This window comes from Mustela lutreola, chromosome 4, assembly GCF_030435805.1.
Source record: "Mustela lutreola isolate mMusLut2 chromosome 4, mMusLut2.pri, whole genome shotgun sequence".
In the NCBI taxonomy this organism is placed as follows: Eukaryota; Metazoa; Chordata; class Mammalia; order Carnivora; family Mustelidae; genus Mustela; species Mustela lutreola.
The window spans coordinates 37,280,876-37,424,572 of NC_081293.1; the positions used below are offsets into that span (position 1 = coordinate 37,280,876).

Consider the following 143,697-nt stretch of genomic DNA (forward strand, 5'->3'; position numbering starts at 1 on the left):
ACAGCCTGTGAATTTGCCCTTATTTGAAAATAGGGTCTTTGTGGATGAAGTCATATTGCACTATGGGGGCCCCTAATCCAGTGATTGGTACCCTTATAAGGAGAGGGAAATTTGGACACAAGGAAGACACAGGGGAGAATACCATGTGAAAATGGATGCTGGTCTGGAGAGAACCCCAAACTCAGGTCTGTGAACCAACTTGAGCAACAGTGTTCTAGGGCCTATGCCAGCGTTCTGCCCTATGATTCTCCATATGTTAAACAAACTTTTAGAAAGTAGGCAAAACAGTAACATAAAAGACAGCAAAAGGTGATAAAGGGAATGGTCTGATTCCATCAAAGATTCCAAATAAATGGGAATCAATAACAAAACCAGATTCCCAAACTGAGAATTAATAGCCAAGGAACTCAAGGCAAAGCAAGCAGAGGTCAGACCCGATGCCAATTTGCCATATCCTTATAAACCAAGAACAGCAGGGCACAAGGGGCCTCTGTGAATACCATGCCTGAGTGAAAGCTATGGTCTGAGGCAATAAACAATGAAGGCCATAGCTTGGTGGCCCCATTAAGGAAACTATGGAAACAAAAATGGCTCAGTGAGAATAGGCAAAGGTTCTTTAGAGCTTGCTATATAGCAAGGGAGTCAGCCCTCATCACTTCCATTTGGCAAGAGCTCAAAAGCAGGTTAGGGGAGTGGGAAAGCTTTATAGTGGAGGAAGACGAGGATGAGGAGTTGGGGGGTAGTAGGAGGAGGGGGAGGGGGAGTAGGGGGAGGGGGAGGAGGAGAAAGAAGAAGAAGAAAGAAGGCACCGCCACCTCAGAGTGGAGATTCTTGGGGGAAAAACTCTATTCTTCTGATATTAATATACCATAACAGTACTTTTGTATTTTTCTCAATGGAACTACTTATTTTATTTGTATCACCCATTATCTGCCACAGAACTTGAATTATGCATTATTGTCTCTCCAAATTTAAATTACATGTATTTAGTATTTGATTTAGCAATTCAAAAAATAATAAAAGCTAACAATTTAAATCCATTGATGGCAGAACCTCAATTATTTTAAAAACAACAATGCTAATGAAGAATCCAACTAGCAGTGTACAAGACATGACTGCTAACCCTAACCGCACTGCTTCAACTTCTGGTCGGTTCCTGTCCTGGGTGAGCCTCTGCAGTTTCCTCTCTGAGTTTCTGTTTTCTCTAAGGTAAACTGATGACCGTAACCTACTCCACAGGGATGTCAATAAGATTGGAAGGGTTAAAACTGGGAGAAGCACCTGCTGCTGAATGCAGCCTGTGCCACACATGGCTACACAGCATGATCAGTAAGGAAAGTGTAGGATAAAGGAAGAAAAACAAAATGCTATAAATAAAAAAGAAAACCCAACACTGATAAGGCTAGTGGAGGTAGACAAAAAATAGAATGTTTAACGTGGAAGGGAGTGGTTCTACTGTGCACTGCCACACAATGGAAGGTGAGGCTCTTTTGCATCTGATTAGTGGAGTAGACTTATCTTGCTATTACTTGGCCCCCACTAGAGGAAAGTTAGAGCTGTAGAATTCACCAGTATTCAGTCATTCATGCATCTGTGGGTATGCAGTGGGCACGTATAATGGCTCAGGCCCTGTGCCTGGCTTAGGGGTCCTTGAGAGAAAAGGAGAAGCCATGTCCCTGCCCTAGGAGAGCAGATAGTCTCATCCAATTTAAAGTCTGTAGCGGCAGCAGAAAAAGAAAAAAGCCTAAGCATTTGCCGTTATTGGATATGAAACTGGAGGACGAGATCCACATACCCCTTTTTCTGTAGACTCCTAAGGTCCATCAGCAGGAATGTCAGGTACAGGTTGATTACAATGTCTTAACTAATAATATGTAGTAACTTAGAGTGGGATGGAGGGCTTCAAAGCTGCCAGCCTAGGAACATAATCCCCTGACAGTTCAATGGACTTCCATTTATATTTACTTGCAGTAACCCCTTAAATATTTAAAGTACTTCTGTCTTATCCTCTTAAATTCACCAATACTGTGCTCTGTACCCACTCCCTAATTCTCCCACGAGAATTTACATTTGCATTTATACTCCCAAGCTGGATCCTCAGGTTCACAGAACAAAAACACCCATGGCAGTCTTAAACTTTAGAGAATTTATGCTAAGTAGACTCACACAAGGCTGACTGCCTTACCAAAGCATAATCAGGCATCTGTACAGAAAGCTTAATCATTCATGCCATCCTCTTGAGGGGTCTGAGATTCTGGATAAAGGAGAGATACTTGTGTATTCTTATTTTAACCAATTCAATTCACATTTATTGAATGCTTCTTACGTGCCGAGTAGTGGTAGATGAAAAAGACATGGCCCATATCTTCACAAGGTCCCAGACCCATGGAATCTATGACTAGATGAATTATTTACTCTTGGGCCAGGTTGAGGGAAAGAGTGTTAAAACTATAAATGCTTATAGTTGCTCAGAAATGACATGAGAGTGGAATGACACCTTGATATTAGGAAGAGGCTGGACATCCAGCAAGCCTGGCTTAGAAGTAGGCTATCCACTCTCTTAGCAATGGGATTTCCCACAAGACGTATGGGAGGAGAACATCTGTATTAAAGACATCCCAATAACCATCACACAATGAAGACAGCTGTGATTGGGAGCAAATCTTCCCTTCTAGGAATGCCACTTCTATGGGATGCATCCCATAGTCACCCGTCTTCTGCTCTAACTAATGTACTTAATGGTGACAGTGAGCTTCAACTGCCTGCCACCTGCCAGGCAGTGTGCCAAACGCATCAAACACAAAATTGCATTTAACGCTCACAACACCCTTAGGAAGCATATGCTATCATTACTGTCCCTACAACACAGCTGAGGAAACAGGCTAAGAGAGGCTAAGTGTGGTCACCTGCCAGGGTAGCCACTAAGGAAAGCAGAGCATGGTGGGAGGCAGACCCCACAGCCACTCTTAACCACCTCCGTGTCCTGCCCAGACACAAGCAGGGGCTGGTGCTGCCTGATATCTCTCCCCCTGCACAGGCTATCACTCTTCAAGGCAGCGTCCTTGGGGGATGCTCTGAAATAAGCAGTTGAGTGGAAGGGATGTTGGGGAGGGCTTTCTTTTTTTCCACTCACTAAGATCATACAGTCTTAGCTCTCAAGCCATCTTCCACAATGTCTCCCTCGTTTCACATATAAGGAAACCCACCCACGTCCAAAGTAATGGAAATGGCTAAAGGTCCAGTGGCAACTCAGGACTTCCTCGCTGGGGACATCAAGCGCAGCCCAGCACCCTCGAGGATGCTGGGACATCTCTGTCGATCTGTCAGTCCTTAGCTCAGTGCCCACGAAGGCACTCTTCGCCCCTTCGGGCTCCCAGGACAGAGGTCGCGAGCAGAACGGCGCTGCCATCCTCGGCTGAGTCCCTCCCTCTCGCAGTCAGCGGTCCACTGGAGCTGGTACTCCTCTCCCTGCAGACTCTTGTTCCTGCGGGAACGATTTTCTGCCTGGGGCACTCTGCCGGTCGCTCTAAATCGTTTTTGGAACTACACACACACATATTCTAAACAGATAATCGATTAGTCGTTACTGTATGTCAGTTACTGAGCTTCCCAAGCCTGACAAGGGGCGCGGGCGAGAAAGTGGGCGGGGCTAGGGCGGGGCTGCCGGGGGTTGGGTGTGGGCGGGGCGGGGCAGGCGCGCGCCGCGGCGGCAGCCTCATTTCCTCACGCGCGCCGGAAGTGGCGGTCGTCTGCGCGGCCGCGTGTGGTGGGCTGTGAGGCGGTGATAAGCCCTGTGCGCCGGGCGCCGCCGGGGTATGCCCGCGGCCGGGGAGGAGGTGGCAGGGCGGCGGTGGCCTTGTGCGGACTGGTGAGCGCGGTGAGTACCCGGCCCCACCCGGCCTCGCCTGCCAGTGGCTCTGGCGGCTCGGGCCGGGGCAGTCGGGGCGCGGGCAGAGGGCTGTGGGTCCTTGTCCGGGTCGGGTGGCTTTACTGACGAGCCCGCTGGGGGACCCTATCCCAATGGGGTCGCCTCCCGGACAAGCCCTCGGGAGGCCGCTGCTCTGTCAGGAAAAGTCACAGTTTTTTTCGGAGCGGTTTGAGTTCTCTTTTGAGAACGATGCTGTCAGAGGACCGTTGGTTTGGGTGTGTTTTATTTTTATCACCTTTTCTTTTTTTTTTTTTTTAATCTAACTCACCACTCTCTGTGCTTCTCTCAGTGCATAAACTTTGTAGTCAGCTGTTACCTCTTTATGGCGTTAATGTAGTAGTCTCTTGACAGCAGCCCCTCGCTCTATCTGCCAGAAACCAGACGCCTTTAAAGACGCACATCTGTGTAGGAATTAGTGGGGCCGAGGAGACTACAGGACCGGGAGCTTCTTGCATTTTCAGTCTTCATCTAGAAAATTGCGCTGTTTCTGAACAGTGGGCGGAGGAATCATTTGTAAACGCAATACTGATGCTTTTATTGGTGATGACATTATTTGCAGAATGAAAATTTAATTATAAATCTTAAGCTCTTATCCTTCAGCCTGTTCTTGAGATTTATATGCAGCGTCTGGACATTTAACCTCATTGAAGGTTCTCAGGAGCTGGGTCTTTATTTCTGGTGCAATTAATGTTGTCTTTAAATGTATTAAAACAGTGCTTCCAGGGCGCCTGGTGGCTCAGTCCTTAAGCATCTGCCTTTGGCTCAGGTCCCAGGGTCCTGGGATCGAGCCCCGCATCTTGTCTCCCTGCTCAGCCCGGAGCATGCTTCTCCCTCTCCCCCTGATTGTGTTACCTGTCACGCTGTCTCTCTCTCTCTCTCTGTGTCAAATAAATAAAAATAAAAATCTTAACAAAACAAAACACAGTGCTCCCAAATTTAGACATGGGAAATCAAGTATCATGACTCAGAATGCTAACCTTCATTTTGTATTATTTTTCTGATACCATTTGTTTAAAATCATCTTACAGCTAAAAGAATATAAAAAGGATTTGGGGTTTCCAATATTTATGACTGAATATGGTTGACTACAATATTTATTGAATATTGACAGCTTGGAAATTACATTTTTTCTTAACTTTTCTATTGAGGTATAAAATACATGTGAAGTCATCAGGTACATAAATCTTAATTATACAACTGAATGGATTTTTATATATTTATTAACTTGTGTTACCACAAGCTAGACCAACAAATTATATTTACAGAACATTTCCATCATCCCAGGAGTTTCCCTCTGTTTCTTCCAAGTTTTACTCCTGCCCCCAATCAGTGTTATGATTTCCGTCATCATCTTAGTTTTGTCTGTTTTGCGCTTGGTGTTAATGGAATCATGCAAAATGCTTAGCATATTGCTTGTGAGAGTTACCATGATGTTTCATGTATCAATGGTTCATTAACTTTTATTGATGGTTAATATGCCATTGGTATGACTACATGGCTATTCTTTTGTTGATGGATATTTGTGTTTTCAGTTTCTGTTATTACATATTTTGAAGAATACTATGAACATTCTTATAAATGTTCTTGGTGAACACCTGTGTGCATTTCTGTCAGCTATGGAATAACTATCATAAGGTGGGCAGAAAATTGTTTTAACCAACATGGAGTCTTTCTTTTTCAGTAGAATTTGTTATTTTAACTTCTGTAACATTAAAGATTGGTAAAAAGCAAAACTATTTTGAGTTCAAGACTTAAGCGATTCATTACTGTATTATTATTTAATTCTTTAGTTGCACATCTGTGACAATCTTCTACCAGCCTCTGATTACTTGTTTAACTGTTAGATAAGTCTGTTAGAGCTGGTGACGATCTGTCCCTGAAGCTTATTGCATAACACTTAGATAATAACTGTGTTACTCAAGTTGGTGGTTGTTAAGGGAAATGAAACACCAAAATGATGTGACTAAAAAATGGATAGAAAATCATGGGTTTGCAAGTTAAAAAATTATCTTGTTGTTGTCATACTATACAAGTCTGGGTGTAAGTATAAAATTGAATTATAGGGTTAGTTACAAATGTGAATTTACTGCAGGAGTACAGTGATTACCATGTATAATGAGATGCTGATACCTTTATAATGGGGATAAACAACAGAAATTAGTAGCGTGTAAGAGATATGTAGAACTGGATCTGAAGCAATGGAGTTGATGTAAGGAATAGAAGAAAACTTTAAAATTAATATTAGTATGCTCAGGTTTGGGAGGGCATCATACCTATTTAACATATATAGGCTGCCTTGAAAATAATTAGTTCTTGAATATTAAAAAGTAGAAATAGGAAAAAATAGTTATGACATGGAAAATAGATCCAGAAGAATCAATGAACATCTCATAGCAGTTCCAAGAAGAAATAGAAATTAGAAGAGAAGAAATAACTGCAGATCATGAGGGTAGGAGTATCCAAGCTGAATCTTGGGCATCCAGAGCCAAACAGAAAGATGTATCAGGAGACAAAGTGTTGGCCAAAAATCAGCCCTTCCCTCTCTGGTCTCCATTTCATCTGTGTAGTGGGAATGATCAGTAAGTATACCTTTTCAGCAAGCTTATAGAAAGATGTGACACAAGTCAAGAGTTTCTGGCCAGCTAACAGCTTCTATTCCCCATTCTCTTCCCCTTGCAACTCACAGTAGATGCCTGATTTCCCTTTCTCACCTTAGGGTAGAATGTCAAAAGAAGAAAGGAAAGCAACAGGAAATTTCTCTAAGAATTATCTGAGTTTATGAATGGACTGTCTAGTTCATTCATACAGAGTCTTTTTTTTTTTTTTAAAGATTTTATTTATTTATTTGACAGAGAGAAATTACAAGTACACTGAGAGGCAGGCAGAGAGAGAGAGAAGGAAGCAGGCTCCCTGCTGAGCAGAGAGCCCGATGCGGGACTCGATCCCAGAACCCTGAGATCATGACCCGAGCCGAAGGCAGCGGCCTAACCCACTGAGCCACCCAGGCGCCCCCATACAGAGAGTCTTAAAAGAGTATTGATAGACACAGTAGATACATTCCAATGAAATTTATTAACCTCATGGGTAAATTAATAAACAGTCACATAAGTTTCCAAAGAGAAACATATGGTTACCTATAAGGAGTGGAAATCAGATGTGCACTTAGTCTTCTAATCTTGAACATAGAATGTTAAATAGCAGTGGAACATTATTTAAAAAGTGCTTACGAGACATCTTTTGAACTAAGAAACATCCCTAACCAACCTGTCATTCAAAGTGGAGGCAAAATAGGGGCCCTGGGTGGCATGGTCAGTTAAGCATCTGACTCTTGGTTTCAGTTCAGGTCAGGATCTTGGGGTGTGAGATCAAGCCCTGTGTTGGGCTCCAAGCTCAGTGAGGAGTCTGTTTGCTGGAGTTTCCCTCTCTCTCTGCCCCTCTCAGCACTTGCCCACTCTCTCATTCTCTCTAAAATAAATAAATAAATCTTTAAAAAAAGAAAAAGGTAGGGGCAAAATTGTAAGAGTATACAAAAATGTAAAGATTCAGAGCACAAGTTGCCAAATGTGGCTGTTCACCTATTTTAGTATGATCTGTGACCCAAGAGTGGCTTTTATACTTTTAAGTGCTTCAAAACAAAACAGTAAAAGAAGAATAATACTTTGTGTCATTAATTATAGGTAGTTCAAATTTCAATATCCATTGGAATATAGCTATGCTCACTCATTTACAGATTTCTGTGGCTGCTTTTGTGCTCCAAGGCAGGGTTGATGGTTATGATATTTACTACATGGCCGTTTACTTGAAATGTTTGAAAATGAAATGTTTGCCCTGATTTAGAGCCAGAAATAGATCTCTTCCACATGTATAGGAATTTTGCTTATGGTAAAGGTGGGATTTCCAATTAGTGACAAGAACATGGATTATTAAATAACTGGTAAGAATTGACTATTTGAGAAAATAAGTTTTATATTAGGATTATTTCCAATAAAGCTGAAATGGAGAAGTCATTCAGGAAGAGACCATTTGACTCCATTAACAACAACAAAACAAAACTTTACATAAGTGAAGTAACACCTAACACTTACTGAGCCCTTAATGCTTGTCATGTTTTACTTGACTAATTGTTATAATTGTTATAATATAATTGAAATGTTGGTTTTATAATTATTCTCGCTCAACAGATGAGAAAACTGAAGCTTATATATATTTTTAAGGATTTTATTTATTTATTTGACAGACAGAGACCACAAGTAGGCAGAGAGGTAGGCAGAGAGAGAGAAGGAAGCAGGCTCCCCGCTGAGCAGAGAGCCGATGCCAGGCTCCATCCCAGGACCCTGGGGTCATGACCTGAGCCGAGGGCAGAGGCTTTAACCCACTGAGCCACCCAGGCGCCCTGAAGCTTATAGAGATTTTAAAAACTTACCTATAATGAAGAATTAGAAAGTGGTAGAGGGAATATACGAATTTAGCCAATTATATGGATAAGACAAACTAAGAGAAATGTTTATAATCTGTTAATACCATTTTATAGGTGTTATCTATGTCAACACGTCTGGGTCTACCTTATTCTTTATGAATATTATATGACTGTCTGCAGTTTACTTCATCTTCCTATTGATAGACTTTAAATTGCTTTTCTCTTGCTGTTACATATAGCAGTAGTAAACATCTGCATGTGACTGTATACTAGTATGAATATTTCCATAGTATAGAGTCTTAAAATCTTAAAAATGGAATTGTGAATTGCTGGATTAAAAAGCGTGTGCATAACATCAAATTTGTCCTCCAAAAAGTGTTTGTGTCTATTTTTAGTTTATCTTTAATGAAAGGAATTGGAACATCTTGGAAGAAATCTTGGCCATCCAGACAAATTATCTCATTTTATAGATGAAGGCCAGATAGGTTTAAGTATTGTGCCCAAGATTACACAGCTATTATACTTGACTTTTTTAGTTGCTTTTCCTGTGCCACAGGCTGCTCTTGACACATTTTTGCCTGTATTGATAGCATGAATATTTCTGTCATTTGTTTTGCTGAAATCTGAGTACCTTGAATATAGTTTAACCCAGAAACACTTCTCAAAATGATCTGGTATTACTTGTTCTTAGCACCCAACACAGTGTCTATCTTTTTTTTTTTTTTTAAAGATTTTATTTATTTATTTGACAGAGAGAGATCACAAACAGGCAGAGAGGCAAGCAGAGAGAGAGGAGGAAGCAGGCTCCCTGCTGAGCAGAGAGCCCGATGCGGGGCTTGATCCCAGGACCCTGAGATCATGACCTGAGCCGAAGGCAGCGGCTTAACCCACTGAGCCACCCAGGCGCCCCTAACACAGTGTCTATCTTAGTTAATTTCGACAGCCATAACAAAGTACCACAGACTGACTTATGAACAAGAGAAACTTATTTCCCTTAGTCTGAGATCAGGCACCAGCATAGTTGAGTTCTGATGAGGGCCCTTTTCTGGGACTGTCAACTTTCTGGCAGAAAGAGGGCTATGTTGTTCTCTGGGATATCTTTCATAAGAGCACTGATCCTATTAAGGAGGCCTCCCAAAAGCCTCATCCCCTAATATTATCACATTGGGATTAGGATTTCAACATATGAATGGGGATTGGGGGAGGAACATTCAGTCCATTGCAATACCTAACACACTAGGTATTCAAATATTTTTTAATGAGTACTACCTTCTGGTGACCAATACTTTTATTTCTAAATACTTACAAACCATTTATTCAATGACATATTTTAAAAATCCATTTATCATTGTAACTCATCAATTGCTCAAGAAATAAATGGTTCTAATTCCTTTCCTTATAAATACTGATATTTCATAAAGTTTTAGGTTTTGTTTTTCCTGTTGGTGCTTCTGTTTCCCAAATAATTTTGTAACTTTGTTTTCATTGTGTAAAAAGTGAACTAAAAATTACAAATTTAGTTTTTGAAAACTATAGTAAGAAACTGTGCAGAAATTTAGGAAGATTATACAGAATAGAACTTTTAAAGTAAATAGATTCAAATGGATTGTATTTTGCAAAAGGCAGTAAGTTACTCTTACTACATAAGTTATTTTGGCACACTGCAGTATAAGTGCCATGGAAACGATGTATGAAATATGTATAAGTAGTACTGTAATATTAGAGAATCAAAAGATTGAGTAGGGGGTGCCTGGGTGGCTCAGTGGGTTAAAGCCTCTGCCTTTGGCTCAGGTCATGATCCCAGAACCCTGGGATCGAGCCCCACATCGAGCCCCACATAGGGCTCCTGCTCAGCAGGGAGCCTGCTTCCCTTCCTCTCTCTCTGCCTGCCTCTCTGCCTACTTGTGATCTCTGTCAAATAAATAAATAAAATCTTAAAAAAAAAAAAAAGATTGAGTCGAAACTGCTTAAAGGTCATATTGTTATGTAGTGATCAACATCATAGGATGAACTGTGTTTAGCACTCTTCTGTTGTCTCAAAATCACAAGGCAAATAGAAAAGATGTGAGACCTTCAAAGTAATAGGAGTTCTGCTTTTTTAAGAGTGGATGTTGCTGATTTTGTTTTTTGTTTTTAAGTAATCTTTACACCCAACATAGGGCTCAAACTCATAATCCCAAGACCAAGAGTCATATGCTCCACCAACTTAGCCAATCAGGTGCCCCTCTTATATTGTTTTTTAAGTTCAAACTTGGAGTCAGCAAGTCTTCATGCTCATCTTTTTAATGAACAAAATGGAGTTTTCTTAAAAATGCTTCTTCAGTGCTACTACTAAAACTAAGTCTGATTTGGTTTTATTTTTTTAATGGCTTCATTGAGGTATAACTGACATATATATGCTATACGTATTTAAAATATATAATTTGATAATTTGAACATATGTATACATCTGTGCAATCATCACCACAGTCAAAATAATAAACCGTATCTATCACTCCCAAAAGTTTCCTTGTGCCCTTTTATAATTGCTTCCTTTTACCAGTTCCCTGACTCCCACCTGGTCCCAGGCAACCACTGACTCTATCTGCTTTCTGTCACTACAAGTTACCTTATATTTTCTAGAACTTTATATAAATGGAATTATACAATATGTACTCTTCTGTTGTTGAATTTCTTTCACTGAGAATAATTACTGAGATCCACCCAGGATAATGCATATATCAGTATGGCTGTACTACGGTTTATTTATCCATTCACTTGTTGATAAACATTTGTGTTGTTTCTAGTTTTTGGCTGTTACATCTAAAGCTACTATGAGCATTTGTGTACAAGTCTTTGTATGGACATATGCTTCATTTCTCTCAGATAAATATCTAGGATTGAAATAATTGAATCATGATAGGCTTATGTTTGACCTATTAGGAAACTAAAAACCATTTTACATTACTACCAGCAGTATATGAAAGTTCTGGTTCTTCCACATTGTCACCAACACACCCACTTTTTAATATTAACCATTCTAAAATTAGCCATTCTATGTAATGGTATCTCATTGTGGTTTGACGGTGTTGAACATTTTTTCATGTGCATATTTGAAGTGTTTGTTCAAACAGTTTGCCAAGCTTAGTCTGAATACAAGTCCTTTATGAGATATATGCTTTGCACCTATTTTCTCCTGGTCTGTAACTTACCTATTCATTCTCTTAAAAGTGTATTTCAAAGACTACAAGTTAACAAATTTTAATGAAGTCCAGTTTATCAGTTAGGGTGTTACTGTTACATCAAAGAAGTCTTTGCCTGACTTAAGATCACAAAGATTTTCTCCTGTGCTTGCTTCTATTTTCATAGTTTTAGGTTTTTCATTTAGATCTGTGATCCATTTTGAATTATATCCTAGTGAATGTGTAGTACCTTCTTGTAGTTTTGATTTGCGTTTCTCTATTGGCTATCGATATTGAGCCATCTTGCATGTGCTTACAGGCCATTCTTAATCTTTTTAGAGAAATTTCTAATCAGATCTTTTGCCCATTGGGTTATTTATCCTTTTAAATATTGAGTTGTAAGCGTTCTTTATATATTCTAGACACAGGTCCCTATCAGACAGATGATTTACAAATATTTTTCCCCATTCTATAGTTGTCTTTTTACTTTACTGAGGATATCCTTTGTAGGACTGAAGTTTTTAATTTTAATGAAGTCCAATTTATTTATCTTGTCTTTGGTCTTCTGGTGTCATATCTAACAAATCATTGCCCAATTGAAAACTACAGAGATTTACACTTATGTTTTCTTAGAGCTTTATATTTTTAACTCTTACATTTAGATCTTTGACCCACTTTGAGTTAATTTTTTAATACAGGGTAAGGTAGGATTCCAGTTTCATTCTTTTGCATGTGAATATCTGGTTGTCCTAGCACCATTTATTGAAAAGACTATTCATTCTCCATTGGATTACCTTTCTACCTTGTGGAAATCAGTTGATTTAATGTGAAGACTTATTTCTGGACCCTAAATTCTATTGATCTGTATGTCTATTCCTATACGAGTACCGCACTATTTTTATTTATTTGTGTATTTAGTTAGTTATTGGGGGGCACATGTGGGAGGAGGGGCAGAGGGAGAAGGACAGGGATAAATAGACTCCCACTGAGTGTGGAGCCCAATGTGGGTCTCTATCCCAGGTCTTTGAGATTTCAGCCTGAGCTGAAGTCGGACACTTAACCAACTGAACCACCCAGGCACCCCAAATTAATTGATTTTTAGATGGTACGCCAATCTTGCATTTCTTGGATAAATCTCACTTGGCCATGTTGTATTATACTTTTTTTATATGTTGATGGATTCATTGTACTAATATTTTGTTGAGGATTTTTATGTTTGTATCATTAAGGAATATTCGTCTGTAGTTTCAGTGTCTTTATCTGGTTTCGATAAAATACGGGTCTCAGAATGAGTTGGGATGTGTATCTATTTTTGAAAGAGTTTGTGAAGAATTGGTTTTAATTCTTATGAATGCTTGGTAGAATCCACTAGTGAACACATGTGGGCCTGGATTGTTTTTGTGGGTAGTTTTTGATTATTTAGTGTCAACATAGGTCTACTCATATTTACTGTTCTGTCTTGAGTCACTTTCAGTGGTTTGTGTCTCCAGTTGAAAGGGATTTAAATAATTTGAAAATTTATCATTATCCATATTGTTAACATTTCTGGTTTCTTCATTGCTTTTTGTAGATTCCTGTTTCCATCTGGTATCATTTTACTTCTGCCTAAGGAATTTACAGTGCAGGTCTGATGGTGATGAATTCTTTTAGCTTCTTAAAGTCTAAAGAATTATTTTCCTTTTAAGATTTATTTATTTACTTGAGTGCGCATGTGTACATTTGTGGGGGGAGGGCGGTCAGAGGGAGAAAGAGAGAAAGAAAATCTCAAGCAGACTCCCTGCTGAGCACAGATCCCAATATGGGGCTCTGTCCCATAACCCCAAGATCATTATCTGAGCCAAAATCAAGAGTCTGACACTTAACCAACCAAGCCACCCAATGCCCCCAAAATTATTTTGCCTTGTTCTTTTTTTTTTTTTAAGATTTTATTTATTTATTTGACAAAGAGAGGGAGAGACCACAAGCAGGGGGAATGGGAGAGGGAGCAGTAGGCACCCTGCTGAGCAGGCAGCCCAATGTGGGGCTTGATCCCAGGACCCTGGGATCGTGACCTGAGCTGAAGGCAGAAACTTAACAACTAAGCCACCAAGGTGCCCCTTGCCTTTGTTCTTGACAGATACCTTTTCTGCATATAGAATTCTAGAATTCTAGGTTGACATATTTTTCCTTTCAGTTCTTTTTTTTTTTTTAGATTTTATGTATTTATTTGACAGAGAGAGATCACAGGTAGTCAGAGAGGCAGGCAGAGAGGGGCGGGGGAGGAAGCCGACTTCCCGCCAAGCAGAGAGCCCAATGCAGGACTCGATCCCAGGACCCTGAGATCATGACCTGAGCCGAAGGCAGAGGCTTAACCCACTGAGCCACCTAGGCGTCCCTCCTTTCAGTTCTTTAAAGACATTGCTCCCCTGTCTTTGTTTCTTATATGTGATATGTGTTTTTCTTGCCACTTTCAGGATTTTCTATTTATTTTAGGATTTGAGCAATTCAATTATCATGTGCCTCATTTTAGTTTTGGGGGTTTTTTTTAAGATTTTATTTATTTATTTGACAGAGATCACAAGTAGGCAGAGAGAGGAGGAAGCAGGCTTCTTGCCAAGCAGAGGGCCTGATGCGGGGCTCGATCCCAGGACCATGGGATCACAACATGAGCCGAAGGCAGAGGCTTTAACCCACTGAGCCATGCAGGCGCCCCTCATTTTAGTTTTATGACATTTGTATTTGGTATTCATTGAGCTTCTTTTCATAAATTTGGGAAGTTTTCAGACTTATGTCTTTAAATACTTCTCCTTGTCCCCTCTCCCTTCTTTAGAGACTCTAATTACATATGTATTAGACTGAAGCTGTCAGACAGCTTTCTACATGCTCTATTCATGTTTTTCATTCTTTTTTCCTTCTCTGTTTTGCATAATTTCTATTGCAATATCTTCAATTCATTAATATTTTATTCTGAAATGTCTTATCTACTATTAATTCCATTCAATGTATTTTTCATCTCAGACATTGAAGTTTTCATCTGAAGTTTTCATTTCAGTTTTTTATGTTATCTGTGTCTCTGCTTAGTTTTTTTAACATGAGTATCTATTTAAAAACACTTATAACAATTTTATTGTCCTTTTCTATGAATTCTAGCATCTGTATCAGCTCTAGATCAGTTTCAGTTATTGATGATTCTCATTATAGGTTCTGTTTTTATTTTTCTTTGTATGCCTGATCATTTTTGTTTAGATGTCAGACATTGTGAATTTTATTTTGCTGGGTGCTCGATATTTTTATATTCCTATAAATATTTTGAGGCTTCTTGTGCAGTTAACTTGAAAACAATTTGATCCTTTCAGATCTTTGTTAGGCAAGACCAGAGCCATGTTTAGTCTAGAGTTAATTTTTTCCCCATTACTGAGGCAAGACCTTTTTGAGTACTATGCCCAATGCCCCATGAATTTGAGGTTTTCCAATCTGTCTGGTGGGAACATGCACATTATTCCTGGCCCTGTATGAATGCTGAGTTCTGTGTCTTCTAATTTTTTTTTTTAAAGCTTTAGTTTCTTTATATGCCTGCACTTGTCAGTGCTCTGCTCAGTACCTTAAGGGTATGCTCTTCAGATCTTTGGAGTTCTCTCTCTCTATGTGGCTCTCTCTTCTGGTACTGTACCCTTTCAACCTAGCTGCTTTGATCTCCTCAGACTGCTGGCTCCATCTCATCAACTCAACAAGTCACCAAGGCTCTACTTAGGAGGGGACTCCCTGGGATATGGCCTAGAAACTAAGGCAGTAAGCTGGGCAGTCATTTGTTTCCTGTTTCTACCAAGGATCACTGTCCTTTATTACCTAATGTTCAGTATCTTGAAAACCATTGTTTTATATTGGGAGGGGCGGATTCTGGATTTTATTGGTTGATTTTTTTTTATTGTTTTAAGTACAAGGGTAAATCTGGTCCTATTGTTCTATCTAGGCTATAAGAGGAAGTCTGTTTAGTCTGTCTTAAAGAGTAAGAAAATTAATGGCTCCTAGGGCACCTGGGTGGCTCAGTGGGTTAAAGCATCTGCCTTTGGCTCAGGTCATGGTCCCGGGTCCTGGGTTCGAGACCTACATTGGGCTCTCTGCTCAGCAGGGAGCCTGCTTCCTCCTGTCTCTACCTGCCTCTCTGCCTACTTGAGATCTCTGTCTGTCAAATAAATAAAATCTTTAAAAAAAATTAATGGCTCCTAGGGTTTCTTTCAACTCTGAGATCTATGATTTTGTGTTATATATCTTTAATAGCTCATTTTCCCATCTCCACAGTTATCTCATTCTCTCCTCACACTACTTAACTATTTGCTGTTTGTGCATAGAAAGTTGCTTGAGATTAACTCCGGGTTACAAATGAATCTTATTTATGATATGAACACATTACATAGAATAACGACAGTCAAGGTGTAACCGCTGAAAAATTGATGTTTTCTCCAACATGTTAATGTATTTAGAACCGTTATAATCTAGTCTTCTAGGATTTGGCTAAAGAGTTCCCTTCAAGAACTACACAAATAAGACTATAATTGCTATTGATGGCAGACAGGAAAGAAAATAAGCATGGTCTGCCTCCCTGAAAAAAAAAAATTTGTGTTTGTGGTTTACAATTAATTTCATAAAAATTGTATTGTTAAAAAAAAGACTATAATTGATACATTTTATTTTTAACAACCACAGAGGTATGCAAATAACACTTATATTCTAAAGTAATTACAGCAACTTTTCTTTTGTTTCAGTGGGTAATATTCAACTGTAAAAGATGTAACTGTAAGATAAGCATGTAAAGTATTGCAAAACCTGTATTTTGCTTAAGGGAGGGGAAAATGAAAAACTCAGCTTTAATAATCCCACTCAATAGTTATAGAACCTTACTTACACCTTTCATTTTTTTTAGCTTATTGTTCCTTTCCAAAATGAAGTTAATATCCACATCCATTTTAAAAGGATGACATAGAAAATATGTAAAAATACTTTATAAACCAGGATTCTTCAGGATTTTTGGACCACAGCTCCCTTATAAATATGTTTTATGTAGAGATCTCATACATATATATATAATTGCAATACAAAACTTATTATATGTGGTGTACACTGATATTTCCTGGTCTTTTTCATTGAAAAGTAATCCTGTATTTAGTGACCCATTAAATGGATCATATCTCACAGTTTAAAATATATTGTCTATATAATGAAAAAAAACTATAAAGTATCATATTAATAAAATTAATTAATAAAAATTAATAAAAAATAAAACTTAGATACTAAGTACCTCTTAGATACTTAGATACTTAGAACTAACATACTGTTAGTTCTTTTTCAAGTTTCATTTCAAAATAGTTTGAGTATAGTATAGTTATGCAATATTTTTGCAATTAGCACCTTTGCCATAAGCATTTTACCTGCATAGCTAATTGTCCATAAAGCAAAATCATGAAAAAAAAAAAGGGACATTTATTAAAAAGGACATATGAAACATGAAAAATGAACAAAATTTAAGACTATTGTAAATTACAGATACTTATATTAAAATGTGTGTAGATTCATGGCAATATTATATAAATAACTGATTTTATTTTGTGGATTGTACCTAAGTACTTGTGTTCATAGTCTTTTGCTCATAGTGTTGTACTTTTTTTATTTTTTGCTTGTTGATCCATGCCCTTGTTCAGCATTGCACTTTCTTTTTTCATGAAAGTTGTTTCTTTCATTAAAGAGGCATCAGTTTCCAAATACTAGAATATATATTTATAATTGAGCTTCCTATTGTATTGTGAAAGCCTTCTACACTATTGTTTGTTCTTGGCATATTACCAGGTGTCCATTGATAAACATTCCAAAGTTCTATGGGAAATGTGGGTTCAAAACTCTACCACTGTATAGATTATTATGAGGGCTAAGATTTATATAATATAAAAACAGGAGTACTGCATTGATGGAGCAGTGAAACCAAACTGTCAGCCAGTTGTTTTTTAGTCTTCTACAGGATTGCCTTATGGCCTATTAGCTATGCAGTGAAAATGCTTGTTGCAAATATGCTTACAGCAAAACTACCTGGAACCTAGTCAAATATGTATAATTTATTAGTAATTAATACAAGATTATGACTCTGCATTTCAGTTTTAGTCTTTTTTTTCCCTAACAAGCAGGCTAGTAAGAACTTAAAATAGTTAAAAGAGATACCTCTGAGTTTTAGCTTTCAAATGATGATACTCAAGTTATTTCTTATGCTAAGAATTATGGTTTTGAGACATGGTAAAGTCCTAGGACTAATAACTTTGCATCCTTATTTTTTAATTAGATACTTGTCTCTTTTTTTTTTTTAAAGATTTATTTATTTATTTATTTGACAGAGAGAAATCACAAGTAGACAGGCAGCCAGAGAGAGAGAGAGAAGCAGGCTCCCTGCTGAGCAGAGAACCCGATGCGGGACTCGATCCCAGGACCCTGAGATCATGACCTGAGCCGAAGGCAGTGGCTTAATCCACTGAGCCACCCAGGCGCCCCTTAGATACTTCTCTTTATACCAAAATTTTTCCTATTTTTTTCTGCATCACTTAAAACAAGCTTTACAATCATAAAACAAATGGCATCATATTAAAACTTCTTTGTAGTAGATTAAAATTTTCATTATACTTGGTTATCATTTGTTTATTGAAAGTAACAAATGGCTACAAATGGGTACTTAAGTACCCATTTTTAAGTCCATTATTTTGGTCTACTAGCTATAAGAAGTTTGAATCTATCCTACATTTTTATATAGATAGGTGCCACAAGGGAAAAAAAAAAAAGGAAAAAGAAAAAGGCATTAAGGCTTTCCTAATCACTGAGAAGGTGACTAGGACTGATGTTCCCCCAGTGATCTCCCTTAAGTTCTGCTGCACTGGTAGAAACCATCTCTATTAAAAGCCTGCTGGAGTATCACACATCCTTGACAAATACTTTGTTAGAATGAAAGTTCTCTCTGCAGTGGAGGCCTCCTGTCTCCTAAATTTAACATTCTCTATTTATAAAATTAAGGATTCTTAGTTTAAAAAGAAATACGGAAGAGCTCACACAACTGGTTGAGTTGTGTGAACAGTATGGTATGAACAGTAGTGTGTGATTTTACATTTATTTTAAGTGTTTTTTTAAATTTTTTTCCCAGTAAATAACATTAAAATGGTCATCTTTTTTCTTTAAATAGATTCTAAACCTTTCCAGACTTGTAGGAAATCTGTTGCTGTGTAATACAGTGGAAAGAATTAGGTGATCTAATGCTCAAATAATCTATGGGAGGACTTTGGATGTAAAAATGTTTCTTAATGTGTTTTCCAGATGTCTGTGACCTTTTGGAATTGTCTCTCCCCTCACACACAGACTTAATTTTAAGGCTTTTTTATTGGTTGGGTTCAGCCATAGGAATTAATGAAATAGAATGCTTGAATTAAATAAACTAGAAGAAAATATCTGTCCCTAATAAGCCATTATTAATATAACAAAAACAATTTATGGAAGCTCAGTTCCCAAATGGTGATATACACTAGGTGAGAAATGGCATAATAATCTAAATTTTGTGTTAATGAAGGGTTATAAATGTTAAAATTTTCAAATAATTAGAGTAATATCTCTGTAGCACAAAGTATGCTATACATAATTTTAATGCTCTGATTCATTCAGGAGGTTATGGTTGTGTAGACATTGTGGTTAAAAGTTTTAAATGTGGGATTTTAGTGTTTTATAAGATATTTCTCTTAATACTTTCTTCGAGCATTTACTGAATATTCTACATTGTATTAGCACTTCTCATGGTGTTCTACATAGAGTAGTCACATCACTAAGTTTACCGAAACTACCAACAATTTGATACATTTAAAGAAATAAGATTCTGGGGTGCCTGGGTGGCTCAGTGGGTTAAAACCTCTGCCTTCGGCTCAGGTCATGATCACAGGGTCCTGGGATCAAGCCCTGCATCGGGCTTTCTGCTTGGCAAGGAGCCTGCTTCCTCCTCTCTCTCTGCCTGCCACTCTGCCTACTTGTGATCTCTGTCTGTCAAATAAATAAATAAAATTAAAAAAAAAAAAAAAGAAATAAGATTCTGATCGACTCTATCTGTTTCTTTCAGGAAAATCACCACCCATATAATGGAATTATATCTGATTCTATAGATAAGATTTCTTTATTCTGGATATCATGATAACAATACAGGAAGTATGCACTATTTCTCATTTCTGCAAGTAGTCTTCACTGCTGAAGGAAGAAATTTTTAAAGCTATAACAGTTCATTTTGGTACCTTTAATGGAAATTCTGATTTTGTTAATTTTTGATAACTTTTTGCAAAGGTATGAACAACCAAAGAACTTATCTTGTTAGGCAAGTCCACATTAATAAGAATGCCTAGAAGAGGATTGATTCTTCAGACCCGGACCCACTGGCTACTCTTGGGTCTCGCTTTACTCTGCAGTTTGGTATTATTTTTGTACCTCCTGGAATGTGCCCCCCAAACTGATGGAAATGCACCTCTTCCTGGTGTTGTTGGGGAAAATTATGGTAAAGAGTATTATCAAGCCCTCCTACAGGAGCAAGAAGAACATTATCAAACCAGGGCTACCAGTCTAAAACGTCAAATTGCCCAACTAAAACAAGAATTGCAAGAAATGAGTGAGAAGATGAGATCACTGCAAGAGAGAAAAAGTGTGGGGGCTAATGGCATAGGCTATCAAGGCAACAAAGAACAAACACCTAGTGATCTTTTAGAATTTCTTCATTCCCAAATTGACAAAGCTGAAGTTAGCATAGGAGCCAAATTACCTAGTGAGTATGGAGTCATTCCCTTTGAAAGTTTTACCTTAATGAAAGTATTCCAGTTGGAAATGGGTCTCACTCGCCATCCTGAGGAAAAGCCAGTTAGAAAAGACAAGCGAGATGAATTGGTAGAAGTCATTGAAGCTGGCTTAGAGGTCATTAATAATCCTGATGAAGATGATGAACAGGAAGATGAAGATGGTCCACTTGGAGAGAAAATGGTATTTAATGAAAATGACTTCATAGAAGGTAATGTGAAAAATATGTTGATCCATAATTATGTTAGTATGACAATTCTATTACTCTATGCTGGTATTATAAGTCAGTAATTATTTACAGTATTAAAATATTTGAGTTTTTACTCAAATAATGAATTTGAAGTGGCTTTTTAAAAAAAAGTTATAATGTGACCATAATAAAATAGAGGACCAGGGAAATAGAATAAATCTATATATATATATATATATATATATCCTATAAGGGAATATATATATATATATATATAGAGAGAGAGAGAGAGAGAGAATATATATATTCTATATATATAAGAATATGCTATACAGGGCTCAAGTTGAAGGGCTCTTAGAGCTATACGTGTATTTGTACATGTATGTTTTTGCATTCTTATCTGGTCTTAATGTTCCCTTTTTGTATTTTTCAAAATATATGAACTAAAATTCATGATTTGAAAACCATTTGATGAAGGAAGGGAAAAAACCTAATTTAGTAGATTGATGGTGATTCTATATTTTAGGGGGAGGAGAACCACATGTCAGAACATCAAGGGGGCATATGTAGTTTTGAAAAGCATATTTGGTATTTGAAAAAGTAAAGAAATAACCTGTTTTCCTAATACAGACTGCAGAAAGGGCATGAAATGTATACGTATCAAGATGGAGTATGACTCAAAAGTTGAGGAACATTTCTATAAACTTAAGATATTTGCTGATTGGTGTAAATAGAAATACAGATCCCCACCCATCTCCATCTTAATATCTCCTGCCAGATATTTAGTGACAGGCTTAAAACGATTTTGGATATAAATCTGTCTTGAAAGTTCTCTTTGCTTGATTTTATGAACAGTATACCACATGTAATTTCTTTGGGCTTGAATCATCATGGATAGTACTTGCTATACTACAGTGTAGTAGCACCTTAAGCCTTTGGAGGCCATCAGGAAGGGCATTGTGCTTTCCATGGTACTTCAGCTGTCTTTTCATTGTAGTCACTTCTTTTTTTTGTTGTCACTTAGTGCAATTTTGAATGGGCTGTTTCTCCCAAAACTCTTCGAATTTTTCTTCAAATTCAGCTTTTTGTCTTTTTACCATATTTGTAGCTTATAGCAGAACTGAAAGCTGCTGAGGAAATAACTCACTAAAGTATAAAAATGTCTTCACATCTGCCTTAATAAAGGAAGGAAGCCATGTCAGTTTTATATTCTACAGCTTCTGCTTATCTTATAACTTTCTTTTGATTCTTTCACTGACAGGATTTTTCTCTGCATGGAACATAATTTTGTTCCCCACTTTTCTTCCACTCTGCTAACCCCCTGGCAAAAATAAAAAATACTCATTATTCAGTAAGTCTTATTCCTTTTCCACACTTTAGCTTAGATATCACTTCACTTAGAAGTCATCTCTAACCTGCAAGTCTTAAGATAACAGTACTTCCTGTATTCTCTTGTAACCTTTACCCATGTCCCCTCTCATAGTACTTGTCATAGTATATGATGTTGCCCGTTTCCTGATTTGTAGTTCTCTTAGGCTGTTGTAAGCCTCAGCAGAGAGTGGATTGGTCTATCTCGTTCTTTATTTTATTCCCAGATATTAACTGACTCACACATTTATAGGTCTTCCCTCTCTCCTGAGTATACATTTAAAAATCAGATTGCCCAGGAGACTTCCAAACTTTTCTCCTGAAGTTACCTCAAATCATCATTTTTAAATCTGTACTGATTTTTCTTTGTCTGACTTCACTCTCTTCAGAGAGAGAGAGAGAGTGAATGTGTGTGTGTGTGTGTATGTATTTGTAGAGTGAAATATGTATCACTGTATTGTTTTTATTTCCTTATTTTTCTGTCTCCCTCACTAGACTGACTGTTCCTCAAAACCAGGACTGTATATATAGCCCCCTTTATACCACCGATGAGTGACATGAAGGCACTCTATTCATTTTAGTTGAACTGAACCAAGCAATAGAAGTTTGACTCTCAGATCTAGAATTTAGTATTGGTAGAAGTAATTTATTTTCATCATATGATTACTGTGTTGATAGGCTATACTACTAAAAAAGTCATATGTAAAAAGGAATAATTGTGATTTGGAACATATTTTTGAATTGACTAATAATAGAGGAGTGAACATTTTTTGTAACCTCTCCTTTTAAATAAATAATTGTTTTCAACTGTACAATAGGGACAATTATTTTCACAAAATGATTAAAAACACTACATGTCTGGTTTTGTACTTTTGATCTCTGAGTAAAATCAATATTCACATTGAATTTATAAACTTTGACATGGAGACATCTTTGTCCCTAACTCTTTCCTTTAGGTTATTATCGCACCGAGAGAGATAAGGGCACACAGTATGAACTCTTTTTTAAGAAAGCAGACCTTATGGAATATAGACATGTGACCCTCTTCCGCCCTTTTGGACCTCTCATGAAAGTGAAGAGCGAGATGATTGACATTACTAGATCAATTATTAATATCATTGTGCCACTTGCTGAAAGAACTGAAGCATTTGCACAGTTTATGCAGAACTTCAGGTAACTCGCAGGGCTTAATGATTTGGCTAAGCACTTCTAAAAAATCACATTTCATGCCGATTTGCTTAATTTATCTTCACTGAGTGTGATTACTTAGAATTCCAGGGTAATTTTATAGGCTTTGGGGAATCTTAGTTTTTGATACTCTTTTTTTAAAAGCATGTATAATATATTGTGTTATTGGCGATTTGAATTTTTTTTTAAGATTTTATTTATTTCTTAGAGAGAGTGAGCACAGGGAGACAGAGTGGCAGGCAGTGGCAGAGGGAGAAGCAGGCTCCCTGCTGAGCAAGGAGCCAGATGTGGGACTCAATCCCAGGACGCTGGGATTATGACCTGAGCCAAAGGCAGCTGTTTAACCAACTGCTTAACCAACTGAGCCACCTAGGTGTCCCTGGCAATTTGAATTTTGAAGTAAATTGAGAGTGACAACGATTAGAAACTATATTTGACGACCTTTATAATTGTGTGTGAATTCATTTTAGGACGAGTTGAATTTTTAAAAATAGCTTTATTGAGGCACAATTTACATACAATAAAACCCACATATTTTAAGGATACAGGTTGCATGTCTTTTGACAAACCTTTATGCTCATAATTGCTTTCCCAATGAACATACAGGACAGGTCATTGCTTTTTCTCCAGAAAATTCCCTAAGAACAATTGGAATTTTAACATTGAAATAATTTTAGAAATACATTTAACTAAAAATGAGAGTTATTCCATCTTGAGAAGCAGAGACTATAATAATTTTTAAAATAATTTTTTCCTTTTTTTGTCATTAAATTTGGATATTTTAAAATGCTGAAGTGTTAAAATGTTAACAAGTGTATATCAAGGTAGCCATGTGAGGAAAGTTTTGCCTTTTTGTTTGACAATTGCCATGTTTTTAATATTTTAATATGCTAGTTTTAATGCTTTATAATCCCAATCTTTATTCTCATATTGAAATCATTGGATTTAAAAATTAATGTTTGGGACACCTGGGTGGCTCAGTGGGTTAAGCCTCTGCCCTCAGCTCAGGTCATGATCTCAGGGTCCTGGGATCGAGCCCCACATCAGGCTCTCTGCTCAGCAGGGAGCCTGCTTCCTCCTCTCTCTCTGCCTGCCTCTCTGACTACTTGTAATCTCTGTCTGTCAAATAAATAAATAAAATCTTTTAAAAAAGTTTTAAAATAAATAAATACATAAATAAAAGTTAATGCTGCTCTGTAGCAGAATATCTAGAAATCATGCTTCCAAATGAGTTTTGCCTATTTGAAATTGGTCACCTGAGATCTGATTTTCTAAAGCATTTTTAACTGCTTTTCTTGGAATTGCTTTCAGATGCTACATTATTCTTTACAGTAAGTAATCTCAGCCATGGCAGATATTTATTCCTTGATGAAAGGTATAATTTCTGGAATTAGCCAGTCTGAGGACAAAATAACTCTTGACTAACAACTTGAATATTTATTTATTTGGTTTTTAGACTTCTTTCCTTGAGTAACTTGTAATTTGCTTCTGAAGGCAATACCAAAGCAAAAGTTTCAAAAATATTTTGGAATATGGCAACTTCTGTGGACCTTCAAGGACTGTATTCATGTGGTTATATTGTTATGCATTTGCTTATATTATGTCGTTAATAATTCAGCAATATTTCCACTTTTATATTTACTTAAAGCTTCATGCAGTGTCATTCTAAATGAGTAATGCCTTACTTGTTTTGTTAAAACTTCATGTGACTGCTTTCTGAATGAGTAGTGCCTTATATATTTTTTTGAATGAACTTTATTTTTCAATTCTATTAGGGATGTGTGTATTCATCAGGACAAGAGAATTCATCTCACAGTGGTGTATTTTGGTAAAGAAGGATTATCTAAAGTCAAGTCTATCCTAGAATCTGTCACAAGGTTGGTGAGCCATGTCCAAATTGAAGTCTTGATACATAACATTAGAAGAATGAGAATTTCAGATATTTAATGAGTTGATTTTTTTTATAAACATATAATGTATTATTAGCCCCAGGAGTACAGGTCTGTGAATCGCCAGATTTACACACTTCACACCATAATGAGGTGATTTTTAATAGCTGCTCTTTAAAAGTTGGCTGAGCAAATGAGTGGTAGTGCTAGTAAGTTCCTCATTTCACCCCTAAGTTCACTCATGCAGCTCTAAATGATTCGTCTTCCCTGACCTCTTGGCAGCCAGCCTGGCATGATCTGAGCCCTCTCACTCTGTGGCCCAGCCACCTTCTATTTATTTGCCTCCATTTATTACTTCTTCATTCCCTTCTGTTGGACTCTTCCCCTTTTTCTAAATCTAATCCCTTCACTTTGATGTCATCTCCTAAGCTTTTCTCTCACTTGTCACCTTTCTTTCCTTCCATTTTCCCAAGTTCCTTCTTCTTGCCCTGCAAATAATGCTTAGGTCTCTCCTGTCGTTAAGCCACCACCACCTGACTCTGTAGTACCAGTAGCTGCTGGTAGGTTTCTGTTCTTTCATAGCTAAACCTCACCAAACAGTATTTCTCTAATCAGACAACTCACATAGTACCTGGCATATAGTAGGTACTCAGAGGTTTGAATGAATGAATTACTAATTCCTTAATACTCCGACATTAATTCTATAGCTTTTCAGCCTTTTCATCTCTAAGTTATAGGCCCAAAGTTATGACCTAACTGCCAAATTCAGCCTTTTTTCTGTCATCCTCTTTGGTCGCTTTTTTACATTTGATGCCTAACCAGTATTTCTTTCTTAACATATTCCTCTGATGTTTGTAAAATGAATATATTTTGTAAATGTAAATACGTTACAGTGTAAAATTTTAGGTTGATTGCCTTTTCAGACCAAGCCAACTCTGTATCCTTTACCTGCTTCTTTACCTTTCTGCTAGTTGTGGCCATTCCCTAAGAGTCCAGATTTGGCCGGCCATTCTTCTCGAATTGTTCAACTAACATTCCTTGAGTCCCACCAACTATGTTCCAGGTACACCGCTCGGGAGTCTAACTGGGGTGGTTGGAATAGATGAGCACAGAAGAGAGTGTTATAGTTCCTACCCCAAAGGGACTCTCACAGTACATGTATTAAAAAAAACAAATACTGTCTTTTCTTCTCCCTTCACACTAGCTGCTTCTCTTGGTGACCCTCTTTCAGTTCAGACTAAGACCATTATCATGATCCCCTGGGCTTCATGTCTGAGAGCTAGCATCTTTCATTCTTTACCTCTAGTCAGTTCTTACTTACTGCCCAGGACCGTTTCCCTGTCCTTTCCCTGCTACTGCCACCACCCTAACTCTTGTTCCCCCTCCTTCATTTCTTTCCTTCTCTTCCCTCTTCACCATTTCCAGGTCACCCACTAAATGCCAGGCACTTACATTGGTACCACTGAAGCTATCACTGCATTACTTAAGACTCCTCTGTGGCACATGATAGAAACGCATCTTGAACTTGCTTAAGGAAACTGAGAGTGTTAATGGAAGAATCTTGGATAGTCCCCAAACTGAAGGGATTATTACAGCCAAATTTGGGGAGAAAAAACAAAACAGCTTTGATATTTTAGGGACTGGAACCAGAGACTTGAGCACCATGAAAATTCTCTTGTCTTCTTGTCTGTTTTTCTCTGCCTGTTGACTTCATTCTCCTATTGCAGATTGGCTTCTTCCACATGTGAGGTATATGGCTGTTGGCGGCTTTGGGCTCACATCTTCTCAGCTTTGCCATCAGAGAGGAAAGAGCTTTCTCCCAGATCCAGTTGAGAAAAGCCCAGGGAAGGAGTTTTGCCCACTCTTAAGTCAGTCACTATGGCCAGGTGGGATTTGGGTATTATGATTGGCCCAGCTTGAGTTTGGTCCCTGCCTCTAGGAAATTACTGTGGTTTGGGTGTTCTATGATTAGTTCCTCCACTAGGTGGTGGGAGTGTGACGTGGTAATCAGCAGTTTTCCCAAAAGAAGGGAGAGATTGATATCCATGAGAAGGGTAATGTGGGCATTCGGAGCATATGGAGTCCTCTCTGGAAACTATTTGAGCCTTTGCTTCCATCTCTCCATTCCCATTCTATACATTTATAAAGAGTAATCTTCCTAAAATGCCCCTTTTTGATCTGGCCATATCCTAGCGTAGTAGTTCTCCACCTTTAACATCCGAGTCCCCTGGTGTGACTTAACCCAGAGAGACACAGATGCTCAGCATCACCCCTAGTATTTGATTCAGGGGTCTGGGCCCAAGAATTTGCATTTCTATTGCTTTCCCGGGGGAGGCTGATGCTGTGGGTGTTGGGACTTCACTGTGAGAACTGCCCTGGAGAAAAACTCCTTGCCTCAAGGACACTGACCAACTTCTTTAACTTCTCACAGAAGCTACTCCTCAGTCTGTCCCCTTTTCTGGTCTTCTCTCATTGTTCCCAATTTAGGATCCCTTCGTTCTCATCCAATTTGTCTAATCTCTGTTCTCTAAAATGCTTTCTACTTTCTTACCTTTTTGCCTTTGAGAATAATTAATTGGAATAACCTTTAAACTCACTACCAAATTCAGGAATTTAATCAAGGCATAACTTTAATTCTGCTTCTAACCTCTCTAGTCTCTAACTACTCTCAGACAAAACCAAACTTTTTTCTCAGAACTGCTGTTCATTCATTCATTCAGCAAATATTTATTGAACTCTACTCTTTGAGGAGGCACACTATATCCACAATAATGAACAAAACAAAATCCCTGCTCTCATGGAGTTTATGTTCCAGTGGGTGGGGGGAGACACTCAAACAAACATGTCTGGTGTTGCTGAGGAAAGCAAAACTGGGCAGAGGGATAAAGATTAAAGAGAGGGAGGTCGGGACAACTTCACAAATGGAATGAGGGGAATCCCTCCAATAAGAGGACATGTGAGCAAAGATCCAAAAAACACAAGAGCACTCTTTGAATGTACCATTCATATGGAATGCATTGTTTATTACCAAACATTATGGCCATTTTTCCATGTGTATATTCCTTATCTCCCCAATAAGTTTTTAAGATCCTGAGGAGCAGTGATCCCTCAACACTTTTTAAGCTCACACCACAAACATGTTGCCTCAGATACGGCCATTTAGTGAATATCTGTCCCTGATGTTGATCATACATGTGAAGCTGATAATTTCCTTTCCCTATATGACTGTAGAACCAAAATTGAAAAATACTTGAAGTATAAGACATATTTTGTAAGTCTTGTTGAAAGAAGAGAGTTGTTAAATTTTAAGTGGGACTTACCCTTTGTTATATATGCTTTCCTCCTAGTGAGTCTAATTTTCACAATTACACTTTGGTCTCCTTGAATGAAGAATTTAATCGTGGACGAGGACTAAATGTGGGTGCCCGAGCTTGGGACAAGGGAGAGGTCTTGATGTTTTTCTGTGATGTTGATATATATTTCTCAGCTGAATTCCTTAACAGCTGCCGGTTAAATGCTGAGCCAGGTGCGTAAAATCTTGGTAGATGAGTTGAGTGTAGAAATTGAGAACAGTGTCAGCATGTCTCATATTTTGGATCAAGTTAATTATGTTTTCTTAAAGTTATATTAGGCATACTTAACTGGAATATCAAGTAGAAAAGTTAAAATTTGCCCCTCTGAAGTTCATACCCCTGTGCTCTTGTGGCCAAATCCATTGCCAAAATTTGAATCCAAATAAACAAAAGCAAAGAAAATGTCTTAAAATTGACAAGGAGGAAGCAGCACTTATCAGAAAAAGAGCCAAGCAGACAACATGGAGATGTGTGAAAGAAGTACTCTACCTCAGGCAGGTGGTACCAACAGAGACACACACACATGAAGAAGCCTAGATATAGATGGTGCTTGGCATCCATACTACGTATGGGGATCATTTACTGTACTTTGCTTTATGTTATAGGTATTTTTTGAAAATGTATGAGCAAATGATATTTTTATAAATCAAATTTTATTTTAAATGTGAAAAGAAAATTTTCTGTGCCAAAAAAACTCCTAGTAAATGCTTTTTGTGTAGAACTATTCATATCCTGCAAATTATTAGCCTATTAATTATTTTCATTAGGGATCTTTATCAGGAACTCTTTGAGCACCTAGTGAATAAATGAGGGTTGGGTTTACTTTTTTTGCACCAGACAATATGAAGTTCACAATGTGAAAGTGGAAGGAAACATATTTGCTCAATGTAAAAGAAATATTTTAATGTCTAGAAATAGATTTTCCTTGGGAATTGAACTTCCATTCCCTAAGTGAATTTTAACAAAGGTGAGATGAGCATCTGGTAGGGATTTTGTAATAGAAAGGCTGCCACATTACCACAAGTACTTGACGGTTCCTGAGCACTTTATATTATCATGTCTAACTGAGGCCCATCTTAGCAAGGGCTTCTCTGTTGAGGGCTCCTTAGTCTTCACAGGTCCCTTCACTGCTATGAGTTTGAATGCTAATGACAAGATTTTCTGCAGAGGCTATTAGATCAGGTATTTTTAACTTTTCCAAATCTTACCAAAATCTGTCTGCAATTCTGTATTTTAATTATTGTGTACAAATCTGTTGATTTTATAGTATTCTTTGGATTTACTGTTCCTGTGATTCATTTTGAAGGATGGATTTAACACATTTCTAAGTTCTTGGTGATTGTCAGACGTTAACCTACATCTATCACTGCTAATCAGATGAAATGATGAGTAGTAAATAGCTCACCTATTGAATAACTGACCAAAAACTTGTGTATCTCTCCAAAGTCAAATGGAGTAAATGTGTGTTACACCCTTTAGTCTGTTTTTTAGTCTCTTTTAGGTTATAAATTTTGTAGCTACTGATACATTATAAAATCATCATGTTCATCAAATCAGCATGATGTTTAGTAGCCTGAAAATTTACAAAATACAATATTGATAAAGTCACCATATATGACTAAAGAAATAGCAGTATTAAATATTGATAACACGGTATTGATCAGTCTTTCATTTTATGACTTTGTTATGTGATGTAACTGTGTATTTTAATTTATAGGTAAGAAGGTGTTTTACCCTGTGGTTTTCAGTCTTTACAACCCTGCCATTGTTTATGCCAGTCAGGATGTACCACCACCTGTGGAGCAGCAGCTGGTAAGACTCATTGTTAGTTATGAAAGGCCACAACGATCCTTGCTAGATTCCTTTATGTTTGTTTCACAAGTAGAAAAGAAAGTTTCGATAAAAAACTGTAATTTTTTTTTTTTAAGATTTTATTTATTTATTTATAGGAGACTGAGTACAAGCCAGGGGAGCAACAGAGGGAGAGGGAGAAACAGGCTCTCCCTCTGAGCAGGGAGCCTGATTCAGGGCTCAATCCCAGGACCCCAGGGTCATGGCCTAGGCCAAAGACAGACATTTAACTGACTGAGCCACCCAGGAGCCCCCCAAAACTCTAGTTATTATAAACACTTTTCATAGTATCTTTTACCACCCCCCATAAGGTGATTTTCCACTTCCTGTTTTAGAATCAAGTATCATTCTAGAGAGGGAAAGAAAATTAGGCCACAGAGAAAACTTAATGTTCTAGAATATGTAGATTTTACAGTCACATCTGCCAATGTATTCTCAGTAATACTGAAAATAAGTTTTAATTTTAAAAACCTTATTTACTAGAAATTAAAACTACAAAATAAACTAAAAAGGAATGATATTCTGTGGTTAATTACTAAAGAAGTCATGGAGTGGGAATGCCCATAACAGAACTTACAGTTATTGATAAAGCTATATAAGTTTTTTTTTACTTTAAGTAAACATACTATGTTGGAATAATTTAAATTATTCCAGAAAAGTTGGAAAGATAGTATAGAGCATTCCTGTATTCCACCCCGTTTTCCCTCAGAATAATATCTTATGGAACGATTTGTCAAAATGAGAAATTAACATTGCTAAGTTACTACTAACTACACTGTAGATTAGGATTTCACCAATTTTTCTACTAATGTCCTTTTCATGTTGCAGGTTCCAATCAAGAATACTATATTGCACTTAGTTTAATCTTTTATTGTTAATATTAAATAAAAATGGAAATAAATGAGCTAAGAAGTCAATTTAAGATATTAAAAAAATGAGTAACTCTGAGCAAAGAAATAAAGATAAGGCAGAAATTAATGAACCAAAAATAATAGTTTGACTAATATATAGTAGCTTATTCTTTATGTGCAAAAAAAAAAATTTCTTAACCAAAGTGGGCAGATTTGGGGTAAAAAGGAAAATATGACAACTGAGAGGAATCAATTTTTTATGTGGTAAATTTTTTTATGTGGTAAAATTCTAAATAAAAGATTTGAGAACTTATAAACTATTAACACAAGCAAATTTTGTGTTAGCATTTTATATATAAAAGAGATGGAAGCTCTGAAAAGACTAAGAACCACATAAAAATTAGAACAGTTATCAAAAAAATTACCCTGCATATGAATAGGTACAATGTTTTATTGGTGAGTTTTTCCAAACTTTTGAAGAACAGGTAAAGTAATACCATATGACCTACTTAATAAGTTTTATGAATCCAACATTATCTTCAGACTCCAGTCCTGCCTTTAGCAGAGGGGCTGGATATAATAAGCAATATATCTAATAGCTACAGTTGATGCTATAGCAATATAGCTATTAGCTACAGTTGATGTGTCTGTATACACACACCCCTCTGCCTTATGTGTAGGCCAGTATTACTTGGGAATATAGAAACAAATGGGATCAAAATGACAAACCAAGCACCCACATGCCTTATCTGAAACCCTAAATCCTTTGTAAAAGTGAATTACTAAAAAGAAAAAAGTATATTAGCTTTGGAAAATGAGAGAAGTGCCCTTGGTAGAAAATTTTGAGAAATTGATATAAAGTGGCAATAGTTGGCATAGGATTGATAGAAGAAAGAAGAATCTGGAATATGTTCAGGAGAACACAAGATGGGGCTGCTCTGTATCCTCTCATCCTCTGAGCTCATGGAAGACAGAGCATGATGGAGTACATATTCTCTGGGCATGTGCTACGCAGCAGGCATCACAGGGATTGGACTACAGGCTGCGGCAGTGTATGTGGTCCCTGGAGCAAGAGAGGTAGGGTAAGGTTTTGGTAATATTGAGTTGTAGGATGGATAGGGAGTGCCAGGCTCTGAAAATGAGCTGCTGTTGGCACATTGTCCCCAAGACTACATTCAGCCCCTCTTCCACTATTATTAGAGATAGGCCCCTGTAATCTTAGCTGACAGCCAAGGGTTTTTGAACAATGATTTTTTTTTTCTTTAAGTATGCTCATTGTCCAGCGTGGAGCCCAACATAGGGCTTGAACTTAAGACCCCGAGGTCAAGACCTGAGCTGAGATCAAGAGTTGGTTGCTTAACTGACGAGCCACCCAGGTGCCCCTGAACAATGATTTTTGAAACAAAAAACAGTAGCAGTGAACTGAGAGTAGCCAAACCAACATTATGAAAGGGAGGCACCAAATTTTAATAAACAGAAAAGATATCACATGAGAATATGAATAGAGAATGAAAACAATTTAAGGTAAATAAGTCTTCAGGGAAAGAAAACATTAAATTAGTAAGACTAGGTTTGTTGCTAAAAAGGTCAACTTGGAAATTGTGAAAATCTAAAACTCAGTAAATGGGCTTAATATTGGAACGGTTACAGTTGAAACAAGCCTGTAACTAGAAGACAAGTTACCTGGGCACATAAAGACCAAGAAATAATGTAGAGAAAAATTGAGACATGAGGAATCACTCAAGAAGCTCCCAAAATTGTTAGAAGGAGCTCCAGAAGGGAGAGAAAAGCGAGAACAGACAGTGGATGAAATAGAAGAAAACTTCGAAGAGCTAAGGAAAGACAAGTCTAGCATTTGAGAACTTGTCTGCAAAGGAGTAAGAATCGGATTGGCATTTGCCTTCTTTTTGATGATAATTGGTGCTAGAAGACAATAAAACAATATCTTGAATGTTGTGAGAGAAATAACTTTAATTCTGTAATTTATATTTCACCTATTTGAGGGCAAAATAGATATTGTTGAATATTCAAGGACTCAAGGTTTACTTCTTACAGACCTCTTCAGCAGAATGAGAAATGAACCCGTTTGAAAGAAGACCCGAGAATAAAACAGTAGTCACCAGCACTAAAACCCCAGTAAAACTTGTTTAAGTAGTTGTTGATGAAACACATAATAAAAAAAAAAAAAAGAGGATAAGGGTATATCAAAGGGATACAGCAGGAGCCTGAATAAACTCCCAATGGCAAAGTTAGAACAATTTGAGCAACAAAATAAATAACATAGTACTGGATTGCAACCCCAAGCATAAAATAACTATCCATGAGTACATACTGATATAAATAAATTAGCAAGTGAATAAATAATAATAATAATAAATCAATGGAGAGACTGATTAGATAGGAGTATATAAGGGAGAAGAGCTAAATCTTTGCTACAGAATTCTGAATAACTTATGTAGATACTTTCTTTTCCAGTAGGTGGAGCTAGGTGACTCACTTCTAAAGAATTGAGTATGGAAAGAGAACTATTCAGTGGAGAAACCTGGCAAATACCACCTTAAGCCAAGTAATGAAGGTTAACATCACCAGTGTTATTATGCACCCCAGATTTGATGAATCAAGAAGGGCATTTCACTTCTGTGGCCTTCCTTCCAGAAACCTAATCATGAGAAACACTTCATTCAAACCCACATTGAAGAGTATTCCACAAAATACCTCAGCAATACTTTAAAGTGTCAAGATCAAGGGTGCTTAGCTGGCTCAGTTGGAAGAGCATGCGACTGTTGAACTCAGGGTTGTGAGTTTGAGCCTCAGAGTGGGTGTGGGTATTACTAAAAAAAAAAAAAAAAAAAAAAAAAGTAATTTTTTAAAAAGTGTCAGGATCATCAAAAAACAAGGAAGACTGAGAAATTATGAGTTTCCAGACCAAGGAGGCATAACAAATGAATGCAGTGTGGTGCCTTGGACTGGATCCTGGAACAGAAAAAAGGACATTAAAGGAAAACTTGTAGAATCCAAATAAAGTCTAAAATGTAGTTAATAGTTGGGTGCCTGGGTGGCTCAGTCATTTAAGCGTCTGCCTTCAGCTCAGGTCATGATCCCAGAGTCCTAGGTTCAAGTCCTGCAACCAGCTCCTTGCTCAGCAAGAGTCTGCTTCTCCCTCTGCTTCTTCCTCATGCGTTCTCACTCTCTCTCTCTCTCTCTCTCAAATAAATAAGTGAAATCTTTAAAAATAAATAAAATGTAGTTAATAGTAATGTACTAGTGTTGGTTTCTTGTTTTTATAATGTACCACAACAACAATGTAAGATAATAACATTTAGGTGAAGTTAAAACTAGGTGAGAAGTATACAGGAACTCTGTTCACTACTTTGCAGCTTTTCTGTAAATCTAAAATTACTCCAAAATAAAAATCTTATTTATAAAAAAAAAAATTGCTTGATAAACACAGTGTTAAATGGAGTCAATATGTGAGGGTGAAGAGGAATGTAAAAGCATGCTAATATTCTTGTCTGGTTTGGGAGGATGTGGGAGAAGAATGATTTGAATGTGGGTTCATTCTAGATGTTCCACACAAAAAAATAAGTTTAAATACTTCCACTTCAAGTTGTAGTTTCACTTTGTAACCTTTGCAAGTTACCCTTTCTAAACTTCAATCTCCTCACTTCAAATAAGACAAAAGCTTGCTCTCCATAATGTGTAATATTTTCTCCTTGATATTAAAAGTAAACAGGAAATACACCATTAGAAAAAAAAGGCTAAAAGACAGTTGGTAGTATTTCATAATAAACATATTTAACCAGCCTTACTAAGAATAAATAAAAAACAGCAGGGCAATACTTTTTTGCTGCTGTAAAATCAGTTTTTAAAACAGCCATGCAAACGAGGCGGTGGGGTAGGAGTTCTTCCATCCATGCTGGTGGTGTAGGAATGCAGACAAGCTTTCTGGATCAGGAGTTTTCAAATAGGTTCATCCCTCTGATTCCGTAATCTCCACTCCCAGGAGTCTACCCTGAGAAAACAGAACCATAGAGCAGCAATACATATGATAATATCAACAACATTGGAAGCAGCAAAACTGTAAAAATAATGAATTATAGTACATAGGATGGTGAATAGGTAGCAAGAGGAAAATGTTCATGAAATGTAGATTATACAGTCATGTAAATGTAGAGGAAAATATAAAGTCTAAAAAAGGGAAATTATGTGTATTTTTTTATATTTTAATACTAATACTATTTTTTTAGCTATCCTTTTCTTTGGGTAAGCTATTGTTCTGTTTTTCATACATGTTAACTCATTTAATCCTTCTTACACCTCTGAGGTATATGCTATTATTACCCCTGTTTTACAGATGAGGACACAACCATCTGGTGGTTGAGTGCCTGCCTAGTTGCACGGCTGGCATGGCTGGGGCCAGGGGCCCGGGCAGTGTATCTCCACTCTTATCCACTGCACAGACTTGCCTGTGTTACCATAATTCATCCAATAGGGTTCATTCTAGGCCAGCCACTATTTACTGCTGGAATCCCCAGCACCTAGAACCATATAGACATGGTTATTATTCATAAGAATCTTTATTCTGGTAGGAAGAGACAGAAGATGAAGTCAATTAATAAATACCATGCAGATCATTAAAATGGGCTGAGTTGTGAAAAATTATTAGGTGTTTCTGTGGTGTGTTTAGTCAGAAAGACCTTTTTGAGATGAGGCTGTTGGAGAGGCCATCCAAATAACAGGAAAGAACCTGCTACCTATTAACTGGGGAAAGACAGTCCCAAGCAAAAGGAACAGCTACTAGGTTTCCTAAGGTGTCTAGGGCACAAAGCTGGGCCAGTCATGTTGAGCTATAAGGAATTTAAGCTCAGTATGATAGAAAACCTGGGGAGGGTTTTGATTCTGTAAAGAATGGATGGGGTGTGGCTGGCTGTAGCTACAAATAGCCAGTTAGGCTTTTACAGTGTGCCAAGGAGGTGACCGTGGCTTGGGTAAGGATGGTAATCGCAGAGAAAGTTTGAAGTATGATTTGTCTGACAGAACTTGCTGGAGAATTAGATGTGAGGAATGAAAGACAGGAATGGCAGAAGGAGAGATTAGGGATTCAACCTGAGCGTGGTAGGTATATATGTTGTTTATTATTAGACCTCCAAGGGAAGGTGTCAAGTTGCCACATGGATTTGTGAACCTGGCAGCCTGTGAGGGCCTGGGGGCTGGAGATGTAGATTATCTGTGGACACCTGCATCCCCCAACTTGCTTAGGAGAGGGAGAGAGAAAAATGAAATAAAACATTAACAATTCGGGATTACAGACAGTGGAAATGTGTTGTTTAAAAATGGAACAAAACTGTGGGGCACCTGGGTGGCTCAGTTGTTGGGCATCTGCCTTTGGCTCAGGTCACTGTCCCAGGGTCCTTGGATCAAGCCCACATCGGGCTCCCTGCTTGGCAGGAAACCTGCTTCTCCCTCTTCCACTCCCCCTGCTGTGTTCTCTCTCTCACTGTGTTTCTGTCAAATAGATAAATAAATCTTAAAAAAAAAAAAAAATCAAAACCAATGACTCCTTTCCCCAAGTGTGAGAATATAATATGGGGATTTTTTTTTAAGAAACTAAGTTATAAAGGAAGACTTAATATTTGTAAAATTATAATTGTCATGGGGTAGAAATGTCAGAGTGAGTGTTTTATTTTATTTGCATGGAGTGGGGAGTGTTTTGTTTTAATACTTTGCACCAGGATTATGTTTTGACTAAGAAGATAAGAATATTGGAACCTGGTTTTGCCACAGAAATTATAATTTCATTTGACAAATGTTCATTGAAAGCCTACTATGTGCCTTGCCTTGTTTTAGGTGCTCCACATATAACAGTGATCAAAATCAACAAAAAGTCCTGCCCTCTAGGAGCTTTACAGTCTAGAAGGGGAAGAAGCCCTCCCCTGACCAAAAAAAAAAAAATTTTTTTTTAAAGAAAATACATACCTCACTTATTAGTTCCAACTTAAGCTGAGTCCTCAGTGCTGCCTGGTTCTTCTATTTTTTTCAGCCAATTCTCCCATTACATACAGCAGCTTTTTCTGACTCTTCCCACTCCTCTCAAGATTTGCCTCCTCTGCAGACCCATATACTCCCTTCATTCCCGCTATCTGCAGTATTTTCATGTGCTACCTTGTAGATCACTCACATTCATTATGCTCAGAACCCAGGTTTGCACCATTCAGCTCTGTGCCCTTTCCTCAGTGCTCCCACTATTGGGGGATGGCACTACCACATACCCATTATCCAGGACAGCAGGCTGCTGTCAGCCTTGGTTGATCCGTCCCTCTCACCCCAACTCCTGCCCATTCAGTCACTTCTGACTTCTATCAGTTCTTTGTCCTCAGTCTTTTTTTTTTTTTTTACACCCACATGCAATTTTTTCTCTCTGAACATATCATCAGCTTCCCATTCCCAGATTATAACTATTGCCTCTTAACCATCCTCTCAGCATCCCTTCTTTTCCCCTCTTCTATCTCTTCTCTATACTCTAGCTAGAGTGATCTTTCCAAAATGTCACCTGATCATATTACTCCTCCTGTCCTGATTCTTCAGAGAATTTCCATTGCTATTAGGATAAAGCCAAAATATGTGACCAGGTATCCTGTTCTCTCTGATGTGGCCCTGTGGGTCCCTTAAACCATGGGTCATCAGTCTACGGTCTGTTGGCCAAAACAGCCTACTGCCTAGTTTTCTGTGGCTCATGAATGAAGAAGAGTGGTTGACAAATATTTTCAAGAATACAAATTTCAGCGACCATAAGTAAAGTTTATTGGAACACAGCATGCTCACTTGATTACTTAATGTCTGTGACAACTTTCACACTACAGTGGCTAACATAAATAGTTGTGACAGACTTTATGTTCTGCAGAGCCTAAAATATTTACTGCCTGCTCTTTTGTAGAAGTTTGCTGAGCTCTGGCCTACATTTGTGGGCACCTGTACTTCTGTCTCCAACGTGGTCCCACCATCCTTCATCCACATGCTCTCTCCAACCTCCCAAGTCTTTGCACAACCTGTTCTTTTGTCTAGACCTTTCTCCAGCACGTCCCTCAGTTGACTAACTCTGGCTTATTTCTCAGATCCTAGTTCCAACTTCATTTCTTAGAGGAAACTGTCTTAGAACCTTGCACTTTGGGTGAGGTAACTCTCCTTTCTGTCACCCTTCTCATGTCTGCATCCTCATGTCTCTCCTTACCAAGCTCCAACTTTATAGTCAGCAGCCTCCTTGCCATACTCACCTTCATCCCTCACCCTGTCCAGTGTTTTCTCTTAGAACCCCAGCCTGGTTAAGGGCAACTCTTACATAGGCGCTTGAGCAGTGGAATAGGGAGGGTAAGAAACACACCTATAGTAAAGTCCCACTATAGGGCCACTGCCTTAAAAAGATGACCACAGGTCTCGGTTCCACAGCTGCCCTGACATTTGTACCTGACCGTGATCTACCCACTGTCCATCCTGCAGGCCAACCATACTGTCCTCCTTCTCTTGTCTCCCAGCACCCCTCACCACTTCTCACTCTCCACATACCTTGCTTCATATTTCACTTAGAACAGAGAAGCAGACATTTCACTTCCTTATTCTATCATAAGACTCATCAGCCTCTCTCCATTCCCAGTGGAGGAACTGCGCACATCCCTTCATAAGGCCAACCTGTCCTTTTCTCTTGGACTAGAGCTCATCTTTCATGCCTAAACAAGCACTCCCCTCCAGCCATCCTTCACGCTCTCCTATCCTAACATTATGCTTCTTCTAGATCATTACCATATGCATACAAAAGAACTGTAATACCAATTATCCTTTAAAAATGTTAATAGCCCTTTCTTGTCCACAGGACCTCATTCCTCTGCTCTTGCCCTTTTTTTCTCTGCTCTTGCCCCACTCATTCCCTTTCTGCTTCATAGCCATCATACATGCTACCCTCTTTGCCTGGAATGATCTCCTTTAGATATTTCACAGCTCACTTCAGTATTTCATTAGGGCCCCTGCTTGAATGTTATCTCTTCAAGGAGACCTCATATGGCCTTTATATCCAAAATGGGCTTTCTGTCTCTCATGGTCTCCCCTTCTCCTACTGTATTTTTCTTCCTAGCATGTATTACCACCTGAAATATATATTTATTTATTTGCTATTTTTCCATCAAAACAGAGGCTCTGTGATGGCAGAGACTTTGTCATCTCTATTCATTGCTATGTTCCTAGCTCTCAATACCATGTCTGATGGGTAAAAACACTTGCTGAATGCATGAATAAAATAAAGAATCTTTATCAGGTGTCAACTTTTACTTGATTCTGGGGTTATATATCATCAGAGCCCTGATTTTCTTTTTATTTCTCTGTTTGGACTTCAGTGGTGACAATTTCATTTTAAAGGACTGTAGCAATTCCAAGCTTCACATCTATACCCTATACCAGGAGTTGGCAAACTTATTCTGTAAAGAGCCACAGAGAAATATTTTGGCTTTGCAGGCCATATAGCTAAATCCCTGTTGCAGCTACTCAACTATGCCACTGTACCATGAAATACACATAGACAGTTTGTAAACAAATGAGTATGGCTGTATTCCAATAAAATGATTTTCAAAAACAGGCGGCAGGCCAGATTTAGCCTGGAGGCTGTAGTTTGCTGACTCCTGCCCTACACCATCCAAAAAAAGCAAGTGTCTTTTCTAGTAGTTCTCTCAGAGGAATGAAGGGGCCTTGTTTTCCAGAGTTCCCAACAACCCTCCCCTTTTACCATGTTGGCCTGAATTTTGTCCAGTTCCTGTTAGTCAATCAATTCCTGCAAAAACTGGGTGACACTGTGCCACTAATACAGGCATGGTTCAATCTAAAGCTGTGGGTGGAAGGAGCTTCCCTGAAGCTCATGTGCTACATGGAGCCAAGTAATTGCCAGAGCAAAACTGTACACAGTTAGGTAAGGAGCAGGGAGGTGAATGCTGGATAGGCACCAAATAAGGTCTGTGCAGAATTAATTACAGTGTATTATAGGATGAGTTGTGCAACTGCTATCCTCCAAGAATGGAATGTAAGCTCCTTGAGCTCAGGCACAATACTGTTTGGTCATTAGTAACCCCAGTTTGCACCTTGCCAGAGGGCTTAAATTCAGCTAAATTGAATGTAGCAAGAACCCTTTGCTGACAGAGAGTACTGTATTTTTGTTGATTTTATTTTTAAGGATTTAATCATGTGAATGCATGTGATCCATTGTCAGTCACAGAAATGACAGGAAAAATTGTTATTTGGAAAGTTTTAATTTTTTTCATTGTTGATTAAAACTTCTAGTTCTTGAGGTATTAAATTGAATTTATTTTTTTTTAACTGAAGGTTCACAAAAAGGATTCTGGCTTTTGGCGAGATTTTGGCTTTGGAATGACTTGTCAGTATCGGTCAGATTTCCTGACAATTGGTAAGCATACCTTATATTTATGGAGGGGGTATACATATTTACTGTTGTGCTTTATGGCATTTTTCTCAAAGGCCTCAGAATCAAATATTTTCCTATTAAATTATGAATGAGATTAGCTAAAAAGAGGCATCTAGAGGTGTGAAAGGCAAAGTAAGTTTATAATTAATGTCTCTAAGTAGCAAAAATGAGATCATTTTTAAAAAGTAAAATAGAATATTTACTTGTTTCTTTAAAATCAAAACACTAGTTTTTTAAAATCATCTGTTTGGCTTGTTACCAATATTTACAGTTGTTACAAATACTCTTACAAAAGATCTCTACATAACTTTGGTGTTGTGCTCACAGATTGTTACATCTGGAAGTAATGTTAGATTATCTAATCCAAGGGCTTTTGCATTTTTTTAATTTAGAGATGAAACCCTCTTTAACTGTCTATTGAACTATTAATGAAATCCTAGTATTTAAAACAAATGAAAAGATAGCTTATCTTTCTAGCTCTGGTTGAAGTTGGAATGGGGCACTTGGAGTCACTGGCTTAGTCATCCACTCCTTGAAGCCAAAATAACCCTGAAGAATCTGGTCTAAGCCTCCTGCCCCACTCTAGCTTCAGTCTTACCCAGCAAAAAATGCATCAGAGTATGGTTTAAGAAAGCAGGCTGAAACCTGATTCCATGTCTCCTAATCAGTTGGTGGCTACACTTCCATAGCATATAAGAATGTATTTTATATATTTATGCATGTGTGTGTATATATATCTAGATATGTATATATACATAGATGTGTATATATATCTAGATATGTATATACATCTATACATAGATATACATATTTACATATATATACACATACTTATCTATATATACACATGCATATATTGGGTTTTTTTATATTTTGTAATAGAATATATTTTGTGTACTTTTTAAGTCCATCTTACATTTATTTTTTATAATCAGCCATTTATTGTGGAAGTTCCTTCACCTTGTCTCTTTATCATTGTAACATCTGAATCATGCAAACAGCAAATAGTAACAAAAGGACTATTAAGTTAAACTAATGCCCTTTTCCCTGATTTCTGGATTAATAAAACCGGAAGGATACATCACTGCTTTCTAACCTGTGTTATTTCTCACTGCTCCTTTCTCATTATCTTTTTCCTCATATTCCTATTTGGTATGTGTTGGTATAGCTAATAGTGTTCCACATTTCTCTGAGACTCTGTTCTTTTTTCATTATTTTTTATTATTATTATTTTCTTTTTTTTTAATTTTCATTAATTTTTTGTCTCTGTTTGGATTGCATAATCTCAATTGGTCTGTCTTCAAGTTCACTGATTCTTTGTTAAGATCTAATGAGCTACTCTCATGAATTTTTCATTTACATTGTCCTTTTTAACTCCAGAATTTTTTTTTTTAAGATTTTTCTTTTAAAGATTTTATTTATTTATTTGACAGACAGAGATCACAGGTAGGCAGAGAAGCAAGCAGAAAGAGAGGAGGAAGCAGGCTCCCCGCTGAGCAGAAAGCCCGATGCGGGGCTTGATGCCAGAACCCCGGGATCATGACCTGAGCCAAAGGCAGAGGTTTTAACCCGCTGAGCCACCCAGATGCCCCATAACTCCAGAATTTCCACTTGGCTCTTTTTATATATGTAATTTCTCTCTCTTAATTAATATTTTCTATTTGATGAGACATTGTCATCTTGCCTTCTGTTACTTCTTTAAGCATGGTTTCTTTTAATTCTTTGAACATATTTATAATAGTTTTGAAATTGACATCTGGGCCCTCAGTTTCTCTTGCCTGCTTTTTCTGGTATATGGATCACACTTTTCTAATTCTTTACATGCCTCATAATTTTTTTCTTGAAAACAGGGCATTTTAGGTAAAATATCATGGTAAGTCTGGATATTGATTCCCACCTGACTCCAGGGTTTGTTTTTTGTTCTTTTTTTTTGCTTGTTTATTGACTTGACTTTACTATTTTAATGAATTTTATCTCCCCCTTCCCCAGCAATATGAAGCCTCTCATGTCACTCCTTGGGGCATGGACACAGTCAACTCTGAGATGACATGGATTTAGTAGGGCTCTCTTTTTTAAGATAAATAAATAAATAAAATAGAAAGACTATTTATTTGAGAGATAGGAGGACCAGGGGGAGGGGCAGAGGGAGAGGGAGAAGCAGACTCCATACTGAGCGTGAAGCCCAACACAGGGATCAGTCCAGGACCCCGAGGTCATGACCTGAGCTGAAGTCAGGTGCTCAATCGACAGCCACCCAGGTGCCCCTAGTAGGGCTGTCTTTTATGGTCTCTGTGCCTTTGTTGATAACACCCCCACTTGTTAGGCTCCACTCATTGCTCTCTTGTTTTTGACAGTGCTCTGGGGCATAAAAATCACTGTGCAGTCTGACCCCATTAAATTGAACCCTTTTGCAAGGTAGTTTTTGAGGCACATCTTTGAGTTTTGTTCAGACCTCAGGAGGGTTCTTCTTATCTCTCTCTTTCCCTGTTCTCTCCAGTAAACTAGCTGGCCTGCATTTTAGCTTATTGCTCTAATGGAGCTATCAGCCTTCTCTTAATTGCTTACCACCAAAATCTCCATTATGTTCAAGAGCCCCCTTAGGCTTGAACTTCCGCACAGTTTCAAATAAAGTCAGTTCCTTCGAGAAGAGCTTTGGAGCAGTCTGTTCTTATGCACTGGCTCCTCCCCAGGGAAAAGTCTCCAAGCCTCCTCTGGAGCTGGGGATGGAGACACTGACAAACTTCTCTCTCCCCTGCATTAAGAGTAGGACATGGGGTGGAGGATCAGGGGTCCCACTACTTCCTGGGGTATATCCTCTACCTTATGACTATGGGCTGGAGGAGAAAGGGAGCCCCTGGCTTCCCAGCAGCACTTGTTTGGAATTTGGCCTCTTTCATTTTGGAGCTTCTGTTCCTTTCTCTCTTTCCTCTCCTTCTGATATTCCCATTATACATATGTTATACCTTTTGTATACAGTTCTTAGAAATTCTGTTCTGATCTGGCTTCCCCACCGCCATCCTCTTTGCTTTTCTTTTGCCTTTTCAGTTTTGGAAGTTTCTCTTGACATGTCTTCAACCTCAGAGATTCTTTCCTCAGCCAATACAAAGGCATTCTTCCTCTGTTACACTATTTATCTTTAGCATTTCTTTTTTATTCTTTCTTAGAATCTGTCACTCTCTGCTTACATTACCCATCTGTTCTTGCTTGTTGTCTACTTTTTCTGTTAGAGCCCTTAGCATATCAATTATACTTGTTTTAAATTCCCAGGCTGATAATTTCAATACCCCTGCCATATCTGAGTCTGGTCCTGATGCTTGCTCTGTGTCTTCAATCTGTTTTTTGTCTTTTGGTATGCGTCATTGTTTCCTTCATAGCTGATTATGATATATTGGGTAAAGGAAACTGCAGTAAATAGGCCTTTAATAATAGGTGGTGAGGTGTGCAGAAAGAGGAAACATTCCGTAGTCCTGTGATTAGGTCTCAGTCCTTTAGTGAGATTATGTATCTGGACCATTAACTTCACAAGTATTTCTCAGACACTGCCCCCAACCTTAAGTGAGACAGGATGACTAGTGTGGGCTGAAGTTGAGTATGTCCTTCCTCCAGGTAGGTTTGACTGTAGTAAAATAGTTTCTCCTGAAGGCAGGCCTTGTTAAGAAGAATAAAGTGCTCTGGCATGTTTCAGAATGATTATGTTCCCACTGCCCTTGCTGAAAACACTAGGGGATTTTGCTCCAGTCTTCACAGTGAGAACCTGCTAGAGCTCCAGAAGGTAAAACTCACACATGCATAGGGACCCTCCCACGACCCAGAATTTTCAACTCTCAGGCTTGGTCCTCTGAGCCTCTAGCGATTCATCATCTATAGTTCAGACTTTTTTTTTTTCCTACCCTAGTACTGGTTCCCCTAGAGATTTCTAGTGGTGGGTTTCTGCTCACATAGTTATGGTTCTGTTTTACCTGCCTGTCTCTCCAATTTGCTCTGTGACCTTATTTCTTTGAGGGATCTGAGAAAATTTATTTATTTTTCAGTTTGGTTTTTTACTTCTTGTTAGGACAATATGACTTTGAAGCCCTATTATGCTGGACCAGAAACTGGAAGTCTCCCATTTATTTTAAGTATCTACACCATTTCTAATATTTGAAGACCTTTTATCTACAAAGAAGAAAAACCAGTATGTATTAGACATAGCTTTTAGTAAAGCTGTGACTATTTAAGGTAATACTTTTCAGAGATCTCAGGATTATTGTCATCCTGTGAGTATGAATCTAAGTAGCATATAATTATTTGATAGAAGAGATAATTTGGAAACCTAGCTCTTAATTGAAGAATTGATTTTTTCTTGGTTTTTAAGAACCTTTGCTAATTCTCAAAAAATTCCAAATGATTTGTGTTCTCCATGCTTTAGAAAGTTTGGTGTTCATCTTAAGTCAGTTTGAAAATAGTCTCAATTTTATCTCCCATTTCATGTGTTCACCCAGTCCAGTAAGCCATTTGCCACATCACTCCATCAGAATTGTTCTGGTAGGTAAGGTTATAAGTGATATTTATGTTGCTAGGTCTATTAGTTGTTTTGGGGGGGGGGGTAGTTAATTTATTGAGCAGCACATGCTTGACCGTTTCTTCCTGAAGACACTTTTTTTCACTTGACTTCTCTGATAGCTCATTCTTCAGAATTTTCTCCATCCTCTGGAACCATTTTTCAGTCTCTTGCTGATTTATCTTTCTCTGCATGTTTAACCTGTACATATTGGTATTGCTTAACATTTAGATCTGGGCCCTATTTTCTTTCTAAACTCCTTCAGTAATTTCATCCATTCCTGTGACTTTGAATCACCTGTGTGTCCATTCTCAAATGTGGATGTTCAAACTAGCCATTTCTTCTGTTTTCCACTCTGGAAAGTTGTCTGTGACCCAGAAAAACTTGTTATCTCAAAGGATAACTGTATTAATTACAATATTAATAGTGCTGAAATTATGGATAATTTCTATTTCCTTCTACTTTGACTTTCTCTAGATTTTCTATATAACTTAGACATTTACAAAGCATTCTTAAATATTTAACTTCATTTTGATACTCTGAACAACAGGCTTGAGCTCCTAGATCTCAGCTTCTAGCTGGACTTCCAAACCAGAATGTCAGTCCTCTATATCAGATATCTTTGGGCTGTAGTGTGCCATCTCATTTGAAGCAGAACATCTTAATTCTTATCAGGGTTGACTGTGATCTGGCTATCAGATATATACCTATAGTGTCAGTTTTCATCCTGCAGGTGGATTTGACATGGAAGTAAAAGGTTGGGGTGGAGAAGATGTTCATCTTTATCGAAAATACTTACATGGTGACCTGATTGTGATTCGGACTCCAGTTCCTGGCCTTTTCCACCTCTGGCATGAGAAACGCTGTGCTGATGAGTTGACTCCTGAGCAGTACCGTATGTGCATCCAGTCCAAAGCCATGAACGAGGCCTCTCACTCGCACCTGGGAATGCTGGTCTTCAGGGAGGAGATAGAGACGCATCTTCACAAACAGGCATACAGGACAAATAGCGAAGCTGTCGGTTAACATAATCACTGGCACATTAGTCTGAACCAGAAACCAGCACTATTTATTTAGCCTTAATTCCAATTCCAGATGCAGTGCCTCTTTCAGAGAAGACATGCTTATCTTTTGTGTTCTTTCTGATATTACTTTACTTAAGCAGTTTAACTTGTTATGAGAAGAAAAAATCAAGTATTTCAGTGCAAAGCCTGTTTTGTGGGCATACCATACTATGGAATCGCTGACAAATCAAAATCTGGTGTTTGCCCCAAAAGTAGTTTTGAGTTCGTTTCTACCCTGTACCCATGTTCTAATGTGCCCTGATTGCATATGGGTTGAGGGTTGGAATGGTGTTGTGCTCATGGTAGGTCAGGAGCATCCAGCTCCTGCAGAGAGGAAAGAGTCAAATTTGATGCAGTGTGTAGACAAGGGTTCTTCCCCTGCTGACCACCAAGGCAACTTGCTTTTAAATTAAGATCTTTAGTCAGTTGCCTGAAGAATTTTTTTTCATTGAAGCAGAGGATGACTAAATGACACATCTGAAATTCACAGTCAATCAAAAGAAATAAAAACCCCTTAAACTGAATGTTGCTTATCTCCCTTAATGTGTTTTTAAATAAATGGATGATAGTAGAAAATACTTAGCTTAGAATCTATGACTTGATTAAAACTGTAATGTGTTGTTATCAGGATTAGTAGTCAACATTGTTATAAATTATTTTAAACAAACAAATAAAATGGAAATGTCTTTAATAGAACATTTAATTGTGTTGGAGCATAGGGCACTAATGATATCTGGGAACATCAGTTTACATGAGCCAGGGTGCTATCGGGGCCTTCTTATAGTGATTCAGAATAGATGAGCATAGCATGGTGTTGCGTGTTTTTTGCTTTGCATTGTCTTATGTAGCATGAATCCATATGTATTTATTATCCTTCTTTTTACAATATGTTAACAAAAGCTACATCTCTGTTTATATTATGATACTTTGAGTTCAGTTTCACTGAAGGGAGAAAAAAACAATTTAATGAGGTATACCATAAAATTATACTGACTTGAGAAAAGAGGTGAAGGAGAAAGTATGAATAGAAATCTGAATTACAGAATATTTTAGAAAAATCTATTGTCTGCAGATAGAATAATATTTTAACTGAGGTATAAATTATGTTAATGAGACAAGATGAATAAGAAGTTATATTCAGATAGAACTGTACTATGTTATTTATCACACATGGATCTTTTACCATACGCTCCATTGCTAGATTCAGAAATTGGAGATATGGTGAAAGGCATGCACAGATTTTGAACCTTTGGCTTTCAAAAGGGACCTATATTGTATTCTTTCTATTTGTATATAAACCCCTGAGAATTCACAGAAGAAAATCTACTCTTTTTACTCAGTGAATCATATCACCTAAAGTATAAATCCCAAATTTCTTGGTGCTACATGAATTCACTTTACAGTAATTCTTAATAAATTATTTGTACAAGTTTTAAGTTGGGTAGCATTTAGGCTTTTTTAAGATGTGTAAAATGTGCAGAATTATTAAGGCCAATATCTCTTTTTACATACAATTATTTATTATGAAGACCAGTGAGTGTAGGTATTTAAAGTGAGAGAACCTAATTATTTGCAAAGGTAAGTTGCAGCTTGTTTTTTTGACAGAATCAAATGACTTTACCTTAGTGAGCTTTCAATTTAAAGATAGAAACTAAGTGATGGAAACAGTATATGCTATGTTTTTGACATTAAACGGTACCAATAAAGTATTTTATTACCAAAAGCTAAATGAAAATGTGATAACTAATTTCTCTCCATTACAAAATATCATAAATATGAAAAAGTATAAAAGATGTAATTGTGTACTTTAAAGAATAATAAAGCAAACAGCTACCCAGATTAAGATAACATATTCAGTGAAAGGCCTTTATGGGCCTCTTCTTGATCACACACCCTTACTCTCTGTAATTGTAACCATTCTGATTTCTGTGATAATTTTTCATTTGTTTTTCTTAGTTTTCCCAACTGTTATATACCTCTACCCAAAAGACTATGTAGTTTTGCCTGTTTCTGAATTTATTTGCATATTATTTCATTATCTATTCTCTAACTTTCATTCAGTATTATATTTTTGAGGTTCATTCATATTAGTCTCAAAATTCATTTTTATTACTGACTAGTATTCCACTGTATGAATATACTAAATATTCAGTAACTTTATTTTTTTATAGATATTTGGGCCGTTCATAGTTTGTTCTTTGCTTTTTGCTATCAGAAGCACTATTGTCATGAATACTGCTTTACGTGTCTCTTATAAGTGTACAAGAGTTTCTCTAGGAATAATGATGCTGGGTCACCGTTTGTGTGTACATTCAGTTTCCTTTCCAAAATGGACCATCTCCAGCACTGTGAGAGAGTTCATTTTGCATCCTTGGCAACACTTAATTTTGTCAGGTTTATTAATTCTTGCTAATCTAATAGACCTTAGGCATGAATTGTAGTTATAGTTTGCATTTCGGTCCTCTTGCCCATTATTATCAGTTCTTAGGAATTTTTCACATATTCTGGATACCAATTCTTGTTGGTTAAGTATCTTTTCCCAGAATGTAGCTTATCTTTTCCGATTCTTGGTGGTACTTTTTCATTAATAAAAATTGACTCTAATGGGACTATTTTTTTTCCTTTATGTATTCTACTTTTTAATTACTGGCTTATGACCTCATATTAAGGAAAGATAACTTAAAGCTGTTATTCTATATTGTCTTCTGAATACCTCATATATAGCTTTGCTTTTCCTAGTTAGGTCTTTAACCTAACTGGAGGAGCTTTTTGTGTATGACACAAGCCAAGGATTGCATTACACTTTTTTCCACCATCATCTTACAATATAGTCCATATTTTACCTGCAGAACCACTCTCATCCATCAGATGTCCAAATGCACAGGTCTGATTCTGGCTCTCATCTGTTCAGTTAGGCTTTTTGTCCATCACCATACTATTACATCATGGTCTAAATTACTTTAACTTAATACAAGTCATTATCTCTGAGAGCTAATCCACTTGCCTTACTCTTAAAAAGATTGCCATGGTTCTTTGTAGCCCTGGCACTTTGACATAAATTTTTGAATAAGCTAAATTTCACAAAACTTTCATGAATTTGATTGGAATCTCATTGAATCTGTAAGATCACTTTGGGGGAAATTTACATCTTTATGATACAGAGTCTCCCAATCCTTGAACATGACATGTCTGTTTAGGTCTTTATTGTCTTTAAATTTTATACTTTTTCACACAGTGGCTTTACATGTATTACTTTATAGATTTTTCCCTAGATACTTTGCATTTTATATGCCATTATAACTGTCTTTTTTAAAATATTTTACTGGTATTTAGAAGTCCAATTGCTTTTGGGTTCAGCAGCCTTGCCAAAATGCTTAATTCTGGTAATGTATTTCTAGTTTCTGTTGTGTGTTTTCTGTTATGCAGTCATATATCTATGAGTAGTGAAAATTTTGTTTCCAGTTTTTATATCTTTATTTTTCTTGTCTTACTGTGTTTATTGGTATTTTATTATGCAGTGTTGACTAGAAGTGATAATAGTGGAGTTCCTGCCCCTGTTTCTGACTTCAAGGGGAACACTCTCAGTGTTTCATCAGTAAGTATGGTATTTGCTGGAAGTGTTTTTATAAATACCTTTTATCAAGTTAAAGGAGACTACTTGGTGAGTTTTTATCATGCTTGAGAGCATTTATCAAATACTTTTACTGTATCTGTTGAGATGATCATGTGATTTTTTTTCCATCTTTGATATATTAAATTGAGTTCATCAGTTTTCTGAAGTTTCTTGCATTCGTAGGGTAAACTTGTCTTTCATGATGTATTATTCTTATTATACATTGCAGGATTTGGGGTGTGTGTGTGCACACACTTCATTTGCATATCTGTATATACTCATGTGGGTGTGTGTGTGTATGTATATATGTTTCAGGTGTTTTTCATCTGTGTTCATGAGTAAGAATGCCCCCTTCTTATGTTTATTGGGCTTTTTTTTTTTTATTAAGGTTACGCTTGCCTGTAAAGTACATTACAGGTGTTCTTTCTTACTGTTTCTAAGGAAGTTTTGTAAGACTGGAATTACTTCTTCCTTGAATATTTGGCAGAATTACCTGAAAGCCACCTGACTTTGTTTTGTGATGTTTTCTAAATGGGAAGATTTCTGATCACCAGTTCAATTTATTTAATGATTGTAGAACTATTAAGATTTTGTACTTCTTTAAAGTCAGTTTTGGGGCACCTGGATAGCACATTGGTAAGCGTCTGACTCTTGGTTTCAGCTCAGGTCATGATCTCAGAGTCATGAGATTGAGCCCAGATTCGGGCTCTGTGCTCAGCATGGAATCTGCTTGAGATTCTCCCTCTCCTTCTGCCCCTCCTACTCTTGCTCACTCACTCTCTCTCACTCTCTCTTTCCAAAAGAAATAAACCTTTTTTTAAAAAAAGTCAGTTTTGATTGAGTTATGTAAGATGTGATCTAGGAATTTATGGTGATTAGTTTGAAAATTTAGATGAAATATACAAAGTTGTTTATAATATCCTCTAGTTATCTCTACTATGTACAGGATCTATAGTGAATAGCCTTTTCTTTCATTCCTGGTATTGTTTATTTATGCCTTTTGCTTTTCCTGCATTAACCTTGTCAGAAGCTGGCCAGTTTTTTCAGTCCTTGTAAATAACTGATTCCTACCAGCCACATTTGAGGGTTCCAGTTGTGTCACATTGTCCCAGCCCAGTATTTTCAGTGTTTTCAAATTAGACTCTTTAATCTCTGTTGAGTATGCACCGTTATTTCATTTTGGTTTTATTAGTTTAGTTTATCACTAGGGAAATGATATTAATTATCTTTTCATATGCTTATTGGCCATTTGAGTATCTTCTTTTATGAAATGCCTAGTAAATTTTTTTTTTGCTTTTTTAATTGCCCTTTATTTAAAGATTTTATTTATTTGACAGAGAAAGTACAAGCAGGGGGAGAAGCAGGCTTCCTGCTGAGCAAAGAGCCAAATGTGGGGTTCAGTCCCAGAACCCTGGGATCATGACCTGAGCTGAAGGCAGACGCTTAACCAACCTGAGCCACCCAGGCGTTCCTTCATTGCCTTTTTTTAAATTGATAGGATTTACTTCAGTATTCTGGATATGAGTCTTCTATCAGATTTATGTATTGCAAATATTTTCCCCTAGGCAGGGGACTATTCATTCTCTTAATGGTATCAGTTAGTAAACAAAAACTCTTAATTTTAATAATGTCCATTTTATTATTTTCTTTCTTTTATGGCTAATGATTTTGGCATCCCAATTTAAGAAATCTTTGTCTAAAGTAACTTTGTCCAAAGTAAAGAAGAAATTTTCATATTTTCTTTTAGATGCTTTATTGCATAAGATTGCCTATAACCTCCCTTTCTCGTCTTTGTTGAGCCTTTCATACTTAGATCTATGATGCATCTGGAAATAATTTTTGTATATAGTGTATGATTCAACCTTTAGAATCTCTTTCAGTGAAGGTCTGCTGACAGAAAACTCCATTTGGTTTGTAAGTATCTTTATCTCATTTAAAAAATATTTTTTGAAGGGTATAGAATTCTGGGTTGGGAATTTTATTTAGCACTTTGAGGTTATTCTACTGGGTTTTTTTTTTTTGGCTTCAGCTATTTCCCTTGTGAAGTAAACTGTCAGCTTAACAGTTGATACTCCTTTAAAAGTAATCACCCTTGTTCCCATGGTTGCCTTCAGGATCTCTTTATTTCTCTTCTGTGTCGCTATGATATGTCTGTGTGCTGGGGTTTTTGTTTTTGTTTTCTTTTTTTCTAATCCTGCCTGAGATTCTTTGGGTTCCTTGGAATATTCTTTTATCAATTTTGAAATATTTTCAGCTATTATATTTTTATTATCTCTATCATTCTTTCTTTCAAAAGCTCTGAGAACATGTTAGATCTGTTGTTGTGTCCACCATGCCCTTTGTTTCTTAACCCATTTCATATTTTCCAGTCTTTTCCCTCTGTGTTGCATTCTGGTAATTTCTTCAGAATTATAACCAAATGAATTTGGGGAAGAACCTTTATTTGGTTCTTCAAGAAATGAAAATGAATTTTTAAAAATCCAACAGGTAGATTAAACAGACACATCTAATAAGGAGAGACTTTTAAAACTAGAATCTCAGAATGTTTGCTTTTGCTGGCTAACTTAGAGATAGTACCCGTAGTTCAGAGCCACATTAAACTAGATTTTCAGCTTAACGTTTTTTTGATCAATGTGATGTTTGCTGCAAAACTTAATGAAATTCACTGACTTGCGGCTACAAATTATCAGTGGTAAATTTTCCCAACCTCCATTCAGTGCCAAGGTTCAAAACAGGCAGTTTTCTTTAATCCCTTTAATGAGTTTGGGGGAGAAGCATTTTATTGCAAGTTCGCTGTTATGGTGAAGGGTCGTTCTTCAGGATGTCAACTTTATGGGCTGGGGTCTCCTATTTGACCCCTCTTCTTAGATATGCCCTGAACTTTCTTCTCTATCCTCATGTAGACTTGAAAATGGAAGCTCATAATCCTTGCCCTCAAGGCAGAAGCTGGCTTCAGAGTTTCCTTCAACCTCTCTGGGGTTTTGCTTGGATATTTACATTTTGCGTAACTTGAGCAGCTGATTTCCACAGGCAAGCACTTAATCTAATGTTGCCAGATATAGGTGCCTAACTTTCTCATACATTTTTTTAAGATTTTATTTTTAAGTAATTTCTACACCTACTGTGGGGCTCAAACTCAGAATCCCAAGACCAAGAGTCACATGCTCCCCCAGCTAAGCCAGCCAGGTGTCCAATTTTCTTATATTCCTGACAACACTGTTTCCTCAACATTGTTGCTGAAGATCCATACCTAAGTTTAAGGTATGTTATGATAGATATTTGGGCAAGGAGGGATGGCAGCACCTTCTTCACAGTATCATGACTTACTTTCTGGGAATAAAAAGAGAAATTGTGTTGGTATGATATAAGGTTACTAGCCTATATATGGGGAATAGATTTTTCATTTAGAGAGTAGTTTGAATCCCAAGTTTGTGGGAATTTTTTCCGTATATGTTTATATACCTGTTAAATTTAACACTTTAAGTGGCTCATTGGTAATGTTAGAATATATTGACCAGGACTTCAGTTGTTCCTTTGAGAAAATCAGTTATAATTCTTTGTTTCACTTTTCCCAGGAGATTCTGCTTTCTGCAGGAGAAGTGGGGTTTAATCTCATCAGGGGTGCCACTGCTAATTCCCTGCTAACACTGACTGCTTCTGATGAACCAGGTACTACACTTTCTGCCATGTATCGCTACAACAACCCCATGAAACGGAGAGTATTGTAACTTCCTTTTAGTTATGAGAAAATGGAAGCTGTAAAGGGTAAACATTTCCCTGGATACCCAGCTTGGAACAGGAAACTAGGACTCAAATCCAAATACTTCAGCTTCTGATTCCTTTGCTCTTATGCTTATCCTGTCTTGCCTCCCTGGAGAACATGACGCATACTTTATGTACAGGTATAGTGGTATATATTTCACAAATAATCTAGCTTTGTCATAGACGTCTCTTTGGCCTTAGGAGAGATCCTTAGCTTATTTCCTGTCACAGCTGAAACTGTAACATAGATTTTTGTTCCTGAAATATCTGTGTGAAGTGAAAGGTAGCATTCAGTCATCATATGGTGGTGTTAGGAGCTACACACCATGCTAGTTGCTGGCCACACAGCTACACAAGTGGCTCCTACACAGCAAGCCAAGAGTAAGGGTAAGACAGATGCCAGTGGTATGACTTGAGAGAACAGGTAGGGCCCAGAGCACAGAGCACCGTTCACCAGGGAAGCTGTAAGGAGACTGGAAGAATGTGCATGTGGGCAGGACCACAGTGTATTAGAAGAGGTGCAGTGTGCCTGTGAAGCTGACTGCACCTGGGAGAAGTGGGCTGTGAGAATCAGCAGGAAAGAAAGCTTTGAAAACGTGGTAATTTCCCACCCCCATGTTTCCCTTTAGCGAGCCTGCAGTGGGGCCCCGAGAACAGTTCGAGCAAGTTTCCAGCGCTGCTGACACTGCTGTCAAATAGCCATGACTTGAGAAGCACTGCCTTGGAGGGACTAGCCCACAGGTGAAGGACAGCACTGTAGCTAGCCTGGTGAGCTCAGCACCCACTCCCAGCCCAAGCTCCATGGCAAAGGCACACACCAGATGATGGGCTGCACCTTCTTCAGCTGAGGTAGGTAGAAACTTTCAAAAATAACTTTACCAGGAAATTAAGAATTCCATTGAATTATAAAGACTTAAAAAATGTTGTCATTTACCCAAAACCCATTTAGGCATCTTCATGTATGTCTCTTTTGCTCCATAAACACCTAAGCACCTTTTGTGTGCTGTCCGCTCCACAAGCCACTGGAAGGGCAGCAGGTAACAAAGCTCCACCAGCCTAGTCTTCTGTCCAATAAGGTGGCCACTAGCTATTTAACCTAAATAAAATTAGAAATTCCGTTCCTCGGTTGCATTTTCACATTTCACACTTTAGTGCTCAGTACCTGTATGTTACCAGTAGCAGTGCAGATACAGAGCACTCCAGCACAGAGAGTTTTCTGATGGGGAGTGCTGGTCCAGTGGGTATAACAGACACTGAACGCATTTACAGATGCACTGAGTTAGCGCTAAGGGAGCAGGGTGAGGTTCATGAGCTGTAGAGTAGAGCTCATGCAGCCTGAGCATTGTTGACACGGTGGCAGTGGGACAGACTAGAGAGGAACAGGTAAGGGTTTGCCTTCCAGTCTAATGTCTCCGTTCTCTTCCTTCAATTCCACAGACTGAGTCCCTTTCCAAAATTCCTTTCTTTAGTGTTCTTGAATGTGACTGCACAACAGAAAGCACCATCTAGAACTGCATTCTGCAGACTGTTCTGCAGAAAGATGTCCAGAGGTGTCCCCAACTTCCCTTGCCCCAGGAGAGACCCAGTGCCCATGGGCACTGACAGTTCTGATCAGTCCTGCAGTAAAGGAGCCTTTACAATCTTATTTAGGTTAGATTTCCCAACTTACAGGGCCATGTGATACAATCAGCTTGTGATACACTTTTGGATCTTAGTTTGAGGAAAGCAGACTAGAACATGTGTCTTGTATGCTTTGTCTTGTTTTGCATTATTTATTTGAAAAGCCCTTTGTCAGAATGTGTTGTGTAGATGAGAATTCCTTGCTCATTCCTTGAAAGGCCATGGAGGACCTAGACATCCCCACACCTCCTGCCAGCATCCAAGCCATCAGGCCTCGCCAGCTACGCGCAGAGAGCAGGCAGGCAAGGGGAGCAACATATTCTTTTATTGATGCAAGTAGGTCCAGTCACACCAACAACTGACATCCTGCGTTATGGTACAGCTTTGTACTCAGAGTTCATCTCATAATACCAAAACATCATAGGGTGTGTATCAAACCGGGAAAATAAAGTAGCAAACATAGACACTGTATCAGGTAGGTACTAGAACTGATGACCCAGTGGAGCGCACATTGACATGAAAGCTCCTTAACGCAAGATGGAAAGTGTTCTAACATTGTATTCCAAATATATATTCTCGAGTTTTTAGCCTTTGTCTCAAATACATAAAGCAATATGTACTATCAAGATACAATATGTACTATCTAGAATGTCAGAAAAGTGCGAAAACACTGTGACAATACAGTGTGAATAATCTTGCTCCACCCAGGGCTGAGGGCGCCATCAGCTGTGGATTGCGGAGCCACCCTTTCCTGAGGCCTCACCACCACATCTCCAGGCTCTCCTAGGAGCTTTGGGAATTAGCAGCTAACTGCCCCATCCTCACTCAAGCATCTCAGCTTCAGGCTCCTGTGGGAGGAAGCCAGGCATGCGGAGAGCAATAAGGGTGCGTAGCTCCAAATCTGCCTGTGCAGAGTGAAAGCCCCCCTGTGAGGGAGGGAGAGAGAGTCAGAGGGGATGGCCCACCTCTGGCTTTTAAGGGACCAGGACTTGCCGTCCCACAGCCAGAAAAACAGAAAATGGAGTGTACTCCTCAAGTTTGGGTGTGAAAAATACCTCCAAATGCTGGGCAGTTTTATGTGAGTGGGCTCCAGCAGTGTGGTCTAATTTTCTGTTTCAGATTTCCTTAAAGGAGGCCCTTGACCTAGAGGAACGGAGAGGGCAGTCCGCTAGAATACCAATTTGTGAGTTGTTTCTTTTCACTTTGTACTGGAGTTTGAAGAACTGCTTTAAATGTCCCCATCCTTCAAGTCTACTTTGTATTCTCTTCATTACAGCTCAGTGTACCTGTCACAGCCTGGAAAACAGACAATTCCATCACACCCTCCCCCCGATATTATTTTAGATTTTCTCTTTTCCTTAAAATGTAGTTGAACAATTTGCCAGACATATTCCAACAGAAAATGTGCTGCCCGATATCACCCTGCCCCTCCCCAACCCCCTAAATCCCTGATAAAGGAAAATGAAAATGTAAACTTTGGAAAGCCTGTGCTCAAGGTTTGCTTCTAGAAGTATGCAAATGAAGCCCCCTGGCCAGCCAAGCCCTTCCTGCTGGACTCTCTCTGGCCTAGGCTTTGAGAGCAGGTGCCTTGTCACCCAGGGCAGAGCTTTCCTGGCATTTCCCCGGCACTGGCTGCCTGAGGGCTAAAAGAATGGAGTGGGAGACCGGCCCTCCAGTACTCTCTAAGGCACTAACCCCGACATCAGAGACACTGGCTGGAAGGGCGTCCAAGCAGGCAGGGCTCACATTGGTTTTGGTTGGGTTGTTTTTTGTTTTTTTTTTTTATATTTTTTCATACGATGTTAATAAAAGTAGAAAATAAAAATCTACATTTCATTAGAATAAGATGTTATCATGGATGCCATCTCCCATGATACTCTTTCCCACCCCTCCCAAATCAGGGCCCTGCCCTGTTATTTTAAAATAAATGACAAAAAAAAAAAAAAAGAAAGAAAGAAAACCTTGTAAGTGCCAAAAGTTGATGCATGAAATAATTACTTTTTTTTTTCATAAAAGTTATATACAAAATGGACCCCAACCAGTGAGGCCTCCTCATCTCAACCCTTATCGATCAAGATTCAAACTCAGTGCACGTGTGTGCTTCCTCCATCGTCTGCAGGCTGCATCCGTGCCTTCAGGCTCTGTTAAGGAGAGTGGTCCTAGAGGTAGGCAGGGCACAAGGAAATGGTGAGGCGGTTGGCAGGCCCTTCCCCTGATCAGGTAGAGGGCAGGCCACACTACTTGGGGAGGGCCTGGATTCTAAGAACCAGCCATCAGGGGGAAGGTCAGGAACCCTGAGACCGAAGCCCTCAGCCTCCCACCAACTGGCAGCCTGTGTGGAGTTACCCCTGGCTGCCTTTCAGAAGGGCATGTCCATCATGCTCCCCAGTCCTCTCCCTTCCTCTAGACCCAGGCATGGTACTGGTCTCTAGGGCTCACAGGCCTATCCCTGGGGCTCTCTTACCTGAGAGTCTTCCAGCTATCTTTTTCCATGTGGTTTTCAGGACCTTCACTTTCAAAGGAGGCGATGAAGAGAGCTGAGAGATGAAAAGCCCCTCAGAACCCATGTCCCCATGCAGTCAGTCTGCCTACCACACTAGTTATCCCTTCCTTTCTAGGGGAGCAGCTGGGCCCAGGCAAAGACTGTGACCTCAGGTCTGAGCCTTATCACAGGTCTCTATTGCCTGGAGTTCTGGGCCCCATCAGAGCTGCCACCTTCCTGCTTAGGGGCTGAGAAACTTCCTGGTTCTGTAGCATGAACCCAACCCTGTTCTGGCCCTCTCGGGTGGCTTCCAGAGCCCCATCTCTCCTTGTCCTCATCCTGTTGTCCACCCACAGCCCACCCTCATATACTCACCCCTATGGGCTGAGCTTCACCAGTGTGGCACGGGGACTGTGATCAGGCCTGCTTCCCAGGGCAATCCCTTGAGGGCAGAGGCTCGGGATGTGGGGGAGTCAGAGTGACATGTACCATGTGGAGAGGTGGGTGTGCTGCCACAGAGAGCTGGGCCTCACCTTCCTCGCTGTAGATGGGTGCCGTGAGCAGGTAATTCTGAATCTTCTTGTCTTTCTCGAAGGGACACTCAACCTGAGTCCATGTCATGAATTCATGGATCTGTCTGGAGATCTCCCAAAATTTCTAAAGATACAGAAGACCAACTAGATGTTCATAGGTCACCTTAAGCTTGAAATCCTTCGTTAGGGCAAGGGATATAGGTTTTGGTTTCATTCTGCATCCCAGCAAGATGGGACAGTGTCCCTACTCAGCTGACTTTGTGGCCACTGCAGCACCTGATGTAACTTCAGAGCCAGTAAGTGTACCCAAGACCACTCTGTCCTGCCCTCCGCCTAGGTCATCAGGCTGCAGCAGGGTCTGTGCCTCCCTTGTGCAAGACCTGAGAAGGCCCCATGTGGAACTCCAGGCTGAGGCAGGTATGCCAGGCACACCCAACAAGAGCACCACCAACCAGAACATGCCATGATCTCACTCTTCGGGGCCGTGTAGGGATCCCTAACCCCTTCCGACCCCTAACCTGTGTGAGGTAAACACTGGACAACCCCACTTCTCCTACACCTCCCCAATCACTTTTGTCCCACTTTCTGCCCTTGGCCATCTACCCTTAGCTTCCATCTGGAAATCTGCTACCTCTAAGGAGCCCTGCTCAAGTCCCTTCTTGCCTCACTCCCAAATGCTTTCCTCACTCCCAGACCCTCAGGAGTAGCCCCTTCTCTGTCTCCTTGTTGAGCTCAGCCTTGGGACCAGGATCCTGGGTAAATACAAATTCCCTGTGGCTCCAAGCCTTATTACCAGATCATCTTCCCAGAAGGATTGGGAACACTCTTGTACCTCACAAACAGCACACACAACCCACCCTGGAGCTTTCGGTCCTAAAGGCCTTTCTTTGATAGCACCACTGCCTTACAGCTCTAGTGGGACAAATTCTGCCTGCCTTAGGTTAAGACTGAGGGGTCTGTCCTGCCTTGTGGTGGGACAGTCTGCCTCCCCACCCTGCCCGAGGATCACAAGGGGGCTGAGCTCACCTTGAAGTTAACATGCCCGTTGGGAAGGTGGTTGGTATGGATTTTGTGCAAGAAGTAAATGTCCTTAACAAAAAGGTTGAACACAGGGATAACAATCTTTTCTCGGCTGCTGTTGGCCATCTGGGACCTTTGCGTGGCCCCCTGCAGGGCGGTACGGTAGTTGCAGAAGTTGCTGGAGGGGTCCATGTGGTGCTGTGGGCAGACAGGAAGATGGGGTGGGCAGTGTTCTCCCTGCCCCTGTGACTTGCTCAGAATGCTCCTTTGCAGAGTGGAAAACAGTGATGGGAAGGCCCTTCCCCACTGAACAGCCCTGGATGGTCATCAGAAGAGGCCTCTTTTCTAGGATTGGGCACCTGGCTCAGTACAGGGTTTGAGTCTAAGCATCATCAGGAGAATTGTAGACAAGTCTCACAGCTCACACACACGAACACACGCATATACCCACCTCTTCCCTACCTCTCCCCTGCCCTTCTGAGCCTGAGTCTTTCAGACTTCTTTCTTTCAGAACCTTGCTTTGTCCCTCTACTTGGGCCAGCACCTCCCAAAGCTGACAACGTCCACAAGACATTTACAGAAAGTGGCTTCTGTGATCAAAAATCGGGGAAGGCTATAAGTGTCTACTCTTGGGCCACCCAGATGATCCAGGACCATAGGAATTCAAGCCAGGAAAAGGCCAGTCAGCTTAACATCATCTAGCACGGGGCTCATGGGCACACTTTTGTCAAACTACTTCCTAAGCACTCTCCAGAACTTGCTTTAGGCCATGCCAGTGCTGACTAAAGTCCCAAGGGCCAAGGAGGGCTTCAGCTACCTACCTCCTAGAGCAGCCAGGCCAGCTCAACATGCCCTCCGAAACCAGATGGCACTGTGCTCAGTGGGTTCTGAGCAAGGGGGCAGAGCATGATGTAGGTCCACCCCTCTGCAGGCCAATGCAGGATGAGGCTGAGGTGCTTACCTCTAAGACATCAAACTTGGCTGTCTTGACTTTGGACCATGTTTTCTTCAGCCTCGCCACAGGACTGAGGTTCATGCCAGCTGCAGGGAACAGCAGGTAGGGTCAGGGTGGGGGTAGGCAGGCCATGCAGAAGCTGGACAGGAAGCCCCTGGGGCCTGGACACTCACAGATGATGGCCATCATGGAGTTGAAATTCCCGATGTTGAAGCACTCCCGGGCCACATCAATAAAGAACTCTAGCATGCGGGTCCGGTGCTTCTTCTTCACCACCTTGAGAGCAGCCAGACAGCCTCAGGGTGAGCCCACCATAAGGAGCGTTCCCCTCCACCACCCGCCCCTGAATGGCAGCCTGGACAGGAGCTACTCTGGGCCCTCAGAGCTGTCCCACCCAGGGCTGGGGAGGTGCTCATGAGCTGCAGAGGTAGGAATGCAGCTGTGGCATTTTCGATGTTGGGCAGAGGGGCAGGAGAGCAGTTTGAGAGGATAGGGGAGCCCCAGATGAACTCGAAGACCATGCTGGTGCACTCCATGGATGGTCTCACAATCACTATGAGATTGGCCGGGGGTGGGGGGGTTTGGGGATGGGGTAACAGGGATGTTGGTGGGCCTGGCAATGGAGGCTTCTGTCTCCACTTTCATTATCTGAGGGATACAGAAGTCAGAGTCTCAGGCAGCCCCGTGGGTTCGGAGAAGTAACAGTGCCACCCCACCCACAGGGGCCATGCAGCGCTTACCCGGCACACCTCGGTGGCCACTAGCATGCTAAGGCAGTTGAACCAGTTGTCATAGGCCTCCAGGCTATAGGTCTTGGTCAGGTCCCCTCGGCACTGGAGGAACACAGCAGGTCACAGGGAGCCTGAGCACCCTGCCAACAGGTACTGCCCCACTCCTACCCCCCAGAAATGAGCAGGAGCCATGGCCAAAAGAGACAGAAGGTGACGGTGGGGTGTGGACAACTGGACAGATCTGGTTTCCCAGGATGCCCCCCTCCTCAGGCTCCTGGGAGCACTGGCCCCCTTCTAGTGTGTATCACCCTGCATTGCTGTCTGCTGACCCCTTGGGGCAGGCACCAGGCCAGACCCATATCCACTTGGTTGTGAGATTGCCCTTCCCTGCATGGGGTATATACAAGTACCAGGCCCACCCTAAGGCCACCCCAGAACCCACAGCAGCCCCTCACCCTGTGCTTGTCCCGAGAGTCCATGTGGCTGACAATCTGCATCAGGTCCTCAGGGTGAATACTGCTGACCCTCTCCTAGGATGGGCAAGGAGACAGCACAGGAGAGTGAAAAGTCTGTTATTCTTGGGCAGGCCCCACAGTCAAGGTATAAGCCACGTTTAGAGTAGCAGTCAGGACCTTGCAGGTGTGTGCCATGACCCCCCCTTGATCACGGCACCCAGCCAGTAAGTAGGCCCTGCCTGCCCCTCCCCCACCAAATGTACCCCCCAAACACATGGGGGTCTGAAAGACACTGCCCTGAGAGGGGAGGAAACAGGGCTTCATGTGAGTGAGGCAGAAGCCTTGGGGCAGTGGCTGAAAGGTGCAGGGTACCTTCCCAGCCCATAGCATAGGCAAGATGAGGGGACGGGGGTGGGGGGGGAACTGGCTCTCCCCCAACAATCCCTTAACCTCCTGGGCTGGTCCTCCATCTTGGAGCCCCTGTACAGGGCTGCTGGGATCCTAGGGACCCAGAAGCAGTGGTTGGACCTAGCAAGTAAACTTCACGCAACACCCCAGTCTGACCAGCAGAGGAGGCCCTGCAGCACTGTGTTCAAAAAGATGCTGGGGCTGGGAGGTCCAGTGGCCTTGAGTGAGCATTGGTGAATACACCCAACCCCAGGCAGGGCCCCACTGCAGCACTGACCAGCTCAATGTGAGTCAGCTGCTGGGCCAGCACCAGAGGGTCACAGCACACGCCCAGGATGTCCTTCTGAGTGGCTGGCGGCTTAGCCTTGAGGACAGACCCTTTGTCCATGGCTGGTGAACGGAGCTTCTCCCGCAGCTCCTGAAGCTGGTTTCGGGCAGCCAGGGACAGCAGCAGGCTCTGTGTCATTTGGGCAATGGCCTTCTTCACTGTGCCATTCTCCTGTGGGGGGAGGGGACAGTGAAGGTGCTGGTGTGGGCTGGAAAGACCACCATCTCTCCCAAGGAACCCATCTCCTCTCTAAGGATACACCTAACTTTTTTTAAGATTTTTAAAAGATTTTATCCATTGATTTGACAGAGACAGAGTGAGAGAGAGAACAGGGAGTGGGATAGGGAGAAGCAGGCTTCCCACTGGGCAGGGAACCCGATGTGAGGCTCCATCCCACATGACCTGAGCCAAAGACTGATGCTTAACCTGCTGAGCCACCAGGCACCCTGATATGCCTAACTTTGAACCCACGTCCTACTCAAACCTGCCATTTGGGCAGGGCCTTTAGGCCTTTCAGGACAGAATGAAATACAGCATGAGCTCCTCTTATCCTGGAGGGTGACTCAGCCGGCTAGCCTGTGGGGTGGGCCTCTGGGTCTGAAAGCCATGGCTTTCCCAGGGGCGTCCACCTGAGCTACTACTTTCAGCCTTCCCACAGCAGAGGGGTGAGGGGGGCACAGCAGGGAAGAGAGCATCTGGAAGAGCTTCCTCTAGGACTAGGAACCTTCAGTCCCTGGGCGGGAGCAGCCCTGGCCCTGCCCAGAGGTCTCCCTGGGCTTTCCAAGCCCTCCAGCCAGACAGAAGCTGCCGAGCACAGAGAGCACCTCCCAGGTTTCCTGTCTCCACAGAAGGCCAGGAGTGAGCTGGGGGCCAGAAATGCAGACAGGCTCTTAGAACCTCTTATTAGGTTCTCACTGCACTCACCAGAACGTCTTGTGAGGACGGACACAAATAGAGCCACCCAGCAGTCATCTTGGAACAGTGACAGCACAGAAGACCACATACAGAGCTGTCCCTGAAGACCCACCCTTCTGTGAGTGTAAACCCCCTCCCCCAATCATATACCCAAGAAGATCTGCCAGAGTCCAAGGAAGACCTCACCTCATCACACTGTGTGACCCGGTGGGTGATGGCCTTCAGTTCGGCCATGGCCTTCTCATCCTGGAAGTCATAGGGGAAAGCCTCTGTCCACTCCTTTAACAGCTGTACAATCTTGGCTGAGAAGGACTTCAGCTTGGCCTGGGGCAGCAGGGCATAGAGTGAAGTCACCCCCCAGAGCAGGCAAGAAGATGACAAGTGATAGAAACCTCCCCATCTCCCCCACCCCCAATTACCGCCTGCAGGACCTGCCCTCCCCCGTATTGGGGTGAGGTTAGGCAGGGCATCCCCCACCCTGTCCACCTATGGTTTTCTTATAACTGCTATGTTTCATATTCCCCTTAGTTCAGCTCTCTTTCACTTAAATCCATTTTCAAAAAAATTTGTCCTTTCACCACGACATGGTAAACTAGTTTCCTTTGCTGTAATTAGAAGTTGCCTATTTAAAACAACAACGAGAACCGAGTAAAATTATTAAAAATGAGAGTCTCTCGCCTGTCCCCCTCAGTTAAAAGCTTCATCTGAAGCACATCTGAAGCTAGGAAGGGGCGTAGACACTCAGAGGCATCCCTCTCCTGACTACAGGTCAGTAAAGATGGGCGGGCCCCCTGCTGTTGCCCTCGGTCCACACATGTAAGGCCTGAGGTGGGTGTCCCAAAGGCGTGGGGCTGTCCCAGCCGGTCCTCAGTGCCCAGCCCCACACTGTCCCACTGAAATGACCACATGTGCCCACATCCCTTCTGTGCCCACCATGGTTCCTCCTCAGCACTGACCAGCTCCCTGCCTGCCTGTACTTGCCCAACCTGGATGGTTCTTGCAGCCCTGTAGCAACTCATCCCCACATCTTTTTGCCAACATCTGCCCCACCCCTGCTGAGCTGCCTCCAGCCTGCCTGATCCTGGCCACATACCCAGCTGGTTCCCTCGCAGTGGTGTCTCATGCCCTCCAGAGCCTCTCCTAGCTGGCCGCTCACTCCCTGCAGCCAGTCCTCCTCTCCAGAGCCCAGTGCTTGTGGCATCCAGAAGGCCTTGAGGACACTTCCCCCAGATGACCACAGCACCCCACACTCAGGAGCTAGAGCCTTGAACTCAGTGGCCCTGCAGTGCATGTCACCACGAACAAGGGCTGGCAGGCTCACTCCAGGCTCCTCTCACGCTCCTACTGTCCCCACACTGACCTTCCGCCTATAATTTCCTCTCCCTGCCCACCCGACTTGGCCTTATTTCCACCTGTCTCTCCAGGAGCCTTTCCTAATCCTGTGTGATCAGTGCCTGTCTCCTTGCACCCTGGGACGGCCTCCTCTAATGAGGAGACAGTTCAGAGGCCTGTGCTGCAAACCCACAGGGACAGAAGGCCTGGCCTTGTGGAGGGAAGGTAGAGGACAAAGTCAGCAGCAAACGGGGGCAGGATGTGCTCTGCTGCGGCCCAGACTTGGCCCTGCCGGCGCTTGGACTGCATGCCTACCACCCCGTCTCCTGCACCAGACTGGGCTTCTAAAAGCCTCATCTGAAGCACATGCCTCAGCTATCCTGGCTACCCAAAGCCTGCCTCAGTCAGAAGAGACAACAGGGGCAAAGAGCCCCATTGAAGTCACTGAAAACCACTGTGAGCAGGAGTCGGCCTGAGAGTGCTACCAACTGACACCCACCCAGAGTGGGCTTTTCTACCAGCTGGGGGAGGCCCGACGCTGACCAGGATTCCTGGCACGCTGTTGGCTATGGCCCTTTCCTGGAAAGAGGTGGGAGTGCCCAGCAGGTGCAGTTACTTTCAGCATCCCATGAAGAGTGCTTGGCTCTGTGTGCTCCCTGTGCCCCATGGTGAGCCATGCCCTGGGGTGCCAAGGGATGCCAAGGGGGCCAGACACAAGCCAACCTTGCCCAGACCGGGAAGGCCCTCTGCTGGGCTCAGCCAGACCTGTCCTGCCAGCTGGCTCCGAACATGCTTCTCTTCCAAGTGGGAGCTGGGGGCACAGAGATAGGTAGCCCCCCCATCAGCACCCGTTACCTTCTCAGACCCTGTCTCCAGCTGCTGCCTCTGCTCCAGACAGATCTGCCCCACACGGGCCAGCAGGTCATGAGGAGGGATGAAGACCCGGGAGCTCAACAGAAATGTAAAGATGTATGTCCTCTAAAGAAAAGAGACAAGGAGAGAGAATGAAGACTAGGTCAGGCCTGGTGTGACCCCCACCCCCCCGCTACCCAGGTATGGTCAGAGCCTGTCCCGCCACCTCCCAGGCCTGCAGCCACAACTTCTGCGTAGTTTACTGCACCTTGAATGCCCTTCCTTTTCTCTCACTGCTACCCAAGTCCTGCCCCCGCAACCCCGACCCTGGCAAGACACAGATCAAATCCCACTTCCCGGAGGCTTCCCCTGACAAGCTCAGCCCCAGCAGCCCTGCTCTGCTAAGATTTTCCCCCACCCTCTATCCTACCCCACGATGGGAGAGAACACCCAAGCTTGGATGTTGGTGGGATTCTCCCAATCTGTGTGAGCCTATAGCCCAGTCCACAGTGCTCCCAGGGCCAGGCTCCAAGCGTGCATCCTCCAGATTGTCACTGACCTTGCCCCCGACGGAGGCCAGTCGGGGGAAGGGTGGGCCATCTTGGAGCTGGCACCCAGCAATAGGGGACTGCTCCAAGCAGTCACTAACCAAACTGTGGACCTTATCTCCTCCTGGCACACCAAGGCCCCTCTGTCCCACATCCTATGCCCTTGTCACTGGGCCGTGTAGTACACTTTGAGGGGTTCTCATGATTTGAACTAAAAGGGAGCAGGGCCCAGGGTTTTCTGAAGCATTTTGTCTGACACCAGTCAGCACCTGTGAGCTCTCCACATCGGCCCGGCCTACAGACAGGTTGGACTTGGGAGGAGAGAAGCTCCTTGGAACTCTCCTGGGGATTCTACCCCTACATGGTTGCTGCAGGCTGGGGGGCCTACCACCCTTCACCCCCACTCTGGGCCCAAAGAGGCAGGTCTTCATGACAGTCCAAAGCAGGCTGGGCCATGTTTGCTGAGAGCACAGGTCTTGTGGAACAAGACTCAGGACTCAGAACCTCAGGCCCTCATGCAGCCTTCAGAGGCTGATGGAGAAAACTCTCCTGGGAACAGAAGAGTTTCCTCTAACCTCCCCCCGTCATATCGAATGTCCTGTCCCCAGACTGTGACACATGGGTGCTGAGGGATCCCAGCTCGTCGGCAGCCCCCTCCTAAACAGATGGCTCAGACGTGTGATGATAGTCACCCAAACATCACACCTTGGAGTTCTTAGCCAAGGCAAGAAGAGCACACAGGGAGGAGCCCTGTATTTCTGAGGAGCACACAGATCTGCTGGTGTGCTCGCATCCCCAACTGCACACATACATGGGGCAGAGGCAGCCAGGGAAGGCTGGGGGAAATCCAGGAACTCGGCAGATGAGCTGGCGCCCCACCGGGCTCACCAGCCCTACTCTTATGCTCCACTGCCCCTTCACATTCTCCTGGGAAGCAGGCTGTGACCCCGGGACAGAGCGCTTGGGTGACAGCAGAACTGGGGTTGGAGGGGCCAGCCCCTGGGAGGTTCATGCCCTGCCCCAGACTTCTCCAGGGCCTCGAGGCCTCTCTCCTGGCCCTGCCACCTGGCCCTCAGCTGCCGGGTCTGCACCACCAATACCAGCCCCCGTCTAGCTCTGGGAGGGTTTTCAAGTGGGATGGAGTGGACAGAGCCCCTGGAGAGAGGTGGGAGGCGCGACATGTTGGGGGTGTGGGACAGGAACACCTAGAAGCAGAGTTGGCTCCAGCACCAGTAGATACAAGCTGGAGAGTGGAGGGGGGACACTTCCTCCCCAACCTCCCAGGCAACAGTGTCTGACTTGCCAAGGCCAGTGAGCACAGTTCTGCCCTCAGGAGGGAGGCGGCAGCAGCCTTTCAGCTCGACCCTCCAAAGGGAGCCAGCAGGCCCAACACCACTGCTGCTAAGAGATGCCCCCTGTCTGAGGCAAAAGGGAAGCCACAAAGAGAACTCTTTCTAAGAATGTACCGATGACATCTTGAAATGAAGAGGGAGGATTTGAGTTGCTGCTGAAGGTCAGTCCTACCCATGCACATGTGCTTTGGGGTCTGCATGCTGGCCAGGCATGGCAGGGCTGTCTCCCTTCTTTCTGAACTATGGCAGTTCTTGCACAAAACAAACTTCCCAGCTCAAGGACAGGACACATGCTGTGCGGACTCTTAACAGGATCCCAAGATACCAGCCTTACCCCTTAGACTCCTCTTCCTACCTGAGGACCCTGTCCAGAGCTCAAATCCCTGTGCCACCCCCTTCTGTATCTGCTTCCTTGTGCCATCAAAGCCCTCTCCCAGCTGTGCACGTTCAACAGGGAAGTCACTGCAGGTTCCTCTCCCCTAGGGGCAAGGAGAGCTGAGGATCCCTGATGCCTGCCCCTCCCCTGCTCTGGGGCTCCCTCCCCACCCCAGAAGCAACCTCTCCTAGAACCTTGGTGGCCCCCCAGCAGTCCCACCCACCTCCAGGGCCTAGACACTCACATCCGGGTAATAGTCCACTGTGGGGACCAGGTGCTCCATCAAGGCCTCAAGGGATCCAGAGATGAGGCGTCCTTCTTGGAAGACGAGGTCCCCTGAGCTGCCGGCCCCACTTCCTCGCTCCCCCATGCCGGGCTGCACCTGTCCACTACAGCTGGGCCCAAGTATGCTGGAGAAGACGACAGATGTCTGGGGCATAGTTTCCTGGGAAAAAGAAAAAGGTATCACAGGCCCTCCTCCTCCCAGTCTGCATCCTGAGTGTGTGCAGGGGCACAGTGCGAGCCCCAGCAGGGCCAGGAGGGGCACCCCACCCAAGGGTGGATAATAGAGTTCAGCTCGGGTGGGCAGACAGGCTCTTCGGCAGCCCGCCAGCCACTGGTCTGATAAATGTTTCTGCAACACCTGCTCTGTGCATACCAGGCCTCACTGCTGGAGCCGAGACACACAGAACGCTGCTTCCTGGGGTTACATTCCAGTAGAGGAAGAGAAACTATGGAGGAGAACATGAAGCAATGTAGGGGTGGTCAAGGCAGTCTCAGGTAAGGTACCATTAGACTGATGGTAACCATAGACTGATAGTGTTAGTCATGCAGCATCCTACAATAAAAAGGAACATTCTAGGCAAAAGGGATAGTAGGTGCCAAGGTCCTGAGGCGAGTGTATGTTGAAGGGAAGAAGTAGAGAGAACAGGCTGAGGACAAACAAACCAGACTATGCACAACCAGGGACTAGGGGGCCATGTGCTCTTCCTCTGAGTGAGACAGGACACAGGGCGACTCTGAGCACAACAACAACCTGACTCAGAGTGAAGGTCACTATTTCTGCTATGTGCAGACCAAGTGAGGGAGGGATCTGAAAACCAATTGGTGGGTTTTGCCATATTCCAGGAAGAGACTGCTGAAGTCAGGTGGTAGCAGAGGAGGAGAGCAGGGTTGACACTGGATGCTGTGAAGGATGGCCTTGGGCCTGAGAACTGACCAGCATGGGGAAGAGCATGAGGGCAGGTTCTGGGGAAAGACCTGGAACTTGCTTTTCGACATGCTGAATTTGAAACGCCTATTAGATATATGTGTCAGCAGCCTGGGGTTGCTCAGTGGCCCCCCAAACTGGGGCCACTCACAATGGCCTGGCATGACCAGGAGGATGAGGGCGCCCACCTCCCACTGCAACACAGCCTCTAGGGGAAGTCTTCCTGAGGCCTAGGAGAGTCTACAGCCCTCTTGGGCCTCAGTTTCCCATTGCCCACGGCAGCTGTGCCTGGGAGGTGCCACGTGGGGATCAGTGAGGCACACTGGCCACGAGGCCTCGAAAGCTGGTGCCCCATGAGTTCTCTCCCTCCTGCAGCTGAGAGGCCTGTGCTACTGGCTTGTCCCACCCTCACCCCGCGTAGAGGACAGGAATGGACAAACGGGCACCTTCCTGTGCTAGCTCCCGTGTCTGGTGAACACCAGCCAGCAGGCACACGGCCCGGCTCCCACCTCTCCAGGCAGCTGCACGGCCCCACCTCCAGAGCGCTGGAGGCTGCCTCCCCATACACCCTCCGTGGGCTTCCCGGTGCTCACCGCCGCTGCTGCTGCTTCTCCAGCCCTGGTCTGCTTTCTGACCCAAACTGGGGCAAGCTTCTAAGCCAATGTGGCCTCAGTTTCCCCACTGTGCGAGCAAACGGTAATCATGATTATTTTTGTCATGATACAGCCCAGGGCCAGTGCGCTCCAAGGTCCACACAATGAGATCCGACTCCCAGCCTACAGCCCATCAGCCGAGCTTCACATGCGAAAAAGGGCGCTCCGCCCAAATAACGTAGGCTAAGGCCAAACACCTGAAGGGTGCCTTAGAATTCTCAAAAAATCTTCTGGAAGGAGAGTAAGAGCTCAAGGAAAGCCCGAGGGATTGAAATGCTCTTGGTCCCTAGGCTCAGCTGCCCCACCTGGGACACGTCTTCAGACTCACAGAACACACCCCTCAACACACATTGGAATGCACATTCTCAGGCCCTGCCCCAGACCCGCCAAGTCAGAAACGCAGGCCCGGTCCTTGATCTGTGTCTTAGCAAGCCATCTTGGGGGCTGCCCAAATCCATGTGTCTTAGGCAGCCCCCTGCCCATGGCCCAGGAGTCCTCACCCTGCTCCTCCCCCAAGGATCCTCAGCCTCACGGGGGGTCTCAGTCCTCCAGGGCACCCCACCCACATCCAGACCAGACCAGACCAGACCAGCAAGCCACGGAAGGAGCTACCAGGAAAGGCACATCCCTTTGGCTTGGGGTGGTAGCCCTTCCTTCAGCAGGCTGGGCTCAGGACCCCATAACTGAACTTCCCAACTGCATGAGATCCTGTATTGCCATCGCTTCTCGGCCTTTTGGCTAAGATCAAGTGTGGAGATCCTGTATTGCCTATTTTTCAATGACATCAACAAGAGTTTACATAAACGCACAGAAACACGTGGCCGTCCACCACCACAGACCAGTTACAGAGTTTACCGCAAGGGACCTGGAGAAGGAGACTTTCATTTTCCATTCTACACATTTGTAAGCTATTTGGTAACTTGTCTAAATGGTACATTCATTTTGTCATTTTTAAAATAACTTCATTTTCTTTACTATAAAGAGGCTGAGTTTGGAAATCAGCCCTTTTTATAAAGCCACGTTAGAGAGTCTGAAGCCCAGGGCTGGGCCTGTGGATAGAGCCACAGCCACCACCACGAGTCCCCTGAGAAGGCAGGCTTTGAAGCAAGGGCCTGGAACCCACTCAGACAGCAGGGAGCTGTAGGGTCCACGCCAACATCTCCCCTGCCCAGGGACCAACCGGGGATGCTCCCTGCCTACATGTACTCCTCTCTCCCTGAGCTCAGGGGTCCCGGGGGGCCACTCAGCCCCTAACAGAGCCCGCACCCCAGCCATGAGCACTGAGGGGTCTCCAGGTGCAGCGCCAACTGGGCAAAGAGAGCACCCTTGGGTTTGAATCCCACTCTGCAACAGCCAGCTCCTTGCCCTTGGCCAAGTCTAACCCACCTCAATTTCCACAGCCATTGAGTGGGGATGAGGACCACCCCTGCCAAGCCCTCTACCTGCCCGGCATTTCCGCTGGCCACCCCACCTGGCCTCCTCTGTTCTTGCACATGGCGTCCTCTTCTCCCTTCCCAGCAGAGCAGGAACTGCCATCAGTGGCCATACTCCTGTGTGTCCATTGTCCCCGACCCGCCCCCTTCTCAAGGAAGTGCCCCTCCGAGTGGCGCCCCCGGGATCTGGGCTCCTGTCTTGGGCAGGGGAGTCACAGCAAAAGCACTATCATAATAAGAAACAAAGCCCAGACTGAGTAGGTCCACTGAGTAGGTCCATTGGTGTCAATGACACCAATGCTAGCACTGAATCATCTCGTTAATCCTCATAAGGACCCTCACAAAACCCATTATTCTCCACATGCTGCAGATGAGGACAAGGCACAGAAGGATGAAGTAACCGGCCCGGATCACGCAGCTAGATGGTGGCAGTGCCAGGATGGCCACAAAGGCAGCCCAGGAGACCTGACCCTGAGCTTGGCCTGGCCACTGGGAGCTCTGTCAGGATCCTCAACCTCTCAGAGCCTTCCTTTCCCTACCCATGGAATGGGCACAGGGTGTGCTACGTCCGAGACTTGCTGGGAGGATGCAACGGGCACCTGTGGAAAGTGCTGTACGCGAGACATGCTCTCCCCTCCCCACCCCGGAGGAGCCAACTCCCACAGACCTGCCTGCTCGGCACCCCCACAGGGCTGCCCAGGACACACAAGCGCCGATTGTTCTAGACACGCAGGACCCCAGAGGCCTCAGGGCCTCAGGGCCGTGCAGGCCCCACTCTGCACGGACGCTCTCAGGCCTGTGCGGTGCCCGACCAGGACAGCAGCACCACCAGGGAACTCGTGGGCAGTCCAGAGCCAGAAACCACCCGTTCTCGGGAGTTCTCGATCCTCTCTGAAAGCAGCTGGGCTCCAAGCAAGGTCCACCCGGCAACACCTACGTCCCGCGAAAACACAGCACGAGTTCCAGCCCCAGCCTGGCGCCTTGGAGAGTGTTTGCCTGCGGGGAGGAGAGTCTGCCTCCCCAGGGTCAGCCCTGTGGCCTGAGCCAGAAGCACCCAGAGCTTCACGCAAACCCCCTGCCCACCCCACCACCCAGCAATCCTGACTTACGTGGCTGGGGGTGCTGCCGGGCCAGGGCAGTTTTCACCAGTTCTTCCAGGTGAAAATGGGAACAGGGGGTACAGGGAGCCTCTCGCTCCCCTCGGCTGCCATTGGCTACACCCAGACACAACGGGAAGCTACGGACACTGTGGGGAGAGCTCGGGAAGCCTCTTGAGGCCAGGCCCAGCTCAGGAGAGGACGGAGCCTGGGTGGGCCAGCCTTCCACGCCAGCTTCCTTAGGGCCCGAGGCTGGAGCCCGCACTTCCCCCCCCCCCCGCCCACACAAAACAGCAGCCTATTTCCAGGAGGGGGAGACCGACTCACCCCCACCTCCCAACCCTGCTCTGCCTCCTTGCAGCTCTTCCTCCTCTCAGGCCCCGGCCGGAAGGCAAGTGCCCTCCAATTATAGATGCACTCGGCCCACAGGCAGGTCCAAGTGATTCTCCACATCCCAGGTGGGTGCAGGGGCAGCCCTGGGGCTGGTCCCAGGTGCAGGCGGGAGAGACCTGGCCCAAGAGTAGGGGCAGCAGCCACGGCCCAGCGCTTGCCTGGCCCGCGCAGGCTTTACTTACTTTACTTGCTCTCTGGGGGCATCTATGGAGGAGTCCTGCCTGCACCTGGGCCCCAAGTTTCAAAGACAGTCGGGGATCCACGGTGCTGGGGTGCAGGGGACAGGAGAGAGGCAGGGCACTGCTCCTGCCCTGCAGAGTGGAACCGCCGTGCCTGGCATGGGATGGGGGCAGGTAGGGAGGGCCGGCCTGGCCGAGGCGGAGTCCTCACGACCCTCTGCAGTGTCCAGGAGGCTTCGCCTTTGACCTCTCCATCTTTCTGCCCCTTCCCGGGGCTCCCCCACCACTCTGCTCCATCTGGCATGTCTGCTGCTGCTCCCCAGAAAAAGAAGTGGCTACAGGGGGGTCCTGCAGCTACCCCTGCTCCAGGGCTCACTCCTGCTCCCCCTCCATGGTCCAATAAGGGACATGACCTTGGGAAAACCCAGTCTCCTTCAACTCCACTCCTTGAGTGCTCCTTGTCTACACCCCGACCCGTGACCATCCACCCGCACCTACCCACCCAGGTCCTTTCATTGGGCTTCAGGTCTGGGACCTTCTGTGTGAGAGTCCAGAACGGCGTCAGGAGACACATCGGCTAGAGGACAACAGGGAAGACTGTGAGCTGCTCAGAGACTCGCTTCCCCTGCTGTCAGCTGGGTAGACAGCTTCTTGCCCCACCTGCCTGGCAGGGTGATGGTCAGGGCTGGATGAGAAAATGGAAGCCAGCACTGCCAGGAGTGGAGCTAGATGCCACCATGGACCGCCGTCTCTGTGTCTGGCCTCAGTGACACCGAGTGGCCAGTACTGGCTGCCACCACTTCGAACCTCCAGCCCCTGGCCAGGGCCTCACACCCTCAGCAGGCCACATGCCTCTTGCCCTCAGCTGCAGGATCTTATTAAGGCCACATTCTGCACATCCGTCCCGACCCCACGCACAACCCAGAATTCAGTGGGGACCAGCTTACACCCCAGGGGTGAACTCGGATCAACGGGTCATGGGAGGCAGAGTCAATTCCCCTTCCTCAGTCCAGAGGGACTGTTGGAGACACCAAAGTTTTACAGAACCTCTCCAAAGACATCCAGTGAGATGGACTCCTTTCAGAAAGCATCCCGCGTGTCCATGCGCTCCCCGCTCCTTCCCTCCTGTTTCCCTGGGACCATATTCCCCAGTACATGCTGGCATAGAAGTTATGGCTCAGGCTCAGAGAAGAGCGTCCGTCTGTCTTGTTTCTGTGCCCCTCGCCAGGACTACAATGGCTGAGCTGATGGGACAGGGCACTGGTCCCTGAACTTCACAGCAGGGTGGGCATGCAGGAGGTTTCTGGTGCAGAACAAGGGCTCACAGGCAGAACCAGGCCATCGCAGCACAGAAGGTAAACCCCATTCTCTGGGCTCTGCTCGGCCGAAGGACTGCCTGCACCTGGTCCTGGATGCCAGGGGGCTTCCCGCGGGGTACGGTCTGGAGCTCTGCATCCGTGCAACTCGGACCCAAGGCCCCGTTCAGCTGACTCAGCCTAAGTAGTTCACTTCTGGGTACCCACAGCTGCCCCGCCTCTTGCACGCTCATACACACACACACACACCCTGACAAAAGCATCAAGAGCATGGCCAGAGGGCCCCCCAGCAGCGGGGGGGTGGGGGGGGAGGACAGCACAGTAGGTGGGGGCAGTCTCAGAAACTTGTGGAGACTGAGGAGAACCCAAGCAGCCCCAGTGCCCCCAAGAGACCAGCTAGAGATGGGGAAAAGGATTTTTAGGAGGTTTCTGTAGATTATGAATCAAATTCCCTCTTGCAGCCTCTTTAAGAAACCTCAGCTAGAGATGGAATTGCCACTCACTGCCATGGTGTTTCCTGATGGGGCGTTTACACACGAGCCTGGCAGGGTCCATGCCCCTCCCTAGGGCTGCAAAACACACAGGGGGGCATCTGCGTCTGGCCACACGTCCCCTGGAAGGGACAGGCATGCCCACGTACCTGTGTGCACCTTCTGTGACCTGGAGCACAGTCCTACTTGCAAACTCCAGCGGGGCCCAAGATGGCCTTCACAGACACCACACCCCATTGCTGTCTTCCCCAGAGACCCCCAGGCCTCTGGGAGCTGCAGCTCTGACGGAGGCCCAGATCTTTCTGGGCCAGGGCCTCACTACGAGACCCAGAGCCTGCTGTGGGCAGCCAGGTAGTCCGCACACTGTGTGTCCCATACACCCCTGTCCGCCCAGGCCTCGTTAAGGGTCACCCTCCCCCACCCCCCCGCAAGCTTTTCCTGCTTCCTGTACTGAGCTCCCCAGCAAGGCCGGGGGAAGCCTGACACTGCCCCACGGGCTTGTAAAACATTCCCACAGCGGAGGAGCTGACGTCGTCACAGTTTACTTGAACATACTCAGGGAGGACCCTGACTCTAGAGAAAAACTCTATAAAGGACCCTGAATCTAAAGAAACATCCAGTCACTGCAGTATCCATGCACTGAGCCATCCGTGTTCACAGCTGTCCGGGCAGCCCCAACCACCTTCCTGGAGATGGCCATGTGCCCACCTGAACCCGCCCTCATCTCCAGCCTCCCAGCCCTAGAGGGAGCCTCCAGTTCACTGCTGGCCCGCGCCCCCCAGCGGCTTCACTCAGAGCAGCCAGATGTGGGCGGAGCCTCATCCCAGGAGGGGCCGTGGCCCATCCCAACGCTGAGCTCCCCACACCAGCTCTGTCTCCCAAGCCCTGTCCTGGGACTCCACCCCGACCCAGGGCATCTGCAGGAAGCAAGCACTTCCTTCAGCCCCAGAGGAACTAATGGAGGAACACGAAAGATAACCGGCTGACCTCAGCCAGAGCCAACTCTGCCCCAGCCGAGAGTGGGGACAAGCACCCATGGAGGGGACAGTTCCCTGCACAGCAGGACAAAAGTAGTGTCAGGCCTCCATTTGACTCTGAAGGGGCGGACTGGGGTAGGTTCCCAGAGCAGTCAGAATTTTAGGACTCCTTCCAGATGGTGGAGTCTGCAGTTCTGGAAATTTCTGAGACACACAGAAGCAGGGATAAGCTTTCCTTTAACTAATCGTCGGGTGTTTGTCATCAGGAGTTGGAGCCCAGCCATAGGCTGGGCATCACACATCTTACTGCAATGCCCCCTAACCCAGGGGGTGGCACAGAGACACCCACGTTTCAGATGAGAACACCTGTGTACTGGTGCCCAGGCAGGTGGCGATGACTACGTCTGCCCCATAGCCCTGCTCCTTCTCAGGACTGTCATTTCTGCTCATCAGTGGCCCTGACTGGGACATGACCCCCAGCGTTGGGTGAAGGCTGAGACCCTCGCCCTGGACATGTGGATGAAGGCCCACTCCGACGGCATTCTGCATATAATTCCAGGGACTGATGGGGTACCAGAAGTTCCTCCACTGATGTGAGGTTGAGAATCCCAGCTTCCTGGAAAACGGGGACAAAAATGGCCTTCGGGGCCCAGCCGGCATGAGTCCCCAGGGGCGTACCAGGAGGCAGAAGGGGCCCCGCCGTCCTCACCCCTGCCAGGCTTTGCCAGGGATGCTTCTTTCGGAGGCAGCACGTGGGCTTCTATTTTTTAACCTACTCCACAAAAACGAAGACTATTTTTAGCTCAGCAAGCTGCAGGGCATCACAATTAGCAACTGAAAATTACACATCTTGCCAGTCTCCCCTCTTTTGGCTGGAGGAGAAAGAGAGACAGAGAGACAGGAGGGGAGGAAGGGAGGGAGAGAGAGAAAGTGCTCCTGGAGGGAGCTGGGTACCAGCCCTGTCACCCCACCCTGGCGGGCCACTTAATTGAGAGGGCAGCCTTTGGCACAGATTTCAGAATAAGTGCATCCAGTGAGCTATCTTATTCCATCCCAGTTCCAGAAAAATCCAGCCTTGGTGGGAGCAAGTGGGAACCCCATTCGCACTCAAGAGGCTGCAACTGGGGAGAAAATCTTGCTGGCTACTTGGACCAGGGCCAGAGACCCACAGAGCCCCAGCTCTGCTGGGGAATGTGGGGCAGCCAAGGTTAGGCCAGGCCCCCATCACCCTTCTAGGGTTGTCTACTTCCCTAAAATCATTTGCCCTGTGGTGTGGTAAGAGGTGGGGTGTCTCACAGAACCCTCTCCTTGCCCACCCATCCACCCATCCATCCATCCATCCATCTACAAATGTTACCAAAGACCGGCCTAGACCCTGGGGATCCACCAAGGGGCCCCCATGGGAGCAGACTGTGGCCACCGTGCCTGACCATCCACATAAATGGGTGAGCTGTCACGGGTCTGACAGGGACAGAGTGTGGGGACCGAGCAGATGGGGACCTAACCAGGTTGAGAGATTGGCCTCTAAAGGAGGCTTCTAGAAAAGGAAGTGGAGAGGGAAGGGCTAGTGCCAAGGTCTCCAGGCCCCAAGACCTACCAGCCCTACCATCCCACTGGTTCCCTGGAAATCTTCCCTGAAGCATGTCTGGCTTGCTCACTTCCAAACAAATATTTCCTGATTCTCTTTCAGCCACATTAAATGTGGCTCTATGGAGATGCCTGGGTGGCTCAGTCGGTTAAGCCGCTGCCTTCGGCTCAGGTCATGATCCCAGGGTCCGGGGATCGAGTCCCGCATGGGGCTCCTTCCCGGGCAGGGAGCTTGCTTCTCTCTCGGCCTCTGCCTGCCACTCTGCCTGCTTGCGTGCATGCGCTCTCTATCTCTCTCTCTCTCCCTCTCATTGACAAATAAATAAATAAAATCTTCAAAAAAAAAAAAAAATGTGACTCCACGCCGGGCTGCCGCGGGCAGGGTGTCCTCCCTGCCTTCCTCCCCTGCCTACATGGGAGACTCTTCTGGCATTTGTCCAGGACGAATCACCCCACCAGCAAGCTCTCCTGGGATCTGAAGGTGACCCCCATGGGGTGCAGACTGGGGAGAGGAATCGGCTGAGAGGAACCCTCCCTTTACACAGCAGAGAAATGTAAGTAGGAGGTTGCAAGACAAATCCAGCCTGTAGATGAAATGCTTGTTGAAATGCATGCCCTCCCACCACGAAGCACAAGGCCAGACCAAGGCCTCAGCTCCCAAGCAAGACAGGTCCGGTGGCAGAGACAGGGCCACCTTAGTTTCCCCATCACCCTACTAAATGTCCCCTATCCTGTGACCCTGCTGTTTCCCAACTCATTCCACAGACCAGAAAATGGCAGCAAAAGCTGGAGGGCCCCAGTGGACACACAAGCCACCGAACCATGGCTCCGCAATCCAATCTTCATTGCAGGGTGGCGGGGGAGGGGGAGAGATCCGGAGGGCTCCCCCAACCCCGGATCCCACTAACTGGCAGAAAAATCCAAGCCAGAGAGCCCAGCCTAGCCGGGAGCAGTCATGTGCCAGACCCTTGGGCTGGCTGGGGGGCTGGGGGAGGTGGGGACTGCTGGAAGCCTGGCCCTGGGGACACCGTGCCCACAGCCAGGGAGTGGGGAGAGGAGGGGTTGCGGGGGGTCTGAAGGGAGACAGAGGGAGGAGGATTACCCGGCCCAAGTACAGCCACCTGCCCTCTCTTGTCCTCCCTGCTCTGCCCAACTCTCTAATGCAGCTGTCATTCATGACAAGCTCCGTGTCCCTCCCTCTTTCACCTCTCCTTCCCCCTCCGGGTCCTGAGAGGTAAGGCTGCTTCCCTGCACTGGGAATTCAAACCCTCTCAGGCGGCCTCCATCCCCACTTGGGGCCAGGTGGCGCTGGCAGCTCTTCGGGCAGACGGCCCAGTGACCTACCAGTGGCCAAGCTCTTGGGGCCCCATCTGCAAAGGGCACAGATAACTCCTGCTTTAGAGAGTCCGCTTGCTTAGCTCACAGTCATTCCTGTAGACTCCAGCAGGTACAAGAGCTCCCGAGAGCCAAGACCCCACAAGCCTTACGTTGCTCCGGCCCCAGGCCAGCCATCTGGCCCAGGGGGGCTAGATCCTGGGCCACTGGGAAGCAGCTTCCTCTGGGCCTGCTGCCCATCCACCTCCAGCTGCTCCCCCCAAAAACAGAGGACCACCCCCAATAGCAGAAGGGCACAAGCAGCCCCCCGCCTGAATTCAGACACCCTGAAGGCAGAGACCTCCCTACCTGGGAGTTGTTCTCACCTCCCCAAACCCCAGCTCTCAGATCTTCCTAACTTTGAGCTGAAACGTGTCTCCCTAAAGCGCCAGAGAACCTGGTCCTGTCTGCGGGGGCCACGTGCCGCAAGTATTTGGGGTCTGGCAGCAAGCAGGAGATGGGCATCCCGCGGACTGGCAGTGAGGTCTGACCACTCCACGAGCTGAGGCCACCCTGTCCTCTGTGAAAAACCAGCAGCTCCAATACCGATTTCATGGGTGGCAGTAAGCACACTACGAGGCCACCTTGCTCAGGACGTGTGCGGTACCTGCTAAACTGGGTGGACTTGTCATCAAATTTACCTGCTGCCTTCCTAGACACAGATTATGGGGGCTGGTGCTGTCCTCTCCCTGACACCACCTCTGGGGTCCCTTCACCTCCCCATGCCCAGGACAGCAGCGGGCCCCTCCTGGCCACCAGAGAAAGTGGACAGAAGCTACTTCCTGCTTCCAGGTGAACAGATCCACTAACCTGGCAAGTGGGGCTCAGAGCTGGCTCTGGCCTCAGGGTGGCTGCTTGGCCCCCGCCCCAGGTGCGGGACTGGCAGGGGTGACACACCCCTGTGCATGGGTCCTCAGCCCGCCCTCCCTCTGCACCACCATGGGCTTTCCGGCAGGGAGGTCCTTGGGAGGACCTGGCTGGTCCTATCCCTGCAGGCTGGGCCTCGGGAGTCCCCTGCCACTCCCACCTGTCTGGCAAGGGAGGACAATCTTTTACATGAACCCAGCTTACCTTCCTGTCCCCTGCAGACCTGGCGGGGACGTCCTGGGGCCTGGCGGAGGGCCGCAGCCGGACTCCAGCCAGGAGACGACTGCCATGGGAACCAGAGCCAGCCAACACCTTGAGGGGCAAGGCCTCCACAAAGGCCCAGCCTAGGGACGATGCTGATAATTAAAGGTTTGTTACAGAGGCACGTTCTATTTTTTTCCCCTTCTGAATTCCTTCCTAGCACCAAATACTATTTGAATTGAGTGAAGGAATCTTGCCATCTCCTCTTCACACTCCTAAATACAAATCCTGCCGAGCCCGGCTTTTTTCCTCGTTTTTTTTTTTTTCCTCCTTCTTTTCTCCTTTTCTGTCCAGTCAGCTTCTTCTGGTGGCCGCTCAGGGGACAAAATGTCATTGTCCACCAATAACCATCCCATTATTGAGCATTGAGAGGCCCGGGGACGGAGCAGGTAGGATTTCAGAGAATCCCTGCCCTTTCCTACAGGGCGGCTGGCTGGCATGCTGGCCTCCCACCCGGGCCACTCAGGGCCCTCAGGGCCGGGGGCGGATGCCTGGGGCCTCCCCGTCCCCAGCCCCTTCTCCTCTGGCCTCCTTCCCCCTTGGGCCCACTCCACTGGATTCCACAGCGGTCACCCCGGCACCCCTGCACGCAGGCGGCTTGGACTCCGGAGGCTGAGCCGGGCGCAGGCTGGGACAGGAGAGTGAGCAAACTGAGATCAACTTGGGAGCCAGTGCTGTCCTCTCTGGGCGTCCTCTCAAGGTGCCCCAAAGGGGAGCAGGGCACAGGTGCCCATGTCTACTGAACTCCCTCCTCTAGGGTCCCACCTAAGGGGCTCCTACTCAGAGCCTGCCTCACACTAGGACTCCACCCATCAAGTAGGAAGAGCCCAAATTCCAGGAGGGTGACAGTGAGGGGACTGCATCAGAGCTGAGGGTCCTTGAGGGGCAGGGAGGCTGGGTCCCTCAGTGTGGATGTGTGGGGTGGGGGACAGGCCGTGGCCCAGACCTTTCCAGGAGTGAGTGTCAGGCTCCACCTCCAAGGCTGCCTGGGGTTGCTGGGGTAAGGAAAAATAAGAACACACGATTCCTTTATTTTTAAATGACATCTAATTAGGCTGAGCAAGGACTTTCCTTTGTGCTTAAAAACAAATAAAAATCAATTTCCTTTACCTGAATTGTTATCCTCCTGGCAGACACCCCCTAGGGGTACCCCTGGGACCCCTCTGTGCTGCAGGAGCCAGAAGCTGAAGGGTTCTGTGTACCGGCCTCGGGGTGGAAGGTGGGGGGTCTCCCAGCTCCCTGCTGGGCCCAGAGAGCCATGGCCTTGTCCGCTGGCCACAGCCTCTTCAAAGGACCAAGACACATATCTTGACCCTCCAGCAAAAAGTTTCCTACTCCCCGTGCGACTTCTCATGGACGCTCCCTTGTACACACCTGCTATGTCCCCTGGCCCAGAACCTGGCCAGCCCCCAGGAATACCAAGGGCACAACAGCCTCCATCCCTCCCCAGGGCAACGCACTTCCCCACACAAGGCACTACACATGCTGTCATCCCGTTTTCCAGAGGAAGGAACAAAGGCTGTAAGGGCTACGTCCTCAAACCAGATCTTACAAGCTCCAAAGTGGGGGCTGAGATCTGAAGCCTGGTGAGTATGACCACCACGATCTAGAACCATGAGCACAGGCTCAGGAGAACGGCAAGCAGGTACAAGACAAAGGCAGGTGGGAGGCAGCAGGCACCCTGTGGGATGGACTCAGCCTGGGCCACGTGGAGCTCCCTGCTTAGAGTATGCAGAGAGGGCCCTGATGAGCACTGTGCTGGGGCTGGGCTGGATCTGGGGGGGCAGGGGGGGATGGTCAGGCCAGGGTCCCAGGGCCAGCCATGCATGTGCCCTCAAGAATCCCTTGCTGGGAGGGATTCAGGACCTTCCTCAGACAGCGCAGCAACCTCACTATCAATGAAACTTTTACAGGAGCTTCTCCCCTGCTGGGCCATCCTGCACCTCTCCACAGCACCCTCCAAGACATTACTAACCACTTTCCAAATGAGGTACAGACCAGGAGGCTAAGGACAGCCGGAGGTCACTGGGGGCCTAGCCACATCTCCTGACTGCAGGCTGGTTCTTTCTGCCAAGGGCTGAAAGGGAAAAGTGAGCAGGAGACTGGGCCCTGCTATGCCCAGAAAATGGGTCACCGGTCCAAGCCCAAGCACAATGCAGTGAGCTCCCCTTCGTGGACCAGACAGCAGAACAACAACTAGAACCTTCTACAATTTCTGACAAGTGGGGGATACCCAGAGACGAGGGGTAGAAAGGAATGAAAATAGCGCAGTGCATTCCCTTGACCCAGGGGTATAGAAGCATGAAGAGACAGTACATGGAAACCGTGCTGTCAAAACAGAAAGCCATATTCTTCCATCATATTTACCTGCATTGTTCACACATCCTATCACCAGTGAAACTCCACAAGAGCCCCCAAACAGAAACACACAGGTGACCAAACATTGTGGACACAACTTAACACAACAGCTGGATACTAATAAAAAAACAATGAACCAAAAAACTCTACCCAGTTGATTGAAAAAACTTCCCTAAATCATATCTGTGTTAAAGAGGCAATCAAAACTCCAGTTACAGACACATCAGAGAAATAACCTTTATAAGAAAACTCCTTAGGAAATTCAAAATGGCCAAAGCTGTTCTCAGAGAAACATTCATAGACTTCGATATATTTTAAGTAAACAAACAAAAAAAAAAAAATGGAAATGAACTCAGCACTGACTCAAAAAGCTAAAAAGAGATTCCAAATAAAACACACCCATAGCAAAGCAAACTACCAGGAGGAATTACGGAAAGATAAATTAGTGTATTTAATGAAATAGAGAGTAGAATTTGCTGATTAAAATCAAGGGCTGATTTTCTTTTGAAAACACAAAATGGGAAGAAAAACTTCTGGCCGTTCTAATCAACAAAAGGGTCGAAGAAAGTGCAGGAGGAAGGAAAGCAGGAGGATGGAAGGGAGAGAATGAAAGGGCAGAAAGATGGTGGGAGGGAGGAGATGCAAAAATACAGCTAATAGGAATGAAAAAGGGAATCTAGCCTCAGAGATGGAGAAGAAGCTTTAGAAGAATCAGCTACATAAATTTGTGCTAAAAGATGTTAGCATTTTAAACGGGGATATTATTTAGAAAATATAAATAACCAAAATAGACGAAAATGCTTAAAACCCCAAAAGACCAATAACCATAGTGCAAATTAAAGTAAGTTGACAACCAACCAAACCGCAGGGAAAAATTAAACCAACTCCTGGCTGAGACAGTTTCTAAAATGAATTATTTTAAGCCTCGGAGAATAAGATAATTTTATATGATATTTAAACTATCTCAACTATGCAATTCATATTGAAAACCCTTCCTATTCATTTTACAAAGCTGACATAACTATGATTTATAAATGTGACAAATCTGTCCCCTAATAAAAAGTACAGATAAATTCTTACTTATGAATATAGATGAAAAGGACCCTAAGCAACTTATCAGGAGAATGAACGCAGAAGCATTTTAAAGCACAATTGAGTCTGACCCAGTGGGATTTATTCCAGAAACATGAGGATGATTTAGCTCAGGAAAGCTAATAAGTCAACACATTAATAGGTCCAAGGAGGAAAGGAATTTGATGATCTTGCTAGATATAGGAAAGCTTTCAATGAAATTTAATATCCATTCTTGGTGGACTGTCTGGGCAATTAATGAAAGAGAAGAGTATTCTGTTCATGACGAAGAGTATCTATTGGAATTTAGAGCCAATTTCAGACTTAGTACAACATTAGAGGCCTTCTCATTAAAATGAAGATCAAGCCAAGGACAACTGCCGTTATTAAATGTCACTTTACCCCTTTCAGAAAACACAATACGATAAGAAAATAAATAAAAGATACATTAGAAATGAAGAGCTAGAATGTTCCTTATGTGCAGATAATCTGATTAATTTCTGAGGCTTTCTAGAAGCCAAACTGAAAATCTGTTCAAACTAGTAAGAGAGAGTTCACTTATCAATTATTTAACAAACATTTTTTAAAAATGAATAGCTTACCTATCTACCTCCCTTAGGTACAGGTACAAGTGTCCCTGTCCCCAAAGATATCCCCACTCAGTCTATGTGGAGCAGGGGCTGTGACGCTCACTCGAGCAGCAGGAATAGGGAGAGGTGTACCTCCCAGCCCTGCAGGTGTCCCAGCCTTTAGCCAGGGACACAACATCCATGCAGGTCAGCCACCTCTGTCAGCTACCTGGCCCACAACATGCTTTCCTGACCACACACCCGTAATCCATACCATTGTGCTCTCTGGGCCGGGCACTGCTGGTTTCCAGCCTCTTCTGGGAACCTGCCAGCCCTCTTCTAAGGACGTTGCTCACAGCCCTAGTGCTCACGGAAAGGCCAGGCTCTGGGATCAGTTAGTCCCAGAATGAAGGTCAGCTCCTCCTGCTCCTGGTGCTGCCACAGCCTTTGACCTTGGAGACCCGGTTTCCACGTGTCTTCCTGGCATAGCGACCTCTTAAGGGTTAAGGGAGACCCAGAAGCTGGCCCCGGGGGTCCTCTGACTCATACTCGCTAGCCCCACCTCAGGCAGGGGGCGGCTGGTGTGGCAGCCACACTGACATTTGGGAAATGCCGTGGGCTTGGCCCCTGGTCAGGCAGGCGGGTATGAGCAGGATGGCGAGGGCGGGATTATTCCACTGGAGGCTGAGGTGCAGGACAGTGGACTTGCCAGAGAAACCCCACATGTGACAGGAGGCCACAGGGCCAGAGTCCTTGTAAGCCCCAGGACTTTTGAGGGGAGAGGGCAAAGAACCACAGCAAAGGTTCTAGAACCCTTTCGGCCCTCAGCAAGTCCTTGGCCCTGGCAGCCCTCTTCCTCCTGAGTCCCCGAAACTCTGGTGCCTTCATGCATATGCTCCCACCTGACTGCTCACCCAAGGGCCCCCCAACCTGTCCTTCTCTGGGAACCCCCCATTGTCCTGGAACCCTCCATGACCCAGCGAGCTTAGTACCTGGCATGGTGGAGGCATCCTGGTCTGGGAGCCACTTCTGCCCCTGACCTCCTAGCTGAACTCAAGTAAGCCAGGTTACTGCGGGCCTCGGGGTCCCCATGTGTAAAACAAGGAGGCAGGACGAAGCGGTCTCCATGGGTCCTTTCAGTCCTCATGTTTGTTCCTTCCTTCCTTCCTTCTCTCACTTAGTCAGCCAACATCCACGAGCCCCTACGGACCTGTGCCGCACACTTGGAAATGGAAGAACCCACAGACCTCAGTATCTGCCAGGGCAGACAGACGTAACACCACAGCGCAGGGCAAACAACTCAGGACCAGAGTCTGCACTGAATGCTGAGGAAGCACAGGGAGGGGTACTAACTGTAGGAAGAAGTCAAGGAGGGCTTCCTGGAAGTGGCGATTTTGAGATGAACTTCCAAGGATGACGAGGGGTTAGGAGAAGGAAGAGCAAGGAGACAGCAGTCCTGACAGACCCAGCCCTCCTCGGTTCACTCACCAGTGGTTCCCTGAAGGAGGGGCGGGGCACAGAAGTCCAGAGGTATGGTGGGTTCAGGCAGCTTCCAGAGGTACCCCAGCTCCAACGTAGGCCATGTCATTTCTGTGTCAAACCCTACCTGTTCCAGAGCATCGCAGGACTCTCTCCCCGAAGCAGCCTACCATACTGCCTAGCCCTTAAAGGCACACCACTGCAGTCCAGTGCTTAGTGGATACAGGACCTGCAGCCAGTGCTGTCCCCAGTACACCTGCCCTTGGCCAGTCCCTGATGCATGCAGCAGCCAGGTCAGCACAAGACCCTGCAGCTACCTCAGCCCACACTGCTGTCCCTTGTGCAGCTCACAAAAAGGGCCCCCACCCCAGCGGGCAGAACCAGCAAGATGGTGGTGTGGGGCCTGGGGCAGGCTGGGCCCAGGGCCAGGCTGTCCTGAGCCAGGAGGCACAGGTGTAGGCAGTATGGCCAGGAGGCAGCAAGGGGCCCACCAAAGGAGCCCTCCATGCCAGACCTCTCCCCAGGCTCCAGCCTGCCCACCCACGGCGAGGTGACATCTCCCCAGGGGATGCCAAGCCACTTCTGCCTCCTGCCCACTCCCAGCCATTCCACGTGCATCCTTTCCCACCTTTTGCTGTGGGCAATGTCCTTCCTGGTGTCAGTCGGCCTCTCTCTGTCCCCAGTGCCACACCTCGGCCCTCAGCAAGTCCTCTTGCTTTACTTCAGAGTGTGTTTGGATCGGCTCTTCTTTTCTCTCCTCCACTGCTACCCCCTGGATATGAGCCCTCCTAACATCCAGCCACCAGTGTCTGGCCTCTGGACACATAGGCGGCTTCCTGCTCAAAGCCATGCCTAGCGCTTTCCTGGTGTGCCCCTCCACTCCACCTGCCACTTACCTCCTTTCTACCCCTCTGTCAGCTCCTCATACATGTGTCCCACATGCTGATGTCTCCCGTAACTGTCCTACCCCAGGCACAAACAGCACTCCCACAACAGTGGTCAGTATACTGGGCCCTACTTGCCAGGCTGGACAGGACTGTCATTACTGGTCCTAGTGACACTGAGTGGGGCCATGTGACTCGTCTCACTCAAGAGCAGCAAGTAGAAGTGACAGGTGAGACAAGAACATTCTAGTGCAGGAGCCTCTCTTCCACTCTGCCACGGAGCCTGGCAGCCTGGGGCCTTGAATGACGAAGGCTTGGAGCGGGGTCCAAATTGCACTCTGCTGTTAAGAGCCACTGGATGCGGGGCGGCAGCGGGGTGGGGGGTCTATTTCTGCAGATAACCTAAACCATTCTGACCGACATACCCTCCATAGGTCCTATTCCTCTTTCTTGCTTTGCTCTTTTTCTTTAACACTTACCACCATGCAATATTCTGCATTGTATTTATTTTTTTTCTAAGCTGTTTTTTTTTTTTTTAAGAAATCTCTACTCAAAAAAAAAAAAACAAAAAACAAACAAACAAAAAAAACAGAAATCTCTACTCCGAACATGGAGCTCAAACCCACGACCCCGAGATCAAGCGTCGTCGCATGCTCGTCCAACGACCCACCCAGGCTCCCCTCCTGTTGCATCTATTGTTCGTGCTTTTTCCCCAGTCTCACTTGCTAGAAGGGGAGCTCCATGAGGACAGAGACTATGGTGTTTGGGTCCCTCCTGAAGCCGCAGTACCTGCCCACAACAGGTGTTCGATAAATGTGTGCTGAGTAAGTGGTGAATGAAGAAACAAACGCGTCCTGCGTCTTCGGCTAATGGGGGCTGGCCAGGTCAGCCGGGGCCCTCTTCTGTGCCCCCTACCCACACTGGACCTGAGCTCCCACGTCTGTGCGGTCAGCTTCATGCTAAGGGGCAGGAGCAGCACCCTGTGCCCGAATCACACTGCCAGTCCGTCTCCAAGGCTGGGTTCTAATAAACAGCCATGGAAACGCAATGTCCTGCCTCATGCTCAGGACTAAGTCCAGGACCTGATCTCAGCCGCCTTTTTCCTGCAGGAAGGGAGCTGCCCCTCACCTTGGAGCCCACACTCCTTGAAGCCCCACCCTGAAGCTCACTCTCCTTAAATACACAGGCATTTGTGGGCCCACACAGGCACAACCCTGCCCCCATACACACCTCTCCCTCCCGCTCTCCCTCTCTCCCTCACACGTACACATCCCATATATAAACACGCCTGCATTTTCACATACTCTCACTCTCGCCCACACATGGCACACATACATACACACCTCCCACGAGCGCTTCTTCTCAGATCTCCTCCTCTCCCCCACCTCTCCCACCCCAACCCCCACAGGTGGTTCTGTGCCCCCCAGATTTCAAAAGGGATCCAGGGCCGTCCTGGCTAGCAAGGACGCCTCCCTGGCCCTGTTCACCCCACAGGGACCCTCACTAGCTTTGCAGGTGTCTTCCAGCCATAGACGATCACTGGCATCAGCAAGCCAGGCCAGGAAGGGCAGTGGCAGCCTGAGCCATCCACCCATTCTGAGCCCTGGCACCGCCCACCTGGCAGCAGGTGCCCCCCGTGGGGACACGGAGAGGGAGTGGTTCCCCAGGGCAGGCTCCTTCCGAGCCCAGCGGGGCCAGAGAGGTTCCTGATGGTCTCACTAACTGCCGTAGGTCAGCACCTCTCCGCCAGCTCTCGGCGGCGCAAGAACCCCCGGCCCGCGGTCTTACCGCAACCGAGGGGTTGCCCTGCGTGCGCACCCACGTCGCCGCCTCGCGACCCGCCGCCCTGCACCTGCCACGTGCCGCAGCCCTACCTGGGGCTCCAGAAACATCCTGGCTGCCCGCTCCCCGCGCTGTACTCCGGCGCTGCCAGCGCCCCGCGTGCCGCCGGTCCTCTCCCCGAGCGCCGAGGAAGCTCCCGCCCCCTGACCCCGCCCGCGGGCTTCCCCATGCCCGCTGCCCTCCGGCTAGCTCACAGCCTTGCGCGGGGCGGGACGGGGCGGGGCGGGGCCAGGGGAGGGGCTTGGCCAGCCTGCGGGGCCCGAGAAAGCGGGGGTGTCTGGGTGGGGCCGAGGGATGGCTGGGTCAGGCCAGAAACGGGGCGGAGCCTGGGCCGGGGGCGGGGGCCGGGCGGGGGCCGGGGGCTCCCCAGGGGCGTGACGAGGGCAAGGCGCACCTGCCTGGCGCTGGGTTTTGGGACGCTGGGAGTATACAGCCCGGGGCTGTGGCGTCAGTCGGGCGGCGGCACCAGCCGTCGATGATGGGGGCACCTATGTGCCACCGGGCGAAGGGGTGCTCTGTCCGTAGGGACTCAGTGAGGGATGCGAGCTGGTGTGTTGTTGAGATCCAGCAAGCGGGGAGCCCCGCTGTAACTCCATCTCCTCCCTTGAGCATCTCTTCCTCCTTTACGACCTCACCTCATGGTAGATATCCACTACAGAGCAGGTGCTTGGTCAGCATTTGGCTTGAATGCTTCCCTTGACGGGGTGCTCACTCTGTTCTCAAGCGTCACACAGAACTCTGTTCTTCCATTTCCTTGAGTGAACACGGGATACGGCAGCTGCTTTTGTGGGAGGACTAATCTGAGGCATGGTGTGGGGCGGGCCTGGCACACATGGCACAGTGAGGCATCTTTCCACCCCCAGAAGCCTCAGTCCTCTGAAGGAATCCTGTCAGGTGACAGGTCACCTCCTCCATCGTGCGCCCGCTGAAGACCCCAACCCAGGTGCTGAGACTGGATGGTAAAGATGGACTGAGCCAAGAGCACCCTCCCCGGGAGATCTGGAACTGGAGGGCCCAGGGGCTGAGTTGGGAGACCAAGCTGGAGTAGGACTCTGGGGGAGTCACTACTAGAGAGGAGCAGGGACATTCTCAGCTCGGCCCCTTATGGAGAGGAGAGGGGGATGCCCAGAGAGAGGCTGAGACAAGCCCAAGGGAGTTCATGAGCAAGCCCTGGGGCATGGATGGGCAGAGGTGACTCTATCTGTGCCCATGCCAGTCCCAGGATGCCCACCCTCGGCCCAGCAGCCTGGTGAGACAGCCATCTCTTCTGCCAGCTCCCCCTTCTTGTTTGCCTGCTCTCTTAACATTCCCAAGACTGGCCTCCAGGCTGAGTCCCGTGGACAGTTATTTCTGTCCTGTGCAATTAGAGGCCATGCAGGGTCCACTCACCCGCCTCCCTGGAGTGCCCCACTCTCGGGGTGCCGGAGTTCGGAAACAGGTGTCTTTCTCTTGGAGCTCTGCCCACCACCCCCTCACTCTCTCTGCTAGGACCGGAGCCCGGCTCTCACCGCTCCAGCACCTTCACTGTTAACTGCAGCCTCCAACGGCTCCTGCCACAGCGGGGGCAGAAGTGGCCAGGGCCACAGAGGAGGAGGCTGAGCTATCAGGGCACCTTCCTGTACAGTCACAGGGCCATCCCCCCCCCCCAGGTTCCCACCCACAGATTTCACCAGCATCCCCAAGGACCTCAATAAGGGAGATGCTTCCCCAGGAGGAAGGAAGGCCCCTCTGCCTGTTGTCTCCACAATAGAAACGTCCTTGCAGACCCAGATGGCATTTTCTCCCTTGCTCACAGTTATGACTGCAGCCTTCATGTGTGTATCTGGACTATAATTATACCCTTCCTGGTGTCTGAAGGGGCAGGGAGATAGATGGGCATCCCGGGGGGCTGACCCCTGCGGGGCTATTCCCTCACTTGGGGCTGGGCTCAGGGAGTAAGAGTGTAGGGACAGCTTTGGGGACTGACAGAAGAATCTCGTTACCTTGCCAGATTTGGCTTTAGAAAATGGAGAATGAGCAAGGTGTGGTGTGGCCAGCGGACATCTACTGGGGGTTTCTGGAAAGACAAGGCCCATGGAAAGAGCTGCCCCAGATGATGTGAGCTGCACATGAGGTCAAGAACAGTGTCGATCCAGTGACCATGAAAGGATGCTCTGAGGACAGCAAAGAGCAGAGAAGCCTGAGTCTGGGCTGACAGTGACCCTGGACGTCCTCACCACTGCAGACACCTGGGACAGATGAGACCCTGGGACAGGAGGCTAGACCTACTGATCTAGTAGCTCCAAATCAGTGTCCTTGCTTCCACCCATGCCTGCTCAAGACAGTGGCCCGTGGCCAAGGGCCTTGTTCAATCCTGAATCACACCCCATCCTCCTCTGCCCGGGACCCAAATGAAATGACAGGCAGAGCCCCAGGGACCTGGTGACCTTCCCCCATCAGAGGCCTGTCACCTTCCACACAGCCCTCACTCACTCTGTGCCAGCCCCCACAGGCCTCCTCGCCCTCCCTCTGCCCGCTCCCCTCTCCCCAGAGGTCCTTACCGACATGTCACCTGCTCGGTGACAGATCTACAGGGTTTAACCTCCACCACGGCACTTCCTCCCACACTGAACTTTTCTCCTCAGGGTTCTGCAGTCCACACAGTCCCTCCACTTCCTCGGTAGTCTCCTCTGGGGAGAATTCGGGCTGCGTGAGTGCAGGCCCTTTTCTCTCCTGCTCACTGCTGCGTCCCCATGACTGTGATGTTTGTGTGGGGGGGCGCTCCACTCCGATCTGTTGAATAAATGCATGTATGTGCGTGCGTGTGTCTGTGTATCTACGCGCAGGTACAAATGTAGATTTAGGTATCCCACACAGGCCAAATCAAAAGTGTCAAAAAGATCGAATTTTGAAAAAATGGGCAAGAGCATTAAAGAGGCATCTCACAAAAAGCGGTTCTCCAAAATGGTGATAAATGTAAGAAAAAGGAAATAACACTCAATTTCATTCGTCATCAGGGAAGGGAAATTAAAAAACCACAGTGTGACACTGCCATACACCCACCAGAATGGCTACAATGAAAAGGCAGAAAACTCCAAGTGCTGGTGAGGCTGGGACCCAGTGGAAACTCCGAGCCGCGGGCAGCGGGAGCGAGAACTGCTAGAGCCACACGGGAAGCCAATGCCCTATAGGCCTGGGAAAGCAGAGCCTGCTCTAGCCCGGGGATTCCTCCCGCGGTGCAGCACCCCCAGACAAGCTTACAGATTCACACCAAAAGGCTCACCCGGAGCGCTGATAGCAGCGATACGCTCGATGGCTGCCCTCCACCTGCGCTGTCCTTATCCACCCAGGGGAGCCTACAGCCACGAGACCGGACGAAGTCAACCACCCACAAGGACCAGTCTTACCAAACCACGTACAGCTAAAAAAGTCACGTGCGAAAGGACCTCTAATCAGGACCCCGTGCACATCCAGCTCTGAGGGCCCTGCTGGGGCTGGGGCCCGACACCCATGTACTCATGCTGTGAAATATCACCGGGGCTTTATACTTAGGACTCATGCGCTTTTCTGTAAGTATACCGCACTTCAAGACAGTTTATGTTGAAAAAGTTGAGAAAGAAAAAAAATAATGATGCAGGTCAGGCAGAAGTCACCTGAGCTCAGGGACCTTCCGAGGCTGCTGTGGGCTACACCTGAGAGGAGCTGACCCAGGAGAAGGAACATTTCAGGGACCCTGGGGCCTCGGCCTTCCTCTCCTCATCTGCCCAAGACTAACGGCCCCTCTGGTGAAAACACCTGCTCCCTTCTTTTAAAAGTAACCTGCGGGGCGCCTGGGTGGCTCAGTGGGTTAAGCCTGTACCTTTGGCTCAGGTCATGATCTCAGGGTCCTGGGATTGAGCCCCGTATCGGGCTCTCTGCTCAGCAGGGAGCCTGCTTCCCCCTCTCTCTCTCTGCCTGCATCTCTGCCTACCTGTGATCTCTGTCTGTCAAATAAATAAAATCTTAAAAAAAAATAAAATAAAAGCTGTAACCTGCAAGGTGTTGGTTGGAAGATGGAAGGTGGCCTAAATTGGGGTGAGTGACCTCGAAGAAGCAGGAACCCAAGTGCCCCCACAGAGGGTGTTGACAAGGACAACAAAGACCTTGCAGAGGCTAAGGCCTCAGAGGCCTGAGGTCCCGGGTCGGGGCAGGGTTGCGGGGAGAGTGAGGAGGAAGGCCTAGCTGCCTGGAGGCATGCGTGAAAGTCGGTATGGCACCTGTGGGACCATGCAGGAGCAGACACTGAGGCGGAGGGAGATAACAGTAGGGCTCTGCTTCCTGCACTGACCTCCCACCCCTGGCCCCTTCATCACCCAGAGCAGCTCTGCCAGCAGAGCTCATCTCCAACCCCCCAGGGTCATGGGCAAGTCAGGGGACCCTCTCAGTTACTGTTTTGGGTATAAAGCAGGCTTCATGACATACAACTGTCAGGATGGTTGACAAAACATGAAGCAAAACAAACCAAGCACTTCTAAAAACGTCTATTTCCAAAGGTTCACACTGTCCAGAGGCTCTAGCCTCCCTTGGGAAATGGCCTGAGCTGTCTACACTTAACAGTCTTCTCAGAAGTCCTTGCTAAGAGCATTTACTAGGAACCATGTGACACAGTGTGGCCTGTGGGGCGGTCAGCTCTCTCAGAGCGGCCACTGATCCCTGCGGAGCTCGTACCCAAGCACACCCATGAGCAGCTGTACCTGAACCCCGCCCAGTTCTCCTCAGCTGCCGATGTCATCCCTGAGGGATCCCGACCAGTCGGGCACTATCTGATGTCCACTGGGGAAGCCACACAGGCCTCTGCATCTCCCGAAAACCATCCTCTTAACACTCCCTTTTGGGGGATAACATTCTAAGCAAACAAATCGCTAATGGTTTTAGGCACCACGGTCGGAAAAGGTGGGGGCGGGAAGAGTGGGGGAGGACAGCTAACCTTCTGATGCCTCCCTCATACCACAGAGGCTCATTACCTAAATAAATGACACCCCCCCAACCCTGAGGGGGGAACCTCCCAGGCCTCTCTCTACACCCCGCACTTGTCCTTGCCCTGTGGCCCTCGCCTTCATCCTGACCAGATAACAGGTTCAGGGAGAGCTGCCACCTGCCCTGAGGGTGAGTGACTAACCGGACATGTATAACTCAGAATGGAGCTAATCATAACTAACTGCACAGACGCCCCATTACCGGTCGCAAGGCGCCCCTCCTCTCTCCCCCTCCCTGTGCACAGGGATCCGTGGGTGAGGGGTGAGGTGGGCTACGTGGGGATCCAATGCCAGGGAAACAGGATGTTGCCTGGAAGGGCCCGGAGAAGCCTTGCCACTGAAAGGCCCCCAAAGGCTAAAGGTCCTAGTGCACCTCCTTCCACCTGATCTGGCTCTGTCTCGTGCTCTCTGTCCACTCTGCAGGCGTCCTGGGTCCACATCCAGAGGGCGCAATTCCCCGGGGGGTCCTGGGTGCTGGGGAAGAGCCTGGGGTACCTAGAGTGGAGGCTGGGAGGACACGGAGATCCTGGTTCTCCGGAGGGAGACCCTCCTCCTGCAAAGGGCGCCAGTAGGTGCCGGACGGTTAGAGAGAACACACCCTTTGGAGAGAGTTGGGGGTGTGTGAGGAGAACAGTTCGTGCACCCAGCCTGGCCTCTGCTTCCGCGGAGGGAGGAAACCTCCGTGCAGATGAGGTCCCTCAGTGGGACCCAGGCTATCTGTGGAAAGACAAAGAAAAGACCCAAACCTGGCCATGAGCACCCGTGGGTCCTGCCTGCACAGGAAAGGGGTGGGGGTCAGATCCTAGCAGCGCCCCCCCGACCTGGGCATGCTCCCCTGGGTCCTGTCACCCTTCACACGGAGTCTCCCCCATCCCCAGTCTTGGGGGGGACAGAGGTGGGCAGAACATGGACCATCACCCACCATACAAGTTAGATCGCCAGACAGAGCTGCGGTGACCCAGCACAGGACATGGCCCTGGAGTCCACCAGTGGACAAGCTGGGCCAGGAACCAGTGTGGGGGTGGGCAAGCCCTGTGACCAGGGCTGCTTGAGGCCATGCTCTGGCCCTTTCCACTGCTCCACAGAAGGCCTCTGCGAGGTCACACTCAGAATTCCTGCTCATGAAGAAATAAATTACTTTCTCACAAGTGAGGCTTCTCTTTGGGGGACAACCCTGGCCAGGCCAGCGAGGAAAACTGAGGTTGTTTTCCGGTCTTTGTGTGACACGAGCAGCCACGATTTATCTTCTGAGAACAGAGAAGGAGACAGAATGCTCTACTGAGGAAAGGCAAGAAGAGAAGCACCCGGAAGGAAACCCAGACATGCCTCCCTACAAGTGCCAGCAGTGGATGGACAGACGGATGGATGGATGGACGGACACTGCAGAGGAAGCCAGCTACTCACTGCTGTCGTATTTCCACCAGACCCAAGCAGCAAGGCCCCACCTGCCAGCGGCACCCCAAAAGTTTCCACTCCTCTGACACGGGCATTGGCCACACAGAAAGGCTGCCTGGACACTGGGGGCCTGGTTGCGTGACCAGCAGTGGTTGTCCTTAGAGAACATTCCCTTTGCCGAGGGGATACAGCCTTGGGGTTTGGAAGCCATGCCAGGGAGCTGACCCTGGAGTGGTGACAGGGAGGTCAGGTCTGAGGTAAGACTTCTAGGTCCTGCAGTGTCCCGGGGCTAGGAGGGACAGAGACCCTGAGGCTGAGCCCTCCAAAGTGCGTGACCTCAGGCTGGGCAGTCCCTCGGCCTTGGGCGACAGCAGGCCACTGTGTCCAGGAGAGTGGCTGGTGTCTGGGCGGCAGGGAAGTAGGAAGCACAGGGGACTCGCTGTGAGCTGCCCATGGACTGTGATGTCATCAGCAGACAGCCCTGGACTAGTTCACAGCCATTGTAACTCCCAACCCCAGATGCAAGGGACACTTGTGACGATATTTCTCACAAGATAGTGCTGAGAGTCAAATCCGACTGGGGGGGGGGGGCCTGATTCTCAGGCAACCTTTCAGCAAAGAGGCCTGTGAGGGGGGCCCCCAGGAGGACAGTGAATGCTGAGCAGGTACCCCACCAGGACGGATAGGCGACAGGATTGGCTTTGTCTGGGAGGAAGGTGAGCACCAATCAAGGCCCACTTGGGGAGGCAGCGCAAGGGCAGAAGGAAGGATCACCTGGTCTAGCATTGTCCCTCACGCCATCTGCAGGAGGGGCAGTACCGGACAGCCCAGACCACTGTCCTCTGCTTCTGTCAGAGTGTCATTCCTACCCACTTCATCTGACTTCATCACACACAGCCACAGGCCTGTCGGTCACCGTGATGACAAGCACCAAGCAGGGGGCCCTCCGCGGGGATACTGTCTGGGTTTGCTTTGCCCCAGAAACCAGCACAGTTTGGACACAACCTCCACATGACTCTTAGGTGAGGAGAAGGGGCCCAGTGCAGAGCTTGAACCTGCTGGAGGCTGCAAAGCAAGGCGGGGTGAACTTGAGGCCAGCTTGGTTCCCGACAATCTTGGGGGGCCTCTGGCCAGCGCCCCCTTTTGGGCTACAGGAGGACTGCGTCCTGGAATCCATGCTGTGCGAACAAGAGACTCTACCCAGGGCTTCTCCGTGTCTTGTAGATCCAAGGAGGGCTGGAAACTCTAGTCTTTGCACTGCCTTCATGAGAATTAGAAAAAAAGCCCCCCTTGCCCCAGGAGGGCCTGGTCACAAGCAAAAGGCGAGCTGGCTCTCAGCCCACGCGCCCCTTGGCCTGTCGCCTGTTGGTGGCAGCCATGTCCTGGAGAGATCGCTGGGTAGAGCATTTCTCAAAGATATTTCACCACAGAGCTGCTTCCTCCCAAACGTTCCAGGAGACCCTGCAGTAGCTGAGGTCCCCCACATGCTGGCTGGCTCCCCCAGGGCCTGCTATGGGTCTGCAGCTCTGGCTTTCCTGTAGGCCTGCCCCACCCAAGCCCAGCATCCAGGCTCAGGGCTCCCCCACAGAGGCCCAGCCCAGCAGGTAACTGAAAATGTGTGTGTGTCCTCCGTCATCAGCACCCTCCGTCTGCACAAATGCACTCCTTTGGGAAATGCCTCAAGGGGCCACAGAGGATTCATGGCTTCCAAGAATCCATCCATTTGCTTCTCCTCCTGGAGACCAAGGGACAAGACTCCCGAAGCTCCCTGCACTGGGGTTTGCTGGCCCCACTGTTGGCTCTGCAGGCCGGGGAGGCCACACCGGCCCCACACACATACACCCAGGTCTCAGCGGCCCGCCACAGTGGCCACAGGTGCAGGGGTGGGAGAAAAGGCCAGCATGTCGGGCTTGGGGGTTCCCCCAGACAAAAGACTCTTCAACCTGAACAAATCCTCCCAGAACCTGCAGAAGAGGCACCTGCCAGGCCCAGTCCCCAGAGATCCTGCCTCCATGGGTGTGTGGGGACTCGCTGCTCCTGGAGATGACATCAGGACCTGATTGGAGAGCAGGGCCGTGGGACTGAGGGGACAGTCAGAAGGCATTCTAGGAGAGGAGGGCAGGAACATAGGGCAGTGGAAACCAGTGAGACTCAGGGGGATAGGGGTGGGTGTGAGAGAGGTCTGGGAGAAGGAGGCGGGGCCACCCACAGAGGCAGGGGCTGGGACAGGTGACTATCCCAGAGGAAGTAGGTCATGGCAGAAACCAGGCACTCATAAGGAGCCCACTAAAAGTGTCAGTGGGGGTGGTGAAGGCAGGCGGTGTCAAGGGGAAGACAGAGGGAGCCCCTTCCCCCACAAAGCTCTCAACACCACCACCATCACCTGCATGGCCTCAAGAACAGGCCAGCACCCATGGGACAAGGACAAGGGCTGAAGGTCCCTGTGTCTCCTGCAGAGCCTCCGCCTCCAGCCTGAAAGAGGGGGAGGGACTCAGTCTCGTGCAAAGGAAGAAGCAGGAAAGCCCGTCAACAAGGAGCAAATTGCTTCAAGGCAACAAAAAGCCCCGAGTAATCAATTATCCCCTGTGAAATCTGCAAAATGAATGTTCAAGGTAATACAGAGTGTTAGCACACACGTCGGAAAAGGCCAGGGTGGAGAAGGGCAGAAGTGGGTGACAGAGGTGGGTTTCCACCAGGCCCCTCACACGAGAAAAGCCACTTCTTGACAGCAGGCATGGTTTAAAGCACAACAATCCACGTGTGTGTTTTTGTGCACGAATGCACACGTGACTTTTTATGTGAGCACATGTGTGTGCGTGTAATTGCACATGTACAATCCATACATGAGTATGCATCTATGTTGTATGCACACTTGTGTGCGTGTGTGCCTACGTGTGCATTTGTGAGCACACGTGTGTGCACGTGCTCAGAAACCCGACCAGCCCATACACCCTGAAAGGTTAATCAGGGCATGGGCCCCGTGCTGGCCTCTGCTCATGCCCTCCATTGCTCTTCATTTATCCTCGTCAAGCACACCCCAAATTGTCTCCAAAGGACGTGAATGGCTCTGTCATCAGCCTAACACAATGCATGTTCTTTTTCTAAAACCAAGACTTGAAGCGGGAGCTGGCTGACAGGCTCCTGGAGAAAGGGAGACTTGTTCCTACCAGCCGGGGTGTAAGCAAAGCATGGAGGCTGCCTGGGGCAGACGGAGATAGGGAGCATAGGAGATCAGAGAAGCCGAAGACCATCCTGGCTGGGTGTCAGGAAAGGCTGCATCAGGCAGCACAGCATCACGGGAGCTGACACATGGGTCCAGACCCATGGATCTTTGGAGGGACAGTCTCTCTTTTTTGTCAAAGAACCTTGAAGAATCTGACATGCTGTCTCAGGCCAGGGTGGGTGTGCTCAGCAGTGTAAGTCACTCCTCTCCATGCATCCCACCAGCCTCTCCCTCCAGAAAGCCGTCCTGACTTGGAACATCCTCCGGGTCCTTAGCCATGGACTGTTAGCCTGCTCCTAACATGCACCTTACAGCCTGGTCTTCCTCTCACTACCTCTCAGCTAGTGGCTCCCTGCAGGGCCCACTGTAAGGAACAGAGCTCATGTCTGGGCTCCAAGGAATGAAAAGCACTGGGCTTCATTTGTGATGTCTGACTCAGGTGACAGTTAGGAGGGGATGGGGACACCTCTTTGGGTGTCCTAGCTCCTCATTGGTGGGTTCTTCAACCACTGGCTGGAAATTTGTATTCCTGACTGGACCATTCACTTACTCATTTTTAAAAGTTAATGAACATTTACTATGTGCCAAGTTCTCCGAGACACAGTCATTGCCCTCAGAGTTTATTCTCGGGGCCACAGGAGCAGGATATGGCAAACAAGTAAACCAGTGAACAAAACAGAGCTGGTGATAGGAAAAGCAGCAACATAGAGTTTGTGGATGACAGGAGACCTCCCTGGGAAGGGGTCCTGGAGCAGAGAGCCCACTGCTGGGTTGGAGCCATCCTGTAAGGGTACCAGGGGCCATGCAGGGCAGAGGGCACAGCAAGGACAAAAGTCCCGAACCTATAAAGAGCTCAGTACATTCAAGGCACAGAAAAACCAATGTGGTGGGCACCTGGGTGGCTCAGTGGGTTAAGCTTCTGCCTTCGGCTCAGGTCATGATCTCAGGGTCCTGGGATGGAGCCCCCCATCAGGCTCTCTGCTCAGCAGAGAGCCTGCTTCCCCTCTCTGTCTCTGCCTGCCTCTCTCTCTGTCAAATAAATAAATAAAATCTTTAAAAAAAAAAAAAAAAAAAAAAAAGGAAGAAAGGAAGAAAGGGAGAAAAACCAATTTAGGAGCCTGGAGCAAGAGATACCTGGATAAAGGACTGTCCCAGAAGTTCCCCAGAAGCTCAGCAGAATGACTGCATTTGGGGCCAGGGCAAGGGGGTGCCCTAGCTAGGAGGCTCTCATCACTTCTCTTATGGAAAGCCTTGCAGGGTTTGGGCACCCCACTTGAGGCCCTGTACAACTACAGTGCCAGCTTTATCCCCTTCGGGGCTGACTCAACAGTAGCTATTTTTCAGCTAGATGTGGATGGAAGCTTCACTGCTTTAGACCTAGGCTAGCCATCCGTGTGCGGCCTAAAGCCTCCTTGTCATTCGGCTTGTCCTTCCCGCTCTGCCTCTCCTCCAGGGCTGAGGCCAGACCTAGTGCCTGCCCTCCTCCAGGGCTCATGAAGATCCCCTGACTCAGAGGGCTGACTTTTCAGAGCAAGGCTTTGTTTCCTAAAAGGGGGAAAGGAGGCAGCAGCCATTAGGATGGGGTGTGAATCAGGGCTGGGAAGCCTCACTTCTTCCCCACATCTCAAAATCCGCAGTCACAGTGGTGGGAACTTGGGAATACATACTCCCTCTTTCTCTGAGAACCAAGGGAACCACTGTCTTCCCATGTCTGTGTCATCCCCCACTCCCAGAATGATGTCCCAAGATTACCTAAGGTCCCCACCTATTGCTTCTGGACCTCAAGCAAGAGCCTGCGTGTCCCCTGGGCCCTTCTGGCACCCAGAGGGACTAGCTTCTTGGCTGTTGGCATTTTCTTCTTGGACAGAGTCCAAATGCTGGCAGTATGATTTTGGAAATGTAAGCATGGCTTGTGTGGACTTTGGTTATCTCAGTATTTCAAAAATGCTTTTTCAAGAAGAATAAACAGAGGCCAGAATCCATAAAAAGTTCCTCCTGGCACAGATGAAGGAATGAGGGGCCAGCCCAGCAATAGGCCCTGGGACAGAGGGCTGTGTGGCCCCGGGATCTGTATTAAGGCAGTGAAGCTCGCCAACCCTTCCCCACCCAGCACTGAACTAAGGGCACAGGCTTGTTGTGGGGCCCCGGAGGACCTGGTGTTGGAGGGGTAGAAGGGGTCGAACGGGCAGAGGGGTGCCAGATGTGTTTGAACTCCGCCTCAGAAAAGGTCTAAACCACAGAACACATGGTCTCCTAAGCCTGAGCTTCTCTATTTACTTCACTGACTTCAAACATTTTGGATAGTTACATTTCTTGACAGTGTATTTATGCTTTATTATAGGTTTGAGGAAGAGTTTGGGTCCTTCCTCTGATTTTCTGGTTCATTGTCCTGTCCCCACACCTTCAGATGTGGTCACAAACAGTCCTTCAAAAGTCCCGCAACCCTGAAAATGCTCCAGAGTCACCGTGAGGGTCCTGTGTGCCCTCCCCAGCCCTCTCCCTTCCAGTGAAGAGAGGCTGCCCATGTTGGACAGGGAGGCCCTTCAGCCACTCGGGTGTCTGAGCAGGGGAGGAGCACTGGGGAACCCCAAAGGAGCATCGGGGTGAGGCTGGTAGGACTGACGGCAGTGGGCCTCTGGGAGTTGTGCCCCAGTTCAGCCCTGGGGAGGGCTGAAGCTGCCTGCCCATGAGCATCTGTGCATAGGCAATCTCTCTTGAGCTGGAAAGAACAATGCTCCAGGCAGGTGGAAGGGGGTTCGTTGCCAACCAGATGTGGATGACCTCTGTGTGCGCCAGCTTGTGTGCTATGCACACGTCTAGTCCTGAGCAGACACGACATTCCTGGTAGGACTCTTTCTCTTTCTCAGGATCACTGGCTCCCAAAAGATGCTATTGCCCCTTCTCCTCTTAACCCAGATAGCTGTGGTCCCCTGGCCGGTGCTCCCAGTTCCTGGCCCTCGCTATCTGAGTGGCAGCCCAGGGCCAGGACTGGGCAGGGCTATCCTGAGGATACCCAGTGAATCCACAGAGCTGAGACCAGAGCACATGCTCTTTCCCCTCCGGAGGCCCAATCCTGTCCTGAGGACTCTGGAGGAGGGAGAGTGGTGGACATGGCCTGCAGAGAAGTGTACTTCATTCTCCCAGCCAACACCAACAGTTCGAAAGATTATATGAGAAAAAGTAAGTCCCCTTGCACCCTAGGCTCCAGCCGCTCCCCAGAGACATCCACTATTGACCTTCTTGCATGGAACCTTCCAGAATCAATCTGTGTTCATGAAATTATTTACATGGGCATACAGGGTTCTTGTTCTGAACTAAAGGGCTCCCACTTCACAGACTATTTTCAATTTGCTCTATTTTTGGGGCAATTCCTCAGGTTCTGTAAGAGCTGCAGGACATTCTGCCAGGTAGCTGGGCTGTCGCATACAGGTTAGACCCCCAGCAAAAAGTGCTCAGGTAGGGTGTGGTCACCACAAACATTCCTATACTTAGCATCCATGGCCAAGGGTCTTTATTTGATGGTGATCATATCTGAAGGATAAACTCCTAAAATGGGATGTCTCAGATCAGAGATTATAGGCATTATTAGTTTAAAGAGACATTGCAGAAGTGCTCTCAAAAAAGGATGGTCAGGTGTCAATGAAATGGTTGTTGAAGCACCTCTGAAAATCCTGTCCCTGTAAAATCTTTCTCCCCAGGAAAACTAGCAAAACTGATCAGAATCAACTTTTTCAGAACTTTGGAAATTAATTAGGGACTTGGAGAAAACCAGGAAACATTAATTCTAAAAAAAAAAAAAAAAAATTAACTGAGTCTAAGAATTATAAGCTTTGTGGCATTAACTTGCTGTAGTCCCGTCCTCCACTCATTAGCTCCCCATGCCTTGAAAAACAAGACCCCATACTTGTCATGGAAATCAGTAGCCTGGAAGCTACTGCAGAGTGCAGAACAGGGCTGAAACTCTTTCAAGGCCTCATTCTCAGAAAACTCATTCTTTGACCTGTGGTACAAATAGTGGTGGTTCCCTGGAAGATCCCATTTGCAAGGATGTCAGCATTTGACCCAACTCAGAGCTCATGCAGAATGAAAAGCCTATTCCCCTGGGCTGATTGTCAGAAACAATTACAGGCATTTAACTTCACAGTTGCGTAGTGAATAACAGCTGGAACAAAGGACCGACTAACCAAAAACCTTAAAAGACAAAGCTCCATGATGAGAGGTCCACAGGGTCTTTAAGAAGTTGAAATGTATTCCTGGGAATCCAGAAGGCCACATGCATGTCCAGGCATGTGCATATACTTAGGGAAGCCCTGGGAAGGCCCTCAGCTCATGCCAACTAACTTGGAAGCAGGAAGTAAAGGCTAAGGCAGAGCTGTCCACTGCCAGGCTGAGAGTTGAAGGTGTGCCCCCAGTATGTGCACAGAGCCCCTGGGCAGACGCTGGGAGACTTATTGGTTCCAGGCATTTAAGGAAATCTCTGTCCAATAATTAAATGACAATTAAGATAACCAAAAAGAAACTGTAGTGGTCACTATGCAGAAGGAATTCAGGAAAGTCACTATACAAAGAAACCACAATGACTTCAATGAACAGCAGTTACAACAGACCCTGAAGAGTGAAGATCAGACTTCCACAGTGGCCATATCAATTATTTAGAATATCCAATTTTCAACACAAATTATAATACATGCAAAAAAATATGGCCCATGAGCAAAAAAGCAACCACTAATAACCGTTCCTGGGGAAGTCCAGACATTTCATTTTTTTTTTTTTTTTTTTTTTTTTTTTAGTAATCCCTACCCTCAATGTGGGACTCAAACTCACAACCCCAAGATCAAGTGTCTCATGTTCTTCCAACTGAGCCAGCCAGGTGTCCCAGACATTTGACTTGTTAAACAAAAGTTTAAATCAGCCTTCTAAAATGTATTCAAAGAAACTGAGTAAGGCAATTTACAGAATGAGTAAAAGTATTTGCAAAACATACATCTGATAAGGGGATCATATCCAAAATATACAAGAAACTCATGCTACTCGGGGCACCTAGGTAGCTCAGTGGGTTAAAGCCTCTGCCTTCAGCTCAGGTCATGATCCCAGTGTCCTGGGATTGAGCCCCGCATTGGGCTCTCTGTTCAGCAGGGAGCCTGCTTCCCTTCCCCTCTCTCTGCCTCTCTGCCTACTTGTGATCTCTCTCTGTAAAATAAATAAATAAATATATAATCTTTAAAAAAAAAAGAAAAGAAAAGAAACATGCTACTCAACAGCTAGCTAGCTAGAGAAATAGATAAATGGAACACAAATAATCCTATTTAAAATGGGCAAAGGACCTGAACAGACATTTTCCCAAAGAAGATATCCAAATGGCCAAAATGTATGTGAAAAGGTAGTCAATATCACTAATCATTAGGAAAATGCAAATCAAATTCACAATGAGAGATCACCTCGCATCTATTAGAATGGCCGCCATCAAAAAGATAAGCAGTAACAAATGATGGTGAGGAGATGGAGAAAAGAGGACCTTTGTGTACTGTTGGTAGAAATATAAATTGGTGCAGCTAGTACAGAGATTCCCCAAGCAATTAAAAACACAGCTACCATATGATCCAGCAATTCCACTTCTGGATATTCAAAGGAAACAAAAATGTTATACCAAAGAGACATGTACACCCCTGTATATACCGCAGCATTATTTACAATAGCCGAGTCATGAAAATAGCTTGAACATCCATCACTGAATGAATAAAGAAAATGTGAATAGAATACTATTCAGCCATAAAAAAGAAAGAAATCCCAACATTTGCAACAACATGGGTGGAATCTGAGGGCATTAGGTTAAGTGAAATAAGTCACACAGAGAAAGAAAAATGGTGTATGATCTCGCTTTTATGTGAAATTTAAACTCAGAGAAACTCACAGAAACAGAGATCAGATGTGGGGTTGCCAGAGGTAGAAGGTAGATCAGATCTGGAGTTGCCGGAGGCAGGAGGTAGGGGATAGGGGAATTAGGTGAACGTGGTCACCTAATAGTGACCAGTAAGACAAATAGTTCTGAGGATGTACTGTACAACACAGTATATTCAAAAGTTGCTAAGAGAGTAAATCTTTAAAATTATCACAAGGGAAAAAATTGCAATTATGTGAAGTGATAAATGTTGACTAATTTATTGTGTAATCACTGTGAAATATAACATAAATCAAATCATTATGTTGTATACTTTAAAATTATACAATTTGATATGTCAATTATATCAATAAAACTGGGAGGAAAATAATTTTTAAAAATTATGGAAACTGGGACGCCTGGGTGGCTCAGTTGGTTAAGCAGCTGCCTTCGGCTCAGGTCATGATCCCAGGGTCCTGGGATTGAGTCCCGCATCGGGCTCCCTGCTCGGCAGGGAGCCTGCTTCTCCCTCTGCTTCTGCCTGCCTCTCTGTCTGCCTGTGCTCGCTTGCTCTCTCTCCCTCTGTCTCTGACAAATAAATAAAATCTTTTTAAAAAATTAAAAAATAATAAATAATAAAAATTATGGAAACCATGTCTAAATAATTAAAGAAAAGTATGGAACATGATTCACCAGATAGAGAATATCAATAAAGTGGTTCAAATATATATAGAGAAAGAAATTCTGGTATTGAAAACTATAACGGGAGTGCCTGGGTGGCTCGGTCATTAAGCATCTGCCTTCGGCTCAGGTCATGATCCCAGGGTCCTGGGATCGAGCCCACATCAGGCTCCCTGCTCATTGGGGAGTCTGCTTCTCCCTCTGCCTCTCCCTCTGCCCCACCTGCACTCTCTCTCTTGCACACACTCTCTCTCAAATAAATAAATAATATTTTTAAAGGCTAAAATAGCTAATAACTAAATGAAAATTTTAACTAGAGGAGCTCAGAGTCAGATTTGAACATATTAAAAAAAATAAAGAATCAGTGAACCTGAAGGTAGGTCAATTGATGTCATCCAGTCTAAGGAACCGAAATTAAAATTATGGAGAAAATAAACAGAGACTCAGATACCATCATACATGCCAATACACGTATAATGGGAGTCCCAGAAAAACAAGGGAAGGTGGGAGAAGGAGCAGTCAGAATATCTGAAGTATCAGATATGGCTGAAACATCCCAAATTTTATTTTTTAAAAAAATTAATTAACACATCCTAAAGGCTCAACAAACTCCAAATAGATTTCCCATCAGAAATCATGGAGGGCAGAAAGCAGTGGGATAACATATACGATGAACTAACAGAAAAAAGAGATGTCAGGGTGCCTAGGTGGTTCACTTGGTTAAGCATCTGACTTCAGCTCAGGTCATGATCTCAGGGTCCTGGGATCAAGCCCCGGGTCAGGTTTCCCACTCAGCAGGGCATCTGCTTCTCCTTCTACCCCTCCCCCTGTTCTTGTACACACACTCTCTCTCAAATTAATAAATAAAATATTTTTTTAAAAAGAAAGAAAAGGGAGAAAAAACACAAGAGATTCTTAATCTCACAAAACAAACTGAGGGTTGCGGGGGATGGGGGGAGAGGGAGATGAGGTTATGGACATTGGGGAAGGTATGTGCTATGGTGAGTGCTGTGAAGTGTGTAAACCTGGCGATTCACAGACCTGTACCCCTGGGGCTAATAATACATGATATATGTTAAAACAAAAATTAAAAATTATATTAAAAAAAAAAGAAAAAGGAGATGTCGACCAACAAATCTTTATGCAGAACAACTATCCTTCAAAAATGAAGAAATTTCCCAGATAAAGGAAAACAGAACTCATCACTGGGATAATTGATCTGTGATAACTACTACAGAGAGCTCTTCAGACTGAAAGGAAAGGACACTAGCCAGAAACTCAAATCCACACGCACAAATAAAGAGCCCTAGTGAAAGTAACCATATAAGTAAATATAAATGACAGTATAAATGTATTTGATGCTTATAACTTCTTTCTCCTATCTGAATTAAAAGACAACTGCATAAATCCCGTAACTGTAAATATGTACTGAGGAGAACACAATGTATAAGGACTTAAATTTTATGAGGATAAGAGCACAAAAGAGAAGAAAGGTAACTTAGTTGCAAAGGAGCAAAGTTTTTGTATGCTACTGACATTTAGTATTCATCTGAACTACATTGTTATAAATTAAGAAGATGCCGGTAATCTGCCAAGCAACAGCAGAGGTAAAAGCTCAAAAATCTATAGTAAAAGAAATGACAAGGGAATTAAAATGGTAGTACAAAATATCTATTCAATACAAAAGAAGACAACAAGGGAGGAACAGAAGAACGAAAATGACATGACATATGAAAAACAAAGAACAAACCCTATCTTCCCAGTAATTACATTGCATGCAAATGAATTAAACACTTCAATTAAAAGTCAGAGATTGGCAAAATGGATTTAAAAGCATGATCCAACAATCTGCTTTCTACAAGGGACACACTTTAGATTCCAAAGACAAATAGGTTGAAATGGGAAAAGAGATTCTATGTAAACAATAACCAAAGGAAAGCTAGAATGGCTGTGTCAGACAAAACAGACTTTAATATGGGACATCACAGAATTTATCAGACAAAACAGATAAGAAAAATTGTCACTAGATATGTCAAAAAAGAAGTTTGTATGATTCTTTCATGGTTGGCAGGTTGAAAACAGTATTTTAATAAATGTGTTTCTGTAATACAGGTTAGGAAAGTATTTAAATACATTTATAAAAATGTTTCTAAGAATGACATTCTCCCGGGGTGCCTGGGTGGTTCAGTGGGTTAAGCTGCTGCCTTCGGCTCAGGTCATGATCTCAGGGTCCTGGGATCGAGTCCCACATCAGGCTCTGCTCAGCAGGGAGCCTGCTTCCCTCTCTCTCTGCCTGCCTCTCCATCTACTTGTGATTTCTCTCTGTCAAATAAATAAATAAAATCTTAAAAAAAAAAAAAAAGAATGACATTCTCTCAGAAAATTGAGAAAGATATAATTTAATTAGGTGTATGTGTGGACCAATTGGTATTATATACTGAAAAACTGATTAAACACACATGTGAAAAGAAAACATATTTCTGTGTACAGTCCAGGCTTGTCAAGATTTACTTCTGTGAACAGAAGTATGTGCTTATAGATCTGTAAAACATGCAGAGACATGTTAAAGACACAAATATAAAAGAGGTTTCTAGAGGCCCACATACTCAGAAGGTTGAGAAAACTGTTATTTTGGTATATGGATATGATTTTTAAGACTCATGTTTGAGAAAAAAAAAAAAAGACTCGTGTTAAAAAGCTATTTCTAAGAGGCACTTAGGTGGCTCAGTCACTTAAGCGTCCAACTCTTGATGTCAACTCAGGTCTTGATCCCAGGGTCATGAGTTTAAGCTGTGTTGGGCCCCATGCTGGGCAAGGAGTCCACTTAAAAAAAAAAAAAAAGCTATTTCTAAGATTGCTACTTACTCATTATGTTGAACTGTGTCATGTCAGTTATTGGATATGTAATTCTGTAATAATGTACAACTGTGTATGAAGACATATAAAACAGATGTTTCTGGGATGCCTGGGTGGCTCAGTCAGTTAAGCATCTGACTTTGGCTCAGGTCATGACCTCAGGGTCCTGGGATCAAGCCCCAAGTAGTGTTCCTTGCTCATTGGGGAGTCTGCTTCTCCCTCTGACCCTCCCCCTGATCATGCTCGCTCACTCTCTCTCTCTCCCTCCCCCTCTCAAATAAATAAATAAATCTTTAAAAAAAAAAAAAGATGTTTTTAAGATTGCTGAAAAATTTTTACTAGTGACAAAAAAGGGGATTTTTATAATGAAAAAAAGGTCAATCCAACCAGAGGTATAACAATTATAAATATATGCACCTAAAAATGGGCCCCAAAATTTAAGAAGTAAAAGCTGATAGAACTGATGGGGGAAATAGATAATTCAACAAAAATAGTATTCAACTTCAATACCCCACTTTCAGGGGCACCTGGGTGGCTCAGTCAGTGAAGCATCTGCCTTCAGCTCAGGTCAAGCCCCACATAGGGCTCTGCGCTCAGGAAGCGCTCCACTCCGTGCTTCTCCCTCTCCCACTCCCCCTGCTTGTGCGAGCACTCTCTCTCTCACATAATAAAATCTTTTTTTAAAAAACCCCACTTTTGGGGCGCCCAGGTGGCTCAGTGGGTTAAAGCCTCTGCCTTCAGCTCAGGTCATGATCCCAGGGTCTTGGGATTGAGCCCCGCATTGGGCTCTTTGCTCAGCAGGGAGCTTGCTTCCTCCTCTCTCTATCTCTGCCTGCCTCTCTGCCTACTTGTGATCTCTGTCTGTCAAATAAATAAAATCTTTAAAAATAAGTAAATAAAATAAAATTTAAAACCCCACTTCAATAATGAATAAAACAACTAAATAGTAGATCAGTAAGGAAATAAACTTGAACAACACTGTGAACCAGCTACACAGAAGCATATCTATTCTCCTCAAATACGCATGAAACATTCTCCCATATGACCTATGTTAGGCCATAAAACGAGCCTTAATAAGTTTAAAAGAAATAAAATCGGGGCACCTGGGTAGCTCAGTCAGTTAAGTGTCCTCCTTCAGCTCAGGTCATGATCTCAGGGTCTTGGGATCCCGCCCAACATCGGGCTCCCTGCTCAGCGGTGAGTCTTCTTCTCCCTCTTCCTCTCTCTGTGATCTCTCTCATCATTTCTCTCTCTCGAATAAATAAAAATCTTTTTTAAAAAAGGAATAAAATCATACAAAATATGTACTTTAAACATAATGGAATAAGAGAAGCCAACTACAACAACAAGGAAAAAACCCTGGAAAGTTCACAAATATGTGAAAATTACACAATATGTTCCTAATAACCACAGGAAAAAGAAGAAATAACAAGGAAAAATTTTAAATGCCTTGAGGCAAATGTAAACAAAGACACAACATATCAAAAATTATAGAATGCAGCTAAAACAATGTTTAGATGAAAATTTACAGCTGTAAATGTCTGTATTTTAAAAGAAGACCTCAATTTCTATTCTGTATTGTACTGGAAATTCTAATGAGGTCAGTTAGGTAAGGACATACATATAAAAGGCATACATATTGGAAGGAAAGAGTAATATGATCTCTACTTGCAAGTGACATGATCTTGTAGATAGAAGATCCTAAGGAGACACACACACACATTATTAGAACTAATAAGTTCCACAAGGTTGCAGGATACAAGACCAATATACAAAAATCAGGTTGCAGGGTACAGGATCAATATACAATATCAGTATATAATTCTATATACTGATAATAATTCCTTCATGATAGCATCAAAAAGAATAAAATAATTAGGAATAAACAACAAAAGAAGTACAAGACTTGTACACTGAAAACTATAAAACATTCCATGTTCATGAATTGGAAAACAATATTGTTCAGATGATAATGCTCCCCAAATTGATCTTCAGAGTCAAGGTGATCCCTATCACAATTCTAGCTGCATTGGGGGGAGTGTTTTTTGGAGGGGTTTTGAAGAAATTGACAACTTGCTCTTAAAATTCACATGGAAATGTAAGGGACCTAGAACAGCAAAAGCAATCTTTAAAAAAGAAAAAAAAAAAAGTTGTAAGACTTTCCCCCATTTAAAAACTTAGTACAAAGCTATCGTAATCAAGTCTCTGTGCACTAGCACAAGAATAGACATCTGGACCAAGGGAACAGGTTGAAAATCCAGAAATAAACCCCTGTATCTATGTTCAATTGATTTTCAACAAGGGTCGCAAGGTAATTCATTGGGGAAAAGAAGAGTTTTTTTCAACAAATGGTGCCAAGACGACTCCATAGCCTTCTGCCAAAGAATGAAGGTGAACCCCTTCCCCACCTGACGGATCCTCCAAATGGTTCCAAGACCCAAATAGAAGAGCTAAAACCATAGAACTCTTTGAAGAAAACACAGATGGGAAATCTTCATGACCTTGAATTAGCAACAGTTTCTTAGATATGATATTGAAAGCATAAGCAACCAAATAAAAACATGAACTGGATTTCAACACAATTAAAAATGTTTGCACTTCAAAGGATACTATAAAGATATTAAAGTGGCAACCTCCAGAATGGGAAAATATATTTGTATACCACAGTATATATGATAAGGGTCTAGTATCCAGGTTATATAAAGAACTCTTACAATTCAGTAATAGACAAATAACCCAATTAAAAGTGAAAAAACAATCTGAACAGACATTTCTCTAAAGAAAATATACAAATGACTAATAATCACATAAAAAATTGCTCAACCTCAGGGCACCTGGGTGGCTCAGAGAGTTGATCTTCTGCCTTCAGTTCAGGTTGTGAGCTCAGGGTCCTGGGATCAAGCCCCATGTCGGGCTCTGCTCAGCAGGATGCCTGCTTCCCCCCTTTTTTCTGCCTGCCTCTCTGCCTACTTGTGATCTGTCAAATAAATAAAATCTTTTAAAAAATTGCTCAACCTCATTAGTTACTAGGGAAATGCAAATCAAAACCACAACAAGATATCATTTCACACTCACTAGAAGACTATTAAAAAAAAAAAAAAGATGGATAATAACAAGTGTTAATGAAGCTGTTGAGGAATTGGATCTCTAGTACCGGGCTGGTGACAGCATGGAATTGTGTGGTCGCTTTGGGAAACAGTCTGGCAGTTCCTTAAGATTTTCAACATAGTTGTCAGCAGTTACGGTCCCAGGTATATAGCCAAGATATCTGAAAGCTTATGCCCACATAAAACTTTTATGTAATGTTCATGGCAGCATTATTAATATTAGCTACAATGTGGAAACAACCCACTGTCCATCAGCTGATGAATGGATAAAGAAAATATGGTGGGGCGCCTGGGTGGCTCATTTGGTTAAGCAACCGATTCTTGATTTCAGTTCAGATCGTGATCTCAGGGTCCTGGGATCAAGCCCTGTGTCCATCTTCCCACTCAGCGGGGAGTCTGCTTATCTCCCTCTGCCCCAATCCCCTGCACACTCTTTCTAAAATAAACAAATAAATCTTTTTTTTTTTAAAGACAATGTGTGTCCACACAATGGAAAAATATAATAGAAAGGAATAAAGTGCATGCTATAACACAGATGAACCTTGAGAGCATCATGTTAAGTGAAAGACACCAGACACAAGAGGCCGCATGTTATAGGATTCCACTTACATGAAATGTCCAGAATATGGAAATTCCAGGTCACACAATAGAGAATGGCCGCCAAGGGCTGCCAGGTTGGGGACAGGAAGCAGCTGCTAACGGGGATGGGGGCTTCTTTCTGGGGTAAAGAAAAGGTAGCGAAACTAGACAGGGGTTCTACACCCGGTGAATATACTAAAAACCATTGAATTGTTCACTTTAAAGGGGTGAATTTCATATGAATTACATCATTCAACTTTTTAGAAAAGGAGGAAAGAGACAGCACAAGTTCACTCCACTGGGACGTTGGGATGGCACCCAATTCCCCTCACGTTCCCTACAATCTAATAATAGGTGAGAATGATCTCATTGCAGACTTGATTTGTATTTCTTTAATTATGAATGAGACTGAGGCATTTTTGTCTTGAATTGCCTGTTTGGGGGGTTTCCCCTTTATTGAACTGGCTCATGGATTTTTTTCCTATTCATTTGGTAATTACATAACGAGCATATGTCTTACACTGTTCTAAGTACTGGGAATACAGTCGCAAATACAATTGACAAAATCCTGGCCCTCATGAGGCTAACATGGTAGGGAGAAGACACAAATAGGAAACGAGTGAACACAGATCAGCTGGCAAGAAGTGCTGTGGAGAGAACTAGAGCAAGCAGGGAGGACCCGGAGTAGACTGGGGGCGTGGGGGGTGGACAGGGGACCTGGGGGCTTTGCTGTCAATCAGAGAAGGCCCTTCTGATAAGATGGGCCTTCATTCAGCAAGACCTGAATGAAGTAATTCATCTGGATCTAAGGGGACAAGTGCAAAGGCCCTGGGGCAGGGGCATCCACAGCCTGTTCAAGGAACATCCTGTTCAAGGCCAGTGTTGCTGGGATGGAGTGAGGGTGTTAAGAGGTAAGGACAGATCCTGCTGGGCCTTGAACCATGACCCCTGCTGGTCAGGATAAGGGCATGGATTTGTTTTTTAGGGTTGCCATACAAACTACCACAAACTGGGTGGCTTAAAACAATAGAAATTTATCCTCTCACAGTTTGGGAAGCTAGAAATCTGAAATCAAGGTGTCAGCAGTCCAATGTTCCCTCTGAGGTTCCAAAGAAGAACGCTTCCTGGCAACTTCCTAGCTTCCAGCAGCTGCCAACAATGCTTGGCATTCTTTGCCTTCTAAATGCATCTCTTCAATCTCTGCCTTCACCATTGCATGGCCTTTCTTCCCTCCATGTCTCTATATCCCCCTCTCCTTACAAGGACACCCAGTCATCGGCTTTAAGGCCCACCTTAATCCAGTATGGCCTCATTTTAACTTGATTACATCTGCAAAGACCCTATTTCCAAATAACGTCACATCCCAGATTCCAGGTGGACATGAACTTGGAGGGACACTGTCCACCTCTTCAGACCCCCAGAATCTACGCCTGTCTGCCGTGTCCCTGCCTCTTTCATTGCTCTCTCTTCTCTCATACACTCTCTTTACTTCCCCCTGGAGGCTGTTAGTGGAGAATGACACAATCTATTTTAACCACTCTCGTTGATTTATGGAGACAAGACAAAGGGGCAAGGTCAAGGTAAGAGATTGGGTAGAAGCTCTTGCAGAGTCTGCACACGTAGGAGGGTGGCCTAAAGCAGGGCATAGCAGGGCAGGGGACGGGAAGTGGCAGATGGCGGACTTGATCAAGGATGGGATTTGCTCATTGATCAGATGTGGGTTCTGAAAGAGAAATCAAAGATGCCATCCCGACTTTAGGCTTGAGAAATGGTAACACGGCTATGGATTTGGAAGAACAGTTTTTACAGGAAGAAATTCTCCTGACTTCTAGTTCAAGATGATGCATGGAGCCCATGCACTTGCTTCTCACCCTTCCCAGCCTCCACGAGACAGATAAAAGGACAGAGAGGAGAAGTTGTGGAAGAGGGCGGGTCGTTGGTGGACAAGAGTGACTCACACTTCCGGAAAACGGAAGGCAGGTGGGGGTGGGTGGATGAACCACGTCACAGAAAAACCTGAGCAGGAAACCCCACCTTTCAGGGGAGAAGTGGACCTACAAACAAGAGACCATGCAGAGGTCTGCCGCAGGGACGGCTCCCCCAGCCCTCCCACCACAGGACACCGACAGGTCATTACCAGGCTGGGAGGCAAGGGCAGACTTCTTTTTTTTTTTTTTTTAAGATTTTATTTCTTTTAAGTAATCTCTATATCCAACGTGGGGCTTGAACTTACAACCCCAAGAGTCACACACGCACCAACTGAGCCAGCCAGGTGTGGCCCAGGAGATCTGTCTTCTAAGCAGATGTCCAGTGTGCATCCAGGTGCCCTCACAGCTCAGGCACTGAGGGGAGGGGTGGTGCTGCTGATAGCCGGGCCCTGGCACCTAAATTGGCCTGAGAGCCAAGTGCTGACTCATCTGGTCTGACCGCAAGACACCAGGGGGAGTGCTCAGCCAGGCCCCAGACCCATGCCTTAAAGCAGAGCGCCCCAAGTTCAGCAGGCACAAACAGGCTCAAGGGAAGGAGGAACAACATGACAGCAAAACGCCAAAGGGCCAAGGGAAGAACTGATCCCAGAGGAAACACATACTTTAGGCCAACAAATCTTAAAAGAAACAATTGTAAAAGAGCAACGAAGACCCCTCCCTCGCCCCTGCCCCATACCCAATCCATCCCCCAGTCCCAGAGGCTTTGCCTGTCCTATATTTCCCATGTCTGGTGTCCATCTGTCCTCCCCATTGGCAACCTAGTCCAAGTGACCATCTCTCCCCCACCCGAACTTCCTCCAGGAAGGAGGAAGTGGCCCTGCTAACAGGGCCACTCCCCTGGTCCCCTGCTACACCCCATTCCAGCCCCTCTCCAGCTGCTAACCACTCTACAGATAGGATCATATGTGTGGTTCTTGCCTGCCCCAACTTCTTAAAACATTCCAGTGGCTTCCCACTGCTTGGAGGAAGATAGAACTGGTGACTTGGCTGGCAAGGTGCAGACTCCCCTTCACCTGGTCCCCACTGCTGCTGGGTGGCTCTGGTCCCTCCCCGACAGAGCTCTGCAGACTCTTCCCTCTGCTCAGAATGCTCCTCCTTCCCCCTGCTGCCCCTCCTCCCCACTAGGGCTCACACATCAGAAACCTCCGCTGCCATGCTCTTCCAGAGACCACCCTATGACTGTCCCCCCTACTAGACTCTCAGCCATCTTCCCCACTTCCTTTCAAGTAGAACCTGATTCCCTAGGATCGATTCTACATTATCTTGGGTTTCTTTCACTGCTAAAGAAAGTTTGGAACCACCCACCGCACACCATGTCACCTCCAGTTTGGAAAGGACCCTTGGAGCAACAGGCTGAGCCTGCCGGGAACCTCTGGACTGAGTCCTGCCTCTGGAAGGGTGGGGGCCTCGGGGTGTTCTGCAGAGCAGGAGACAGCAAGCACCCCTTCTCCGCCGGAAGAAAGGAAGGACACAGGACCTGAGAACAGGTTCCAGAGGTGGGTGGGATCCTGCCTTCTCTGCTAGCAGGCTCACAGTGTCGGTTCAGCTTTCCTTCAGACTGCTGCATGTTTTCGCTGCGAATAAACCTTCTTTACAAGGCACATTAACAATTCACTCTCCATCTCCAGGAATCTGGGCTCAACACTCCCAGCGAGCACTGAGGCCAAGGACCTTGGGCAGAGGCTCCTGGGCAGGCTGGGGAGGTGGGGGAGTGCAGGAGATCACATCCCAAGAGCGAGGCGTTTTGCCTGGGTCCTGAGCTGCTACTGGGGCATTCAGCTCTGGGGTCTGAGAGCTCCTTAATCAGGGCAATGCTCCTGCAGATGTTTCAATTTGTGTGGCTCAAGTTTATTTTTAAAGCAAGATCATTCACTGCCCTCTTCAGGTACAGCCCCCGGGGGAGGCAGCCCAGCACACAGTTGAGTCAGGCAGCCTGCCGAGGCACCCGGCTCTGCAGGCCCCACTGAGGGCACTGGCACAAGCCTTTCCCTGCTCTGAACCTCAGTCTCCCCTTCTAGAAAATGCAGCCTGCGATGCATACAGGGGAGAAAGGGCACAACTCCCAACCCGGCAGCCTCTCCCAGACCTGGTGGGGCACCCTGGGGCCGAGGGCCCCACAGCACCGAGCCGCTTGCCAATTCTGGGCTGGGTGATGCAGAGATCGGCTCCCAGCTCCCTGCTATGTCACCAACCACCAGGAGACAATCGTCCCAGTGGACCAAGGACGGTCTGGCTTTGGCGGGCTGTCTGACATAATTCACTCTCAGAAAGTAGCCCCCATCCCCACCCGACGAGACTGCTAAAAATGGATCCCTACGCCCCACCCCCAGATTGACTAAACCAGTCTCTGGAGATGTGGCCTGGGCTTTTAGGCTTCCTGCCAGCTTGAGGGGGGTTCTAATGTGCAGCCGGTTTGAGAACCCCTGGGTGTGGGGTGTACATGCCACAGGGAGGGTGGGTCAGATACCTGAGACTGCTTCCTTCGCTATCTGCCCCTTCCCCAGCACCCAAAATGTTAAAGGCCCCCGGGGGTGGGGGGGTCATGACTCAGCTGTCTGCCCACCTGCCACCTGGCCAAGAGCAGCTTCCTATGGGGCAGGGTAAAGAGAGCCAGAGGCTAGGGCAGAGACCGTCCTCAAGGGACTGAGACACCTGGGTCCTCACTGCCAGAAATTGTCCTGGGTCCGGCAGGTGCCCCTGCAACCTGCTTAGCCTCTGAGGGACTGGTGTGAGGGGGCTTCTGCCCCGACTCGCAAAGTAAGCATCGTCAGAGCCTGGCCATCACACAGTGCGAACTGTTCTGCAAAGGACATAATGAGGGCATCCCCCAAGGCCGCAGGGCACCCGAAGCAGGAGTCACCCCCTGACCCACAAGGCAAGGGCTGGGGAGATGCCATAAACCCAGACAGCCCCGAGAAAGGGCCATGGAAAGAGGCTACTCTAGGGGTTGGAGCCCGGCTTTGCTTGTTCTGTGACCCCATTTCTGAGACTCAGTTTCCCTTCCCACCAGGGCCCGGCATAGAGCACAGACCAGCCAGGAGCAGCGACCTCACGGGCTCCTGAGCAGCAGCCCAGTGAACCGGTTGGCAGGGTGGCTCCCCAGCATGGAGTACAGGCAGAATGTCGCCTGCTGGCCACGCCCAGGCCACCCCCTCGCCATTCTGTGATCTGGAGCTTTACTAGGAGCTCCTCAGGCAGCACAAAGCTGGAGCAGGAACACACCCACACACAGACTGCGGAGGGGAGAAGTCACATGGATGGATTTGCTGTTCCTCACTGGCAGAGAGCAGGAGGCTTCGGCGTGTGATGGGCACGAGCTGCTGTGAAAACTGAGATGTCAGCCCTGAGCGCACAGCCAGGCTGTCTCCCCTCCAAATGGGCCCTGTTCCCCGCACGGCCCCTGGGCGTGCTGTGCCGTGTGCCGGGCGTGCTGTGCCGTGTGCCCGCCGTGCTGGCTGGAGACTCCACAACCTCACTCAGCCACACGGGCCCCTGTGATCTGCCGCTAACCACGCACGGACTGCTCCTCCAGGACTAGACCCGAGGGTGGACTGGGCGCAGCTGAACAGGGATCCAAGCTGGCTCTGGCCCAGCTCTGCCTCCGGCTGGGCAGCCTGGACCGGCCCCCGACCCTCCTGAGCACCAGTTTGCTCTATTATCACTGGGTTCACAGGAAGACAATCGAAGGGGCTGTACCCCCAGAGTCCCCACAACATGTGTGATCACTGGTAACGTGGGAACAGACAGAAAGGCCGCCCCTTCCTTGGGGACACACGGGAGTGGCACCGAGCTCCTGTCTGACCCCGGCCATGGGGTCCAGTGCCAGAGTTCTAATTGAGGACACAGGGGGCACCTGTCTCCCCACCGATGCTGGGAGAACCCAGGATGGAGACCTGCCCAGGCCAGACCCCCAGGGAGAGACAGGGTGGGGAGCCCTGGGTAGGCAAACCAGGGCAACCCTCCTACACGGGTGTGCAGTGCTGCCCAACCCCCCACACACATCCTCCCCATCAGGGAGCACTTCTGGATGAAAAGGTATCAGCAGGTGGAGCCGGAAACCCCAGATAGAGCAGAGCTGACCCTCTCCAAGCCAGGCCTGGTGAAAGCAGAGAAATTCAACCCCAGGAGCCTTTTCAGCAGGGTGGGGTAGGGTGGGGTGGGCCTAGACGTAGGTCTGGGCTCAGCATCCAGCAGCCTCTCTAGCAGGGGCAGAGGGAAGGTATGCAGGCTGTGGCTAGAAGGCCAGCAGGCAGGGGAGTAGGATGGGGGAATAGATAAGTGCACACAGGCAAATGACAGGGTTCACCAGATTCAGACCCCTCACAGCACACGGTAAGCACCCATCGTGCTCGTTCTAGGTTTGTTCTCCCCTTTCCTGCCCTAAGCCTCCAACAGTACTAGCAGAGGCTGGTTCTGGGCTGGGCTGGGCTCTCAGAACCGCCTGAATCCAGTGGGTAGCTGGCGAGCACCTCATGGCACTCCTGGGCCTGACCCCCCATGCCCTGTCTGCTGGAGAATCGCCCACAGGAAGGGCTGGCCATCCCAGAGGAGGCAGGAACTCTGCCCTTCCTGTCCATGGCAGGGGTAGCTGGGTTGGGGCTTTCTGGCTGCCAGGACCCTGACAGAGGCCTGGAGACCCTTTCCACCCCCATCACAAGCTCCCTGCTCTGAGCAGGCACCTCCCATGCACAGTGACCATTCATCCCCAAAACCATGCCAGAGCTTTCCTAGTGCAGGCAAGTGCCTGGCCCCGACCTGCCCTCCCAGAGCACGCACCCCCACCTCAGGACCTCAAGAACTCAGCAGGAGCCAGACTACAGGAAAGATCACCTCCTCTTCTCTAGGGTCCACCCCTAGACAGGGAAAGGCCCGCTATGGGGGTCGGTCACTCCCACACACTGCCCTGTGCGTGGCATGGGGAGGGCACTGGGACCTGATACTCCCAAGCCAGGGAGGCTGGGCTGCAGGGGAGCCCCTATGATTACCTAAGGCCCCTCTTAGAGAGGCTTCTCTGATGCCCACATAAGGCCCCAACAGTGGCTGTGGTCCCCCAAAATGCCTGCATCATGATCCCTGTAACTGTGAAGGTGACAAAAGACACTGTTGGCAAAGGGACTATACTTCCGAAGGAGCTTTGCAGATGCGATTAAACTAAGGCTCCTGAGATGGCGAGATCATCCTGGATCATCCCGGAGGGTGCAATCTAATCCCACAAGTCTGTAAAATTGGGGAGCCTTCTCAGCTGTGGGAAGAGCAAGGTGTAACCATGGGGCAGGGTCAGAGAGCCAGATCCAGCCCTGCACTGCTGGCTCTGAAGCAGGGATCTGTGGGCAGGGAGTCACGGGCAAGGCCTCAGGGCTCAGGGGCCCCCAGCCTCCAGCCAGCAGGGAGCGGGGAGCTCAGTTCTGCAGCACAAGGAACTCACCCGGGGTAAGCAGGAAACCACCCTCCTCCAGAGCCTCCAGGGATGAAGAACAGCAGAGGTCCCTTGACCTTAGCCCGCTGAGACCGCACTGGCCTCTGACCCACGGAACCGTGAGATGGCAAGCGTGAGTTCGTGAGGCCATGAAGCCTGTGGCAATCTGTTAGGGCAGTAAACTCTACACAGGTCCCAGGGTCATGGCGACTGTCTCTGCTTAGGAGCCCCAGAATGTGGCGGGGGTGGCCCTCCCCAGGGGGCCTTCAGGGGACCTAGAACACCTGGGCTTCAAGGCCCCAGGCCATCTGACACATCAGCACCCAGGTGAAGGCCCTGCCTGCCCCTGCTGCTCTCAGGAGCATGGCCTGGGTCTGGCACATTCTCCCCCATGCTGCAAGGCCACTGTGAGGACTGAAGGAGACACACATGTGGGGCCCAGTGGGTGTCGGCATGCACTGGCAAACAGGCCTCCCCCCAGAAAGGCCTCCTGGGATCTCAGCATGAGGGGCCTGAGGAGGAAACTGGCTGGACAAACCAGCCAATGTGGGAAGCCCAGGAGCTTGGGGAGGGGGGGACACAGAGAGCACAGAGGGGACAGAGGAGGGTGTCCTCAGAGCCTCCCAAGCACTTCACTGGGACAATGGTACCAAGATACCAAGTAGGAAGACTTCCTGCCTGCCCCGGGCCCCGCGGCTGCCTCTCTCCACCTGCCCCGATGCCCACCGCAGTCTGCAGATCGCCCTGCCCAGTCCTTCCTCCCTAGGCCTCTCCAGCCCCTGCTCACAGTGGCCCTGTCGCCCCAGCCCCCAGTCCCCTCTCTCTCTCCTGCGTCCAGTCCAGTCCCATTGGCCTGGAGGGCCTGGAACTGACACCTTCACGTGCCCACCACACCACTGCCACACAGGGTCCCCGCGGTGCCGGAGCAGGGGGGTGGCGGGCCTGGGGCTCCAGCGGGCACCCTGCTAGCAGTCGCTCTGGTGGTGCCCCTCCAGAAGGTTGTGTTTACTAAACAGAGTTGCCAAAACAAGTCTGAAACCACTGCTGTAGCTCAAGGTCACTTTGGAGTGAGCTCCAGGCAGAGGTTCTCCCTGGAGTCGCCAAAGTCATGGCTAAAAGGAGGGACCAAAGAAGTCAGCCTCTTCATGGCATGAGAGCAATGACATGAGTGACACTGCAGGCTTCTGTGTCTCAGCTCCCCTGGCCAAAGAGCACAGCAGGGAAAGTTGGGGATTTTCCTCTTGGGCAGAGGCCACCGAATTCCCAGGCATTTGGAGGAAACCCGGGAGGCTCTGGGGTTTCCAGCACCTTCCTGGGAAGTCCCTTCCACCACCGCCCGGTCACTGCCCAGCAGAGTAGAGCCGCACCCAGCTTAGCCCAGACCCTCTGGCTGGGCTGAGGTGGACATGCCAGGGAAGGAAGCACAGGGGGATGCAGGAAAAGCCTCCCAAAGTCACTGTCCTGCCACAGGCCCCTCCCAGGAGCCAACATCCGCTGGCAGACTCCCTCCCCCCACCGCCCCGTGCCTCCGTGGACTTTGATGTCCCACCCCCATCCCCCGCTGGCCACCTGCTCAGTGTTGCTCCTTCTCACCCCACCCACTGCCACCACCCTTGCCTCAATGGCCACTCTTGAGTCTGGACCCCTCTAGGGATGTCCTGGACAGTCATGCCAGCTGAGGTGTGCAGAGCTGACCCCCAGTCCTGGTCCAGTCTCACAGCTGCACTTCTGTCCCATTTGTCCAAAGGCCTGGGATAGTCTGGGGGTGTCCTATCACCCTCATCTGCTCCTGGGGGCAGGGGTAGCCCCTCACGGAGCATCCTGTGTCCTGCAGCCCTACTTACAGGAGCTCAGTGTACCCTTGAGGACGGAAAGGCCCTAGGGTTTAAACACAAGGTCTCTGTCATCTACTCCTCGCAGTAAATCCTTTGAAAGCTACTGGCCCATTTTACAGTGCAGATTGAGGTCAGAGATGTGACACTATCTGTCCAAGGACCCAGGACACTAGTCAGGGTCAAAGTAGAAACAAAGCCCAGACTCCCACATCAGGGGTACCCTGGAGCCCAGTGCTGGGGCGGAGCGGGGGGACACCTAATTTCTGGCTCAGAACCGTCAAGGGGTAGGCGTGTGGCCAGTCCTGGGAGCCCCATCACCCTTGGCACCTCTGGGAAGACAACTCTGGAGGGAGAACCTAGAGCCACCTGGGGCCTGATTCCCAGCTCTGTCTGTCTACTAAGATTAGCCTGTAGTGGGGCTGGGGCATCCCTATGGTCTGGGCTCCTGACACCCTCCTTTCTCATCTGGTTGCCAAGCAACACTAAAAGCTACCTCATGCATGTGAATTAGGGAGGTCCTTCTGGCCTTCCCTTCCTCTCTCCCCGTCCTCACCCCTGCCTCCCCGCACCCCCTCCCCCCGCATCAGATTTATGGCAGAGACTGTGTGCTGGCCCCTGCCTGGAGAAAGCACTGCAGAAAGTCCCCGAGGCGTCCTGTGGTGCCCCTGACCACAGCGAGCCATGGGTTGGGCTGTTGACTGTCTGCACTGGACGGTGGCCGGGGCTTACCCACTCTTGGACCTGGACCCCGAGAGACTGAGTGGAGTGCAGCCATGTGGGCCTGGAAAGCCCTGGGGCTGTGAGCCTTGGGGGCCCCATGCCAGGTGGGAGAACTGGGACAGGGGACAGGCTGGAGGACACCCAGGTCCCTAGCAATGTGCAGCGTCACCTTGCCCTGGAACACAGCTTATAGGTCACCTCGTTTTACAGAGAAGGCCTCTGAGACCTAGAGGGAACAGCACGTGAGCAAGGTGGAGGGGGCAGGGCTGGCTCCAATACAGGAACCCCCCCGTCCCCCCTCCCTGCACTTGCTCGGCACTGGGAGGATCCTGCAGGAAGGTGGTCTCCCTGCTTCCTGGCCCCCCTGACAGCTTGGGACATGAGTGAGGTGAGAGGGCCCAGGCCTGAGCAAGTGCTCTGTGCTAGGGAGTCAGGGTCAGGGCGTAGGGCCATCAGCGGGGAGGGAGATGTAATGGGGCCAGACCCACAGCCCAGCAGCCCCACCCTGTAGGAAGCATCTCTGACTTGGAGGCATCTCTACCTGGGGTCGCTAACACCTCCTTCCCCTCCATGTCTTGAGGAGGCCCCCAAACCCCCAAAGGCCTATGGGGCCCCTTGTCAGCAAGAGGCGACAGAGCTGAGCTGGCCAAGGGAAAAGAATGGCGAGGGCAGGTGGCGATCTGCTGGCACGGGGCACTCAGGGAGCCAGTACTGGGGGTCTCGTGAGACTGTCTATGCTGAGCCCCTGTGCACCCTTGAGAGAGCTGGGACAGCCTCGACCCAGCTGTCTGCCTCACAGATAGGGAAACTGAGGCTGGAGGTACCACACTGCTTGTCCTGGGCCCAGCCAGGCTAGGAGCCTTGGTTCTGGGCTAACCCTGGCTGCCTAGAGTGTGGGTCCCACTGCGCTGTGGGAACAGGAAAAGGAAGGGCATGTCTGGCCACCTTACCCCACCCAGCGGAGGCAGACAGAGAAACGGCCCGTGACACTGCCTCCCAGGGCAGCTCTGCCGGGGTGCCGCGGGCAAACTCAGAAGGCACATCTGCCAGGGGTGGCCAGAGGGCCTCTGAGCCATGGGGGCGTGCACACCAAGTTGCTTTCTGCCAAGCCACGTAACAACCAGAAACCACGATGGACCCCAACAGCCCTGGCAACAAGCCTGGATGGTGAACTATTCCCAGCCTTCAGAGGACCCCCAGGCACCACTCAGTGAGCTTTCCTGGGTCCTCTCACTGCATCTGACCAGGAAGGCCCTTTCCCTCCCATGGCCCCCAGGGCCTCAGAGGCCCCGGAGGAAGTAGAACAGGCCTCTGCCACCTCCAGTAATGTCCCCACAGGCATCTCCGAATGGGGCACCAAGGGTCCAAGGCCCACCAAGGGGCCCCATGACTCCTGAAGTGAGTTCCAACTCGAGGCCCCACACCTGGGCCTGGTCTCCTTCTCTGCAGACAGTAGCATGGCCTGGAGCCAGCCCGTACCTCCCCTAGCCTAGGAAACTACAGGTAGTTTCCCTACCTGTAAAATGGGGCAGGAACTGCCCTGTTTCTCAGGGCTGATGGGACTAGTGGAGTTGATGCGGGTGAGATGCCCCAGTGCCCCTAACAGAGCATGTGAGGCACAGACGTCACTAGAGAATGCACTCCGCCTGTACCCCCAGCTGCCCGACCCCACAGAGTGTACCCAAGCCCCTGCACCTGTAGCCCCCATCTGCACCTCCAGAGTGGGAGGGCAGGCCTGCGGGCATGTAGGCAGGCCTGAGGGAGGGAGGAAGGGCTGCAGGGCCCTGTAGATGTTCCCTCTCCTTCCTCTGACTCACAAAGGCCGGCGAGGTCACCCTGGTCTGGGCTTTCTCAACTTTGGCTTGGTGCTCTGCTCGCCCCTGGGAGGGGTGGGGCTGGGACAGGCAGCCCAGCTGCAGGGGAGGAAAGTGGAAGTCAGGATGGGGGCAGTCAGGGTGTGGTGACCAGCGAAAGTTGGGAGCCAGGACAGGGCACAGCTGGAGGGTGTGAGGGAGGCAGTGCAGAAACAGGATGGTCACCCTGGACAGAGTCAGGGCAGGGCCTGGGCAGGGGCTCAGAAAAGGCCCAGGCGGACCTTAGCCCAGAGACACAGTCGTACTGGGACATCAGCACCAGGCCCAGGACCCGCAGTGGCCTAGGGAGCAGGCTTCCAGGGATTCAGCCTGCCAAGTGGACCAGAAGGCAAGGAGAAGCTGGGGGCTTGGGTACAGACCAAGAGTGATGATCTAGATGGAGATGGGGAGGGGATGCATTTGCCTGCCATCGGTCAGTGGGTACACAAAGGCCCACAGGGATGAGGCAGAGGGTGGGCAGAGCTGGAGAAGGGGAAAACCCTAGTGGTGAGGGAAAACCACTGGAAGTGGCACTGTGGGTGACAGGAGGGAGGGGTGAAGGGAAAGGCTGGGTGGGTGGCAGGCTGGGGCCGCCAGGGAGGGTGAGCCCAGCTACAGGGGTGAATGAATGGAATGGGGCCTCATGGCATTGGTTGTGCCCTCCCCCACCCAGGACTTCCCCTGGATTAGAGGCTCCTGTCCCCCACTCTCCCTGGGCTCAGTCTCTCCCCACATCTACCCAGGACCGTGGGGAGAGTGAGAGCTTGGTGGCTCGCTGGGAGGGCGGGGGCCGGGCGGGTAAGATCCACCCTCTGAGCTCTCTTGGTGACAGCCCGTCCTGGGGACATTTCTTCCACTCACTAGTCCCCTGCACTGTGCTCTGGACCAGTTGAGGGAAAGGCAGGTGCTGCAACCTGGGCCATGTGGGTAGACAGTCTGGATGTGTGGTCTTCCTAGCGATCCCCCTGGGCTCCACGCCTCATGAACAGCCCCTCAACCACCAGGTCCAATGCAGCCTTGACCCTCTGTCCAGTGGTAGGCCCCGGGGCCATGCCATGGAACCTGCCCCTTCCCTAAGCATGTCCACCACCCTGGGTCCGGACTGCCTGGCCAGACGGCCAACCTGAAGGATGCTGCGGGTGGGTCCCAGCCTCTCTGACACCACTCCTGGAGCTGTGGCCGAGTGGCTTCTGTGGCTACCCTGCCCATGGGCCCCCATTCACCATCCCGGAGCACCTGTCTCTCCCCTACCCTCCAGGGGCTATACAAATTCTGTCCACTCTGTTCCCCTACAGAAGCTTCAGAAACCAAACAAACACATTACAGTTTCAGAAAATCCCATGGTAAGGACACAAATTTTACTTATTTAATAACTAAACCTTTTCCCCTCTTTTCCTACAGGAGGGAGAGAGGAGAAAAGCCCCAGGCCACGCACTTGCTCCTGGAGACCGTGCCTTGGGTTTTGCAGGATGAACAGCCAGACAGGGTCTGAATCCCAGTGCTGAGCCTTCCTGCTGTGTGACTTTGGTTGGCTTTCTCAGCCTCTCTGAGCCTATTTTGTGCTCCTGCAGAACTGGAGAAAACGGCTATCTTCAGGCTCTGCAAGAGTGAATAGATCTCATCTGAAAGGGCCCCCAGGTATGATGCCCTTCCCTCTCGTCCCACCACTTCCCTTAGCTAAAGTCAGGGATCCTTTGTCAAATGATCCATTTAAAGAGGGACTCCACCAGGTACAATCTCTCTCTAATGGCAGCAGCTCTTTGACCTGGATGTTGTTTGCCCCGGGGCTGGGAGAGAGATGCCAGCAAGAGACGTCAGCACCCCAAGTGTCCTGGAAACCCTTCCAAACTCCCAAGTTCCTGAATGCCAATTACGGGAAGTCTGATTCATCTGCGCGCTGAGTAACTGGGTCCAGTGACTCCCGGGTGATTGTCTGAGCTCAATGTGTGTGGGGGTGACAGGCAGGGCTGCCCCGGGAAATGAGCTCCCCCACGTCCTGGCCCCGGGCCAGCCACTAACCTCCCTGAGAGGGCTTTCGATAAAGACATGGCCCAGAGCCCCTGAACCATCCCAAAAGCGCCATTGGCCTGGGCTGGGGGAGCTTTCTGCTGTGACCGAGGCTGAGTCAGCTGAATGCCACACGGCTCTCTAGAGACCAAAGCAAATATGATGAACAGAAAAGCTTCCACTTTGTATTGAAGGTCCCTGCACCATACTGCCTTTGGTAATCAGTTACATACCCAGCATGGTGAGCATGAGCATGAGCCCAAGTGGACAGAACATTCTGGGATGACCCTGGTGGGTCAGCATCTGGGAGCAGGCTTGGCACTCAGCAAGGTTCAGTGGGCTCAGAACCTCAGGCTGTGGCCTGGGAAGTTTTCAGAACCAAGAGAGAAAGTCTTAGTCTTGTCCAGGCCTGAACCCCTTGGGCTGAGCTGCTTGCCCTTAAGAAGTGGTTCTCAGGCTTTAGTGAGCATCGGAATCCCCTGGAGGGCTTTTCAAAACACACATTGCAGCCCCTCCTCCCCCACCGCCAAGAGTGTCTGATTCAGGAGGTCTAGGATAGGGCTGGAGAACCTGTATTCCTAAAAGACAGTTCAAGGGAATGTTGATGCTATTGGTCTTAGGATCCCACTTTGAGAACCAATGTTGTAAAATTACAGCTGGGAGAGGGCCTGGAAAGCAGAAGCAAGAAAGCACTCTGAGCCTGGTGCCCCACCAGGCCCAGCCAGAGGCAGCCTCGGGGTCAGCCAGAGCCCAGGCCGAGGGAGGCAGGGCTAGGAAGCAGGTAGCTCAAGATGAAGGCTACTCTAGGCTTCCTCACCCCTGCCCAGCACTGCCCCACACACCAGGGCCCAAGGAGGGGGGGTCATAGGAGCTTCCAGAAAACTGCTTCCTCTCAGTGTTTTTGCCCTGCCTCTGGAGCCTTGTTCACTGCCTGCAGAATTCCTCTATGCTTCTACCAGGGAAGACTCCAGGCCTCACCTGAACAGAGACCCTGTTACGGGGGGCAGGCCTCCCAATGCCCACCACAGCGTTGAGGCAGCAGGCCAGGCAGCTGTCAGTGTGGCCACCTCTGTGGGGTTCATTCATTCATTCAACCCACATCAGCTGGGGGTGTGGGGCAGGGAGCCCACCTGGGAGCACCTGCTCTGCAGGGAGGGGAGGCCACCTAAACACTCCAACCCCTCAATCCATGCACGACCATACCTGCTGGCAGGCCAAAGAAAGGCTTTATGAGTGGATGCTACTTCTAGTGGGTTCTTCTGATCAGTGAAGTTAGACAACTTCTACCTATTGTCCCTGATCCACCCCAGCATCAAGCCACCCGCAGGGGCCCTTATCAGACCCCAAAGGCAGGCACAGCAGCTCAGAGGCAGAGCTCAGATCCCCAAAAGTCAGCATGGATACCTCAGGGCACTGAGCTAGGGTCTGGAGCCCAGGGACTCACAGGGCCGGCCCTTCCCGGCAGCCCTGGTCTCCCACGTCTCGGCCTCGACGGGCGGCTGTGGCCCAGTTCCCGAGGCCCTTCTTCACCACCAGCTCTCCTCTGTACCCCGCATGGGGCCTGCCTCCCCAGTGCTCTGGGTACAGCAGCTCCCCGAGCTGGGACCTCTGTCGTGTCATGAGGGCACCACTTGTCTGACGTTCCCGAATGTTCTCAACCCTGCCAAAGCTCCTCCTCAGCTGCAACAGATCTGGACCTATGAGGGCCTTCAGCTTCACCTCTCAGCCTCTTTCCTGACGCGGAGATGGCTCCCATCAGTGAAGGAGAAAGGACAAGACAGCTAGGATGCACGTCTCCCCACGATCCAGGGAGACTCACCCTCACACCCTCTTCACCAGCCTCCCAAATGTGCAGGCACCTCTGCTACACTCAGATCTAGCCATCTGGGGGGGGGGGGGGGAATGTCACCTGCTGGAAGGTCACCCCTCACCACACCAGGACAAATGAGAAAACCAGGTGGGGCCAACCACCCGCATGGGCTGTGATGTCACAAGCAGGAAGCAGCCAGCTGCAGTGCCCACCACAGGAATGAAACAAACTCAGTCCTACCAGGCAGAGCAACACTGGCGTAGATACAGGGTTGTGCCTGAGAACCATGGCAAAAGCAACTTGATGAGAAAGGGTGCGGTGGGCCGGGGCTGCTGAGTTATGGAGACAGGCACAGATTGCGAAATCAGGAAGAGCCATGTGTTGGCAAAGGAAAGAATTTAGCACATACCCTGCCTTTTATTTTTACTGAAATTGTTTTGGGGTAACCAAACAGCCCTGGTTGATGAGAGAACGTTCCTTATAGACGAATCCTACAAATGCGCTGAGAAGGAACATTTAGGAAGGTGCTGCCTTACAGCCCTTGACGGGGTACTTGACTCAGACCGTGGCTGTCAAGAGTTGACACCGCCAGAAGGATGGAACGGATGCAGGGGAATGTGGGCCCGTCGCCCCCACGTTCTCGCCCACTGCCACCAGATCTGCCGTGGCAGACTCCTGCAGTGTCCGGGCCAGCGCCACGAAGCATTCTTGCCAAGTAACGTGGAGCCCCGTAAAACGAAGTTGTTTGAGCTGAGCTCCGGTTTGGAGAGAATACTAGGAGCGGGGGAGCTCGTGAAATGACACCGCGAGGAAGCAAACAGACAAGTCTCAAAAATAGGACATCCTAGAGACACAGACTCACCACGGTTCTGCAGCAAGCCGATGGCTTAAAGAAAGGGGACCGGGGAAGGAAGGACTGCTTCACATCACGGAGGCTTGTGACAAATTAAAGCCACATGTCACACATGGATTCAATTCGGTTACTAATTTTGCAAGTCAACTGGAGAAGAGCATTTTTAAGACAATTAAGGAAAAGCTGAAGATGTGCTGGGCATTGGATGACAGCAAGGAATTGCTATTAATTCAGCTAAGTGTGATAATGACCACGTGGCTCTGTTTGCGGGTGACCTTGCTGGAGAGATCCACGCTGGAGTATATAGGGGCGAATTACAGAGGCCGGGGGTTTGATTTAAATACGTCAGCCCAAAAGAAAAAGGATAAGAGAAAAAGAAAAGAAAAAAAAGAGGGAGGAAGAGAGGGAAAGAAGGACGGACGAAGGAAAAATGAGTAAGTGAAGCAAGCGGGCGAGAGCTGAATCTGGGCAATGAGAACATGAGGTTCCTTACTCGATTCTCTTTACCTTTCTGTGTGTTGGCAAATTTCATGGTAACAGTTAAACCTAAAACATGGTATCCGCACATGAATATACAGTCAGAGCACTGAAGCAAACCAGAAAGGCTTGAAATAACCCCAAACACATAGAGCAGCTTAGTATAGGAGTAAAGGTGGTATTTCAAGTCAGTGAAGAAAAGGTCATTGTTTAATAAGTGATGTTGGGCAAACGGGTGGCCATCTGGAAAAAAATAAGATTGGAGTCCTACCAGATAAATCAAATACTCCCATTTGAAAAACAAAAACATAAGCCTATGAGAGGAACACATGGGAACATTTCCTTGTGGTTCCATGGTACAGAAGTTTTTCTGTTAGTTTGAATTTCATGAAATTACAGATGGGCAACCATTTTTGACCAAGAGGAACAGGAGTTTCACAAGGTTTAAACACAATAGGTCTGCTACTGACTACATACATTTTTTAGATTCTGCATGGTGAAAAATCATAACAAAACAAAAATATAATAAATTGAGGAAAAGATTTGCAACTCATGCTCCAAGAGTCAGTTTCCTTAATATATAGAAAGTGTCTATGAATCACTAAGAAAAATACCATCAGCCCAGCAGAAATACTGTGCTAATAATTCAGACACCAGTTCCCCAGAGAGAATGCAGGTAAGTCTCGTACATATGAGAATCTGCTCAAATTTCACTCATAGAAAGACACTAACATCACAACAAGATATCATTTTTCACCTATTAGATAGGCAAAGATAAGGGGATGGAGAAACAGGTGTTTTTATCCATCACCTACAGGAAGATAACTTACTGTAGTGGAGGACAGCTTGGCCAGAGCTCTCAAACTTACAAACGCACCTCCATTTCACCCTACTGTTCTATTCTAAGGGATTTATCCTACAAATACACTCACACTTGGAGCAAAAGGATGCTTGCTACAGTAACCGCTTATGAAAGGAGAGGGGACACCATCTGAATGGCTACTCTTCAGGGCCTGGATGAAGGAGCTACCACGCATCCGTGGGCAGAAGACCACGCAGATGTTAAAAACAGCAATGCGGGCCTCTTGGGTGGCTCAGTTGGTTAGGAGTCAGCCTTCAGCTCAGGTCATGATCTCCAGGTCCTGAGATCAAGCCCCATGTGGGGACTTCCTCGCCATCTGCCCACCCCTCTGCCCTTCTCATTTTCTCTCTCTCTCTTTCAAATAAATTTTTTTAAAAAAATCTTTTAAAAATATAAACAAACTAAAAATAGCAGCCCCACTCCATGCACACTGAGATGGGGCTCCAAGACATGAACCAAGGGAAGGAAAACGAGGCCCAGGGTCTGGCCACATGCACAGCAAGGACCAATGCGCTGTGCGTGCGTGTGTGGGCCAGAGACGTCGGGAGGAGATCTAAAGCAGATAACAGCTAGGTCTCTGCCTTCACAAGCTGGCAGGGATGAGAGGAGACAGGCTGCACATGGACCTTTTTACTTGTTGCATACATAGTGAAATAAATACAATATGCCAAACTTTAGAAACTGGGGCGGGGGAAGGGCAGTCCTATAAGGAGGCTGGGCAGGAATCCCAGGGAGGATGAGTGGAGGAGGAAAGGCAGAGTGGGGAGAAAGAAGATGATGTACTGTGGGTCGGGGACCCAGGGTGACCTTCCCAGAATCTCCACCCCCATGGCTGCCCACAGGCCATGTCTCTCTCAGGTCCCCAGAATATCTCAGTTCCCCAGAACATTCGATGTAACTGCATCCCCCAAGCAGGCTCCCTCACTAGCTCTCTCCTGGGGGAATCTCAGGGCTGAGGACTCAGCTGGTGTGGTGGGTCAGTTGCCCCTCTGTTGGAACCATCTGCATACACATGGCTAAGCAGCAGAGATGGCATGAGACCCCAGAAAAGCCACAAGGCCACGGCTTACCCCAGAGTAACATGTCCTCAGTGGCCCCCCAGTCACTGCCTGCTATGGATTGTGTCCCCTGGCTTTCTTGGCTTCCTGGACATGGTAACACATGTCTACCTTGGGGCCTGGGACCAGCTATTCCCTCTGCCAGGAGCCCCCTGCCCCCAGATGTCCAAGGCGCTCAAACTCTACCTTGCAGGGAGGCTGCCGTAACTACTCTATTCTAAACAGAAGCCCCCGGCTCTCCCTCTCTCTTCCCCTAACCACCTTCTAATTACCTGTCCTGCTCATTCCCTACCTATTTCTGAATTTTGTCTGCACTCCCAGAACCCGGACCGGGCCAGGCATGCTGCTTCTCTGCACACACTCAGTGGAGGGGACGATGATCAGACATCTCCCCACATTCTTTCGGTTTTTCACTAGCTTTTCCCAAGTCCCTCTCAGATGAGGGATGAAGGGTAGAAGCACCTCAGAGCATGGGTTTCACATGGCCCCGGAGGTCACAGTGGTCACAGTGAGGTGGTGAGGAAGGATAGGCTGGGGTTATCCAGCCTTGAGCAGGGTTTTTAACCCCTTGGAGTCTTTTTTTTTATTATTATTTACTTTTTTAATTTAATTATTTTGTAATTTAATCCTTTGAGAGAGCACAACCAGGGCAGGGGAGGCAGAGGGAGAAGCAGACTCCCTGCTGAGCTGGGAGCCTGACATGGGGGGCTCCATCCCAGGACCTGAAGATCAAGACCTGATCCAAAGACAGACACTTAACCATCTGACCCACCCAGGTGCCCAGCCCCTTGGAGTCTTGCTGCTACACGCATGACGATTTCCATGCTCTCCTTGGGCCAGCTTGTATCTAATTGCCCCTCCACGTCCACCTCCACGCCCCCTAGTACCTGGACCCCTCCTCCCAGTCTCAGTCTCAGGCCCTTCAGAGGTCTGCGTGACATGCGTGCATGTGGGCAAAGCACGGGCACCCAGGACACACTCAGAAGCTGGTCACTGCTGTTGCGGGGCCCAGGCACTCTACAACCCAGATGAAGGGCAATCTTTATGCCCCAGAAGGTGGCAACACCATGTGCAGGGAGCCTTGCCCAAGCTGAGGCCTGAGGTGTGTGTGGTCAGAGAAGCATGAGGTGGTCACAGTCAAAGCAGGAAAGGGGACGAGGGCCAGCTCGGGGCCTGGACACCAGGAGAGGTAGCCGGAAGGGCACAGGAAAGTGAAAAGAGGTACCAAGGCAGCATATTACACACTCTCCAAAGTTCTCCCTGGCACAGAGGAGAGACCTGGGTTCAAATTCTGCCTCTGCCCTTCTCTCCAGATAGGAAGCTCATCAACAAAATGGGTTATAATTACGCCAGCATTAAAAAAAAAATTTAGGACATTAAATTAAGTCACTTATTAGTGAAACACAGCAGAGCGCTGGGGACAGAGAGCTGCCCAAGGATCCTTTCCTGGTGCTTGCATGTGAATGCAGGTACACACACACACATGTACAAGTGTACATGCGCGTGCACGCGCACACAGAGCCCACACACAGGCCCCACGGACCACAGTCTGAGCACAGACAAGTGTTCCAAGGGCTCCGGACTCCACCACACTGCAGGCTGTTCTCTCCTCCCTGCGCTTGGACCCAGGGCCATTGCTGGCACCCAGACATCCTCCTCATCTCCTCACAGCGCGGCAGTCATCTCACAAAACAACAGCTCTTCAAAATCTCAGCCCAGCTGTAGACATGCCTGGCAGTGCCTCCTCTGGGGTTGTGACCAGCTGTGACCTGGAGCTGCCCCCCACCAATCCCCTCATCTCTGCAGACTCACAGGCAGAGCAGTTCCCCTGACCCCAGGCTGGCCTGACCAGGGAGAGAAGCTGGGGGACTCCGCACTTCCCCCAGGCACCCCTGCAGTCCGTGGGAGACCCAGCTGCCAGCTCCCTGCCTCTAATCCCTCTCCAAGGCGCCACTTGCCAGGCTCTGTCCCATCTCCGGGGCAGAGGAGGAGGCACCTGTGCATGGATTTCTCAAAGACCAAGGGCTCTCCAGACAAGGTCGGCTGGTGACAGCAAACGACCCATTTGCAGGGCCACTGAGGCCGTGTCCCACAAGTATTCCTCTTTCTGTTTTTATCCCTTAATTCCATTATCATCTAATTTCTAGTATTATCTCTTATTTGATCCACTGCATATTTACACGTTTTAAATTTTCCAAATATTAGACTTATGTTTTGTTATTAATTTCTATCATTATTGCATTGTAGGTAGAAAACGTGGTCGGAATCACAGTGGGTTTTTTGTTTTTTTGTTTTTTTTTTTGCTATTCCTTGAGATGTTTTTATTGCCAGTTTGCGGATAGTTGATCTCGTCGTTCAGCTAGTACCCCTGAGCACGCCAGCCTCGGCATCTCTGGCGGCGTGGTCCAGGTGGTGACGCGAGCCGTCTGGGTGGCTCCCCTCCAGGCCCCGCCCCATACCCCCCCACCCACCCACCTCCGCGGGCACATATATTCTAGGAAGTGATCTGGCGGCCCTAGCCTTTCCCAGAGCAACAGCTTGGACTCTGGCCAACCCTGCTCTCTGTCAGACCACCCTCCCAAATCGTTGAGAAACCTCACTTGCTAACCCAGCAGTGGGGGACCCAGGGACCAGATGCTCCCAGGTCACCCACTCCAGGGTTCGCTCACAGGAACACTCACAGACGTGCTCACCTTGATGGAAGGTCAGCTGGGCTCCCAGGCCAGAGGTGGGAGGGGCTGCAGGGCTTGGGAGGCCCCTTCATGGGGTGGTATCCAGCAGGAAGGGCCCTGGCCTTCTATGGGCAAGGTGGAAATGATGGGGGCTCTCCCGAGGGCAGCCCTGGCCTCATTGGCCCAGTAGGGTCTACCCGCTACTAATACCAACAACAATAAAATGAATAATTGATGGCCTCCTGCGTGGTCTGAGTGATTAACTCATGAAAGCTGCAGAGGCTCCCACTAGGAACTCCGTAATAATCTTCTGTGTGAGCTTCCAAACCCATCCAGCTCTAACCACCACTTCCCTCCCAGCTGTTTCCCCTGGCCAGCCTCCCCCTTCATCCCTCTCCCTCAGTTCTGAGGGCAGAGAAATGGGTCCCAGCAAGCTGGACCAACCCCACCCGGCACCAGTCCCCACAGCCAGGGCTGCAAAGCTCCAGGCTCCCACCCAGCGCTGCATGTCGTTACCTCATGTGATCAAGACCATTGCCTCAGAGGAGGAAGGGAACCCAAATGTTCATAATTCACAGCTGGAAGGGTCTTGGACACAGAACCAGTCTTCAGGAAATCCTAGGCAGGAGAAGTTTGGGCCTCCAAGCCTAGGTTTCTATGGCAACAAAACCGGGTTCCTCACCCCAGGAAGTGCTGGGGTTGGGGCTGGGCCCATGGCCCCATATCCCAAGTCAGAAGCCTCCCTGGGTCTGCCCCAGTGACCCAGCTGTGGCTGGGATTCAGGCCACACCCAGATGGAATCCAGAGACTTCATGACATTCACATGGGAAGGGTCTGAGTAGCAGAGGCCCAGAGAGCGCCACAGGCAGAGAAGGTCCGGGGAGGGGTCCGTGCTGTTCAGGCAGCCGTGGGGGTGGGGAAATCCGCTCAGCTAATAAACCCATCAGAACGGGCACACCCTCTCCCAGCCCCCTCAGCTTCTGGGTGAGCCAGCCTCCTCCACCAAAGCTACTCTTTGTTAACAGTGTTGCCATGGCAACCAGATCCAGGGAGAACTCTCTCTTCAAGGTAGAGTCTGAGGGTGACACTTGAAGAAACGGAAGTGGTGGTGACAACAGGCAGGGGCCTAGCCCTCCAGCCCTACCCCCACTACTCCTTCCTGATGAGCCCAGCTCCCCAGAGACTGCCCCTTGCCGGTCCCAGAGCTTTGGGTCTGCTTCCCTCTCCTCTCCCTGCTGGTGGGTCAGCAACATGGGAAAGACCAGGCGCCCCCAGCCCACGATCCCACGCAGATCTGTGTGTCTCTGCCCCATCACACAGGGACGTTACCACTTCCACACATGTTCCGGGACAGCCTGCTGAGTCCACCAGCCCAGCTACCATCTGGAGCTGAGGAGGCAACAGGCCAAGTGTACACTTGACTCCAAGAGATCACAGATAATTACACAGGGGCAACGTGCTGCAGAGGCCTGGGGCACCACCCAGGAAGGCTGGAGGCCAACTCGCTCGGGATAGGGAGTCCTGCATGGGAACAGAAGTTTCGGAGAGTTTTGACAAAGAAAAAGTTTAAAAGGTCACCTGGGTGTAGTATAGGGAAGGAACTGCCTGGGAAGGAGGCTGCTGCAGGTGTCTGGGGCAGAAGGGGGCAGCCTGACCTGTGGAGGTAGCAGTAGGCAGGGGAAGGGGGTGGAAGAGAGGTCTGGGGTGATGGGTTGAACACTCAGTCGATGTGAGGACAGACCTGGAGAGGCAAGAGGGAGATCCTGGCCATCCTGACTACTTGGGACGGGGAGCAGGTCAGATTCAGGGGCACAATGACATCAGACAGGCTCCCCCTGGTCATCTAAGTGGCATCCAGCAGGCTTGGGCTGGACCACTGACAGAGCCCAGAGGACAGGCTGCGCTGATAGGGGTAAGAACAGGATCAGCACAGGGCACCCGGGTGGCTCAGTGGGTTAAGCCTCTGCCTTCGGCTCGGGTCATGGTCTCGGGGTCCTGGGATCGAGCCCCACATCAGGCTCTCTGCTCCGCAGCGAGCCTGCTTCCCCCTCTCTCACTCTGCCTGCTGCTCTGCCTACTTGTGATCTCTCTCTCTCTCTATGTCAAATAAAATATTTAAAAAAAAAAAAAAAAAAAGAACAGGGTCAGCAGGAGAGGGACCAGGAGCCATGGCTGGGGAGGAAAGGGTATAGATCCAGGTCCTAAGGAACAGGAAGAGCAAGTGGCCCAAGGAGAGGCGTGTGACCTGCAGAGAGGTCTGCAGGGTGGCCAGAGGACACGGAGGCCCAGGGGTGGGCCTGCAGAGCCCAGGGGACGAGTGCCTGGGAGCAGGCACCATGAACACCGGGAGGGCCATCGATGTCCACAGGCACCTGAAGACAATTTCGCAGGAGTGAAGAGGGCGCACCAGATTGGAGTGGGCTGGGAGCGAGTGGGAAGTGAGGATGTGGAGTGAGCCAGCAGGGAACACGGCTTCAGAGTCAGCCTACTTGCAGGGGAGGAGAGAAGGGGGAAAATAGCTGGGGCGAGGGGGGGCACAGCAGACAGCAGTTTGTTGTATCTAAGCTGAAGAAGCTTTATGAAAGGAAGGGCGCCTGGGCGGCTCCGTGAACTAAGCCGCTGAGTGTCAGACTCCTGGTCTGGACTCAGGTCGTGATCTCAGGGTCTCAGGGTCTCAGGGTCATGGGACGGAGCTCCAGGTAGGGCTCCACACTCGGCGTGGAGTCTGCTCAAGATTCTCTCTCTCCCTCTCCCTCTGCCTTTCCCCTGCTTCTGTGCTCTCTCTCTCTCTCTCAATGGATAAATAAAATCTTGTTTAAAATTTTTAGAAAGAAAATCATATCAACTTTGAAGACATCACCTGTCAACAGCAATACCTTCCCTGTGAGGAAGTGACAGGAGAGCTGGACAATGGATGAAGTGTCCCCTGAGTGCCTAATGTCACGCCCGCAGGGCTGGCTCCCTGCCTCGGGGGGCTCACAGTGTGTGGCCCATGGGCAAAACGGGGTGTTCTCCTCTAAAGAGTCAGGGACACTTGGTGAGGCCCAGTGCCAAGCCTCTCCTTGAGCTGATATTGGCTCTCAGCTCCCTGAACTCACCCTGCTGCTCAGAAGGGACAGAGCAGGCTCTGAGCTCCCACCACCAACCACCATGCAGGGCAGCCCAGGCCTGCAGCCTGTCCGCCCAGACCCAGTACAGGGGCATGACCATGATAGGGTGAGGGGCTCTTTTCTCTGTGCTATGTCCACATCCCAACCCTCGCCACCCGCAGGAATCCTGAGACGCTTCCCCAGCAAATAAGTGAGGTGGGTAGAAGCTTCCCCAGACAGGATCATCGGGAAATGCCCTGAACCATATTCAAAGGCACCTACAGGGTTCTTCAGAAATGCTTCTGCAGAGGAGAGCGTTCGGACACCCGAGGTCAGGCAGGTCAGGCAGTGGCAGGCAGCAGTCGTACCGCCCCCACCTTGGCAGGCATCCGTGTGGTTCCTAACACGTTCATACTGTCAGCAAGACGCCTCTCCCAAGCCTCTCTGAAGCCCGTCCCAGGAGGTGAATCCCCAGGGTCCTCCATTCCCAGGGATGAGCCCTGCTCCGCCGTACCTCATCCTTTTCCCTGCCATGCTCTGGACAGGCCAGGGCATAACCGGGCTTTCGGGCTTTCCCTTCCACATTTCCTGCCATGCCACTCCAGGCTGCCATCAGCTGACCTTCCCAAACCCTGCTCCAGGGTTGTCAGATTGGGGCTGCCTGGTGTCCCCAGTGTGGGGACATTCTGAAGGGATCCATAGCCCACTCTGTGCCAGCCAGGCATCCCCTGTGTTCATTCTCTGACACGTGAACACACAGCCCCACAGCCCCAGGCTCTGTGCCCATACTCTGAAGAAAGGGCAGAGCCTCCTCCCCAGAGCCCTGCAGGCCAGGGGGCTTGGCCTGGCATGTGGCCGGTGGGTGTCAGGGGCCCTCCCCACCTGATGCCACTTCGGCACCCCGAGATGATAGGCCTCCCTCCCCCCCCTCCCTCCTCAGATTATGCCTGGAAGACAGGTTGCTAAGTAAACACTCATCTGCAGGAGGGAGGTGGACAAGCGAGGGCAAAGGAACCGAGAGGCAGCCTGGAACGGGTGGGAGTTACTGGAGGCAGATTTCGGCTCAACATTTGGAAGCTCTGAGAGAAAAACAGCCAGAGCAGACCAGGCCTGAAGCAGATGGCCTCAGGAGGGAAGGTGGGAGGGAAGAGCGGTCCCAGCGGGGGGGCCTCCCTGGGCTGTGGCTCTGCACTGGGAGCAGCACTGCTAGCATCACCTGGACACGCCCCGATCTGCCTCCCCAGCCCTCTCTGCCACCAGGACCCTGGGACCTGCCCCCAGCCCACCGGGCTGGGGAGGCCCCGAGCCCCTCTTCCACGGTAGGCTCATATAGACGTGCGTATCCTACACCCCCACTTCTGAGGACTGTGGTTGGATGCCCTGAGACCTGAGCCTCACTTGGCCTCATTGACAAATCTGCTTCTGTATGGCTTAAGAAGGGGGTTCCGTGGTTAAAAAACAGAAATCAACAAGAGCTATTCCAATACTGCCCCAGTGTACGCGGGGGCTCTAAGGCCATACCTGAGCATCCCCGCCCCCCACTAGTCTCCTCTGAAGGACCCAGGGAATGGAAGAGTGGGTCTGTTCCTCCCCGGGTCAGCCTAAGGGATCCCATTACGCCAGGACACCCTCCCCACTTGGCCAGACTCACAAGCCCCCCACCCCACTCAGGACAGCCCAGCGCAGATGCCAAACGCGGAGCACTGGTGTTTCTCCCCCACCCTCCTCCTCTGCCTGCAGTTGCTAAGTTACACCAAAAAACCCTCTGCTCTGTGTGAACTGTTCCATTTCCACAATTTGCCAGGTGGAAGGGAGCCATCAGGCTGGCAGTTCAAGGATGCCTCCCAGAGAAAAACAAACTTGCTGGCTGGCTTTCAGGCCCCTGTGGCATACCTGGGGCCACCTGCTTTGGGTGCTCCCAAATCCAGGAGCCATGTGTGAGAGTACACAGCTCTGCTGGGAGGCTGTCAGCATGTGGATCTCTACTGCTCATTCCCTTCTCAGGGTCAAGGTCTGTGGGTTCCACTGTCATGCTTTACCCAGCCATGACCACCCAGAGGGGTGCTGGTCACTATGACCCGTGTCCCTAACAACAAATAAAAGCTAGGACGACACAGAACCCATGCATACGTCCAGAGCCAAGGTTTTCCACTTGCTCCTACTCTGGATGCCCCCCTCCTATTCTGGGCTGGGGTCCTGAGGTTCCAATGCAAAGTGTCCCCAGATGTCAGGGCGGAAATATCCCTAAAAGTCACCGAAACCATTTACAGATGGGGAAGCTGAGTCCCTGAGAGGCCCACAGCCTGCCCACAGCTCGGAAGTCAAGACCTGTGGGCTCCCAACTCCCTAGCTCCCTGCTCATAACAGGAGCTGCTGCTTTGCACTCTAGGCCTCCTACCTGGGAGGGAAGGCCTGGACCCAATCTAGGCTGCACTGGGCAAGACTGTGTCCAGAAGCAGGTGGAAGACCCCTGAGGGGCAGAGCAGAGCACTGCCTCTTTGAGGTTTCCCTGAATGCCAACCTATCTCCTGGGCTCCTCGAGCAGGTGGCCATCTGGGCCCTGCCCTGGCTCCAGAGGGTGGGAGAAGAACCATAGCAGTGGGGAGGATAAACCAGATGGGGTTCACAGCTCCAAGCAGGGAACCAGGGTGCTCAGCCACCACCACATCTCAGCCCCCAGGTGGCTCCCAAGAGGCAGGCAGCCTCCCTGTAAATATCCACCAGCTCCTGCGCTCAGAAGCAGCTAGAGATGCAGGGGGCAAGGGCCTGCTGCCTGTCCTCCCCAGACAGCAGCAGCCCCCTCCCCCCTCACACGCGCGCAGCCCAGAACGAGCTGCACCTGCGAGACATGGGGCAAAGAGAGCACGGTCCTTGAAATGACCCTTGCCCACAGTGCAGAGAGGGGCATCTCTCCCTGGTCGTCTCCCTTCAAATGCTGAGCTCACGCCCCACTTCTTCGCCACACAGCAAGGGCGTGAGATGCCACCGCGGGGCCCGGAATGCAGAGAAGCAAATGGAAACTTCCAACTGCGCAGCCCCGAGCTCCTCAGATTTCCCAGCCCCCTCCCCCACGCCAGGCCCGGGGCAGCGGACCTGCCAGCCGGTGCCCACGCCCGCCCGCTGAGGGCACTCCCACCACGCCCAGGCAGAGATCGCCTGCTGCCCGGCGGGCGCTGGGGATCGGGGGTCCTGGCGCTGTCCAGCCCGGGGTGGAGTTCTCGGCAACTCCGCGCTGGGCTCCCGCACGCCCTCCTGCACGCGCGTCCCACGGCCAGTGCCGGGCGCGGATGCCCCGGCCCCGCGACGGTCACGCCGGGCTGGACCCAGGACCCGCGTATGCCCCGCCCGCGCTGGCGACCGGAGGGGACGGCCCGCGGGAGAGAGGGAGGGACCGAGGGACTGAGGATCGGCGCCCGCTGCCTACCTCGGTCCGGGCCGGCGTAGCTCCCGCGCAGCCCTCGCGCCGCAGTCGGGCCCCGAGCAGCGCGCGGCCCGCGCCGGCGGCGGCTCATGCTCGGCGCCCGGGCCCGCGGCACCCGCCCACCCGCGGCCGCCCCCGCGCTGCGCCAGCTGCGGGCAGAGCGGCTCCCTCCGCAGCCGGCGCCGGGGAGCGCGAGCGAGCGAGCGCGGAGCGAGCACGGAGCGGGCACGGAGCGGGCACGGAACGGGCACGGAGCGGGCGGGCGCGAGAGCGCGGGGAGCGGGCGAGCGCGGGGCGAGGGTGCGGGGCTGGCGCAGGCAGAGGGAGGGCGCAGGGGGGGCGTGGGGCGGGCGCGTGGAGACAGAAAGTGCAGGACGAAGGTGGAAGGAGAGGTAAAGCGCGTGGCCCGGGCGCAGGGCGCAGGACGGGATGGGCTAGGAGGCGTAGAGAGAGTGCAGGGAGAAAGCGAGCCCGCCTTCATTTTAAAAAGGATAATTCAGTAAACCACCCCAAAGGTGATGTGGCCACCTCATGTGAAAGAACCTTTGGGGACTCCCGAGAGCTGCCCAAATGTTGGCTTCTGAAACCGCTCCCATGGGCAACTCCTGGTCCCTTCGATTATTCCCTTTAACCATCACAACCACCCTATAGGGTTGGTGTTGGTTTTGTTCCCATTGCACAGATGAGTAAACTGATGGTGGGGAAATGAAATGACCCCGCAGGATCAGGCAGGCAAATCAAGATTCAAAAACCACCCTGAGTCCCCATTCAAAATAGGGATGATTCAAAAACCATCCATAGTCCCCATTTCTCCAAAACCATCATGCGGAGGATGTGGGATCCAAATCTTCTGGCTCCCAGTGAAGCTTCCTGTTCTCTGAGCAGGCATCCTTGTTCTCTGGTCACAACCTCAGGGGTCAGGAGTGACCCTTACAGACACAAACTCAAGTGAATGTGGAACAGGTCTAGGGCCAGGAAGCTTACAGGATAAAGAGGTCTGGGTGGAAGAAAGGGGAAGCACTCCATAGACATTGCCCACCCCTGCCTTGGAGAGGCTGAGGACATTTCTACTCATTCATTCAGTACATATTTACTAAGTGCCTATTGTATGCTGGGTGCCATGCTGGGCACTGGGAAATGGGCGAATCCCCCTGTATGGCTGAAGTTTGCATTCTTACAGGAAGCAGGCAGTAAATGACAAGTACAAGAAAATATTTCATATGTCAGATGATGCAGACGTTTTGAAGAAAAGAGGGTATAGGGAGTCCATTTTGTGGAGTTATTTTATTTTGGCAGGCCAGGGAAGTCTTTGCTGAAGGGGTGACATCTGAGCCAAGACCCTACTGAAGCAAGCCATGCTGAATCCGAAGAATGGACACTCGGGGCATAGAGTGCAAAGGCCCTGATGTGAGAATGTGCATGGGGTGTGTGCAAGTGATAACGAGGGGACAGAGTGGTGTGCAAATGAGTGGTGTGTGTTGTAGAGAATGAGATTCCAGGAAGTACCCAGATGTCCAGATCAGGGAGACCCTGGTTGGCCATTGGCCCATGGTGGGTTTGACTCAATGCCAAGCTGGTAGAGAGTTTTGCAGAGTAATGTTATAGTCCGACTTTTTTTTTTCCTTAAGATTTTATTTATTTGACAGAGAGAGATAGAGACAGCAAGAGAGGGAACACAAGCATGGGGAGTGGGAGAGGGAGAAGCAGGCTTCCTGCCTAGCAAGGAGCCCGATGCAGGTGGGATCCCAGGACCCCAGGATCATGACCTGAGCTGAAGGCAGATGCTTAATGACTGAGCTGCCCAGGCACCCCCACCCCCATCTGACTTTTCTTGACAAAAACATTTTATTTGGAAAAATTTCAAACATTTACAAAAATGGAAGCTAAGAAGGTGGTAAGCCCAATGGCCCAGCATCAACAATTATCAAAATGTGGCCAATTTTGTTTCACCAGTACCCCCATCCACTACTATATTTTTTCAAGTGAGCATTTGTTATTAAGTGAACACTTACAACTTTTTAAAGCATAATACACATAAATGATAGCATACAAATTGTAACTTTGTGCTCAATTGATTTTCAGTAAGAATATTAATAACCATCTGTACCTTGATTTTCATTATGGGAAGGTTTTAAATTAGATTCATTTTCTTTAATAGATCCAGGGCCTTGCAGATTATCTAATTCTTCTGGTGTCACTTTTGATAAATTGTGTTTTTGGAATATCTTTAATTTGGCTAAATTTTCAGATTTACTAACAAGTTGTTCATAACATCCTCATATTAGCCCACAGATGTGTGCAGAATATATAGTGATATCCCACATTTCATTCTGATATTGAGAATCTTTGTTTTCCCTTTCTTTTCTTGATCAGTCCTGCTAGGGTTTTGTCAATTTTACCATATTTTTCAAAGAAAGCTTTTGTCTTTGTTGAGTTTTCTCTTTTGTGCCTTCTATTTCATTGATGTCTACCATTTGTTTTATTATGTCTGTATTTCTGCTTTGGGGAAGATATTTACTGTTTTGTTTTGTTTTTCAGTTTCTTAAGTTGGAAGCTAGGCTTTTTGGTTTTCAACCTTTTCTTCTTTTTAAAAGATTTTATTTATTTGACAGACAGAAATCACAAGTAGGCAGAGAAGCAGGCAGGGGGAGCAGAAGAAGCAGACTCCCTGCTGAGCAGAGAGCCCGATGCGGGGCTCAATCCCAGGACCCTGAGATTGTGACCTGAGCCAAAGGCAGAGGCTTTAACCCACTGAGCCACCTAGGCACCCCTCAGCCTACTTTTCTACTATATACATTTAAAGCTATACATTCCAAGCACTGCTTTATTGTCTCTCACAAGTCTTAAGTTTTTTATTATAAGTTAGCTCAAGATATTTTTTAATATATTTGAGAGAGAAAGAGCAAGAAAGCACAAACAGGGGGAGGCACAGAGGGAGAAGCAGACCTCTCATTGAGAAGGGAGCCCCATACGGGGCTTGATCCCAGGACCCTGAGATCATGCCCTGAGCCAAAGGCAGTTGCTTAACCAACTGACCCACCCAGGAGCCCCTTAGTTTCCTTTTGGATCCATAAATTATTTGGAAGGGTATTAGTTAGTTTCCAAATACTAGGAGATTTTCTAGGTATCTTCCTATTACTAAGTCCAGTTAAGTTATACAACAGGCATAGGATGAACTCTGAATGATTTCAATTCTCTGAAATCTACTCATACATTTATGGCCCAGAATATGTTCTATTTTGGTAAATGTCCCATATGCCCTTGAAAAGAATGAATATTCTGCATAAATCAGTTAGGTCAGGTTGGTTAATCAGGTCCAAATCTATATTGCTACTAAATGTAATTCATATTGTTAGTTCTTGAGACAAACTGGAAACAACCCAGAAGACCTTCCATGAGTGAATGAGTAAACAAATCATAGCAGAGCCATAATACCACTCAGCAACATGAAAGAAGTGAAAGAAAACAGACTCAGAACAATTCAAACTATGATTCCATTTATATGACTTCTTGAAAAGGCAAAATTGTACAGGTGGAGAACAGATTGGCGGTCCCTAGGGGTTGGTGGGATGGAAGAGTAGGAAGGATAGACTACAGCATAGGGAAATTTTGAGGGACTATGAAAGTGTATCTGTGTCTCCATTTGTGGTGGTGGTCCCATGACTATGCATTTGCAAACACCTAAAATAACTGTACACCTAATAGAGTGAATTTTACTGTCTGTAAATTAGAAAGTAATTTTAATCTCCAGTATAATTAGAAGCTTCTTGCGGCTACCCTGTCACCTCTCTTTTTGTTCAGATGTTGTCCACAAGTTTTCAGTTTCCCCCTCCTTTTTGCTGTATCTATTATTATGGAGGGAATCAGGATGACTTATTGCTGCCAGTGAATATAGCATTGCCACTGCACAGAATGAAGAAGTCTGTAGGGTGCACAGGGGAATTGGAGGGAACAGTTAAAGGCTGTTCTGATAGTCAGATGATGAATGATGGTTGCTTAGAACAGGGTAGTCATGCTCATGAAGATAAGAAGTGTTTGCAACTTGACATGTGCTGCAGATAAAACCAAAAGTACTTGGGTCAGAGAAAAAGAGAAAAGCCAGCAGTCCTTTGGCCCCAGGCAGTCTTGCAATCCGGAACACATCCCAAGGAGCACCTACATAGTTGGACACTGGTAATTCTTTGTTGTCTTACTGTTTGAGTGTCATCTTACAGCCAGTGGGCTGGCTTTGGGGTAGAGGGATTTCTGCAGGTTATGGGAACTAAAACACATACACCCCATGACAGTTCAGCCACCCACTGTTCCTCCTGCACCCAGATTTTCTTGCCTCAAATATGTTCTCCTTCAAGACTTCTCATCACAAGGATTGCACTGGCTTATACCTTTTTACTTCCATGGAGCCCAGTTCAATGACTAGGTCCTCCAGACCTCTGATTCTCCATCCAAACCAGTTCTTCCCAGGATTTCAGTTTTCTCCCTCCTGACTTCACTTGTCTTCCTTTTTAGCTTTGTTTCCATAGAACGGGTTTTCAATTGTTCCCTTGGCAATACACTGGATTTTCTTGCTTCTTTTACCTTTTATCTCCCAACTGGCAAAACTCCGGTGACAGATAAATCCAACTCTGCCTTCTCCAGATGTCCCCTCAGGTATCTAAATGCTGCTAGAGGCAATCACACAGCCCTGCTATCACTCTAAATTCACTATAAATTCATCAGTGGAACTGAGAACTCAACACTATTCTGTGACTCTCCTATAGTTCTCTCTTTCCTTTTCTTTTAAAAGACTTATTTACTTATTAGAGAGAGAGAGAGAGCATGAGTGAGGAGAGGGTCAGGGGGATAGGGAAAGAGAGAATCTTCAAGCAGGCTCCCCACTGAGTGCAGAGCCCGATGAGGGGCCCCAATCCCAGGGCCCTGAGATCATGACCTGAGCCAAAATCAAAGTCAGATGCTTAACAAATGAACTACCCAGGCACCCTTCTTTCCTTTTCTTAAATTGTAGAAATATATGATACATACAGAAGAATGGATAAAATGTGTATGTAGTTTCAGGAATAATCACAATGAGAATATGAATGGAACCAGGACTTAGGTTGAGAAATAGGGCACTGCCAGTATATGAGAAGCCCCCTTGTGTCTTTTCCCAATTGCTTGCCCTCATACCCCCTTTCTCTACCACCTCCCTTCCAGAGGTAACCATTATCTGATACTTATTTACCTGCCTCTGTTTAAACTTTTATCCTTGAATCTGTATGGCTATTCTTGAGCTTTTGTGAATAGAATCACTCTATTTTTTATAGTCACTCACTTGTATCATCAATATTATGTTTGTGAGATTTACCACATTGATGAGTAGTTTATTCATGTTGGCTATTATTTGGTATTCTGTTATATTTATTTGGTCTGCTATTAGTTGACATTTGGGGAGCTAATGTATTTTTGCTATTATTCATTTATTCACTAAAATATTTCTTGAGCACCTACTACCTGCCAGGCACTACTTTCACCATTAGGTCA

The 143,697-nt window shown here is 47.4% G+C and overlaps 2 protein-coding genes across 15 annotated transcripts; one reads left to right on the forward strand and one right to left on the reverse strand.

Moving 5' to 3' along the window:
• The first annotated feature begins 3,706 nt into the window (after nt 1-3,706).
• Nucleotides 3,707-57,025, forward strand: CSGALNACT2 (chondroitin sulfate N-acetylgalactosaminyltransferase 2). 13 transcript variants are annotated; one of them, XM_059169530.1, is made up of 13 exons: nt 3,710-3,877; nt 19,614-20,543; nt 22,847-23,063; nt 24,854-24,955; nt 28,315-28,493; nt 30,038-30,132; nt 40,380-40,461; nt 45,753-49,678; nt 53,272-53,365; nt 54,088-54,307; nt 55,787-55,963; nt 56,198-56,261; nt 56,355-57,025. In XM_059169530.1, exons 2-8 carry the CDS (start codon nt 19,883-19,885, stop codon nt 46,043-46,045), a joined length of 1,629 nt encoding a protein of 542 aa, XP_059025513.1. In that variant the 5' UTR covers nt 3,710-3,877; nt 19,614-19,882; the 3' UTR covers nt 46,046-49,678; nt 53,272-53,365; nt 54,088-54,307; nt 55,787-55,963; nt 56,198-56,261; nt 56,355-57,025. The 13 variants fall into 13 exon arrangements, with proteins under 13 accessions (XP_059025522.1, XP_059025521.1, XP_059025518.1 ...); XM_059169529.1 differs by having other exon boundaries at nt 55,787-56,261; XM_059169528.1 differs by having other exon boundaries at nt 56,198-57,025.
• Nucleotides 51,860-87,578, reverse strand: RASGEF1A (RasGEF domain family member 1A). 2 transcript variants are annotated; one of them, XM_059169542.1, is made up of 13 exons: nt 87,439-87,578; nt 67,610-67,810; nt 65,093-65,215; nt 63,092-63,229; nt 61,940-62,161; nt 61,255-61,329; nt 60,809-60,901; nt 60,242-60,344; nt 60,075-60,154; nt 59,120-59,311; nt 58,094-58,217; nt 57,543-57,615; nt 51,860-53,026 (listed from the first exon to the last, which is right to left on the reverse strand). In XM_059169542.1, the coding sequence occupies exons 1-13, from the start codon at nt 87,454-87,456 to the stop codon at nt 53,020-53,022; spliced, it is 1,449 nt and encodes a 482-aa protein (XP_059025525.1). In that variant the 5' UTR covers nt 87,457-87,578; the 3' UTR covers nt 51,860-53,019. The 2 variants fall into 2 exon arrangements, with proteins under 2 accessions (XP_059025525.1, XP_059025524.1); XM_059169541.1 differs by having other exon boundaries at nt 51,860-57,237.
• Nucleotides 87,579-143,697: the final 56,119 nt, after the last annotated feature.

Bases quoted from the DNA above. Each gene is read 5' to 3' on its own strand.
- RASGEF1A (XM_059169541.1), bottom strand. The intron at 65,216-67,609 runs GTGAGTGTCTAG...TCTTTTCTTTAG, and splicing joins CAGTGGACTATTACCCGGAT to AGGACATACATCTTTACATT. The intron at 59,312-60,074 runs GTAAGCACCTCA...GTCTGCCCACAG, and splicing joins CCAAGTTTGATGTCTTAGAG to CACCACATGGACCCCTCCAG.
- CSGALNACT2 (XM_059169527.1), top strand. From the start codon at position 19,883: ATGCCTAGAAGAGGATTGATTCTTCAGACCCGGACCCACTGGCTACTC. The intron at 24,956-28,314 runs GTTGGTGAGCCA...CTTTCCTCCTAG, and splicing joins ATCCTAGAATCTGTCACAAG to TGAGTCTAATTTTCACAATT. The intron at 28,494-30,037 runs GTGCGTAAAATC...TTTAATTTATAG, and splicing joins CCGGTTAAATGCTGAGCCAG to GTAAGAAGGTGTTTTACCCT.